Genomic DNA, 118,006 nt, shown 5'->3' with positions numbered 1-118,006 from the left:
TCGGTGCGGGGGGAGGTCGCGGTCGGTGCGGGGTGAGAGCGCGGTCGGTGCGGGGGGAGGTCGCGGTCGGTGCGGGGTGAGATCGCGGTCGGTGCGGGGTGAGATCGCGGTCGGTGCGGGGGGAGGTCGCGGTCGGTGCGGGGTGAGATCGCGGTCGGTGCGGGGTGAGATCGCGGTCGGTGCGGGGGGAGGTCGCGGTCGGTGCGGGGTGAGAGCGCGGTCGGTGCGGGGGGAGGTCGCGGTCGGTGCGGGGTGAGAGCACGGTCGGTGCGGGGGGAGGTCGCGGTCGGTGCGGGGGGAGGTCGCGGTCGGTGCGGGGTGAGAGCGCGGTCGGTGCGGGGGGAGGTCGCGGTCGGTGCGGGGTGAGAGCACGGTCGGTGCGGGGTGAGAGCACGGTCGGTGTGGGGTGAGAGCGCGGTCACGCAGCTCCCTCGTCCTCCCGCAGATCTGTCACCTCAGAATGAGCGGACGATACTTTTGGGGGCGTGGCTGCAAAGCCCTCTGTGTAATGCGCGCTCTGTGATTGGCCGGCTACTGCCAGTGAGCGGGAGCGCGCGGCGCGGTCTCTGTCAGTCCCAGCAGGCTGTGCGCGTCCCCGCTCCGTGACAGACATGGCGGCGGATCCGAGCCTGGAGTGGGTCAGCTCGCTGCCCTGGGCGTGGGGCTACGGCATCTCCGCGGGCGGCAGAGTCTTCTTCATCAAGTAACCGGGGCCCCGGGGGGGAGGAGGCGGCGGCCGAGGCCCGGGCGGCGCTCACTCATGTGTCTGCTCTCCCCACAGTGAGGAAGCCCAGAGCACGACCTGGCTGCACCCGGTGACCGGGGAGACCGTGCTGACCGGACACCGGAAGAGCCCCGGTGAGTGCGAGCGGCGGACGGGAGCTGGGCGCGCTCCCCCCTGTATACCGCTGAGTGTGCCCCCCTGTATACCGCTGTGTGTGCCCCCCTGTATACCGCTGTGTGTGCCCCCCTGTATACCGCTGTGTGTGCCCCCCTGTATACCGCTGTGTGTGCCCCCCTGTATACCGCTGTGTGTGCCCCCCTGTATACCGCTGTGTGTGCCCCCCTGTATACCGCTGTGTGTGCCCCCCTGTATACCGCTGTGTGTGCCCCCCTGTATACCGCTGTGTGTGCCCCCCTGTATACCGCTGTGTGTGCCCCCCTGTATACCGCTGTGTGTGCCCCCCTGTATACCGCTGTGTGTGCCCCCCTGTATACCGCTGTGTGTGCCCCCCTGTATACCGCTGTGTGTGCCCCCCTGTATACCGCTGTGTGTGCCCCCCTGTATACCGCTGTGTGTGCCCCCCCTGTATACCGCTGTGTGTGCCCCCCCTGTATACCGCTGTGTGTGCCCCCCCTGTATACCGCTGTGTGTGCCCCCCCTGTATACCGCGGCGTGTGCGCCCCCCCTGTATACCGCGGCGTGTGCGCCCCCCCTGTATACCGCGGCGTGTGCGCCCCCCCTGTATACCGCGGCGTGTGCCCCCCCCCTGTATACCGCGGCGTGTGCCCCCCCCTGTATACCGCGGCGTGTGCCCCCCCCCTGTATACCGCGGCGTGTGCCCCCCCCTGTATACCGCGGCGTGTGCCCCCCCCTGTATACCGCGGCGTGTGCCCACCCCCCTGTATACCGCGGCGTGTGCCCACCCCCCCCCCCCCCGTGTACGGCTGTGCGCTCCCACGTGTACGGCTGAGCGCTCCCCCCCCCCCAGTCTATGTATGTGTGCCCCCCGATATATACTGCGCTGTGTATATATTTTCCCTCTATACAGTGTATATATTTGTGCTCCCTCTGTATACTGCCGTGTCCTCCCCCACCCCCGTATACAGCCACATTTATTTTGTTGGGATTTTCTGTGACACAAAGTAACAAGTATTTGTGACAAGTAGAGGAAATGGTAAGGGGTGTACTAATTATTCTACAAATATAAATCTGATGATTGTGCATTAGTATTCAGCCCCCCTGTAGTCTGATGCCCCTAAATAACATCCTGAGTGACCGATCGCCCCCAGAAGTCACATCATTAGTACACTGCGTCCCCCCGGTGTGATTTCTCCTCAGTATAAGGACAGCTGTTCTGTGAAGGCCTCAGAGGTTTGTGTGAGAACATTAGAGCTCAACCAGCATCATGGAAACCAAGGAGCCCACCAGACAAGTCAGGGATAAAGTGGTGGAGAAGAGGAAAGCAGGGTTAGGTTATAGGAAATAGCCCAAGCTCTGAACATCTCATGGAGCATCAAACCATCATCAAAACATGGAGGGAGCATGGCCCAACGGCAAACCTCCCAAGACATGGCCGTCCACCTAACCTGACCTCCCAAGCAAGGAGAGCACTAAGGAGAGAAGCCGCCGAGAGGCCCATGGTCACTGGAGGAGCTGCGGAGATCCACAGCTCAGGGGGAATCTGTCCACAGGACAACTAGTAGTCGTGTGCTCCACTAATATGGCCTTTATGGAAGAGGGGCAAATAGAAAGGCATTGTGGAAGCCATAGGAAGTCCCATGTAGGGGACACAGCGAGTGTGTGGAGGGAGGGGCTCTGCCCAGATGAGACCAAACATTGTGGGCTAAATGCTAAAGACGTGAGACCGGGGGGGGGGCAGGTTCACCTTCCAGCAGGACAACGACCCTCAACATCCTGCCAGAGCCACAACGGAGGGTTCAGATCAGAGCACATTCCTGTGTGTGAGGGGTGCAGTCACCGTCCAGACCCAAATCCCAGAGAATCTGTGGCAAGACTGCAGGGAAAGGTGGAGAGACAGACCACAAGAGACTGCAGGGAAAGGTGGAGAGACAGACCCCAAGAGACTACAGAGAAAGGTGGAGAGACAGACCCCAAAAGACTGCAGAGAAAGGTGGAGAGACAGACCCCAAGAGACTGCAGAGAAAGGTGGAGAGACAGACCCCAAAAGACTGCAGAGAAAGGTGGAGAGACAGACCCCAAGAGACTGCAGAGAAAGGTGGAGAGACAGACCCCAAGAGACTGCAGGGAAAGGTGGAGAGACAGACCCCAAGAGACTGCAGGGAAAGGTGGAGAGACAGACCCCAAGAGACTGCAGGGAAAGGTGGAGAGACAGACCCCAAGAGACTGCAGGGAAAGGTGGAGAGACGGACCCCAAGAGACTGCAGGGAAAGGTGGAGAGACGGACCCCAAGAGACTGCAGGGAAAGGTGGAGAGACGGACCCCAAGAGACTGCAGGGAAAGGTGGAGAGACGGACCCCAAGAGACTGCAGGGAAAGGTGGAGAGACGGACCCCAAGAGACTGCAGGGAAAGGTGGAGAGACGGACCCCAAGAGACTGCAGGGAAAGGTGGAGAGACGGACCCCAAGAGACTGCAGGGAAAGGTGGAGAGACGGACCCCAAGAGACTGCAGGGAAAGGTGGAGAGACGGACCCCAAGAGACTGCAGGGAAAGGTGGAGAGACGGACCCCAAGAGACTGCAGGGAAAGGTGGAGAGACGGACCCCAAGAGACTGCAGGGAAAGGTGGAGAGACGGACCCCAAGAGACTGCAGGGAAAGGTGGAGAGACGGACCCCAAGAGACTGCAGGGAAAGGTGGAGAGACGGACCCCAAGAGACTGCAGGGAAAGGTGGAGAGACGGACCCCAAGAGACTGCAGGGAAAGGTGGAGAGACGGACCTCAAACGACTGCCACAGTGACTGCAAAGAATGATGGTCTGCAGGGAAAGGTGGAGAGACGGACCTCAAACGACTGCCACAGTGACTGCAAAGAATGATGGTCCTATAAAGTATTTACTACAGGGGGCAGAAAACTAATGCACCATGTCACTAATGCTCAAGATTTATATTTGTATAATAATTAGTACACCCGTATCATTTCCTTTACTCGTCACAAATAGTTGTAACTTTGTGTCAGTGAAAACCCCAATAAAATTGCATAAAAGTTTGTGGCTGTAACGTGTGAAAATGTGGAAGAATTCATGGGGTATGAAGACTTTTTCAAGACACTATGTAGAGATCTGCCCCCTAAATACAGCTCAGCGCTCCATCCGCCCCGTGTTGGCTTGATTCTTCAATGTGCCCCTACATTAGCTTACTGTGTCTGATGGTGTGTAGAGAAGACACCCATACTGTATGGTGGTGGCACTGTATGGTGGTGAGCTCTGAGGTCTAGTGGTGGCACTGTGTGGTGGTGAGCTCTGAGGTCTAGTGGTGGCACTGTGTGGTGGTGAGCTCTGAGGTCTAGTGGTGGCACTGTGTGGTGGTGAGCTCAGGTCTAGTGGTGGCACTGTGTGGTGGTGAGCTCTGAGGTCTAGTGGTGGCACTGTGTGGTGGTGAGCTCTGAGGTCTAGTGGTGGCACTGTGTGGTGGTGAGCTCTGAGGTCTAGTGGTGGCACTGTGTGGTGGTGAGCTCTGAGGTCTAGTGGTGGCACTGTGTGGTGGTGAGCTCTGAGGTCTAGTGGTGGCACTGTGTGGTGGTGAGCTCTGAGGTCTAGTGGTGGCACTGTGTGGTGGTGAGCTCTGAGGTCTAGTGGTGGCACTGTGTGGTGGTGAGCTCTGAGGTCTAGTGGTGGCACTGTGTGGTGGTGAGCTCTGAGGTCTAGTGGTGGCACTGTGTGGTGGTGAGCTCTGAGGTCTAGTGGTGGCACTGTGGTGGTGAGCTCTGAGGTCTAGTGGTGGCACTGTGTGGTGGTGAGCTCTGAGGTCTAGTGGTGGCACTGTGTGGTGGTGAGCTCTGAGGTCTAGTGGTGGCACTGTGTGGTGGTGAGCTCTGAGGTCTAGTGGTGGCACTGTGTGGTGGTGAGCTCTGAGGTCTAGTGGTGGCACTGTGTGGTGGTGAGCTCTGAGGTCTAGTGGTGGCACTGTGTGGTGGTGAGCTCTGAGGTCTAGTGGTGGCACTGTGTGGTGGTGAGCTCTGAGGTCTAGTGGTGGCACTGTGTGGTGGTGAGCTCTGAGGTCTAGTGGTGGCACTGTGTGGTGGTGAGCTCTGAGGTCTAGTGGTGGCACTGTGGTGGTGAGCTCTGAGGTCTAGTGGTGGCACTGTGTGGTGGTGAGCTCTGAGGTCTAGTGGTGGCACTGTGTGGTGGTGAGCTCTGAGGTCTAGTGGTGGCACTGTGTGGTGGTGAGCTCTGAGGTCTAGTGGTGGCACTGTGTGGTGGTGAGCTCTGAGGTCTAGTGGTGGCACTGTGTGGTGGTGAGCTCTGAGGTCTAGTGGTGGCACTGTGTGGTGGTGAGCTCTGAGGTCTAGTGGTGGCACTGTGTGGTGGTGAGCTCTGAGGTCTAGTGGTGGCACTGTGTGGTGGTGAGCTCTGAGGTCTAGTGGTGGCACTGTGTGGTGGTGAGCTCTGAGGTCTAGTGGTGGCACTGTGTGGTGGTGAGCTCTGAGGTCTAGTGGTGGCACTGTGTGGTGGTGAGCTCTGAGGTCTAGTGGTGGCACTGTGTGGTGGTGAGCTCTGAGGTCTAGTGGTGGCACTGTGTGGTGGTGAGCTCTGAGGTCTAGTGGTGGCACTGTGTGGTGGTGAGTAGAGATGAGCGGCTTTGCCTTTTTTTTAGGGTCGAGTCGGGCTTCATGAAACCTGACTTTCTCAAAAGTCGAGTCGAACGAAATCGGCCAACTATAGGGAAAAGTCGTGAAACACGAAACCCACTGAAAGTCAATGGGGAGAAAAGTCGGCAGTGAGTGGAGGACTGTAAACACACCTGGCATGAATTTTAACCCTAGAGGTGGCGAAATCTCTCTCTTTCTTCTCTCTCTCCCTCTCTCACTCCCACTCCAGCTACGCTCCGCTTCTCTCATTGGCTGAAAAAAGTCACGTGCAAGCATTCGGCGAAACCCGACTTTGACACTTGGGTTGCCGACCACATGGCCAGCTTCACGCTGTTCGGGTTTCGTTTCATGAAACCCGACTTTGGTGAAAGTCGGCGACTTTTGAATCTGACCGACCTGTTTCACTCAACTCTAGTGGTGAGCTCTGAGGTCTAGAGATGGCACTGTATGGTGGTGAGCTCTGAGGTGTAGTGGTGGCACTGTGTGGTGGTGAGCTCTGAGGTCTATTGGTGGCATTGTATGGTGGTGAGCTCTGAGGTCTAGTGGTGGCATTGTATGGTGGTGAGCTCTGAGGTCTAGTGGTGGCATTGTATGGTGGTGAGCTCTGAGGTCTAGTGGTGGCATTGTATGGTGGTGAGCTCTGAGGTCTAGTGGTGGCACTGTGTGGTGGTGAGCTCTGAGGTCTAGTGGTGGCACTGTGTGGTGGTGAGCTCTGAGGTCTAGTGGTGGCACTGTGTGGTGGTGAGCTCTGAGGTCTAGTGGTGGCACTGTATGGTGGTGAGCTCTGAGGTCTAGTGGTGGCACTGTGTGGTGGTGAGCTCTGAGGTCTAGTGGTGGCACTGTATGGTGGTGAGCTCTGAGGTCTAGTGGTGGCACTGTATGGTGGTGAGCTCTGAGGTCTAGTGGTGGCACTGTGTGGTGGTGAGCTCTGAGGTCTAGTGGTGGCATTGTATGGTGGTGAGCTCTGAGGTCTAGTGGTGGCACTGTGTGGTGGTGAGCTCTGAGGTCTAGTGGTGGCATTGTATGGTGGTGAGCTCTGAGGTCTAGTGGTGGCACTGTGTGGTGGTGAGCTCTGAGGTCTAGTGGTGGCATTGTATGGTGGTGAGCTCCGCGCTGCGTGGCGACGGCTCTGTGGAGAGCGGAGCTCCGCGCTGCGTGGCGACGGCTCTGTGGAGAGCGGGGCTCTGTGGAGAGCGGAGCTCCGCTCTGCGTGGCGACGGCTCTGTGGAGAGCGGGGCTCTGTGGAGAGCGGAGCTCCGCGCTGCGTGGCGACGGCTCTGTGGAGAGCGGGGCTCCGCGCTGCGTGGCGACGGCTCTGTGGAGAGCGGAGCTCCGCGCTGCGTGGCGACGGCTCTGTGGAGAGTGGAGCTCCGCGCTGCGTGGCGACGGCTCTGTGGAGAGCGGGGCTCTGTGGAGAGCGGAGCTCCGCGCTGCGTGGCGACGGCTCTGTGGAGAGCGGAGCTCCGCGCTGTGTGGCGACGGCTCTGTGGAGAGCGGGGCTCTGTGGAGAGCGGAGCTCCGCGCTGCGTGGCGACGGCTCTGTGGAGAGCGGAGCTCCGCGCTGCGTGGCGACGGCTCTGTGGAGAGCTACTTTGTGATTGGCTGCTCCAGTTCCTGTGTTACAGGCGGTGATAGGGGAAGTTGCTGGCTGCTGTACACACTGTGCAGCTGGCGGTGATGTACGGCTGCCCTGGTGCCCTTGCCACATGCAGCTCTGTGTAAATATTTACAAGGTGCAGAGCTTTCCTCTCCGCTGCAATGTTCTGCAGCAGACGTACATCTGGCTCTGCTCCAGGTCAGCTCGTGGAGCTAAGAGGTGACGGCCTGGACCTGTGCCCGTCTGTCTGCTGTGGAGTGGGAGCGAGCTGTCTGTGTAGACTGGCACTGTCTGCCAGCAGTGTTGGCCCCCAGTCTGCTCCTCATATCTCTGGATGCTGTTAGTAGGGGGCACAGATGGCGTTCGCCGTCTATAAATAACGTGGAGCTGCCAGTGCAAGCAGCGATCTGTGCTGTACGACTGCCGGGTCCAACTGCCTCACCCTGCCCCCGGACCGTGATACCGAATATGCAGCAGCATAGACCGACTGTACCTATACCCCTCAATCTGCCCCCGGACCGTGATACCGAATATGCAGCAGCATAGACCGACTGTACCTATACCCCTCACCTGCCCCCGGACCGAATATGCAGCAGCATAGACCGACTGTACCTACACCCCTCAATCTGCCCCCGGACCGTGATACCGAATATGCAGCAGCACAGACCGACTACCTATACCCCTCAATCTGCCCCGGACCCTGATACCGAATATGCAGCAGTGTGGACCGACTGTACCTATACCCCTCACCCTGCCCCCGGACCGTGATACCGAATATGCAGCAGCATAGACCGACTGTACCTATACCCCTCAAACTGCCCCCGGACCGCGATACCGAATATGCAGCAGCATAGACCGACTGTACCTATACCCCTCACCCTGCCTTGGACCCTGATACTGAATATGCAGCAGTGTGGACCGACTGTACCTATACCCCTCACCTGCCTCCAGACCGAATATGCAGCAGCATAGACCGACTGTACCTGTACCCCTCACCCTGCCCCGGACCCTGATACCGAATATGCAGCAGTGTGGCCTGACTGTACCTTTACCCCTCACCAGGGCTGTGGAGTCGGAGTTTGAGTCGGTATAAAGTGGACCGACTCAGACTCCCTGAATATATAATAAATTGGGTTTAGTGCAGTTTGTGGGGAATATTTTTTTCAGAAGAATTTGGGAAAGTTATGAAACGTCCTATAAATGTTTGTCCTATTCCTGATCTAAGGTCTAGTCTTTTAGCTGAGATGAATCTGTGCTGAAGTTAATATTCATAAGTACTGAAGCTCCTCCTCTACAGATGAGTAGAAAACACAGGGAAGGAATGCCTACATTCATCTCAGAACTTCTGGAGTGAACAGGAAAGCAGGATTAAGGTAAGTACTTCAAGCAGATCTAAACTTTGCATAAATCAATAGTCCAGTATTTGTTGTCTCTGTATGCTTGATGTTTTAGTTTGTTTTTCTTCTTAGCTCCTGTTTGGATAAATTAGCTGCTCTGATGACTTATATACACTATACATAGAGTATAAGGGGAAAATTTGTTTTCTAACATCTCAAAATCAGAAATACAGGATCGATGAGGGCATATATATTTGAGTGTTCTGGAATAGGATTCAGCACAAACATGCTCCCTCCTCTCCTCTCTATAGACTGTGAAGAAATATGATGTGAAGCATTTAGTGAGCTGCACCCTGAGACAAGCCTGACATTGAAAGTTCAGAGTAAAGCGAACAACACGTTTTAAAAACTTTATACTTATTGTCTGTCCTATTGCTTTATGCAAAGACTGTTTTATTTCTATCCTAAACTATACAGTGCATGATTCCCTATTCTTGCAAGAATTTCAATATACCTTATTTTTTTTTACATGACAAAAGTATTTTGAGAGCGAATTTACATAATTACTAAATGTCTAAGAAGCATCTTATGATGTCAGCTGTATTTGAGCATTTCACAGTGACTCAAGATAAAAAACATTTTGTCAGTGTATAAGTGACCCAGATGAAAACAAATGCTGTGATGCCAAAATCAGTGCATACTCAGGCAGTGATAAAAGTGCTCCTTCAAGAGCTTCTAAAAAGACATTTACAGCACTGCCACCCAGAAGTTTACATATCTGTGATTGAAAAAGATCACAGCAGCACCAAGAAACCAGAGCCCAGCACTTCCCGCCAGGCAAAGGAGGAGGAAAGAGCGTCTCAGACATCAGTGACAAGATATTTTGTAAGTGACAAAGTTACTGTAACAATGACAGCAGAGGTGTTTAAAAGACAGCTCATCGAGCTTGTTGTGAAGGACGGTGTACCATTATCATTATTTGCACGACCAGCTTTTCCAGCTCTTAATGGAAAAATGGCTGCAAACTTGGTGTTTCTCTGGAAAGAGAAAGTATTAGAAAATTAGTGATAGAAGAAGATATTAAGACTCAAGAGACGCTTTGTCTTACAATGGACGCCTGCACACGTCACAGAGGGAACTATTTTGCTATCAACGTTCGATATGTTTGTGACAACAAAAAAATTGTTACCAAGACGCTGGCAGTAAAAGATACTAAAGCTCATCACAGCAGCCAGTTTCTCCAGGCCTTAGTGGAAAAAGTTCTGCAAGATTATGGAGTCACAAAAGAGAACAGGTTCTTGCTATTGTAACTGATAATGCTTCAGACATAAGTGCAATTACACTGAGTGAGAATAATGAAGGTGAACAGCAGCTAGAAGAACGTTTCACATTCAGTATGCTGGAGATGGAAGGCCACAGTCCTGTTCCCATAACGGAGGAACAGACAGATATTACAACAGAAGAACAGCAACATCATACTGTAGAAATAGATGATCTTGTTGAAGCTGCTTCACACCACTTTCCTATTCATCACATGCGCTGTGTTGTGCACACGCTGCAGCTGGCTATAAGAGACAGTCTGCAAGAGGGACATGCTGGAACTCTGATTAGCAAAGTGAGGAGGAGATTGGCTATTGCTGCTAGAACCGTTAAAATTGATTCCATCTGGAAGAGACATGCTGGAAAAGGAGCAATTGTGGATCAAGCCACTCAGTCGGGCAGCACCTATTTAATGATTGAGCGACTGCTTGAGCTGAAACTCTTCCTTGTAGATATGGCCAACCCTCAGGTAACAATACATGAAGGTCAATGGACACAGGTGGCTGAATTGAAGGAATTGCTTCATCACCCATTTACAGCGACTAGAAAGTTACAAGCTGAGGATTTAACTCCTGGCATTTTTATAAAGGAGTGGAAGAACTTGCTATTTTCCCTGTTCCAAAGAGGAGGTTTAATCGCAGATGGCATTGCTGCTTCAATGAGACGGAAGAGACACTGCTATTAGAAAATACAATTCTTCTGGCAGCTGTTTATGTGGACCCGAGTCATCGTATACTGCTGGATGATCAACAGCTTACTAAAGGAAAAGAAGCTCTGACTGAGGTAGCAGTTGGGATGAGTGGCCTACAGGAGGACTGCCAGGCGCAAGAGGACTCTGGTCCTGACAGTGCTACTGCTGCCATATCTTCAGCCTCATCAGATGAGGAATTTGATTCCGACAAGTATTTGGACGACATGGAGCCGGCAAAGCGTTGCCGCAAGGAAAAAGATTCCACTCCCATAGAAAACAGATTGACCAGATTTCAGCAACATTTTTCTCTTGCTCTCAAAGACATAGAAGAGATCAATTGTTCATCAATACTGACTGCACGAGGCAATTCCTTCCCACCCTGACATTGTTAGAGATGTCGCCATGTGGTCACTGCTTTACCACCAGCACAAGTTACTGTAGAGAGGTTGTTCTCTGGCCTTAGAATAATGAGGTCAGATGTGAGGTCACCTATGAAGGAGGATCTGATGGAGGCGATACTATTTCTCAGAACACGTTCATACACTGCACACGTTACTCAGTACGGTTTTGGTGAAAACTGTTTTTTCCCCACTTAGTGCAGAGTGTGTAATAAATTGTAAATATGCAAAAGGTTTTTTATTCTACAGTTGTAGTCCAATAAATATATTGTATGTTCTATCTAAATGGCTTGGTTATTGTATCATAATAATGATTGAAAGCCTGATGTTATCGGTTTACTACAGGAAATGTATCACTTAAACATGAGCCATGTATGAGGGAGTCGGCGTGGAGTCGGAGTGGTGGGAATTGAGGCGTTCAGAGCTGGAGGTTTGACTTCCCGACTCCACAGCCCAGCCCCGGATACAGAATATATAGTATTGTGGACGGACTGTACCTGTACCCCTCACCTACCCCAGACATGGATATCGAATATACAGCATACAGCATTGTGGACGGACTGTACCTATACCCCTCACTTACCCCAGACATGGATAACGAATATACAGCATTGTGGACGGACTGTACCTATACCCCTCACTTACCCCAGACATGGATAACGAATATACAGCATTGTGGATGGACTGTACCTATACCCCTCACCTACCCCAGACATGGATAACGAATATACAGCATTGTGGACGGACTGTACCTATACCCCTCACTTACCCCAGACATGGATAACGAATATACAGCATTGTGGATGGACTGTACCTATACCCCTCACTTACCCCAGACATGGATAACGAATATAGAGCATTGTGGACGGACTGTACCTATACCCCTCACCTACCCCAGACATGGATAACGAATATACAGCATTGTGAATGGACTGTACCTATACCCCTCACCTACCCCAGACATAGATAACGAATATACAGCATTGTGGACGGACTGTACCTATACCCCTCACCTACCCCAGACATGGATAACGAATATACAGCATTGTGGATGGACTGTACCTATACCCCTCACCTACCCCAGACATAGATAACGAATATACAGCATTGTGGATGGACTGTACCTATACCCCTCACCTACCCCAGACATGGATATCGAATATAGAGCATTGTGGACGGACTGTACCTATACCCCTCACTTACCCCAGACATGGATAACGAATATACAGCATTGTGGATGGACTGTACCTATACCCCTCACCTACCCCAGACATGGATAACGAATATACAGCATTGTGGACGGACTGTACCTATACCCCTCACTTACCCCAGACATGGATATCGAATATACAGCATTGTGGACGGACTGTACCTATACCCCTCACCTACCCCAGACATGGATATCGAATATACAGCATACAGCATTGTGGACGGACTGTACCTATACCCCTCACCTACCCCAGACATGGATAACGAATATACAGCATTGTGAATGGACTGTACCTATACCCCTCACCTACCCCAGACATGGATAACGAATATACAGCATTGTGGACGGACTGTACCTATACCCCTCACCTACCCCAGACATGGATAACGAATATACAGCATTGTGGATGGACTGTACCTATACCCCTCACCTACCCCAGACATGGATAACGAATATACAGCATTGTGGATGGACTGTACCTATACCCCTCACCTACCCCAGACATGGATAACGAATATACAGCATTGTGGACGGACTGTACCTATACCCCTCACTTACCCCAGACATGGATAACGAATATAGAGCATTGTGGACGGACTGTACCTATACCCCTCACCTACCCCAGACATGGATAACGAATATACAGCATTGTGAATGGACTGTACCTATACCCCTCACCTACCCCAGACATAGATAACGAATATACAGCATTGTGGACGGACTGTACCTATACCCCTCACCTACCCCAGACATGGATAACGAATATAGAGCATTGTGGACGGACTGTACCTATACCCCTCACCTACCCCAGACATGGATAACGAATATACAGCATTGTGAATGGACTGTACCTATACCCCTCACCTACCCCAGACATAGATAACGAATATACAGCATTGTGGACGGACTGTACCTATACCCCTCACCTACCCCAGACATGGATAACGAATATACAGCATTGTGGATGGAATGTACCTATACCCCTCACCTACCCCAGACATGGATAACGAATATACAGCATTGTGGATGGACTGTACCTATACCCCTCACCTACCCCAGACATGGATAACGAATATACAGCATTGTGGATGGACTGTACCTATACCCCTCACCTACCCCAGACATGGATAACGAATATACAGCATTGTGGATGGACTGTACCTATACCCCTCACCTACCCCAGACATAGATAACGAATATACAGCATTGTGGACGGACTGTACCTATACCCCTCACCTACCCCAGACATAGATAACGAATATAGAGCATTGTGGACGGACTGTACCTATACCCCTCACCTACCCCAGACATGGATAACGAATATACAGCATTGTGGACGGACTGTACCTATACCCCTCCCCTACCCCAGACATGGATAACGAATATACAGCATTGTGGACGGACTGTACCTGTACCCCTACCCCAGACATGGATAACGAATATACAGCATTGTGGACGGACTGTACCTGTACCCCTACCCCAGACATGGATAACGAATATACAGCATTGTGGACGGACTGTACCTATACCCCTCACCTACCCCAGACATAGATAACGAATATACAGCATTGTGGACGGACTGTACCTATACCCCTCCCCTACCCTAGACATGGATACAGAATATACAGCATTGTGGACGGACTGTACCTATACCCCTCACCTACCCCAGACATGGATAACGAATATACAGCATTGTGGACGGACTGTACCTATACCCCTCCCCTACCCTAGACATGGATACAGAATATACAGCATTGTGGACGGACTGTACCTGTACCCCTCACCTACCCCAGACATGGATAACGAATATACAGCATTGTGGACGGACTGTACCTATACCCCTCCCCTACCCCAGACATGGATAACTAATATACAGCATTGTGGACGGACTGTACCTATACCCCTCACCTACCGGTTATCTACAGCATTATAGAGTGCTTAGAGTCATTGTCTTGTTGGAAGGTGAACCTTCGGCCAAGTCTGAGGTCCAGAGCACTCTGGAAGATGTTTTCATCCAGGATATCTCTGTACTTTGCCGCATTCATGTTTCCTTCAATGGCCACCAGTCGTCCTGTCCCTGCAGCTGGAAAACACCCCCATAGCATGATGCTGCCTCCACCATGTTTCACTGTTGGGATTGTATTGGGCAGGTGATGAGCAGTGCCTGGTTTTCTCCACACATACCGCTTAGAATTATCACCAAAAAGTTCTATCTTCGTCTCATCAGACCAGAGAATCTTATTTCTCATAGTCTGGGAGTCCTTCATGTGGCTTTTAGCAAACTCTGTGCTGGCTTTCATATGTCTGGCACTGAGGAGAGGCTTCCGTCGGGCCACTCTGCCATAAAGGCCCGACTGGTGGAGGGCTGTAGTGATAGTTGACTTTGTGGAACTTTCTCCCATCTCCCTACTGCATCTGTGGAGCTCGGCCACAGTGATCTTGGGGTTCTTCTTTACCTCTTTCACCAAGGCTCTTCTCCCACGATTGCTCAGTTTGGCTGGACAGCCAGGTCTATGAAGACTTCTGGTGGTCCCAAACTTCTTCCATTTAAGGATTATGGAGGCCACTGTGCTCTTAGGAGCCTTGAGTGCTGTAGAAATTCTTCTGTAACCTTGGCCAGATCTGTGCCTTGCCACAATTCTGTCTCTGAGCTCCTTGGCCAGTTCCTTTGGCCTCATGATTCTCATTTGGTCTGACATGCACTGTGAGCTGTGAGGTCTTATATAGACAGGTGTGCGCCTTTACACATCAGGTCCTATCAGTGTAATTGCACACAGCTGGCCTCCAATGAAGGAGTAGAACCATCTCAAGGAGGATCACAAGGAAATGGACAGCATGTGACTTACATATGAGTGTCTGAGCAAAGGGTCTGAAGACTTATAACCATGGGATATTTCAGGTTTTCTGTTTTTAATTTTCAGAAATTTTTTTTTTTTTTTTTTTCAGTCAAGATGTGGTTCAGAGTGTACATTAATGAGAATTTTTTTTTTGAATTTACCAAATGGCTCCAAGTTTTGAAACAGTGAAAAATTTAAAGGCATCTGAATACGTTCCGTACCCACTGTATACCTCCCACCTGCCCTGGACCCTGATACTGAATATGCGGCAGTGTGGACCGACTACCCCTCGCCGTCCCTGATACCAAATATACAGCATTGTCGACTGATTACCTATGTCTCACCTGTCCCGGACCCTGATATCAAATAGATAGCGTTGTGGACCGACTGTACCTATGCTCCCCACCTGCCCCGGACCCCGATAGAGTATACAGTTTTGTGAACTGACACCTTTTCTACTTCCAGATTTGCCCACTGGCTGGGAAGAGGCGTACACGTTTGAAGGTGCCCGATACTACATCAAGTAAGTTCTTTTTATCGTTTCCACAGTCTTGGGGCCACTGTGGCCCCCATTGTAGTGCCTGCATCCCTTCTGGGTACAGCATGTATCTCCCTTCTGTAAACGCCTCTATTTCGTGTCCTGGACACTTTACGGTTTTGCAGAGCCACTGATTGGTCGGGAAGCAGAGGCAATTGTGCCCATTGGCTCCGCAGAGTAATGGCCCAATGACCCCATCAGTCCCTTTTTTTTTTTTTTCTTTCATGTCCTGGTCCTGCTGCAATCTGTATGCTGTACGGGGAAGAGGGGGGGCGCATTACTGGGCAAGAGAAGGGTGGTGTGTGCTGTACTGGGCAAAAAAGGGTGGGGGGCATTGTACCGGGTCTGCGGCCCGCGCACGAGCTCCTCCCCTGTCTGCGGCCCGCGCACGAGCTCCTCCCCTGTCTGCGGCCCGCGCACGAGCTCCTCCCCTGTCTGCGGCCCGCGCACGAGCTCCTCCCCTGTCTGCGGCCCGCGCACGAGCTCCTCCCCTGTCTGCGGCCCGCGCACGAGCTCCTCCCCTGTCTGCGGCCCGCGCACGAGCTCCTCCCCTGTCTGCGGCCCGCGCACGAGCTCCTCCCCTGTCTGCGGCCCGCGCACGAGCTCCTCCCCTGTCTGCGGCCCGCGCACGAGCTCCTCCCCTGTCTGCGGCCCGCGCACGAGCTCCTCCCCTGTCTGCGGCCCGCGCACGAGCTCCTCCCCTGTCTGCGGCCCGCGCACGAGCTCCTCCCCTGTCTGCGGCCCGCGCACGAGCTCCTCCCCTGTCTGCGGCCCGCGCACGAGCTCCTCCCCTGTCTGCGGCCCGCGCACGAGCTCCTCCCCTGTCTGCGGCCCGCGCACGAGCTCCTCCCCTGTCTGCGGCCCGCGCACGAGCTCCTCCCCTGTCTGCGGCCCGCGCACGAGCTCCTCCCCTGTCTGCGGCCCGCGCACGAGCTCCTCCCCTGTCTGCGGCCCGCGCACGAGCTCCTCCCCTGTCTGCGGCCCGCGCACGAGCTCCTCCCCTGTCTGCGGCCCGCGCACGAGCTCCTCCCCTGTCTGCGGCCCGCGCACGAGCTCCTCCCCTGTCTGCGGCCCGCGCACGAGCTCCTCCCCTGTCTGCGGCCCGCGCACGAGCTCCTCCCCTGTCTGCGGCCCGCGCACGAGCTCCTCCCCTGTCTGCGGCCCGCGCACGAGCTCCTCCCCTGTCTGCGGCCCGCGCACGAGCTCCTCCCCTGTCTGCGGCCCGCGCACGAGCTCCTCCCCTGTCTGCGGCCCGCGCACGAGCTCCTCCCCTGTCTGCGGCCCGCGCACGAGCTCCTCCCCTGTCTGCGGCCCGCGCACGAGCTCCTCCCCTGTCTGCGGCCCGCGCACGAGCTCCTCCCCTGTCTGCGGCCCGCGCACGAGCTCCTCCCCTGTCTGCGGCCCGCGCACGAGCTCCTCCCCTGTCTGCGGCCCGCGCACGAGCTCCTCCCCTGTCTGCGGCCCGCGCACGAGCTCCTCCCCTGTCTGCGGCCCGCGCACGAGCTCCTCCCCTGTCTGCGGCCCGCGCACGAGCTCCTCCCCTGTCTGCGGCCCGCGCACGAGCTCCTCCCCTGTCTGCGGCCCGCGCACGAGCTCCTCCCCTGTCTGCGGCCCGCGCACGAGCTCCTCCCCTGTCTGCGGCCCGCGCACGAGCTCCTCCCCTGTCTGCGGCCCGCGCACGAGCTCCTCCCCTGTCTGCGGCCCGCGCACGAGCTCCTCCCCTGTCTGCGGCCCGCGCACGAGCTCCTCCCCTGTCTGCGGCCCGCGCACGAGCTCCTCCCCTGTCTGCGGCCCGCGCACGAGCTCCTCCCCTGTCTGCGGCCCGCGCACGAGCTCCTCCCCTGTCTGCGGCCCGCGCACGAGCTCCTCCCCTGTCTGCGGCCCGCGCACGAGCTCCTCCCCTGTCTGCGGCCCGCGCACTGGATTTCTCAGGGCTGGTGGGGGCTGCCATTTATTCTTCTCATGTACAAATACTTTATTTTACACCTTCTTAGACTTCTATACTAATCCTTAATCCAGCATCTGCCTTCATGTGTGCATTGGTGGTTGGCATATGGAGTCGGGTAATCATAGGATGGTAGAGTTGGAAGGGACCTCCTGGGCCATCTGGTCCAACCCCTGCTCAAAGCAGGATTCACTAACTCATCCCAGACAGATATCTGTCCAGCCTCTGTGTGAAGACTTCCATTGAAGGGGAACTCACCACCTCTCATGGCCGCCTGTTCCACTCATTGATCACCCTCACTGTCGGCCTTCTAATATCTAATCTGTGTCTCCTCCCATTCAGTTTCATCCCATTGCTTCTAGTCTTTCCTTGTGCAAATGAGAATAAAGTTGATCCTTCTACAATGTGACAGCCCTTGAGATATTTGTAGACAGTTATTAAGTCTCCTCTCAGTCTTCTCTTCTGCAGCTAAACATTCCCAAATCCTGCAACCTTTCCTCATAAGACGGGGTTTGCAGACCGGTCACCATTCTGGTCGCTCTTTTCTGAACTTGCTCCAGTTTGTTGATGTCTTTTTTAAAATGTGGTGCCCAAAACTGGACACAATATTCCAGATGAGGTCTGACCAAAGAGGAGTAGAGGGAAATAATGACTTCACGTGATCTAGACTGTATGCTTCTCAACGGGGAAGGGGCGGTGCTGTACAATGAGGCGGGGCTCCCTATACGGGGAAGGGTATCGCTGTGCAGTGCGCACCTCTATTGTGTCCTAGCACTCGCCAGCGGTCATTGGGGCTTCACAAGAAGCGTCTTTCTGGCTGCTGTGAGCGCTGTCTGCTCTGCACTTGTCGTTCTGTGCCGATTCTTAATGGTTCTATAGAACGTCCTCATGATGTCGTGTCTTGTAGTGAGGCGGCCGCCTCCTCTCCAGTTTCGTGTCCTATCATGGGGGGCTGCTTCCTCTCCGATGTCGCGTCCTGTGGGAGGGGGACACATCCTCTGGTGTCACTTCCTCTCCGGTGTCGTGTCCTAGCATGGCGGTTCTCTCCGGTGTCTCATGCTGTGGGAGGGGGCTGCCTCCTTTCCAATGTCACATCCAATAATCATGGGGGGCTGCCTCCTCTCCAGTTTCGTGTCCTATCATGGGGGGCTGCCTCCTCTCCGGTTTCGTGTCCTGTGGGAGGGGGCTGCCTCCTCTCCAGTTTCGTGTCCTATCATGGGGGGCTGCCTCCTCTCCAGTTTCGTGTCCTGTGGGAGGGGGCTGCCTCCTCTCCGGTTTCGTGTCCTGTGGGAGGGGGCTGCCTCCTTTCCAATGTCGCATCCAATAATCATGGGGGGCTGCCTCTCCTCTTCCATAGCCCCCGCTGTCTGCTTATGGACTAAGGTGTTGCAGTGATGAGGGTCACGGTACCAGTTTCTCCTGTTGTTCCGGTTTTCAGACACCTGGTCCCGCTGTTGTCTGTGATCTCCTGGAGAAAGGACGACGTGAGTCATGGAGGCTTCGGCTCAAATCTGTGTTGAGTAATCTCGTCAGGTTCCTGCATGTCAGAGAGGGGTGAGGATAGAGGCAGCCAGAAGTCTTCTCCGGGCAGATCCCTGTACCCCGAGTCCATGGTTATAACTCGGCTACTCCTGTCGTCCTGCTCTGCGAGGCCTGTCCCTCCCTCCTCCACCCTCTTCCTGTGGTCCTGCTCCGTGGGGACCACCACATCTGCATACTGTTGATATCACCCAAGAGCCCATCAGTGCTGGGCGCCGTGTCTTCCCTCTCAGGTGGTGGGGGAAGGGCGCCGTGTCTTCCCTCTCGGGGGGTGGGGGAAGGGGCGCCGGGTCTTCCCTCTCGGGGGGTGGGGGAAGGGGCGCCGCGTCTTCCCTCTCGGGGGGTGGGGGAAGGGGCGCCGCGTCTTCCCTCTCGGGGGGTGGGGGAAGGGGCGCCGCGTCTTCCCTCTCGGGGGGTGGGGGAAGGGGCGCCGCGTCTTCCCTCTCGGGGGGTGAGGGAAGGGGCGCCGCGTCTTCCCTCTCGGGGGGTGGGGGAAGGGGCGCCGCGTCTTCCCTCTCGGGGGGGTGGGGGAAGGGGCGCCGCGTCTTCCCTCTCGGGGGGGTGGGGGAAGGGGCGCCGCGTCTTCCCTCTCGGGGGGGTGGGGGAAGGGGCGCCGCGTCTTCCCTCTCGGGGGGGTGGGGGAAGGGGCGCCGCGTCTTCCCTCTCGGGGGGGGTGGGGGAAGGGGCGCCGCGTCTTCCCTCTCGGGGGGGGTGGGGGAAGGGGCGCCGCGTCTTCCCTCTCGGGGGGGTGGGGGAAGGGGCGCCGCGTCTTCCCTCTCGGGGGGGATGGGTGAAGGGGCGCCGCGTCTTCCCTCTCGGGGGGGGATGGGTGAAGGGGCGCCGCGTCTTCCCTCTCGGGGGGGGTGGGGGTAGGGGCGCCGCGTCTTCCCTCTCGGGGGGGTGGGGGAAGGGGCGCCGCGTCTTCCCTCTCGGGGGGGTGGGGGTAGGGGCGCCGCGTCTTCCCTCTCGGGGGGGGTGGGGGAAGGGGCGCCGCGTCTTCCCTCTCGGGGGGGGATGGGTGAAGGGGCGCCGCGTCTTCCCTCTCGGGGGGGGTGGGGGTAGGGGCGCCGCGTCTTCCCTCTCGGGGGGGTGGGGGAAGGGGCGCCGCGTCTTCCCTCTCGGGGGGGTGGGGGTAGGGGCGCCGCGTCTTCCCTCTCGGGGGGGTGGGGGAAGGGGCGCCGCGTCTTCCCTCTCGGGGGGGGGGGGGGAAGGGGCGCCGCGTCTTCCCTCTCGGGGGGGTGGGGGTAGGGGCGCCGCGTCTTCCCTCTCGGGGGGGTGGGGGAAGGGGCGCCGCGTCTTCCCTCTCGGGGGGGGGGGGGGGGAAGGGGGGAAGGGGCGCCGCGTCTTCCCTCTCGGGGGGTGGGGGAAGGGGCGCCGTGTCTTACCTCTCGGGGGGGGGTAGGGGCGCCGCGTCTTCCCTCTCGGGGGGGTGGGGGAAGGGGCGCCGCGTCTTCCCTCTCGGGGGGGTGGGGGAAGGGGCGCCGCGTCTTCCCTCTTGGGGGTGGGGGGGTGGGGGAAGGGGCGCCGCGTCTTCCCTCTCGGGGTGGGGGTGGGGGAAGGGGCGCCGCGTCTTTCCTCTCGGGGGGTGGGGGAAGGGGCGCCGCGTCTTTCCTCTCGGGGGGTGGGGGAAGGGGCGCCGCGTCTTTCCTCTCGGGGGGTGGGGGAAGGGGCGCCGTGCTTCCTTCGATGTTGCCGCATATGACGCATACGCCTATCGTCACGTGCGCACTAAACAATCTGACTTCTTGTAAGACGCTTGCGCGTTGACCGCCTGCGATTGATTGCTCTAATTACGTTTTGAGGCGGATTCCGAGCGGAGCTTAGGCTGTAGAGACACGTAGTGGTCTATTCATGGAGACTTGGGAGGCGCCTGCGCCGTGGCTTACCTGCACTTGGTGCTGGTCACCGGAGCTATTTTTTGGGCAATCATTAAGACCTGCTTACATAGGACTGCTGAGGCTCAGGAGCTGTGTTTCTGTGCGGGTCACTCCTGAATTTTGACTCTTCCATCCTTTCTTGATGTTGACATCTGGCTGCTCGGAGTCTCCTATTAATGAGTGGACATTGGTTGTGGATCTCTTCGGCACTCCATTGCTCGGACGCTTTGTGAGTGTCTTGGCTCTCAGTAACGCGGATGTGTGGTGATCCCGGGGTCTGCCCTCTGTGTGTTTGGATGTCAGTGGATATACAGTTAGAGGATCCCGTGTCAGTATTGCGGGATGGTGCCGGCCTGTACACGTGGAGCCTACATACAGCTGACCTCTTGCAGGCTCCGCCATCCCTCGGGACGCACCGTCTTCCAGAAGTATCTCACGATCCCTGCTCTGACGCTCCAGGAAATGATTCCTTGGGGGCGGAGACTTGAGGGGCGAGACATTGGGTCATGGCCTGCTAACCAGTTCACCCTCCGCCGCGTCTCATCACGCGCATGGTTTTTTGTAGTACCTTTGACCTCTTGTTCCGGCTGTGTCTCTCCAGTCTGTGGCTGCGGAAAGTGTAGAGCAGATAAAGCCGATATGACGGCTGTGATCACAGAGATCTCCAGTGTCTGGGAACCGTGTCCTCCCTGCTGTCACCATGGTGATTAATGACCACAGGGGTAGTTTCGTGGCCCCCAACGTCCCTTACTGGGACCACTGTGTATACATGTCGCAAATCGTACCTGTGGGTGTCCACATCCATCACTAATCAGGTGTCATTATTTACAGGGAGCTCCCCCTAGTGGTGGCTGCAGACAGGATTTTATCATGTATCTCTGTATACAGGGAGCTCCCCCTAGTGGTGGCTGCAGACAGGATTTTATCATGTATCTCTGTATACAGGGAGCTCCCCCTAGTGGTGGCTGCAGACAGGATTTTATCATGTATCTCTGTATACAGGGAGCTCCCCCTAGTGGTGGCTGCAGACAGGATTTTATCATGTATCTCTGTATACAGGGAGCTCCCCCTAGTGGTGGCTGCAGACAGGATCTTATGTATCACTGTATACAGGGAGCTCCCCCTAGTGGTGGCTGCAGACAGGATCTTATCATGTATCTCTGTATACAGGGAGCTCCCCCTAGTGGTGGCTGCAGACAGGATCTTATGTATCACTGTATACAGGGAACTCCCCCTAGTGGTGGCTGCAGACAGGATCTAATCATGTATCACTGTATACAGGGAACTCCCTCTAGTGGTGGCTGCAGACAGGATCTTATCATGTATCACTGTATACAGGGAACTCCCCCTACTGGTGGCTGCAGACAGGATCTTATCATGTTTCACTGTATACAGGGAACTCCCCCTAGTGATGGCTGCAGACAGGATCTTATAATGTATCTCTGTATACAGGGAGTTCCCCCTAGTGGTGACTACAGACAGGATCTTATCACGTATCTCTGTATACAGGGAGCTCCCCCTAGTGGTGGCTGCAGACAGGATCTCATGTATCAGTATACAGGGAGCTCCCCCTAGTGGAGGCTGCAGACAGGATCTTATCATGTATCAGTATACAGGGAGCTCCCCCTAGTGGAGGCTGCAGACAGGATCTTATCATGTATCAGTATACAGGGAGCTCCCCCTAGTGGAGGCTGCAGACAGGATCTTATCATGTATCAGTATACAGGGAGCTCCCCCTAGTGGAGGCTGCAGACAGGATCTTATCATGTATCAGTATACAGGGAGCTCCCCCTAGTGGAGGCTGCAGACAGGATCTTATCATGTATCAGTATACAGGGAGCTCCCCCTAGTGGAGGCTGCAGACAGGATCTTATCATGTATCAGTATACAGGGAGCTCCCCCTAGTGGAGGCTGCAGACAGGATCTTATCATGTATCTCTGTATATTGTTCTGATTGATGTACGGCAGTCTATTGTGTTGAATTGGTGCAGGATAAGTGTTTGCGGTACTTTGAGTGCTGGGGTCTCTGCACCTCTGGGGGGCTTCGTCCTTTGCCTGGTGCTGAGGTGTGAAGGTCACTGCAGGTGTTGGTCGCGGCTGTGCATTGATTTGCTAATTCCTGCCTGAGTTTTGTGTAATCAGGCTGGTTAGTGGTCGTCGGCCGCGGCGCTTTCATGGTATTAGTGTTTGAGCTCTGTAATAAGATGTACAATGCATTCAGACTATTAATGTGCCTCAGCTCGGGGAGGACGGTGAAGGACAGCGGCTCCTCTCCTATAGCCTCCCCCAGAGCGGGCGCTCAGCTATATGAAGTCATAGTCATCGCCTGCAGGCTCGGCTCACCGGACCTTTCTTCCACAATCCACTGTGTCCCCGCTCCCTTGTGGGTGTGCAGTCTGTAGCCTCTTTCCTTAGTCCCCTACCGCCCCGCTCCCTGGTGGGTGTGTAGTCTGTGGCCTCTTTCCTTAGTCCCCTGCCGCCCCGCTCCCTGGTGGGTGTGCAGTCTGTAGCCTCTTTCCTTAGTCCCCTGCCGCCCCGCTCCCTGGTTGGTGTGCAGTCTGTAGCCTCTTTCCTTAGTCCCCTGCCGCCCCGCTCCCTTGTGGGTGTGCAGTCTGTGGCCTCTTTCCTTAGTCCCCTGCCGCCCCGCTCCCTGGTGGGTGTGCAGTCTGTGGCCTCTTTCCTTAGTCCCCTGCCGCCCCGCTCCCTGGTGGGTGTGCAGTCTGTAGCCTCTTTCCTTAGTCCCCTGCCGCCCCGCTCCCTGGTTGGTGTGCAGTCTGTAGCCTCTTTCCTTAGTCCCCTGCCGCCCCGCTCCCTGGTTGGTGTGCAGTCTGTAGCCTCTTTCCTTAGTCCCCTGCCGCCCCGCTCCCTTGTGGGTGTGTAGTCTGTGGCCTCTTTCCTTAGTCCCCTGCCGCCCCGCTCCCTGGTGGGTGTGCAGTCTGTAGCCTCTTTCCTTAGTCCCCTGCCGCCCCGCTCCCTTGTGGGTGTGTAGTCAGTGGCCCCTCTTTCCTTAGTCCCCTGCCGCCCCGCTCCCTGGTGGGTGTGCAGTCTGTAGCCTCTTTCCTTAGTCCCCTGCCGCCCCGCTCCCTGGTTGGTGTGCAGTCTGTAGCCTCTTTCCTTAGTCCCCTGCCGCCCCGCTCCCTTGTGGGTGTGTAGTCTGTGGCCCCTCTTTCCTTAGTCCCCTGCCGCCCCGCTCCCTGGTGGGTGTGCAGTCTGTAGCCTCTTTCCTTAGTCCCCTGCCGCCCCGCTCCCTGGTTGGTGTGCAGTCTGTAGCCTCTTTCCTTAGTCCCCTGCCGCCCCGCTCCCTTGTGGGTGTGTAGTCTGTGGCCCCTCTTTCCTTAGTCCCCTGCCGCCCCGCTCCCTGGTGGGTGTGCAGTCTGTAGCCTCTTTCCTTAGTCCCCTGCCGCCCCGCTCCCTGGTGGGTGTGCAGTCTGTAGCCTCTTTCCTTAGTCCCCTGCCGCCCCGCTCCCTGGTTGGTGTGCAGTCTGTAGCCTCTTTCCTTAGTCCCCTGCCGCCCCGCTCCCTGGTTGGTGTGCAGTCTGTAGCCTCTTTCCTTAGTCCCCTGCCGCCCCGCTCCCTGGTGGGTGTGCAGTCTGTAGCCTCTTTCCTTAGTCCCCTGCCGCCCCGCTCCCTGGTTGGTGTGCAGTCTGTAGCCTCTTTCCTTAGTCCCCTGCCGCCCCGCTCCCTTGTGGGTGTGTAGTCTGTGGCCCCTCTTTCCTTAGTCCCCTGCCGCCCCGCTCCCTGGTGGGTGTGCAGTCTGTAGCCTCTTTCCTTAGTCCCCTGCCGCCCCGCTCCCTGGTGGGTGTGCAGTCTGTAGCCTCTTTCCTTAGTCCCCTGCCGCCCCGCTCCCTTGTGGGTGTGTAGTCAGTGGCCCCTCTTTCCTTAGTCCCCTGCCGCCCCGCTCCCTGGTGGGTGTGCAGTCTGTAGCCTCTTTCCTTAGTCCCCTGCCGCCCCGCTCCCTGGTTGGTGTGCAGTCTGTAGCCTCTTTCCTTAGTCCCCTGCCGCCCCGCTCCCTTGTGGGTGTGTAGTCTGTGGCCTCTTTCCTTAGTCCCCTGCCGCCCCGCTCCCTGGTGGGTGTGCAGTCTGTGGCCTCTTTCCTTGGTCCCCTGCCGCCCCGCTCCCTGGTGGGTGTGCAGTCTGTGGCCTCTTTCCTTGGTCCCCTGCCTCCCCGCTCCCTGGTGGGTGTGTAGTCTGTGTCCCCTCTTTTCTTAGTCCCCTGCCGCCCCGCTCCCTGGTGGGTGTGCAGTCTGTGGCCTCTTTCCTTGGTCCCCTGCCGCCCCGCTCCCTGGTGGGTGTGTAGTCTGTGGCCCCTCTTTTCTTAGTCCCCTGCCGCCCCGCTCCCTGGTGGGTGTGCAGTCTGTGGCCTCTTTCCTTAGTCCCCTGCCGCCCCGCTCCCTGGTGGGTGTGCAGTCTATGGCCTCTTTCCTTAGTCCCCTGCCACCTCGCTCCCTGGTGGGTGTGCAGTCTGTGGCCTCTTTCCTTAGTCCCCTGCCGCCCCGCTCCCTGGTGGGTGTGCAGTCTGTGGCCTCTTTCCTTAGTCCCCTGCCGCCCCGCTCCCTGGTGGGTGTGCAGTCTGTGGCCTCTTTCCTTAGTCCCCTGCCACCCCGCTCCCTGGTGGGTGTGTAGTCAGTGGCCCCTCTTTCCTTAGTCTCCTGCCGCCCCGCTCCCTGGTGGGTGTGCAGTCTGTGGCCTCTTTCCTTAGTCTCCTGCCGCCCCGCTCCCTGGTGGGTGTGCAGTCTGTGGCCTCTTTCCTTAGTCCCCTGCCGCCCCGCTCCCTGGTGGGTGTGCAGTCTGTGGCCTCTTTCCTTAGTCCCCTGCCACCCCGCTCCCTGGTGGGTGTGTAGTCAGTGGCCCCTCTTTCCTTAGTCTCCTGCCGCCCCGCTCCCTGGTGGGTGTGTAGTCTGTGGCCTCTTTCCTTCGTCTCCTGCCGCCCCGCTCCCTGGTGGGTGTGTAGTCTGTGGCCCCTCTTTCCTTAGTCCCCTGCCTCCCCGCTCCCTGGTGGGTGTGTAGTCTGTGGCCTCTTTCCTTAGTCCCCTGCCGCCCCGCTCCCTGGTGGGTGTGTAGTCTGTGGCCCCTCTTTTCTTAGTCCCCTGCCGCCCCGATCCCTGGTGGGTGTGTAGTCTGTGGCCTCTTTCCTTAGTCTCCTGCCGCCCCGCTCCCTGGTGGGTGTGCAGTCTGTGGCCTCTTTCCTTAGTCCCCTGCCGCCCCGCTCCCTGGTGGGTGTGTAGTCTGTGGCCCCTCTTTCCTTAGTCTCCTGCCGCCCCGCTCCCTTGTGGGTCAGTAGTTAGCTGTTCTTCTCTGTCAGATACTGATGATAGAGGTGAAGGGCTGTCACCAGATACTGATGTTGGAGGTGAAGGGTGGTCACCAGATACTGATGATGGAGGTGATGAGCGGTCACCAGATACTGATGATGGTGGTGACGGGCGGTCACCAGATACTGATGATGGAGGTGACGGGCGATCACCAGATACTGATGATGGAGGTGACGGGCGGTCACCAGATACTGATGATGGAGGTGACGGGCGGTCACCAGATACTGATGATCGAAGGGCCGGGCGGTCATCAGATACTGATGTTGGAGGTGAAGGGCGGTCAACAGATACTGATGATGGTGGTGACGGGCGGTCACCAGATACTGATGATGGAGGTGACGGGCGGTCACCAGATACTGATGATCGAAGGGCCGGGCGGTCATCAGATACTGATGTTGGAGGTGAAGGGCGGTCAACAGATACTGATGATGGAGGTGAAGGGCGGGCACCAGATACTGATGATGGAGGTGAAGGGCGGGCACCAGATACTGATGATGGAGGTGAAGGGCGGTCACCAGATACTGATGATGGAGGTGAAGGGCGGTCACCAGATACTGATGATGGAGGTGAAGGGCGATCACCAGATACTGATGATGGAGGTGAAGGGCGGTCACCAGATACTGATGATGGAGGTGAAGGGCGGTCACCAGATACTGATGATGGAGGTGAAGGGCGGTCACCAGATACTGATGATGGAGGTGAAGGGCGGTCACGAGATACTGATGATGGAGGTGAAGGGCGGTCACGAGATACTGATGATGGAGGTGAAGGGCGGTCACGAGATACTGATGATGGAGGTGAAGGGCGGTCACGAGATACTGATGATGGAGGTGAAGGGCGGTCACGAGATACTGATGATGGAGGTGAAGGGCGGTCACGAGATACTGATGATGGAGGTGAAGGGCGGTCACCAGATACTGATGATGGAGGTGAAGGGCGGTCACCAGATACTGATGATGGAGGTGAAGGGCGGTCACCAGATACTGATGATGGAGGTGAAGGGCGGTCACCAGATACTGATGATGGAGGTGAAGGGCGGTCACCAGATACTGATGATGGAGGTGAAGGGCGGTCACCAGATACTGATGATGGAGGTGAAGGGCGGTCACCAGATACTGATGATGGAGGTGAAGGGCGGTCACCAGATACTGATGATGGAGGTGAAGGGCGGTCACCAGATACTGATGATGGAGGTGAAGGGCGGTCACCAGATACTGATGATGGAGGTGAAGGGCGGTCACCAGATACTGATGATGGAGGTGAAGGGCGGTCACCAGATACTGATGATGGAGGTGAAGGGCGGTCACCAGATACTGATGATGGAGGTGAAGGGCGGTCACCAGATACTGATGATGGAGGTGAAGGGCGGTCACCAGATACTGATGATGGAGGTGAAGGGCGGTCACCAGATACTGATGATGGAGGTGAAGGGCGGTCACCAGATACTGATGATGGAGGTGAAGGGCGGTCACCAGATACTGATGATGGAGGTGAAGGGCGGTCACCAGATACTGATGATGGAGGTGAAGGGCGGTCACCAGATACTGATGATGGAGGTGAAGGGCGGTCACCAGATACTGATGATGGAGGTGAAGGGCGGTCACCAGATACTGGTGAAGGGCGGTCACCAGATACTGGTGAAGGGCGGTCACCAGATACTGGTGAAGGGCGGTCACCAGATACTGACGCGATTTCTATTGTTCCTTCACGATCTCTTACAGTATGTCTTTGGATCGGCTGCTCTTTCTTGTCGGTCACTCGCGGCTTCTCGCCTGCCGATGACTGTTCCATGTATCTGATAAGATCACGTGATTGGAGCGAGTGTCTCCTGTCCTCCAGTCAACTCACAGGATCTACATATTTCATATTTCACTGGTCTTGGCGCCATCTACAGGAAGCTGATGCGTTTTACAGCAGCTGAGGACTCTGCTAATTCATGTTATGCCAATGCTGAACCTGTCTTTGCAACTACAAATCCCAGCATGTTGTGAAGTCTGACTTGGTGTAGGAAAGATGTATATCTTTGTACCATGTTAGCCAGTAGATAGAAGAATATTCAGAATTGAGAGTCCTCAGTGGTTGATAACTTTTAATGGCGAACTGAAAAGAAGGTGACACATTGCAGCTTTCCAGACTCCTCAGGTCTCTTCATCAGGCACAGACTAATACAACATCTGAAAATCACAGATTATACACAACACAGCACAGAAATAACACAATAGATGAGACAAGTGACGTGAAGCAGAATTATCATTGTGGGAGAGGGATAAACATAAATATTGGGGCAGTCTATAGAGAAGGAGTGTGAAAGTTTTATTGTCCTGTGATGGGGGTCTGGTTCTGTTGTGTGATGACCCCAGATGGTCTGAGGAGCAAATTCCTTAATTGATGTAGAAAGACATAAATCCATGCGACACGTTCATTCCTGCACTGAGTGTGTCACAGGTTGTCATCAGTTTGTACTCCCAGACCCTCCTGTCTCTCTGAGACTTGGTTACCTTTCAGTACAAGTAATCTCATGTCCATGGTGCTGTGATCAGGGATACAAAAATGTTTGGCCACAGGTAGATCCGTTCTTTTTTCTCTTATTGTGTGACGATGAGCATTCATCCTTGTTCTAAGCTTTTGCCCGGTCTCCCCCACATACAGACCCCCAGTTGGACATTTAGTACAAATAATTAAGTACACCCCATTAGATGTGATGCAGCTGAGAGTGCCTGGGATCTTGTAGTCCTGATGTGAGTTGGGATCTTTATCTTGTCCGTGGTCATTATAAATGGAGAGGTGTAACATTTTTTCTGGTTGCAGGGAAAGGTTCCTGCAGCTGTTGGAGAGGACAGGGAGCTTCTGACAATGATGCTTCTTAGATTCGGGGGCTGCCAAAAGCACCGCAGTGGGGGGTCTGGAAAGATGGATTGTAATCGGGCATCTTTTTGTAGTAAAGGTTGTAATTTCCGTGCAGCTCCCCTTAGCACCTCCAGGTTTGGGTTGTAGGTGACCACTAGAGGCTCCCGGTTATTCTCTTCTTTAGCTTTGTAATGTAGCAGGGGATTCCTTGACGTTCTGGTGACTCTTGTAATTTGGATTTCAATTGTTCTGAGAACAAGGATGAATTCTCATCGCCACACAATAAGACAAAAAAAATGGATCTACCTGTAGGCAAAACATTTTTGAATGCCTGATCACAGCACCATGGACATGAGATTACTGGTATTAAAATATAACTTCAAGTCTCAGAGAGACAGAAGAGTCTAGGAGTATAAACTTACTACCTGTGACACACTCAGTGCAGGAATGAATGTGTCTCATGGATTTATGTCTTTTTACATCAATTAAGGAATTTGCTCCTAAGACCCTGTGGGGGCATCACAGCACTGAACCAGACCCCAATCAGGGGACAATAAAACCTTCACACTCCTAATCTATGAACTGTTCCAATATTTGTTTCTCCCTCTCCCACAATGACAATTCCGCTTCACGTCACTTGTCTTATCTATTGTGTTATTTCTGTGCTGTGTTGTGTATAAATATGTGATTCTTCAGATGTTGTATTAGTCTTTGCCTGATGAAGAGACCGGAGGAGTCTGGAAAGCTGCAATGTGTTACCATCTTTTCAGTTCGCCACTAAAAGGCATCAACCACCGAGGACTCTCAATTCTAAATGTTTGACTGGGTGTATGAAGTCTTATTGTTACTAAATAAGGAACTAGATGCTGAACCCTGGCAGCAAAACGCTCAATTATCAGCATATCAGTATGTAAAAGAAAGCCAAAGAATTGTTAGCTCTTGTATTATACTCCAGAGCTGCACTCACTGTTCTGCTGGTGCAGTCACAGTGTACATACATTACATTACTGATCCTGAGTTACCTCCTCTATTATACCCCAGAGCTGCACTCACTATTCTGCTGGTGCAGTCACTGTGTACATACATTACATTACTGATCCTGAGTTACATCCTGCATTATACCCCAGAGCTGCACTCAGTATTCTGCTGTTGGAGTCACTGTGTACATACATTACATTACTGATCCTGAGTTACATCCTGTATTATACTCCAGAGCTGCATTCACTATTCTGCTGGTGCCGTCACTGTGTACATACATTACATTACTGATCCTGAGTTACATCCTGTATTATACCCCAGAGCTGCACTCACTATTCTGCTGGTGCAGTCACTGTGTACATACATTACATTACTGATCATGAGTTACATCCTGTATTATACCCCAGAGCTGCACTCACTATTCTGCTGGTGCAGTCACTGTGTACATACATTACATTACTGATCCTGAGTTACATCCTGTATTATACCCCAGAGCTGCACTCACTATTCTGCTGGTGCAGTCACTGTGTACATACATTACTGATCCTGAGTTACATCCTGTATTATACTCCAGAGCTGCACTCACTATTCTGCTGGTGCAGTCACTGTGTACATACATTACATTACTGATCCTGAGTTACATCCTGTATTATACCCCAGAGCTGCACTCACTATTCTGCTGGTGCAGTCACTGTGTACATAAATTACATTACTGATCCTGAGTTACCTCCTGTATTATACCCCAGAGCTGCACTCACTATTCTGCTGGTGCAGTCACTATGTACATACATTACATTACTGATCCTGAGTTACATCCTGTATTATACCCCAGAGCTGCACTCACTATTCTGCTGGTGCAGTCACCGTGTACATACATTATATTACTGATCCTGAGTTACATCCTGTATTATACTCCAGAGCTGCACTCACTTTTCTGCTGGAGCAGTCACTGTGTACATACATTACATTACTGATCCTGAGTTACATCCTGTATTATACTCCAGAGCTGCACTCACTATTCTGCTGGTGCAGTCACTGTGTACATACATTACATTACTGATCCTGAGTTACATCCTGTATTATACTCCAGAGCTGCACTCCCTTTTCTGCTGGAGCAGTCACTGTGTACATACATTACATTACTGATCCTGAGTTACATCCTGTATTATACTCCAGAGCTGCACTCACTATTCTGCTGGTGCAGTCACTGTGTACATACATTACTGATCCTGGGTTACATCCTGTGTTATACCCCAGAGCTGCACTCACTATTCTGCTGGTGCAGTCACTATGTACATACATTACATTACTGATCCTGAGTTACATCCTGTATTATACCCCAGACATGCACTCACTATTCTGCTGGTGCAGTCACTGTGTACATACATTACATTACTGATCCTGAGTTACATCCTGTATTATACTCCAGAGCTGCACTCACTATTCTGCTGGTGCAGTCACTGTGTACATACATTACTGATCCTGGGTTACATCCTGTGTTATACCCCAGAGCTGCACTCGCTATTCTGCTGGTGCAGTCACTGTGTACATACATTACTGATCCTGAGTTACATCCTGTATTATACCCCAGAGCTGCACTCACTATTCTGCTGGTGCAGTCACTGTGTACATACATTACATTACTGATCCTGAGTTACATCCTGTATTATACTCCAGAGCTGCACTCACTATTCTGCTGGTGTAGTCACTGTGTACATACATTATATTACTGATCCTGAGTTACATCCTGTAATATACCCCAGAGCTGCACTCACTATTCTGCTGTTGGAGTCACTGTGTACATACATTATATTACTGATCCTGAGTTACATCCTGTATTATACTCCAGAGCTGCATTCACTATTCTGCTGATGCAGTCACTGTGTACATACAATACATTACTGATCCTGAGTTACCTCCTGTATTATTCCCCAGAGCTGCACTCACTATTCTGCTGGTACAGTCACTATGTACATACATTACTGATCCTGAGTTACATCCTGTATTATACTCCAGAGCTGCACTCACTATTCTGCTGGTGCAGTCACTGTGTACATACATTACATTACTGATCCTGAGTTACATCCTGTATTATACCCCAGAGCTGCACTCACTATTCTGCTGGTACAGTCACTATGTACATACATTACATTACTGATCCTGAGTTACATCCTGTATTATACTCCAGAGCTGCACTCACTATTCTGCTGGTGCAGTCACTGTGTACATACATTACATTATTGATCCTGATTTACCTCCAGTATTATACCCCAGAGCTGCACTCACTATTCTGCTGGAGCAGTCACTGTGTACATACATTACATTACTGATCCTGAGTTACATCCTGTATTCTACTCCAGAGCTGCACTCAATATTCTGCTGGTGTAGTCACTGTGTACATACATTACATTACTGATCCTGAGTTACCTCCTGTATTATACCCCAGAGCTGCACTCACTATTCTGCTGTTGGAGTCACTGTGTACATACATTACATTACTGATCCTGAGTTACATCCTGTATTATACTGCAGAGCTGCATTCACTATTCTGCTGGTGCCGTCACTGTGTACATACATTACATTACTGATCCTGAGTTACCTCCTGTATTATACTCCAGAGCTGCACTCACTATTCTGCTGGTGCAGTCACAGTGTACATACATTACATTACTGATCCTGAGTTACATCCTGTATTATACTCCAGAGCTGCACTCACTATTCTGCTGGTGCAGTCACCGTGTACATACATTACATTACTGATCCTGAGTTACATCCTGTATTATACCCCAGAGCTGCACTCACTATTCTGCTGGTGCAGTCACCGTGTACATACATTACATTACTGATCCTGAGTTACATCCTGTATTATACTCCAGAGCTGCACTCACTATTCTGCTGGTGCAGTCACTGTGTACATACATTACATTACTGATCCTGAGTTACATCCTGTATTATACTCCAGAGCTGCACTCACTATTCTGCTGGGGCAGTCACTGTGTACATACATTACATTACTGATCCTGAGTTACATCCTGTATTATACTCCAGAGCTGCACTCACTATTCTGCTGGAGCAGTCACTGTGTACATACATTACATTACTGATCCTGAGTTACATCCTGTATTATACCCCAGAGCTGCATTCACTATTCTGCTGGTGCAGTCACTGTGTACATACATTACATTACTGATCCTGAGTTACGTCCTGTATTATACTCCAGAGCTGCACTCACTATTCTGCTGGTGCAGTCACTGTGTACATACATTACTGATCCTGAGTTACATCCTGTATTATACTCCAGAGCTGCACTCACTATTCTGCTGGTGCAGTCACTGTGTACATACATTACATTACTGATCCTGAGTTACATCCTGTATTATACCCCAGAGCTGCACTCACTATTCTGCTGGTGCAGTCACCGTGTACATACATTACATTACTGATCCTGAGTTACATCCTGTATTATACTCCAGAGCTGCACTCACTATTCTGCTGGTGTAGTCACTGTGTACATACATTACTGATCCTGAGTTACCTCCTGTATTATACCCCAGAGCTGCACTCACTATTCTGCTGGTGCAGTCACTGTGTACATACATTACATTACTGATCCTGAGTTACATCCTGTATTATACTCCAGAGCTGCACTCACTATTCTGCTGGTGCAGTCACTGTGTACATACATTACATTACTGATCCTGAGTTACACCCTGTATTATACCCCAGAGCTGCACTCACTATTCTGCTGGTGCAGTCACTGTGTACATACATTACTGATCCTGAGTTACCTCCTGTATTATACCCCGGAGCTGCACTCACTATTCTGCTGGTGCAGTCACTGTGTCTATACATTACATTACTGATCCTGAGTTACATCCTGTATTATACCCCAGAGCTGCACTCACTATTCTGCTGGTGCAGTCACTGTGTACATACATTACTGATCCTGAGTTACATCCTGTATTATACTCCAGAGCTGCACTCACTATTCTGCTGGTGTAGTCACTGTGTACATACATTATATTACTGATCCTGAGTTACATCCTTTATTATACCCCATAGCTGCACTCAATATTCTGCTGGTGCAGTCACTGTGTACATACAATACATTACTGATCCTGAGTTACATCCTGTATTATACTGCAGAGCTGCACTCACTATTCTGCTGGTGCAGTCACTGTGTACATACAATACATTACTGATCCTGAGTTACATCCTGTATTATACTCCAGAGCTGCACTCACTATTCTGCTGGTGTAGTCACTGTGTACATACATTATATTACTGATCCTGAGTTACATCCTGTATTATACCCCAGAGCTGCACTCACTATTCTGCTGGTGCAGTCACTGTGTACATACAATACATTACTGATCCTGAGTTACATCCTGTATTATACTGCAGAGCTGCACTCACTATTCTGCTGGTGCAGTCACTGTGTACATACAATACATTACTGATCCTGAGTTACATCCTGTATTATACTCCAGAGCTGCACTCACTATTCTGCTGGTGTAGTCACTGTGTACATACATTATATTACTGATCCTGAGTTACATCCTGTATTATACCCCAGAGCTGCACTCACTATTCTGCTGGTGCAGTCACTGTGTACATACATTACATTACTGATCCTGAGTTACATCCTGTATTATACCCCAGAGCTGCACTCACTATTCTGCTGGTGCAGTCACTGTGTACATACAATACATTACTGATCCTGAGTTACATCCTGTATTATACTCCAGAGCTGCACTCACTATTCTGCTGGTGCAGTCACTGTGTACATACATTACTGATCCTGGGTTACATCCTGTGTTATACTCCAGAGCTGCACTCACTATTCTGCTGGTGCAGTCACTGTGTACATACATTACATTACTGATCCTGAGTTACATCCTGTATTATACCCCAGAGCTGCACTCACTATTCTGCTGGTGCAGTCACTGTGTACATACAATACATTACTGATCCTGAGTTACATCCTGTATTATACTGCAGAGCTGCACTCACTATTCTGCTGGTGCAGTCACTGTGTACATACATTACTGATCCTGGGTTACATCCTGTGTTATACTCCAGAGCTGCACTCACTATTCTGCTGGTGCAGTCACTATGTACATACATTACTGATCCTGAGTTAAATCCTGTATTATACCCCAGAGCTGCACTCACTATTCTGCTGGTGCAGTCACCGTGTACATACATTACATTACTGATCCTGAGTTACATCCTGTATTATACTGCAGAGCTGCACTCACTATTCTGCTGGTGCAGTCACTGTGTACATACATTACATTACTGATCCTGAGTTACATCCTGTATTATACTCCAGAGCTGCACTCACTATTCTGCTGGTGTAGTCACTGTGTACATACATTATATTACTGATCCTGAGTTACACCCTGTATTATACTCCAGAGCTGCACTCACTATTCTGCTGGTGCAGTCACTGTGTACATACATTACATTACTGATCCTGAGTTACATCCTGTATTATACCCCAGAGCTGCACTCACTATTCTGCTGGTGCAGTCACTGTGTACATACAATACATTACTGATCCTGAGTTACATCCTGTATTATACTGCAGAGCTGCACTCACTATTCTGCTGGTGCAGTCACTGTGTACATACATTACTGATCCTGGGTTACATCCTGTGTTATACTCCAGAGCTGCACTCACTATTCTGCTGGTGCAGTCACTATGTACATACATTACTGATCCTGAGTTAAATCCTGTATTATACCCCAGAGCTGCACTCACTATTCTGCTGGTGCAGTCACCGTGTACATACATTACATTACTGATCCTGAGTTACATCCTGTATTATACTCCAGAGCTGCACTCACTATTCTGCTGGGGCAGTCACTGTGTACATACATTACATTACTGATCCTGAGTTACATCCTGTATTATACTGCAGAGCTGCACTCACTATTCTGCTGGTGCAGTCACTGTGTACATACATTACATTACTGATCCTGAGTTACATCCTGTATTATACTCCAGAGCTGCACTCACTATTCTGCTGGTGCAGTCACTGTGTACATACAATACATTACTGATCCTGAGTTACATCCTGTATTATACTCCAGAGCTGCACTCACTATTCTGCTGGTGCAGTCACTGTGTACATACATTACATTACTGATCCTGAGTTACATCCTGTATTATACTGCAGAGCTGCACTCACTATTCTGCTGGTGCAGTCACTGTGTACATACATTACATTACTGATCCTGAGTTACATCCTGTATTATACTCCAGAGCTGCACTCACTATTCTGCTGGTGCAGTCACTGTGTACATACAATACATTACTGATCCTGAGTTACATCCTGTATTATACTGCAGAGCTGCACTCACTATTCTGCTGGTGCAGTCACTGTGTACATACATTACATTACTGATCCTGAGTTACATCCTGTATTATACTCCAGAGCTGCACTCACTATTCTGCTGGTGCAGTCACTGTGTACATACATTACATTACTGATCCTGAGTTACATCCTGTATTATACCCCAGAGCTGCACTCACTATTCTGCTGGTGCAGTCACTGTGTACATACAATACATTACTGATCCTGAGTTACATCCTGTATTATACTCCAGAGCTGCACTCACTATTCTGCTGGTGCAGTCACTGTGTACATACATTACATTACTGATCCTGAGTTACATCCTGTATTATACCCCAGAGCTGCACTCACTATTCTGCTGGTGCAGTCACTGTGTACATACATTACATTACTGATCCTGAGTTACCTCCTGTATTATACTCCAGAGCTGCACTCACTATTCTGCTGGTGCAGTCACTGTGTACATACATTACATTACTGATCCTGAGTTACCTCCTGTATTATACTCCAGAGCTGCACTCACTATTCTGCTGGTGCAGTCACTGTGTACATACATTACATTACTGATCCTGAGTTACATCCTGTATTATACTCCAGAGCTGCACTCACTATTCTGCTGGTGCAGTCACTGTGTACATACATTACATTACTGATCCTGAGTTACATCCTGTATTATACCCCAGAGCTGCACTCACTATTCTGCTGGTGCAGTCACTGTGTACATACATTACATTACTGATCCTGAGTTACCTCCTGTATTATACTCCAGAGCTGCACTCACTATTCTGCTGGTGCAGTCACTGTGTACATACATTACATTACTGATCCTGAGTTACATCCTGTATTATACTCCAGAGCTGCACTCACTATTCTGCTGGTGCAGTCACTGTGTACATACATTACATTACTGATCCTGAGTTACATCCTGTATTATACTCCAGAGCTGCACTCACTACTCTGCTGGTGCAGTCACTGTGTACAACATGGGCTTCTGGTGCTTGCCCTCGAGTCCCCCCCCTCCTCCTGCCTGTTATAAGCAGGCGCTTGCCCCGTGGATGAGCCCTTCCCCTCCTCTGGCCTGGTGTAAGCGGACGCTCGCCCAGTGGATGAGCCCTTCCCCTCCTCTGGCCTGGTGTAAGCGGGAGCTCGCCCCGTGGATGAGCCCTTCCCCTCCTCTGGCCTGTTGTAAGCGGACGCTCGCCCCGCGGATGAGCCCTTCCCCTCCTCTGGCCTGGTGTAAGCGGACGCTTGCCCCGTGGATGAGCCCTTCCCCTCTTCTGGCCTGGTGTAAGCGGGCGCTCTCCCCGTGGATGAGCCCTTCCCCTCCTCTGGCCTGGTGTAAGCGGGCGCTCGCCCCGTGGATGAGCCCTTCCCCTCCTCTGGCCTGGTGTAAGCGGGCGCTCGCCCCGTGGATGAGCCCTTCCCCTCCTCTGGCCTGGTGTAAGCGGGCGCTCGCCCTGTGGATGAGCCCTTCCCCTCCTCTGGCCTGGTGTAAGCGGACGCTCGCCCCGTGGATGAGCCCTTCCCCTCCTCTGGCCTGGTGGAAGCGGGCGCTCGCCCCGTGGATGAGCCCTTCCCCTCCTCTGGCCTGGTGGAAGCGGGCGCTTGCCCCGTGGATGAGCCCCTCCCCTCCTCTGGCCTGGTGGAAGCGGGCGCTTGCCCCGTGGATGAGCCCTTCCCCTCCTCTGGCCTGGTGTAAGCGGGCGCTCGCCCCGTGGATGAGCCCTTCCCCTCCTCTGGCCTGGTGTAAGCGGACGCTCGCCCCGTGGATGAGCCCTTCCCCTCCTCTGGCCTGGTGTAAGCGGACGCTCGCCCCGTGGATGAGCCCTTCCCCTCCTCTGGCCTGGTGTAAGCGGGCGCTCGCCCCGTGGATGAGCCCTTCCCCTCTTCTGGCCTGGTGTAAGCTGGCGCTCTCCCCGTGGATGAGCCCTTCCCCTCCTCTGGCCTGGTGGAAGCGGGCGCTCGCCCCGTGGATGAGCCCTTCCCCTCCTCTGGCCTGGTGTAAGCGGGCGCTCGCCCCGTGGATGAGCCCTTCCCCTCCTCTGGCCTGGTGGAAGCGGACGCTCGTCCCGTGGATGAGCCCTTCCCCTCCTCTGGCCTGGTGTAAGCGGGCGCTTGCCCCGTGGATGAGCCCTTCCCCTCCTCTGGCCTGGTGGAAGCGGACGCTCGCCCCGTGGATGAGCCCTTCCCCTCCTCTGGCCTGGTGTAAGCGGGCGCTCTCCCCGTGGATGAGCCCTTCCCCTCCTCTGGCCTGGTGGAAGCGGGCGCTCGCCCCGTGGATGAGCCCTTCCCCTCCTCTGGCCTGGTGTAAGCGGGCGCTCGCCCCGTGGATGAGCCCTTCCCCTCCTCTGGCCTGGTGGAAGCGGGCGCTCGCCCCGTGGATGAGCCCTTCCCCTCCTCTGGCCTGGTGGAAGCGGGCGCTCGCCCCGTGGATGAGCCCTTCCCCTCCTCTGGCCTGGTGGAAGCGGGCGCTCGCCCCGTGGATGAGCCCTTCCCCTCCTCTGGCCTGGTGTAAGCGGGCGCTCGCCCCGTGGATGAGCCCTTCCCCTCCTCTGGCCTGGTGTAAGCTGGCGCTCTCCCCGTGGATGAGCCCTTCCCCTCCTCTGGCCTGGTGGAAGCGGGCGCTCGCCCCGTGGATGAGCCCTTCCCCTCCTCTGGCCTGGTGTAAGCGGGCGCTCGCCCCGTGGATGAGCCCTTCCCCTCCTCTGGCCTGGTGGAAGCGGACGCTCGTCCCGTGGATGAGCCCTTCCCCCTCCTCTGGCCTGGTGGAAGCGGACGCTCGCCCCGTGGATGAGCCCTTCCCCTCCTCTGGCCTGGTGTAAGCGGGCGCTCTCCCCGTGGATGAGCCCTTCCCCTCCTCTGGCCTGGTGGAAGCGGGCGCTCGCCCCGTGGATGAGCCCTTCCCCTCCTCTGGCCTGGTGTAAGCGGGCGCTCGCCCCGTGGATGAGCCCTTCCCCTCCTCTGGCCTGGTGGAAGCGGGCGCTCGCCCCGTGGATGAGCCCTTCCCCTCCTCTGGCCTGGTGGAAGCGGGCGCTCGCCCCGTGGATGAGCCCTTCCCCTCCTCTGGCCTGGTGTAAGCGGACGCTCGCCCCGTGGATGAGCCCTTCCCCTCCTCTGGCCTGGTGTAAGCGGACGCTCGCCCCGTGGATGAGCCCTTCCCCTCCTCTGGCCTGGTGTAAGCGGACGCTCGCCCCGTGGATGAGCCCTTCCCCTCCTCTGGCCTGGTGTAAGCGGGCGCTTGCCCCGTGGATGAGCCCTTCCCCTCCTCTGGCCTGGTGTAAGCGGACGCTCGCCCCGTGGATGAGCCCTTCCCCTCCTCTGGCCTGGTGTAAGCGGGCGCTTGCCCCGTGGATGAGCCCTTCCCCTCCTCTGGCCTGGTGTAAGCGGGCGCTTGCCCCGTGGATGAGCCCTTCCCCTCCTCTGGCCTGGTGTAAGCGGGCGCTTGCCCCGTGGATGAGCCCTTCCCCTCCGCTTCTCCTGAGCTCCTGTCTCTTTAAATCTCCCCCACATTTGATTGTTACATTCTTTCCCACGATGGCGCCATGGTAACCAGTGACACGCCCCCGTGCAGCGGCTCTGCCGCGTCCTCCGGTGCGCGTCGTTATTTTTAGTCCGGTCACATGACTCCTTTCTGGCCGTTTTTAGTCTTCCGTCTCCGCGGCCAATGAGTGCGATAAATCGTCCTGCGCCGGTAACGAGACCCCCGGAGGATTAACCCTTCACTACCCATGTACAGGGGCCGAGTGCAGGTGTCGCTCACCCCGGTCTGTAGCTTCCCACTGTCCTCCGCTCTGGTGTAAGGGAGTGATCCTGAGCCGCCCAGAGGGGCCGCGCCTCCGCCGTCCAGAGGGTCCGCGCCGCATCCGCCGCCGTCCAGAGGTCGCCTGATGGCACAGTGAGCGGACCCAGCTCTGGGGGTGTGCAGTGCTCTGCAGCTCTGGGGGTGTGTGGAGCTTGTTGAGGTGGCACAGTGAGCGGAGCAGCAGGCAGCTCTGGGGGTGTGTGGAGCTGTGTGCAGCTCTAGGAGTGTGTGGAGCTGGATGATGCTGCACAGTGAGTGGAGCAGCATGCAGCTCTGGGGGTGTATGGAGCTGGATGATGCTGCACAGTGAGTGGAGCAGCATGCAGCTCTGGGGGTGTGTGGAGCTGGATGATGCTGCACAGTGAGTGGAGCAGCATGCAGCTCTGGGGGTGTATGGAGCTGGATGATGCTGCACAGTGAGTGGAGCAGCATGCAGCTCTGGGGGTGTGTGGAGCTGGATGATGCTGCACAGTGAGTGGAGCAGCATGCAGCTCTGGGGGTGTATGGAGCTGGATGATGCTGCACAGTGAGCGGAGCAGCGTGCAGCTCTGGGGGTGTGTGGAGCTGGATGATGCTGCACAGTGAGCGGAGCAGCGTGCAGCTCTGGGGGTGTACGGAGCTGGATGAGGTGGCACAGTGAGCGGAGCAGCAGGCAGCTCTGGGGGTGTGTGGAGCTGTGTGCAGCTCTAGGAGTGTGTGGAGCTGGATGATGCTGCACAGTGAGTGGAGCAGCATGCAGCTCTGGGGGTGTATGGAGCTGGATGATGCTGCACAGTGAGTGGAGCAGCGGGCAGCTCTGGGGGTGTGTGGAGCTGGATGATGCTGCACAGTGAGTGGAGCAGCATGCAGCTCTGGGGGTGTATGGAGCTGGATGATGCTGCACAGTGAGCGGAGCAGCGGGCAGCTCTGGGGGTGTATGGAGCTGGATGATGCTGCACAGTGAGTGGAGCAGCATGCAGCTCTGGGGGTGTATGGAGCTGGATGATGCTGCACAGTGAGTGGAGCAGCGGGCAGCTCTGGGGGTGTGTGGAGCTGGATGATGCTGCACAGTGAGTGGAGCAGCATGCAGCTCTGGGGGTGTATGGAGCTGGATGATGCTGCACAGTGAGCGGAGCAGCGTGCAGCTCTGGGGGTGTACGGAGCTGGATGAGGTGGCACAGTGAGCGGAGCAGCAGGCAGCTCTGGGGGTGTGTGGAGCTGTGTGCAGCTCTAGGAGTGTGTGGAGCTGGATGATGCTGCACAGTGAGTGGAGCAGCATGCAGCTCTGGGGGTGTATGGAGCTGGATGATGCTGCACAGTGAGTGGAGCAGCGGGCAGCTCTGGGGGTGTGTGGAGCTGGATGATGCTGCACAGTGAGTGGAGCAGCATGCAGCTCTGGGGGTGTATGGAGCTGGATGATGCTGCACAGTGAGCGGAGCAGCGGGCAGCTCTGGGGGTGTATGGAGCTGGATGATGCTGCACAGTGAGTGGAGCAGCATGCAGCTCTGGGGGTGTATGGAGCTGGATGATGCTGCACAGTGAGTGGAGCAGCGGGCAGCTCTGGGGGTGTGTGGAGCTGGATGATGCTGCACAGTGAGTGGAGCAGCATGCAGCTCTGGGGGTGTATGGAGCTGGATGATGCTGCACAGTGAGTGGAGCAGCGGGCAGCTCTGGGGGTGTGTGGAGCTGGATGATGCTGCACAGTGAGCGGAGCAGCGTGCAGCTCTGGGGGTGTACGGAGCTGGATGAGGTGGCACAGTGAGCGGAGCAGCAGGCAGCTCTGGGGGTGTATGGAGCTGGATGATGCTGCACAGTGAGCGGAGCAGCGTGCAGCTCTGGGGGTGTACGGAGCTGGATGAGGTGGCACAGTGAGCGGAGCAGCAGGCAGCTCTGGGGGTGTGTGGAGCTGTGTGCAGCTCTAGGAGTGTGTGGAGCTGGATGATGCTGCACAGTGAGTGGAGCAGCATGCAGCTCTGGGGGTGTATGGAGCTGGATGATGCTGCACAGTGAGTGGAGCAGCGGGCAGCTCTGGGGGTGTGTGGAGCTGGATGATGCTGCACAGTGAGTGGAGCAGCATGCAGCTCTGGGGGTGTATGGAGCTGGATGATGCTGCACAGTGAGCGGAGCAGCGTGCAGCTCTGGGGGTGTACGGAGCTGGATGAGGTGGCACAGTGAGCGGAGCAGCAGGCAGCTCTGGGGGTGTGTGGAGCTGTGTGCAGCTCTAGGAGTGTGTGGAGCTGGATGATGCTGCACAGTGAGTGGAGCAGCATGCAGCTCTGGGGGTGTATGGAGCTGGATGATGCTGCACAGTGAGTGGAGCAGCGGGCAGCTCTGGGGGTGTGTGGAGCTGGATGATGCTGCACAGTGAGTGGAGCAGCATGCAGCTCTGGGGGTGTATGGAGCTGGATGATGCTGCACAGTGAGCGGAGCAGCGGGCACCTCTGGGGGTGTATGGAGCTGGATGATGCTGCACAGTGAGCGGAGCAGCGTGCAGCTCTGGGGGTGTATGGAGCTGGATGATGCTGCACAGTGAGTGGAGCAGCATGCAGCTCTGGGGGTGTATGGAGCTGGATGATGCTGCACAGTGAGTGGAGCAGCGGGCAGCTCTGGGGGTGTGTGGAGCTGGATGATGCTGCACAGTGAGTGGAGCAGCATGCAGCTCTGGGGGTGTATGGAGCTGGATGATGCTGCACAGTGAGTGGAGCAGCGGGCAGCTCTGGGGGTGTGTGGAGCTGGATGATGCTGCACAGTGAGTGGAGCAGCATGCACCTCTGGGGGTGTGTGGAGCTGGATGATGCTGCACAGTGAGTGGAGCAGCATGCACCTCTGGGGGTGTATGGAGCTGGATGATGCTGCACAGTGAGCGGAGCAGCGTGCAGCTCTGGGGGTGTACGGAGCTGGATGAGGTGGCACAGTGAGCGGAGCAGCAGGCAGCTCTGGGGGTGTGTGGAGCTGTGTGCAGCTCTAGGAGTGTGTGGAGCTGGATGATGCTGCACAGTGAGTGGAGCAGCATGCAGCTCTGGGGGTGTATGGAGCTGGATGATGCTGCACAGTGAGTGGAGCAGCGGGCAGCTCTGGGGGTGTGTGGAGCTGGATGATGCTGCACAGTGAGTGGAGCAGCATGCAGCTCTGGGGGTGTATGGAGCTGGATGATGCTGCACAGTGAGCGGAGCAGCGGGCACCTCTGGGGGTGTATGGAGCTGGATGATGCTGCACAGTGAGCGGAGCAGCGTGCAGCTCTGGGGGTGTATGGAGCTGGATGAGGTGGCACAGTGAGCGGAGCAGCAGGCAGCTCTGGGGGTGTGTGGAGCTGTGTGCAGCTCTAGGAGTGTGTGGAGCTGGATGATGCTGCACAGTGAGTGGAGCAGCATGCAGCTCTGGGGGTGTATGGAGCTGGATGATGCTGCACAGTGAGCGGAGCATCAGGCAGCTCTGGGGGTGTGTGGAGCTGGATGATGCTGCACAGTGAGTGGAGCAGCATGCAGCTCTGTGGGTGTATGGAGCTGGATGATGCTGCACAGTGAGCGGAGCAGCGGGCAGCTCTGGGGGTGTATGGAGCTGGATGAGGTGGCACAGTGAGCGGAGCAGCGTGCAGCTCTGGGGGTGTATGGAGCTGGATGATGCTGCACAGTGAGTGGAGCAACAGGCAGCTCTGGGGGTGTATGGAGCTGGATGAGGTGGCACAATGAGCGGAGCAGCGTGCAGCTCTGGGGGTGTGTGGAGCTTGTTGAGGTGGCACAGTGAGCGGAGCAGCAGGCAGCTCTGGGGGTGTATGGAGCTGGATGAGGTGGCACAGTGAGCGGAGCAGCGTGCAGCTCTGTGGGTGTGTGGAGCTGGATGAGGTGGCACAGTGAGCGGAGCAGCGTGCAGCTCTGGGGGTGTGTGGAGCTTGTTGAGGTGGCACAGTGAGCGGAGCAGCGTGCAGCTCTGGGGGTGTGTGGAGCTGGATGAGGTGGCACAGTGAGTGGAGCAGCAGGCAGCTCTGGGGGTGTGTGGAGCTGGATGAGGTGGCACAGTGAGCGGAGCAGCGTGCAGCTCTGGGGGGGTGTGGAGCTGTGTGCAGCTCTAGGAGTGTGTGGAGCTGGATGATGCTGCACAGTGAGTGGAGCAGCAGGCAGCTCAGGGGGTGAGTGGAGCTGTGTGCAGCTCTGGGGGTGTGTGGAGCTGGATGAGGTGGCACAGTGAGCGGAGCAGCAGGCAGCTCTGGGGGTGTATGGAGCTGGATGAGGTGGCACAGTGAGCGGAGCAGCGTGCAGCTCTGGGGGGGTGTGGAGCTGTGTGCAGCTCTAGGAGTGTGTGGAGCTGGATGATGCTGCACAGTGAGTGGAGCAGCATGCAGCTCTGGGGGTATATGGAGCTGGATGAGGTGGCACAGTGAGCGGAGCAGCGTGCAGCTCTGGGGGTGTGTGGAGCAGCATGCAGCTCTGGGGGTGTATGGAGCTGGATGATGCTGCACAGTGAGCGGAGCAGCGGGCAGCTCTGGGGGTGTGTGGAGCTGGATGATGCTGCACAGTGAGTGGAGCAGCATGCAGCTCTGGGGGTGTATGGAGCTGGATGATGCTGCACAGTGAGCGGAGCAGCGGGCAGCTCTGGGGGTGTATGGAGCTGGATGATGCTGCACAGTGAGTGGAGCAACAGGCAGCTCTGGGGGTGTATGGACCTGGATGAGGTGGCACAATGAGCGGAGCAGCGTGCAGCTCTGGGGGTGTGTGGAGCTTGTTGAGGTGGCACAGTGAGCGGAGCAGCAGGCAGCTCTTGGGGGTGTATGGAGCTGGATGAGGTGGCACAGTGAGCGGAGCAGCGTGCAGCTCTGGGGGTGTGTGGAGCTGGATGAGGTGGCACAGTGAGCGGAGCAGCGTGCAGCTCTGGGGGTGTGTGGAGCTTGTTGAGGTGGCACAGTGAGCGGAGCAGCGTGCAGCTCTGGGGGTGTGGAGCTGGATGAGGTGGCACAGTGAGTGGAGCAGCAGGCAGCTCTGGGGGTGTGTGGAGCTGGATGAGGTGGCACAGTGAGCGGAGCAGCGTGCAGCTCTGGGGGGGTGTGGAGCTGTGTGCAGCTCTAGGAGTGTGTGGAGCTGGATGATGCTGCACAGTGAGTGGAGCAGCAGGCAGCTCAGGGGGTGAGTGGAGCTGTGTGCAGCTCTGGGGGTGTGTGGAGCTGGATGAGGTGGCACAGTGAGCGGAGCAGCAGGCAGCTCTGGGGGTGTATGGAGCTGGATGAGGTGGCACAGTGAGCGGAGCAGCGTGCAGCTCTGGGGGGGTGTGGAGCTGTGTGCAGCTCTAGGAGTGTGTGGAGCTGGATGATGCTGCACAGTGAGTGGAGCAGCATGCAGCTCTGGGGGTGTATGGAGCTGGATGATGCTGCACAGTGAGTGGAGCAGCATGCAGCTCTGGGGGTGTATGGAGCTGGATGATGCTGCACAGTGAGTGGAGCAGCGGGCAGCTCTGGGGGTGTGTGGAGCTGGATGATGCTGCACAGTGAGTGGAGCAGCATGCAGCTCTGGGGGTGTATGGAGCTGGATGATGCTGCACAGTGAGCGGAGCAGCGGGCACCTCTGGGGGTGTATGGAGCTGGATGATGCTGCACAGTGAGCGGAGCAGCGTGCAGCTCTGGGGGTGTACGGAGCTGGATGAGGTGGCACAGTGAGCGGAGCAGCAGGCAGCTCTGGGGGTGTGTGGAGCTGTGTGCAGCTCTAGGAGTGTGTGGAGCTGGATGATGCTGCACAGTGAGTGGAGCAGCATGCAGCTCTGGGGGTGTATGGAGCTGGATGATGCTGCACAGTGAGTGGAGCAGCGGGCAGCTCTGGGGGTGTGTGGAGCTGGATGATGCTGCACAGTGAGTGGAGCAGCATGCAGCTCTGGGGGTGTATGGAGCTGGATGATGCTGCACAGTGAGCGGAGCAGCGGGCACCTCTGGGGGTGTATGGAGCTGGATGATGCTGCACAGTGAGCGGAGCAGCGTGCAGCTCTGGGGGTGTATGGAGCTGGATGAGGTGGCACAGTGAGCGGAGCAGCAGGCAGCTCTGGGGGTGTGTGGAGCTGTGTGCAGCTCTAGGAGTGTGTGGAGCTGGATGATGCTGCACAGTGAGTGGAGCAGCATGCAGCTCTGGGGGTGTATGGAGCTGGATGATGCTGCACAGTGAGCGGAGCAGCAGGCAGCTCTGGGGGTGTGGGGAGCTGGATGATGCTGCACAGTGAGTGGAGCAGCATGCAGCTCTGGGGGTGTATGGAGCTGGATGATGCTGCACAGTGAGCGGAGCAGCGGGCAGCTCTGGGGGTGTATGGAGCTGGATGAGGTGGCACAGTGAGCGGAGCAGCGTGCAGCTCTGGGGGTGTATGGAGCTGGATGATGCTGCACAGTGAGTGGAGCAACAGGCAGCTCTGGGGGTGTATGGAGCTGGATGAGGTGGCACAATGAGCGGAGCAGCGTGCAGCTCTGGGGGTGTGTGGAGCTTGTTGAGGTGGCACAGTGAGCGGAGCAGCAGGCAGCTCTGGGGGTGTATGGAGCTGGATGAGGTGGCACAGTGAGCGGAGCAGCGTGCAGCTCTGTGGGTGTGTGGAGCTGGATGAGGTGGCACAGTGAGCGGAGCAGCGTGCAGCTCTGGGGGTGTGTGGAGCTTGTTGAGGTGGCACAGTGAGCGGAGCAGCGTGCAGCTCTGGGGGTGTGTGGAGCTGGATGAGGTGGCACAGTGAGTGGAGCAGCAGGCAGCTCTGGGGGTGTGTGGAGCTGGATGAGGTGGCACAGTGAGCGGAGCAGCGTGCAGCTCTGGGGGGGTGTGGAGCTGTGTGCAGCTCTAGGAGTGTGTGGAGCTGGATGATGCTGCACAGTGAGTGGAGCAGCAGGCAGCTCAGGGGGTGAGTGGAGCTGTGTGCAGCTCTGGGGGTGTGTGGAGCTGGATGAGGTGGCACAGTGAGCGGAGCAGCAGGCAGCTCTGGGGGTGTATGGAGCTGGATGAGGTGGCACAGTGAGCGGAGCAGCGTGCAGCTCTGGGGGGGTGTGGAGCTGTGTGCAGCTCTAGGAGTGTGTGGAGCTGGATGATGCTGCACAGTGAGTGGAGCAGCATGCAGCTCTGGGGGTATATGGAGCTGGATGAGGTGGCACAGTGAGCGGAGCAGCGTGCAGCTCTGGGGGTGTGTGGAGCAGCATGCAGCTCTGGGGGTGTATGGAGCTGGATGATGCTGCACAGTGAGCGGAGCAGCGGGCAGCTCTGGGGGTGTGTGGAGCTGGATGATGCTGCACAGTGAGTGGAGCAGCATGCAGCTCTGGGGGTGTATGGAGCTGGATGATGCTGCACAGTGAGCGGAGCAGCGGGCAGCTCTGGGGGTGTATGGAGCTGGATGAGGTGGCACAGTGAGCGGAGCAGCGTGCAGCTCTGGGGGTGTATGGAGCTGGATGATGCTGCACAGTGAGTGGAGCAACAGGCAGCTCTGGGGGTGTATGGACCTGGATGAGGTGGCACAATGAGCGGAGCAGCGTGCAGCTCTGGGGGTGTGTGGAGCTTGTTGAGGTGGCACAGTGAGCGGAGCAGCAGGCAGCTCTTGGGAGTGTATGGAGCTGGATGAGGTGGCACAGTGAGCGGAGCAGCGTGCAGCTCTGGGGGTGTGTGGAGCTGTATGAGGTGGCACAGTGAGCGGAGCAGCGTGCAGCTCTGGGGGTGTGTGGAGCTTGTTGAGGTGGCACAGTGAGCGGAGCAGCGTGCAGCTCTGGGGGTGTGTGGAGCTGGATGAGGTGGCACAGTGAGCGGAGCAGCAGGCAGCTCTGGGGGGGTGTGGAGCTGTGTGCAGCTCTAGGAGTGTGTGGAGCTGGATGATGCTGCACAGTGAGTGGAGCAGCATGCAGCTCTGGGGGTGTATGGAGCTGGATGAGGTGGCACAGTGAGCGGAGCAGCGTGCAGCTCTGGGGGTGTGTGGAGCTTGTTGAGGTGGCACAGTGAGCGGAGCAGCGTGCAGCTCTGGGGGTGTATGGAGCTGGATGAGGTGGCACAGTGAGCGGAGCAGCGTGCAGCTCTGGGGGGGTGTGGAGCTGTGTGCAGCTCTAGGAGTGTGTGGAGCTGGATGATGCTGCACAGTGAGTGGAGCAGCATGCAGCTCTGGGGGTATATGGAGCTGGATGAGGTGGCACAGTGAGCGGAGCAGCGTGCAGCTCTGGGGGTGTGTGGAGCTGGATGATGCTGCACAGTGAGTGGAGCAGCATGCAGCTCTGGGGGTGTATGGAGCTGGATGATGCTGCACAGTGAGTGGAGCAGCAGGCAGCTCTGGGGGTGTATGGAGCTGGATGATGCTGCACAGTGAGTGGAGCAGCAGGCAGCTCTGGGGGTGTATGGAGCTGGATGATGCTGCACAGTGAGTGGAGCAGCATGCAGCTCTGGGGGTGTATGGAGCTGGATGATGCTGCACAGTGAGTGGAGCAGCAGGCAGCTCTGGGGGTGTATGGAGCTGGATGATGCTGCACAGTGAGTGGAGCAGCAGGCAGCTCTGGGGGTGTATGGAGCTGGATGATGCTGCACAGTGAGTGGAGCAGCAGGCAGCTCTGGGGGTGTATGGAGCTGGATGAGGTGGCACAGTGAGCGGAGCAGCGTGCAGCTCTGGGTGTGTGTGGAGCTGGATGAGGCGGCACAGTGAGTGGAGCAGCAGGCAGCGCTGGGGGTGAATGGAGCTGTGTGCAGCTCTAGGGGTGTGTGGAGCTGGATGAGGCAGCACAATGAGTGGAGCTGTGTGCAGCTCTGGGGGTGTGCAGTGCTCTGCAGCTCTGGGTGTGTGTGGAGCTGGATGATGCTGCACAGTGAGTGGAGCAGCAGGCAGCTCTGGGGGTGAGTGGAGCTGTGTGCAGCTCTGGGGGGTGTGGAGCTGGATGAGGCGGCACAGTGAGCGGAGCGGTGTGCACTGAGCATGCTCTGCTCTTTCCTCACTGCTCGATCTGTCAGTCAGTGGAGGCAGCTGCCACCGCCGGTCGCCTGGATGTTCTCGTCTCTGGTGAGTGATGGTTTGCGCTGTGCCCCCGTGTGTGGGGCCCCCCGTGTGTGGCTGGTTCCGGGGGCTGCAGGAGACGATGCGGTCCTGAGTCCGGTGCGCTGTGGGTACAGTGGGCACGGCCACTACTGTAAGGGGAGTGACAGCAAAGCCGCCTGCTCTGAGCAGCTGGCATCAGGTCGGGATTACCAAGAATGTTGGACTGAATGGTCGGTGATGGAAGGGTTAACGGATGGCCCCAGGGGACGTTAGGGTCGTCGGCTGTCCTCAGGTGGGGCGGTAGGGTCGTCGGCTGTCCTCAGGTGGGAAGGTAGGGTCGTCGGCTGTCCTCAGGTGGGACGGTAGGGTCGTCGGCTGTCCTCAGGTGGGACGGTAGGGTCGTCGGCTGTCCTCAGGTGGGACGGTAGGGTCGTCGGCTGTCCTCAGGTGGGACGGTAGGGTCGTCGGCTGTCCTCAGGTGGGACGGTAGGGTCGTCGGCTGTCCTCAGGTGGGACGGTAGGGTCGTCGGCTGTCCTCAGGTGGGGCGGTAGGGTCGTCGGCTGTCCTCAGGTGGGGCGGTAGGGTCGTCGGCTGTCCTCAGGTGGGGCGGTAGGGTCGTCGGCTGTCCTCAGGTGGGACGGTAGGGTCGTCGGCTGTCCTCAGGTGGGACGGTAGGGTCGTCGGCTGTCCTCAGGTGGGACGGTAGGGTCGTCGGCTGTCCTCAGGTGGGACGGTAGGGTCGTCGGCTGTCTTCAGGTGGGACGGTAGGGTCGTCGGCTGTCCTCAGGTGGGACGGTATTGTCGTCGGCTGTCCTCAGGTGGGACGGTAGGGTCGTCGGCTGTCCTCAGGTGGGACGGAAGGGTCGTCGGCTGTCCTCAGGTGGGACGGTATTGTCGTCGGCTGTCCTCAGGTGGGACGGTATTGTCGTCGGCTGTCCTTGGAGGTGTGGGGTCGGAAGGGTCGTCGGCTGTCTTCAAGGGGGGTGCGGTAGGGTTGTCGGCTGCCCTCTGGGGGGGGGCAGTAGGGTCGTCTGTCTTCAAGGGGGGACGGTAGGGTCATCGGCTGCCCTCGGTGGGGGACGGACGGTAGGGTCGACGGCTGCCCTCGGGGGCAGAGGGGGACTGGGTCTGTAGGGTCGTCGGTTGTCCTCGGGGAGGGGGGGGGGGCGTTAGGGTCGTCGGCTGTCCTCGGGGAGGGGGGTCGTCGCCGGTCCTTGGTGGGGACGGTAGGGTCATGGGCTGTCTTCAAGGGGGGGCGGTACGGTCGTCTACTGTCCTCGAGGAAGGGGGGTGTCGTTGGCTGGATCCAAGATAACTATAGACTGCCGATTTTGCCTCTGGTGGCCCCAGTGATCATGTGGTGCTGCAGGGAGGTGGTGCATGCCCTGGGGGGGACGTGGCCCCTGTATTGAGCAGACCACTGCTGTGGAGAGGCATTGGGGGGAGGCGGCACCCTTTAGTATGGTGGTGAGCAGGCCGCTGCTGCGGGGAGGCGGTGCGTGCTCTGGGGGGACGTGGTGTGGTGGTGAGCAGGCTGCTGCTTCGGGGAGGCGGTGCGTGCTCTGGGGGGTCGTGGTCCCTGTGGTGTGGTGGTGAGCAGGCCGCTGCTGCGGGGAGGCGGTGCGTGCTCTGGGGGGACGTGGTGTGGTGGTGAGCAGGCTGCTGCTTCGGGGAGGCGGTGCGTGCTCTGGGGGGTCGTGGTCCCTGTGGTGTGGTGGTGAGCAGGCCGCTGCTTCGGGGAGGCAGTGTGTGCTCTGGGGGGACGTGATGTGTTGGTGAGCAGGCCGCTGCTGCGGGGAGGCGGTGCGTGCTCTGGGGGGACGTGGCCCCTGTGGTGTGGTGGTGAGCAGGCCGCTGCTGCGGGGAGGCGTTGCGTGCTCTGGGGGGACGTGGTGTGGTGGTGAGCTGGCCGCTGCTTCGGGGAGGCGGTGCGTGCTCTGGGGGGACGTGGTGTGGTGGTGAGCAGGCTGCTGCTTCGGGGAGGCGGTGCGTGCTCTGGGGGGTCGTGGTCCCTGTGGTGTGGTGGTGAGCAGGCCGCTCCTTCGGGGAGGCAGTGTGTGCTCTGGGGGGACGTGATGTGTTGGTGAGCAGGCCGCTGCTGCGGGGAGGCGGTGCGTGCTCTGGGGGGACGTGGCCCCTGTGGTGTGGTGGTGAGCAGGCCGCTGCTGCGGGGAGGCGGTGCGTGCTCTGGGGGGTCGTGGCCCCTGTGGTGTGGTGGTGAGCAGGCCGCTGCTGCGGGGAGGCGGTGCGTGCTCTGGGGGGACGTGGTGTGGTGGTGAGCTGGCCGCTGCTTCGGGGAGGCGGTGTGTGCTCTGGGGGGACGTGATGTGGTGAGCAGGCCGCTGCTGCGGGGAGGCGGTGCGTGCTCTGGGGGGACGTGGCCCCTGTGGTGTGGTGGTGAACTGGCCGCTGCTGCGGGGAGGCGGTGCATGCTCTGGGGGGGACGTGGCCCCTGTGGTGTGGTGAACTGGCCGCTGCTGCGGGGAGGTGGTGTGTGCTCTGGGGGGACGTGGCCCCTGTGGTGTGGTGGTGAGCAGGCCGCTGCTTCGGGGAGGCGGTGCACTCGGGGGTTATGTAGCCTCTGTGGGGTGGTGCGTGTTCCTGAAATACTAATTGTGCAGCGATGCACAGTAGCGAGGCGCAGATGCCTCTCGTCTCCTCAGGAGGCGCCCACTCATCGCTCCGCAGCAGCTGGTGTTTTTCTTACAAGTGCCGACTACACTCTGCAGCGTTAACTCTCTCCTATCCAGAGCAGGGGCCGCATGTGACCTCGTCCTACGGTCAGCTGCTTGAGGATAGCCATCAGCTGCGCAGAGCCCGACCCCCGCAGTCCAGGGCCCGACCCCCGCAGTCCAGGGCCCGACCCCCGCAGTCCAGGGCCCGACCCCCGCAGTCCAGGGCCCGACCCCCGCAGTCCAGGGCCCGACCCCCGCAGTCCAGGGCCCGACCCCCGCAGTCCAGGGCCCGACCCCCGCAGTCCAGGGCCCGACCCCCGCAGTCCGTTGTGGTCCCTCATCATCATGCTGTAATTGTGTGTCTGGGGCCCCTACATTCAGTGATGTTCTCATTTATTTTAATTTTTTTTTTTTGGTCAAATCTGAAATGGGCCCCAGGAGAGCCCGAGGCCGGTGAGATGCGTGCGAGGCTGCTGATCAGTGAGCGCAGCACTGACCTACATACCGCAGCGTGCTGCACCGTGCAGAACTACCGTGTCATCTGTGCCAGGTGGAGCTGGGGGGCCCCCGATGCTGTGCAGGGTTAATATGGGCCCCCCAATATGGTGCTGGGTGGATCCAGGGGCCCCCGATGCTGTGCGGGGTGAAGCTGGGGGCCCCCCCCGATGCTGTGTGCGGGGTGAAGCTGGGGGCCCCCCCGATGCTGTGTGCGGGGTGAAGCTGGGGGCCCCCCCGATGCTGTGTGCGGGGTGAAGCTGGGGGCCCCCCCGATGCTGTGTGCGGGGTGAAGCTGGGGGCCCCCCCCGATGCTGTGTGCGGGGTGAAGCTGGGGGCCCCCCCGATGCTGTGTGCGGGGTGAAGCTGGGGGCCCCCCCGATGCTGTGTGCGGGGTGAAGCTGGGGGCCCCCCCGATGCTGTGTGCGGGGTGAAGCTGGGGGCCCCCCCGATGCTGTGTGCGGGGTGAAGCTGGGGGCCCCCCCGATGCTGTGTGCGGGGTGAAGCTGGGGGCCCCCCCGATGCTGTGTGCGGGGTGAAGCTGGGGGCCCCCCCCGATGCTGTGCGGCGTGCATCCGGACCTATGACGGTGTGAGGGGTGTATTGGGGTCGGCGGCTCCTCCTGCTGCCGTTTGCTGTGGGCGCTGCTGCCCGCATTATGGTCCTCGGCGCTGTGCGGGGTCTAGAGGGTGTGTGGTGTCCAGCAGGTGATGCAGAGACCCCCGGAGGCCATGTTGGCCTCCCTCTCACTTGGTGGGGGCGGCCTCCATTTCTGTCGGAAGATAATGTAATTATCTCCTTGCACCGAACGCCCCGATGTCTGCTGCAGGGGCCGATCTGATCATCCGGAAACCACGCGGCTGCTGGTCCTGTGCCGCTCGGGTTATAGGATGTGGCCCCATCTGTGGCGGCGGCAGCGGGGTCACAACATGGAGTCTTAATTACTCTGGTTACATTATTTCTATACGTGGCTTGCTTGGCTCCGCCTGTTGACCCCCCTCCTGCCTTGGCTCCACCTGTCGCGCCCCCCTTCCTCCTGCCTTGTGGCCACGTGTCTCGTCCTCCTTCTTCCACATGTCGTGCTCCACCCTTTGCACCCCCCCCCTTCCCCCTGCCTTGGCACCACATGTCGCGCTCCACCCTTTGCACCCCCCCTTCCCCCTGCCTTGTGGCCACATGTCGCGCTCCACCCTTTGCGCGCCCCCTTCCCCCTGCCTTGGCGCCACATGTCGTGCTCCACCTTTTGCGCCCCCCCTCCTCCTCCTGCCTTGGCTCCGTCTGATGCTTCCCCTGCTGACTTGGCTCCTCCCCTTTGACTGTTTTTTGTACTCTCTTGCAGTCACAATGAGCGGAAGGTGACGTGTAAGCACCCGGTGAGCGGGCAGCCCTCCCAGGACAACTGCATCTTTGTGGTGAATGACCAGTGAGTACTGCGGGGGCCACAGACCGGGACGTCATTGTGGGGGTCACTATGGGGCGGGGGCAGAAGTGTTCTGTAAGTGCAGCTGTCCACTGTACGTGAGGCTAGAAGAAGCCATTTCAAGGGTCACGTCCCGTCAGCCATACTGTGGCTATAGCGCCCCCATCATTGGGGGGATGTGATCATCTCATGTGGTGTTTCTACTAGGCCGCCGGCAGCTATGACTTCTCCGGAGACAAAGGACAGAACGGTCAGCGTGACGAGCGACAGCTCCAACACTGTGCCCACTGCCAACCCCACCAGTCCCCCATCCAGGGTAAGTGTTGCCCGGGCAGGTCCCCCGACCAGGCCGTCCCCCCCCCCGGCCAGGCCCCCTCGCCTTCCGGAAAGGCAGTGTCGTCCTACCTGGCCCCCTCGCCCTCCGGCCAGACCGTGTGTCCCCCCCGGCCAGGCCCCCTCGCCTTCCGGGAAGGCCCCGTGTGTCCCCCGGCCAGGCCCCCTCGCCTTCCGGGAAGGCCCCGTGTGTCCCCCGGCCAGGCCCCCTCGCCTTCCGGGAAGGCCCCGTGTGTCCCACGGCCTGGCCCCCTCGCCTTCCGGGAAGGCCCCGTGTGTCCCCCGGCCAGGCCCCCTCGCCTTCCGGGAAGGCCCCGTGTGTCGTCCTGCCTGGCCCTCCGACCAGGCCGAGTGCCGTCCTACCTGGCCCCCTCGCCCTCCGGCCAGACCGTGTCCCCCATGCTGGCCCTCTCGCTCTCTGGCAGGCCGTGTGTCCCCTGGGCAATCCCACCTCTCCCCTCCTACCTGGCCCCCTCGCCCTCCAGCCAGACCGCGAGCCCTCTGGGTGTATTGTATAACATGGGTTATTGCCATTGAGGGTCTCTCTCCTCCGCAGCCCTCCAGATCCTCCGGGAAGGTGCACAACTTTGGGAAGAGATCAAACTCCATAAAGAGGAACCCAAACGCCCCAGTGTCAATGCGCGGCTGGCTGTATAAGAAGGTGCGTCCCCCTGCTGTATGTAGTTAGCGGGTCCCCCTGGGCTCTGGACCCTCACACCACGGTCCTTCACTGATGACTTGCTGCACTCGCGGATTCTAGTGCTGTGATGGCAGTGAGGGGGTTAATTCGGCAGCGTCTGTGCAGTTATGACGTTCCTGTGATGTGTCGGTGACACCTGACGAGGGTGTGACTCTGTGACCCCCTCACTACTGGGCCACAGTACATGTGATTGAGAAGCTGGAACTTGTGGTGTTCTCTGCCAGCGATGGCTTCTCGCCCGCTTCACTCAGCTCCAGGTCATGTTTTTTGCAGGCAAATTCAGGGATGAAGTTATGGAAGAAACGCTGGTTTGTGCTGTGCGACCTGTGTCTCTTCTACTACCGAGGTGAGCTCCTGACCCTCAGGCTCCACCCTGTGCTGACCAGGCACGTGCCGCGCTCACTGGTGGTCTCCTAACTTCAGCGGATTTATGCACTCTGGCCGTCTGACTGAGAAGTCAGCAGATGCTAAAGAGACGAGCCGGGGTGACGGGACATGACGGGTGAGATGAGCCGGGGTGACTGGACACGGCAGGGGTGAGACGAGCCGGGGTGACGGGACACGACGGGTGAGATGAGCCGGGGTGACTGGACACGGCAGGGGTGAGACGAGCTGGGGTGACGGGACACGATAGGGGTGAGACGAGCCGGGGTGACGGGACACGGCAGGGGTGAGACGAGCTGGGGTGACGGGACACGATAGGGGTGAGACGAGCCGGGGTGACGGGACACGATAGGGGTGAGACGAGCCGGGGTGACTAAACACGATAGGGGTGAGACGAGCCGTGATGGCGGAGCTGCCGGTGACGGCCCTGAGGGTCGGCGCCGTCAGTGACTTCTCTCTCTCTGCAGATGACAAGGAGGAGGGCGTCCTGGGCAGCATCTTACTTCCGAGCTTCCAGATATCTTCCGTGACGGCAGACGATCACATTAACCGCGCACACGCCTTCAAGGTGAACGCTCCTCGGCCGCCGGGGCCTCCACTGATAATGGTGGTAGTAGTCCTTGTCTGACGATGTCTCATATTCTGTCTCTTCTCTCCTTGGCCCCGATGTGCCGCAACATCTGAGGAGGAAGATCAACAACTTTATCCTGGTAAGATGGGCCCCTCGGGGGACCCCGCATCCCACCGCAACAGCCGCCCCTCGGGGGGGCCCCGCATCCCACCGCAACAGCCGCCCCTCGGGGGGGCCCCGCATCCCACCGCAACAGCCGCCCCTCGGGGGGCCCCCGCATCCCACCGCAACAGCCGCCCCTCGGGGGGCCCCCGCATCCCACCGCAACAGCCGCCCCTCGGGGGGCCCCGCATCCCACCGCAACAGCCGCCCCTCGGGGGGGCCCCGCATCCCGCCGCAACAGCCGCCCCTCGGGGGGGCCCCCGCATCCCACCGCAACAGCCGCCCCTCGGGGGGCCCCGCATCCCGCCGCAACAGCCGCCCCTCGGGGGGGCCCCGCATCCCGCCGCAACAGCCGCCCCTCGGGGGGGCCCCGCATCCCGCCGCAACAGCCGCCCCTCGGGGGGGCCCCGCATCCCGCCGCAACAGCCACCCCTCGGGGGGCCCCGCATCCCGCCGCAACAGCCGCCCCTCGGGGGGGCCCCGCATCCCGCCGCAACAGCCTCACCGCTGGCTTCCACTGATAACCCCTCTTCTTCCCCACAGATGACTCTTTGTGTCCACCAGGCAGCGCACTCCAACATGCGGACGTATTACTTTTGCTGTGACACCATAAAGGAGATGGAATTATGGATGAGAGCGATGACCGGAGCGTCCCTGGTGCACGCCGAGCCTGTGAGACGGTGCGTGTATGGGGGTGTTCCCGGGGGGCTGTGCTGTGTATGGGGGTGTAGCGGGGGGGGGGGGGGGGCGGCTGTGCTTTGTACACTGGGGGAAGGGGGCTGTGCTCTGTAGCCAGAGGGAGCTGTGCTGTGTAAGGGGGGGGGGCTGTGCTATGTACCCAGGAGGGGCTGTGCTGTGTAGGGGGGGGGGCTGTGCTATGTACCCAGGAGGGGCTGTGCTGTGTACCGGGGGGGGGGGCTGTGCTATGTACCCAAGAGGGGCTGTGCTGTGTAGCCGGTGGGGCTGTGCTGTGTACCCAGGAGGGGCTGTGCTGTGTACCCAGGAGCGGCTGTGCTGTGTAGCCGGGGGGGGGGGGGGGGGGCTGTGCTGTGTAGCTGGTGGGGGGGCTGTGCTGTGTAGCTAGTGGGGGGCTGTGCTGTGTAGCTGGTGGGGGGGCTGTGCTATGTACCCAGGAGGGGCTGTGCTGTGTAGCCGGTGGGGGGGCTGTGCTGTGTCCCCCGGGGGGGGGGGGGGCTGTGCTGTGTCCCCCGGGGGGGGGGGGGCTGTGCTGTGTCCCCCGGGGGGGGGGGGGCTGTGCTGTGTCCCCCGGGGGGGGGGGGGGCTGTGCTGTGTCCCCCGGGGGGGGGGGGGCTGTGCTGTGTCCCCCGGGGGGGGGGGGGGGCTGTGCTGTGTCCCCCGGGGGGGGGGGGGGCTGTGCTGTGTCCCCCGGGGGGGGGGGGGGCTGTGCTGTGTCCCCCGGGGGGGGGGGGGGCTGTGCTGTGTCCCCCGGGGGGGGGGGGGGCTGTGCTGTGTCCCCCGGGGGGGGGGGCTGTGCTGTGTAGCTGGTGGGTGGCCTGTGCTATGTACCCAGGAGGGGCTGTGCTGTGTAGCCGGTGGGGGGGATGTGCTGTGTCCCCTGGGGGGGGGGGCTGTGCTGTGTCCCCCGGGGGGGGGGGCTGTGCTGTGTCCCCCGGGGGGGGGCTGTGCTGTGTCCCCCGGGGGGGGGGCGCTGTGCTGTGCTGTGTCCCCCGGGGGGGGGGCTGTGTAGTGTACCCATGGGGGGAGGGGGGCTGTGTACCGGGAGGGGCTGTGCTGTATGTAGGTGCTGTGTCCCCAGGGGGCTGTGCTGTATGTAGGTGCTGTGTCCCCAGGGGGCTGTGCTGTATGTAGGTGCTGTGTACCCAGCGGCTGTGCTGTATATAGGTGGTGTCCCCAAGGGGGCTGTGCTGTATATAGGTGCTGTGTACCCAGGGGCTGTGCGGTATATAGGTGCTGTGTACCCAGGGGCTGTGCTGTATATAGGTGCCATGACAACACAACATTTTCTTAATCATCCAGATGTCTATTTTCAGTAAGCCAGTAGGAATAGTGTTATCTGTATGTTGACTTTTGAATTTGTTTGTTCTTTTGTTGGCCAAGAAAACAGCGTATTGTTGATATATTCCTGTAATATTGACTTTTAAGTTGACGTAACGTATTGTGCTGTTATCCTGCATGAAAGAGACGCAGGTTAATTGAACAATAGATGCTCATTGTTCAGGCCGGCAAGTTTGGGGACCTGCAAAACCAAAAAGGACGAGCCATGCAAATTGATACTCAAAACAGTGCGAGTTAATCTCATCGTATCTTGTTCTCTGGATTATGGCTTGAGGGACAACAGTTGTGATTATTATAAGTGGGATGTGCGTCTGTAACAGTCCAAGAGATCCAGAGACTCTTCACAAAATCACACACTTCACATGACAGCAGCCAAGACTCCATCACGAGGGACACGGATTTTACCTTCTTCAGGATGCCATCTTAGGGGACCATGGCCCCAGCTGAAAGAATGCAGATCTGCTCCATTAACCATCACTCAACTATGGATATGTTTGGGGTAGTCAGGATTTGGACCCACCGGTCGGTCACCTGGCTTCATGGAGTTGTTCGAAGAACCCAGGTTGCGAGTGTCCAGATACCTGGCCTTATACCACAATGGACTGTCATATCCCTAAGATCATTTGAGCAGGACTGTCAAGCTACCCAGCAGAAACCCCACCAGGACAACGGTTTACAAACGGGGCTAGCGATTTGCCCAACTCAGGCTGCTCTTATTACGTGTGGGCACCTTGTACGCGTGGCCAAAGATTGTCTTCAGGGCCCCATGCCTGGAGCCGGTCCTCATTGCAGAGTTTCCCCCCTCGGGTAGCGTTTGATATTAATTATCCAGATGTCTCATTTTAGTAGGTTGACTCTTGAATTTGTGTTTTTCCTTGAATGGTCGAGAATCACAGACCACTCTTCCGATGACCCTTTAACGTTGGTGTTTGTTGCATCACATTGAGCTGTTATCTTGGATGACAGGGATGCAGGGGAATTGAGCAATAGATGTTTCTTTATATGTTGATTATACATTGTACCAGGAAAGCTAGTTTGTTGACCTGCTTAACAGAGGAGGAAAAACTATGCAAATTGATGAAATGCTCCAATGATGAGAGTTAAAGTCAACCCACCTCCCCCCTGACCTCCTGATGATGATCTGAGCCACAGACAGATAGGAGTATAAAAAGGAATTTTCTATCCCTTTGGAATCAGAGAGAGACTTTACAAAACCACAGCCAGGACAACATGACTCCATCAAGAGGGACACAGATTCATCATTCTACAAGATGCCAGCTTAAGGGACCATGGCCTCGGTTGGAAGAATAGAGCTGCTCCATTAATATTTGGAGAATCCAGGTTGTGACCCTCTGGTCACCTGGCTTTGTTCCCATGGACTGTCCTCTTCTTGCTTGTTATCTGCCTGCGTTACCCCGTCTGAATGGTATTCTGCCTGCGGGCGATCAGTGGGATGATCCCTGGTCCATGCGGTCTCAGGCCAGTGGATGAAAACATCCAGTGACCTCCCAATTCTCCACAGGGTGGTATAGCTGGGGGCTGTGCTCTGTATAGGGGGGTGTACCCGGAGGGCTGTGCAGTGTATAGGGGGGTGTACCCGGAGGGCTGTGCAGTGTATAGGGGGGTGTACCCGGAGGGCTGTGCAGTGTATAGGGGGGTGTACCCGGAGGGCTGTGCAGTGTATAGGGGGGTGTACCCGGAGGGCTGTGCAGTGTATAGGGGGGTGTACCCGGAGGGCTGTGCAGTGTATAGGGGGGTGTACCCGGAGGGCTGTGCAGTGTATAGGGGGGGTGTACCCGGAGGGCTGTGCAGTGTATAGGGGGGTGTACCCGGAGGGCTGTGCAGTGTATAGGGGGGTGTACCGGGGGGGCTGGGCCGTGTATGGGGTGGGGGGTGTACCGGGGGGGGCTGGGCCGTGTATGGGGGTGTGTGTACCGGGGGGCTGGGCCGTGTATGGGGGGGCTGGGCCGTGTATGGGGGGGGGTGTACCGGAGGGCTGTGCCGTGTATGGGGGGGGGTGTACCGGAGGGCTGTGCCGTGTATGGGGGGGGGGGTGTACCGGGGGGCTGTGCCGTGTATAGGGTGGTGTACCTGGGGGACTGTGCCGTGTATAGGGGGAGGATGTAACCGGGGGACTGTGCCGTGTATGGGGGGGTGTACCCGGGGGGCTGTGCCCGGGGGGCTGTGCCCGTGTATAGGGGTGGGGGTGTACCCGGGGGGCTGTGCCCGTGTATAGGGGTGGGGGTGTACCCGGGGGGCTGTGCCCGTGTATAGGGGTGGGGGTGTACCCGGGGGGCTGTGCCCGTGTATAGGGGTGGGGGTGTACCCGGGGGGCTGTGCCCGTGTATAGGGGTGGGGGTGTACCCGGAGGGCTGTGCCCGTGTATAGGGGCGGGGGTGTACCCGGAGGGCTGTGCCCGTGTATAGGGGCGGGGGTGTACCCGGAGGGCTGTGCCGTGTATGGGGGGGGGGGTGTACCGGGGGGGCAGGGCCGTGTATGGGGGGGGGGGGTGTACCGGAGGGCTGGGCCGTGTATGGGGGGGGGGGGGGTGTACCGGAGGGCTGGGCCGTGTATGGGGGGGGGGGGTGTACCGGAGGGCTGGGCCGTGTATGGGGGGGGGGGGGGTGTACCGGAGGGCTGGGCCGTGTATGGGGGGGGGGGGGTGTACCGGAGGGCTGGGCCGTGTATGGGGGGGGGGGGGTGTACCGGGGGGCTGTGCCCGTGTATAGGGGTGGGGGTGTACCCGGGGGGCTGTGCCCGTGTATAGGGGTGGGGGTGTACCCGGGGGGCTGTGCCCGTGTATAGGGGTGGGGGTGTACCCGGGGGGCTGTGCCCGTGTATAGGGGTGGGGGTGTACCCGGGGGGCTGTGCCCGTGTATAGGGGGGTGTACCCGGAGGGCTGTGCCGTGTATGGGGGGGGGTGTACCGGGGGGGCTGTGCCGTGTATGGGGGGGGGGGTGTACCGGGGGGGCTGTGCCGTGTATGGGGGGGGTGTGTGTACCGGGGGGGGCTGGGCCGTGTATGGGGGGGGGGTGTACCGGGGGGGGCTGGGCCGTGTATGGGGGGGGGGGTGTACCGGGGGGCTGTGCCGTGTATGGGGGGGGGGGGTGTACCGGGGGGCTGTGCCGTGTATAGGGTGGTGTACCTGGGGGACTGTGCCGTGTATACGGGGAGGATGTAACCGGGGGACTGTGCCGTGTATAGGGGTGGGGGTGTACCCGGGGGGCTGTGCCCGTGTATAGGGGTGGGGGTGTACCCGGGGGGCTGTGCCCGTGTATAGGGGTGGGGGTGTACCCGGGGGGCTTTGCCCGTGTATAGGGGCGGGGGTGTACCCGGAGGGCTGTGCCCGTGTATAGGGGCGGGGGTGTACCCGGGGGGCTGTCGTATATAGCGGGGTGTACCCGGGGGGTCTGGTTGGCGGCTCGCAGTCTCTGGTGCTGAGGCAGCAGCTGGGTCGGGGGCTTCCTGTGATTTCAGCTCTTTTCATTATCCTTTTTCTCGTTTCTCTCCAGACTGGATCATCCTCCCCCACAAGAAATAAACCATGTGGCGAACCACCGACTGCTGATCCGACCGGAGGCCAACAACAACCAAAAGAATCGGGAGCTGACCCTCACCCGGGGGGAGAAGGTGACGAGAGAGGCCGAGATGTACGGTTTCCCGAAGGGCGGCCAGGAGCGTCCGCTGACCAAAATAAGCAGCGCCAAGCATCAGTCCTGCATATCCAACTACGACATCCTGGCGGTCAGCACCACGCAGTACCGGGCCGCCCACCTCAATGGCCCTGAGAGCAGAGACGGGCAGGGCCAAGTGTCAGAGACCGACTCCAGGGGGGTCCAGCAGGTCTCTGTCACAGTGCAGGGGGAGGCCAGCAGGGTCATCCAGAGAACCAACTCCATGCTGCAGCTGGAGCAGTGGATCCGGAGCCAGCGAGAGAAGAGCCCGGAGGAGGACGCCCCCGGCGGGTGAGAGTCAGTGTCACCCCGGAGTTGGTGTGGCCCTCCCCCCCCCCCCCCCCCCCCCCCTTCCCCATGGAGTTGATGTTGGCCTTTTTCTCTGGGGAGTTGGTGTGCCCCCCCCCTTTCCCCCGGGGAGTTGGTGTGGGCCCCCCCCCCCCTTCCCCCGGGGAGTTGGTGTGGCCCCCCCCCCCCTTCCCCCGGGGAGTTGGTGTGGCCCCCCCTTCCCCCGAGGAGTTGGTGTGGCCCCCCCTTCCCCCGAGGAGTTGGTGTGGCCCCCCCCTTCCCCCGAGGAGTTGGTGTGGCCCCCCCCCTTCCCCCGAGGAGTTGGTGTGGCCCCCCCCCCTTCCCCCGAGGAGTTGGTGTGGACCCCCACCCCTTCCCCCGAGGAGTTGGTGTGGACCCCCACCCCTTCCCCCGGGGAGTTGGTGTGGACCCCCACCCCTTCCCCCGGGGAGTTGGTGTGGACCCCCACCCCTTCCCCCGGGGAGTTGGTGTGGCCCCCCACCCCTTCCCCCGGGGAGTTGGTGTGGCCCCCCACCCCTTCCCCCGGGGAGTTGGTGTGGCCCCCCACCCCTTCCCCCGGGGAGTTGGTGTGGACCCCCACCCCTTCCCCCGGGGAGTTGGTGTGGACCCCCACCCCTTCCCCCGGGGAGTTGGTGTGGACCCCCACCCCTTCCCCCGGGGAGTTGGTGTGGACCCCCCCCCTTCCCCCGGGGAGTTGGTGTGGACCCCCCCCCCCCCTTCCCCCGGGGAGTTGGTGTGGACCCCCCCCCCCCCTTCCCCCGGGGAGTTGGTGTGGACCCCCCCCCCTTCCCCCGGGGAGTTGGTGTGGACCCCCTTCCCCCGGGGAGTTGGTGTGGACCCCCCCTTCCCCCGGGGACTTGGTGTGGACCCCTTCCCCCGGGGACTTGGTGTGGCCCCCCCCTTCCCCCGAGGAGTCGGTGTTGCTGCCTTCACCATGGCTTTCTCTCTCCAGAGTCATGTCCTATCAGACGTTACCCCGGAATATGCCCAGCTACCGGGCTCCAGTGGTGCCACGTTACCCCGAGGGATACAAGACGCTGCCACGGAACCTGAAGCCGCGACCGGACAGTGTGTGCAGCACCACAGGCATGGTGTATGAGCGGACGTTGGTACCAGTGACCGTCCTGGCTGAGGAGAAGCGGAGGTCCGTGCGGGACGACACCATGTGGCAGCTGTATGAATGGCAGCAGAGACAGTTCTACAATAAACAGTGCACGCTGCGGCGGCACTCGTCTCTCACCAGCCCCAGGACCATGGTGCAACTCTCCGAGCAGACCGTGCACTCCATCCCCATGTCACCATCCCATGGCTCCATCTCTGGGTACCACACGTACTCCCCCCACCGGACCTACCGCTCTGAAGTGTCCTCCCCGGTGCAGAGGGGCGACCTGACCCTAGACAGGAGGCCGAAGCCTCAGGCCAGTAAGGTGAGAACGACTCCGGTGTATGGCGACCTATGGCCGGGGGGGGGGGGTGTACGGCGATCTATGGCCGGGGGGAGGGGCGTACGGCGACCTATGGCTGGGGGGAGGGGCGTACGGCGACCTGTGGCCGGGGGAGGGGCGTACGGCGACCTGTGGCCGGGGGAGGGGCGTACGGCGACCTGTGGCCGGGGGAGGGGCGTACGGCGACCTGTGGCCGGGGGAGGGGCGTACGGCGACCTGTGGCCGGGGGAGGGGCGTACGGCGACCTGTGGCCGGGGGAGGGGCGTACGGCGACCTGTGGCCGGGGGAGGGGCGTACGGCGACCTGTGGCCGGGGGAGGGGCGTACGGCGACCTGTGGCCGGGGGAGGGGCGTACGGCGACCTGTGGCCGGGGGAGGGGCGAACGGCGACCTGTGGCCGGGGGAGGGGCGAACGGCGACCTGTGGCCGGGGGGCGTACGGCGACCTGTGGCCGGGGGGGTGTACGGCGACCTACATGTAACAGATACCAGCTGTGAACTGCTCTCTGGGGAGCGGTGATGTCACACCTGTAGAATATTAGTTGGGGTATACGGTATATATACTGCATTGGATTGGGGCCCACGCTCTCTATAATGTTTGGTGCTGCCGTCCCCTGCCCCGCTCTTCTTTTCCTCCTGTCATGGCTTCCCCTCTGTTTCGGCAGCTCGGCTTTGCTCCGGAGAGACGGTCGGTGGGATTGTCTGTGTCGCCCATTGCACCGCAGGGTCTTCAAGGCAAAACAGTGAGTGTTGCGTTTCTCTGTAATCCCCGCGATCCCCCAGGTTCAGTACCGCGCAGCCCTGATTGATTGCGGTGGTGCAGTGATCGGCACAGGTCCGTTGTGGCTGCCCACTTGTGCTGATTGCAGAATGGTCGGCATTGGCTCCTCACCCCCAGGTGAAGGCACCGGCGGTGTAGGGGGATTACTCCTGTTCCTCTGTACCCTATCGGGAACTTGTTGGGGGCTGCCCGTTGGTCCGTGTGGGTCTGTGGGTTTCTCATCCTCTGGTAATGAGCATGTTACGGGGTCGTGTGGTCCCGCCAGACGTTTTTCTCCCGAGCTGTGCGGCAGCTTCCTGATACTAAGCTTTTCTTCTCTTCTCTCCGCCGCTCTCCAGCCTGAGGAGCTGACACTCTTATTAATCAAACTGCGGCGACAGCAAGCGGAGCTGAGCAGCATCCGGGAGCACACTCTGTCCCAGCTCCTGCACTTACAGCAGTCCTGCAGCCCCAAGGTCAGCACCGATCGCTGTCAGTAATGGCGCCCTCACCCTTCATTTATCCCACTCCATGTGTGACGTTTCCCTCCGTCTCCCTGGGATGTGTGCCGGCACGTCACACCTTCACCACATGTTTCTGGGCCTACCATGTGAGGTTCAGGTCTGTGCAGAGGGCACTCCAGCCTTATCCAGGGGTTTTCTGGAGACCTCACAACAGAGCTCATGGAGGTGCTGTCATGGACACGTCTTGTACTTTTCGCCAAGAGCTCTTATATTACAAAGGGGGTGACTAAATGGGGTCAGATGAGGACAAACCGGCTATTCATAGATGGTCAAAGGAGACCACTCCCATGTGTCATGACTTCATCCTTTTGAGAAGACAGCGCCATATTCCTTTTGATAACGTTGAATTGTTCATGTTTTACTTCTCGGAAGGTATGCTGTAGAAACTGGATTCCTGATCTATGCAGATGTAGGGGAGTGAGGAGGCCAGAGGTGACCGCAGGCCAGACGTCCTTCCCACACGCTGGTCACACCGGGTCTGCAGTTATCAGTCCAGCCTGCTGTAGGAATAGATGTAGGATGGAAAGAGCATGTAGAAGCGAACACAGGTCGGGTGTCCACCACCTTAGCCATAGAAGAGCACATGCCAGGTCTAAAAGTATCTGTCAGGCCTGCTGGAGAAGCAGAGCTGGGAAAGGAAGAGCATGTTGAGGAAACAGGAGACTGGACGTCCACCACCTGAGCCATAGAAGAGCTCACGCCTGGTCTACAAGTATCTGTCCAGCCTGCTGAAGGAGCAGAGCTGGGAAGGGAAATGCATGTAGAGGAAGCTGGAGGCTGGACGTCCACCACCTGAGCCATAGAAGAGCTCACGCCTAGTCTTCAAGTATCTGTCCAGCTTGCTGAAGGAGCAGAGCTGGGAAGGGAAGAGCATGTAGAGGAAGCTGGAGGCCTGACGTCCACCACCTGAGCCATAGAAGAGCTCACGCCTGGTCTTCAAGTATCTGTCAGGCCTGCTGGAGAAGCAGAGCTGGGAAAGGAAGAGCATGTAGAGGAAACTGAAGACTGGACGTCCACCACCTGAGCCATAGAAGAGCTCACGCCTGGTCTACAAGTATCTGTCCAGCTTGCTGGAGAAGCAGAGCTGGGAAAGGAAGAGCATGTAGAGGAAACTGGAGGCCGGACGTCCACCACCTGAGCCATAGAAGAGCTCACGCCTGGTCTACAAGTATCTGTCAGGCCTGCTGGAGAAGCAGAGCTGGGAAGGGAAGAGCATGTAGAGGAAACTGAAGACTGGACGTCCACCACCTGAGCCATAGAAGAGCTCACGCCTGGTCTTCAAGTATCTGTCCAGCCTTCTGAAGGAGCAGAGCTGGGAAGGGAAGAGCATGTAGAGGAAGCTGAAGGCTGGACGTCCACTGCCTCAGCTGGTCTAGTAGTGGAGGGGAAATGAGTTGTACATATAGTATCTCACAAAAGTGAGTACACCCCTCACATTTTTGTAAATATTTAATTCTACTCATGGGACCGCACTGAAGATCTGACCCTGTGACAGTAGTCAATGTAAGGCTTGTGTGACGGTGTAGATGTGGTGTTCCCCGTAAATAGCTCAACACAGCCATTAAAGTCTAAACTGCTGGCAACAAAAGTGAGTACACCTCTAAGTGAAAATTAACCCTTTTCCCTCCCCTGTGTCAGGTGTGAATGGGGTGCAGGGGTTTGGTGTTTTCGTTGTCAGTCTCGTACCAGTCACTGGAGTCGTCATGGCGGCTCATGACAAAGAACTCTGAGGATCTGAGCAAAAAACTTATTACTCTACATGAAGATGGCCGAGGGTATAGGAAGATCGCCGACACCCTGACACTGAGCTGCAGCACGTGGGCCGTGACCATACAGCGGTGTAACAAGACCGAGTCTGCTCAGGACCGGCCTCCCCATGGATGACCACACAAGGTGAGTGTACACACTTAGCATCGTAAACGGAGGTCGTCTGGTCAGAACAGACGTATAAGTGCTGCCAGCATTGCTGCAGAGGATTTCAGGGGTGGGGGGTCTGCCTGTCAGTTATCAGACCATACACAGGGGTGAGGGGAGGTCCGCCTGTCAGTGCTCAGACCATACACAGGGGTGAGGGGTCCGCCTGTCAGTGCTCAGACCATACACAGGGGTGAGGGGTCCGCCTGTCAGCGCTCAGACCAGACACAGGGGTGAGGGGAGGTCCGCCTGTCAGTGCTCAGACCATACACAGGGGTGAGGGGTCCGCCTGTCAGTGCTCAGACCATACACAGGGGTGAGGGGTCCGCCTGTCAGTGCTCAGACCATACACAGGGGTGAGGGGTCCGCCTGTCAGTGCTCAGACCATACACAGGGGTGAGGGGTCCGCCTGTCAGCGCTCAGACCATACACAGGGGTGGGGGGTCCGCCTGTCAGCGCTCAGACCATACACAGGGGTGGGGGGGTCCGCCTGTCAGTGCTCAGACCATACACAGGGGTGAGGGGTCCGCCTGTCAGTGCTCAGACCATACACAGGGGTGAGGGGTCCGCCTGTCAGCGCTCAGACCATACACAGGGGTGGGGGGTCCGCCTGTCAGCGCTCAGACCATACACAGGGGTGAGGGGGTCCACCTGTCAGCGCTCAGACCATACACAGGGGTGGGGGGTCCGCCTGTCAGCGCTCAGACCATACACAGGGGTGGGGGGGTCCACCTGTCAGTGCTCAGTCCATACACAGGGGTGAGGGGTCCACCTGTCAGTGCTCAGACCATACACAGGGGTGAGGGGTCCACCTGTCAGTGCTCAGACCATACACAGGGGTGGGGGGGTCCACCTGTCAGTGCTCAGACCATACACAGGGGTGAGGGGTCCGCCTGTCAGCGCTCAGACCATACACAGGGGTGGGGGGTCCGCCTGTCAGTGCTCTGACCATACACGGGTGAGGGGTCCGCCTTTCAGTGCTCAGACCATACACGGGTGGGGGGTCCGCCTGTCAGCGCTCAGACCATACACAGGGGTGGGGGGTCCGCCTGTCAGCGCTCAGACCATACACAGGGGTGGGGGGTCCGCCTGTCAGCGCTCAGACCATACACAGGGGTGGGGGGTCCGCCTGTCAGCGCTCAGACCATACACAGGGGTGGGGGGTCCGCCTGTCAGCGCTCAGACCATACACAGGGGTGGGGGGTCTGCCTGTCAGCGATCAGACCATACACGGGTAGGGGGTCTGCCTGTCAGCGCTCAGACCATACACAGGGGTAGGTGGTCTGCCTGTCAGCGCTCAGACCATACACAGGGGTGGGGTCTGCCTTTCAGTGCTCAGACCATACACAGGGGTAGGGGGTCCGCCTGTCAGCGGTCAGACCATACACACGGGTTGGGGGTCCGCCTGTATCACATTGTCTGGCGGTGGTCCCAGAAGGAAGCCTTTAACAGAAGGTGGCGGTGCCCAATGCCTCCATCATCCACTGGCTCCGTGATGTCATGGAGGAAGGAGGAGGATTCCAGGGGCCACCTGTGACACTCTAGTGACCTCCATGCCCAAGAGAGCGAAGGCAGAAAATAATGGCGGCCTTGCCAAATAGTGACACTTTTGGAACAGTTTGGACATTTTCACTTAGGGGTGTACTCACTTTTGTTTCCAGCTGTTCAGACATTAATGGCTGTGTTATTTAGAGGGCATTTTCAATTGTTATACAAGCCGTACACTAACTACTATACATTGTGTCAGATCTTCAATTTGGTTTCATGCAAAGATACAAAATATTTCCTAAAATGTGAGGGGTGTACTCACTTGTGGAGTAATACTGTATGTCTGTATAATGCTGGAGGGTAAATATTCCTCTGAGGTCTCCGGCTTCTGCACAGTCCTCTACATCTGTAGCGCCTGGAGTAATGGGCATTGTGCACCCTTACATCACCCCAGCACTACTGATGGTGGGTGTGGAGTTGTGTGTGATAGTGTGCGCCCTTACATCACATCAGCACTACTAATGGTGGGCGTGGAGTCGTGTGTGATTGCAGTGTGCGCCCTTACATCACATCAGCACTACTGACGGTGGGTGTGGAGTCGTGTGTGATAGCAGTGTGCACCCTTACATCACACCAGCACTACTGATGGTGGGCGTGCAGTCGTGTGTGATAGCAGTGTGCGCCCTTACATCACACCAGCACTACTGACGGTGGGTGTGGAGTCGTGTGTGATAGCAGTGTGCACCCTTACATCACACCAGCACTACTGATGGTGGGCGTGGAGTTGTGTGTGATAGTGTGCGCCCTTACATCACATCAGCACTACTAATGGTGGGCGTGGAGTCGTGTGTGATAGCAGTGTGCCGCCCTTACGTCACACCAGCATCCTCACTACTGACGGTTGTCGTGGAGTCGTGTGTGATAGCAGTGTGTGCCCTGACATCACACCAGCATCCTCACTACTGACAGTGGGTGTGGAGTCGTATGTGATAGCAGTGTGCGCCCTGACATCACACCAGCATCCTCACTACTGACAGTGGACGTGGAGTCGTGTGTGATAGCAGTGTTAACCCGTACATCACACCAGCACTACTGACGGTGGGCGTGGAGTTGTGTGTGATAGCAGTGTGCGCCCTTACACCACACCAGCACTACTGACGATGGCCGTGGAGTCGTGTGTAATAGCAGTGTGCGCACTGACATCACACCAGCATCCTCACTACTGACAGTGGGCGTGGAGTCATGTGTGATAGCAGTGTGCACACTGACATCACACCAGCATCCTCACTACTGACAGTGGGTGTGGAGTCGTATGTGATAGCAGTGTGCGCCCTGACATCACACCAGCACTACTGACGGTGGGCGTGGAGTTGTGTGTGATAGTGTGCGCCGTTACATCACACCAGCACTACTGACGGTGGGCGTGGAGTTGTGTGTGATAGTGTGCGCCGTTACATCACACCAGCACTACTGACGGTGGGCGTGGAGTCGTGTGTGATAGCAGTATGTGCCCTTACATCACACCAGCATCCTCACTGCTGACTGGGTGTGGAGTCGTATGTGATAGCAGTGTGCGCCCTGACATCACACCAGCACCACTGACGGTGGGGGTGGAGTCGTGTGTGATAGCAGTGTGCGCCCTGACATCACACCAGCACTACTGACAGTGGGCGTGGAGTTGTGTGTGATAGCAGTGTGCGCCCTTACACCACACCAGCACTACTGACGGTGGGCGTGGAGTCGTGTGTGATAGCAGTGTGCACCCTTACATCACACCAGCATCCTCACTACTAACGGTGGGTGTGGAGTCGTGTGTGATAGCAGTGTGCGCCCTGACATCACACCATCACTACTGACGGTAGGCGTGCAGTCGTGTGTGATAGCAGTGTGCGCCCTGACATCACACCAGCACTACTGACAGTGGGCGTGGAGTTGTGTGTGATAGCAGTGTGCGCCCTTACACCACACCAGCACTACTGACGGTGGTCGTGGAGTCGTGTGTGATAGCAGTGTGCGCCCTTACATCACACCAGCATCCTCACTACTGACGGTGGGCGTGGAGTCGTGTGTGATAGCAGTGTGCACCCTTACATCACACCAGCATCCTCACTACTAACGGTGGGTGTGGAGTCGTGTGTGATAGCAGTGTGCGCCCTCACATCACACCAGCATCCTCACTACTGACAGTGGGCGTGGAGTCGTGTGTGATAGCAGTGTGCGCCCTTACATCACACCAGCACTACTGACGGTGGGTGTGGAGTCGTGTGTGATAGCAGTGTGCGCCGTTACATCACACCAGCACTACTGATGGTGGGCGTGCAGTCGTGTGTGATAGCAGTGTGCGCCCTGACATCACACCAGCACTACTGACGGTGGGTGTGGAGTCGTGTGTGATAGCAGTGTGCGCCGTTACATCACACCAGCACTACTGACAGTGGGTGTGGAGTCGTGTGTGATAGCAGTGTGCACCCGTACATCACACCAGCACTACTGATGGTGGGCATGGAGTTGTGTGTGATAGTGTGCGCCCGTACATCACACCAGCACTACTGACGGTGGGTGTGGAGTCGTGTGTGATAGCAGTGTGCACCCTTACATCACACCAGCACTACTGATGGTGGGCGTGGAGTTGTGTGTGATAGTGTGCGCCCTTACATCACATCAGCACTACTAATGGTGGGCGTGGAGTCGTGTGTGATAGCAGTGTGCCGCCCTTACGTCACACCAGCATCCTCACTACTGACGGTGGTCGTGGAGTCGTGTGTGATAGCAGTGTGTGCCCTGACATCACACCAGCATCCTCACTACTGACAGTGGGTGTGGAGTCGTATGTGATAGCAGTGTGCGCCCTGACATCACACCAGCATCCTCACTACTGACAGTGGACGTGGAGTCGTATGTGATAGCAGTGTGCGCCCTTGCATCACACCAGCATCCTCACTACTGACGATGGGTGTGGAGTCGTGTGTGATAGCAGTGTGCACCCTTACATCACACCAGCATCCTCACTACTGACGGTGGGTGTGGAGTCGTGTGTGACAGCAGTGCGCCGTTACATCACACCATCACTACTGACGGTGGGCGTGCAGTCGTGTATGACAGCAGTGCGCCGTTACATCACACCATCACTACTGACGGTGGGCGTGCAGTCGTGTGTGATAGCAGTGTGTTCCCTGACATCACACCAGCACTACTGACAGTGGGCGTGGAGTTGTGTGTGATAGCAGTGTGCGCCCTTACACCACACCAGCACTACTGACGGTGGTCGTGGAGTCGTGTGTGATAGCAGTGTGCGCCCTTACATCACACCAGCATCCTCACTACTGACGGTGGGCGTGGAGTCGTGTGTGATAGCAGTGTGCACCCTTACATCACACCAGCATCCTCACTACTAACGGTGGGTGTGGAGTCGTGTGTGATAGCAGTGTGCGCCCTGACATCACACCAGCACTACTGATGGTGGGTGTGGAATCGTATGTGATAGCAGTGTGCACCCTGACATCACACCAGCACTACTGACGGTGGTCGTGGAGTCGTGTGTGATAGCAGTGTGTGCCCTGACATCACACCAGCATCCTCACTACTGACAGTGGGCGTGGAGTCGTGTGTGATAGCAGTGTGTGCCCTGACATCACACCAGCATCCTCACTACTGATGTTGGGTGTGGAGTCGTGTGTGATAGCAGTGTTAACCCGTACATCACACCAGCACTACTGACGGTGGGCGTGGAGTTGTGTGTGATAGCAGTGTGCGCCCTTACACCACACCAGCACTACTGACGATGGCCGTGGAGTCGTGTGTAATAGCAGTGTGCGCCCTTACATCACACAAGCATCCTCACTACTGACAGTGGACGTGGAGTCGTGTGTGATAGCAGTGTAAACCCGTACATCACACCAGCATCATCACTACTGACGGTGGGCGTGGAGTTGTGTGTGATAGCAGTGTGCGCCCTTACACCACACCAGCACTACTGACGATGGCCGTGGAGTCGTGTGTAATAGCAGTGTGCGCACTGACATCACACCAGCATCCTCACTACTGACAGTGGGCGTGGAGTCATGTGTGATAGCAGTGTGCACACTGACATCACACCAGCATCCTCACTACTGACAGTGGGTGTGGAGTCGTATGTGATAGCAGTGTGCGCCCTGACATCACACCAGCACTACTGACGGTGGGCGTGGAGTTGTGTGTGATAGTGTGCGCCGTTACATCACACCAGCACTACTGACGGTGGGCGTGGAGTCGTGTGTGATAGCAGTATGTGCCCTTACATCACACCAGCATCCTCACTGCTGACTGGGTGTGGAGTCGTATGTGATAGCAGTGTGCGCCCTGACATCACACCAGCACTACTGACGGTGGTCGTGGAGTCGTGTGTGATAGCAGTGTGTGCCCTGACATCACACCAGCATCCTCACTACTGACAGTGGGTGTGGAGTCGTATGTGATAGCATTGTGCGCCCTGACATCACACCAGCACCACTGACGGTGGGGGTGGAGTCGTGTATGACAGCAGTGCGCCCTGACATCACACCAGCACTACTGACGGTGGGCGTGCAGTCGTGTGTGATAGCAGTGTGCGCCCTGACATCACACCAGCACTACTGACAGTGGGCGTGGAGATGTGTGTGATAGCAGTGTGCGCCCTTACACCACACCAGCACTACTGACAGTGGGCGTGGAGTTGTGTGTGATAGCAGTGTGCGCCCTGACATCACACCAGCACTACTGATGGTGGGTGTGGAATCGTATGTGATAGCAGTGTGCACCCTGACATCACACCAGCACTACTGACGGTGGTCGTGGAGTCGTGTGTGATAGCAGTGTGTGCCCTGACATCACACCAGCATCCTCACTACTGACAGTGGGCGTGGAGTCGTGTGTGATAGCAGTGTGCACACTGACATCACACCAGCATCCTCACTACTGATGTTGGGCGTGGAGTCGTATGTGATAGCAGTGTGCGCCCTGACATCACACCAGCACTACTGACGGTGGTCGTGGAGTCGTGTGTGATAGCAGTGTGTGCCCTGACATCACACCAGCATCCTCACTACTGACAGTGGGTGTGGAGTCGTATGTGATAGCAGTGTGTGCCCTGACATCACACCAGCATCCTCACTACTGACAGTGGGTGTGGAGTCGTATGTGATAGCAGTGTGCGCCCTGACATCACACCAGCACAACTGATGGTGGGGGTGGAGTCGTGTATGACAGCAGTGCGCCCTTACATCACACCATCACTACTGACGGTGGGCGTGCAGTCGTGTGTGATAGCAGTGTGCGCCCTGACATCACACCAGCACTACTGACAGTGGGCGTGGAGTTGTGTGTGATAGCAGTGTGTGCCCTTTCATCACACCAGCACTACTGACGGTGGGTGTGGAGTCGTGTGTGATAGCAGTGTGCGCCCTTACACCACACCAGCACTACTGACGGTGGTCGTGGAGTCGTGTGTGATAGCAGTGTGTGCCCTGACATCTCACCAGCATCCCCACTACTGATGATGGGCGTGGAGTCGTGTGTGATAGCAGTGTGCACCCTTACATCACACCAGCATCCCCACTACTGATGATGGGCGTGGAGTCGTGTGTGATAGCAGTGTGCACCCTTACATCACACCAGCATCCTCACTACTGACGGTGGGTGTGGAGTCGTGTGTGATAGCAGTGTGCGCCGTTACATCACACCAGCACTACTGACGGTGGGTGTGGAGTCGTGTGTGATAGCAGTGTGCGCCCTGACATCACACCAGCACTACTGACGGTGGGCGTGGAGTCGTGTGTGATAAGTGTGTGCCCTGACATCACACCAGCATCCTCACTACTGACTGGGTGTGGAGTCGTATGTGATAGCAGTGTGCACCCTTACATCACACCAGCATCCTCACTACTGACGATGGGTGTGGAGTCGTGTGTGATAGCAGTGTGCACCCTTACATCACACCAGCATCCTCACTACTGACGATGGGTGTGGAGTCGTGTGTGATAGCAGTGTGCACCCTTACATCACACCAGCATCCTCACTACTGACGATGGGTGTGGAGTCGTGTGTGATAGCAGTGTGCACCCTTACATCACACCAGCATCCTCACTACTGACGATGGGTGTGGAGTCGTGTGTGATAGCAGTGTGCACCCTTACATCACACCAGCATCCTCACTACTGACGGTGGGTGTGGAGTCGTGTGTGATAGCAGTGTGCACCCTTACATCACACCAGCATCCTCACTACTGACGGTGGGTGTGGAGTCGTGTGTGATAGCAGTGTGCACCCTTACATCACACCAGCATCCTCACTACTGACGATGGGTGTGGAGTCGTGTGTGATAGCAGTGTGCACCCTTACATCACACCAGCATCCTCACTACTGACGATGGGTGTGGAGTCGTGTGTGATAGCAGTGTGCACCCTTACATCACACCAGCATCCTCACTACTGACGGTGGGTGTGGAGTCGTGTGTGATAGCAGTGTGCACCCTTACATCACACCAGCATCCTCACTACTGACGGTGGTCGTGGAGTCGTGTGTGATAGCAGTGTGTGCCCTGACATCACACCAGCATCCTCACTACTGACGGTGGTCGTGGAGTCGTGTGTGATAGCAGTGTGTGCCCTGACATCACACCAGCATCCTCACTACTGACAGTGGGTGTGGAGTCGTATGTGATAGCAGTGTGCGCCCTGACATCACACCAGCATCCTCACTACTGACGGTGGTCGTGGAGTCGTGTATGATAGCAGTGTGTGCCCTGACATCACACCAGCATCCTCACTACTGACAGTGGGTGTGGAGTCGTATGTGATAGCAGTGTGCGCCCTGACATCACACCAGCACTACTGATGGTGGGGGTGGAGTCGTGTATGACAGCAGTGCGCCGTTACATCACACCATCACTACTGACGGTGGGCGTGCAGTCGTGTGTGATAGCAGTGTGCGCCCTGACATCAGACCAGCACTACTGACAGTGGGCGTGGAGTTGTGTGTGATAGCAGTGTGCGCCCTTACACCACACCAGCACTACTGACGGTGGTCGTGGAGTCGTGTGTGATAGCAGTGTGCGCCCTTACATCACACCAGCATCCTCACTACTGACGATGGGTGTGGAGTCGTGTGTGATAGCAGTGTGCACCCTTACATCACACCAGCATCCTCACTACTGACGGTGGGTGTGGAGTCGTGTGTGATAGCAGTGTGCGCCCTGACATCACACCAGCGCTACTGATGGTGGGTGTGGAGTCGTGTGTGATAGCAGTGTGTGCCCTGACATCACACCAGCACTACTGACGGTGGGCGTGGAGTCGTGTGTGATAGCAGTGTGCGCCCTGACATCACACCAGCGCTACTGATGGTGGGTGTGGAGTCGTGTGTGATAGCAGTGTGCGCCCTGACATCACACCAGCACTACTGACGGTGGGCGTGGAGTCGTGTGTGATAGCAGTGTGTTCCCTGACATCACACCAGCATCCTCACTACTGACTGGGTGTGGAGTCGTATGTGATAGCAGTGTGCACCCTTACATCACACCAGCATCCTCACTACTGACGATGGGTGTGGAGTCGTGTGTGATAGCAGTGTGCACCCTTACATCACACCAGCATCCTCACTACTGACGGTGGGTGTGGAGTCGTGTGTGATAGCAGTGTGCGCCCTGACATCACACCAGCGCTACTGATGGTGGGTGTGGAGTCGTGTGTGATAGCAGTGTGTGCCCTGACATCACACCAGCACTACTGACGGTGGGCGTGGAGTCGTGTGTGATAGCAGTGTGCGCCCTGACATCACACCAGCGCTACTGATGGTGGGTGTGGAGTCGTGTGTGATAGCAGTGTGCGCCCTGACATCACACCAGCACTACTGACGGTGGGCGTGGAGTCGTGTGTGATAGCAGTGTGTTCCCTGACATCACACCAGCATCCTCACTACTGACTGGGTGTGGAGTCGTATGTGATAGCAGTGTGCACCCTTACATCACACCAGCATCCTCACTACTGACGATGGGTGTGGAGTCGTGTGTGATAGCAGTGTGCACCCTTACATCACACCAGCATCCTCACTACTGACGATGGGTGTGGAGTCGTGTGTGATAGCAGTGTTCACCCTTACATCACACCAGCATCCTCACTACTGACGATGGGTGTGGAGTCGTGTGTGATAGCAGTGTGCACCCTTACATCACACCAGCATCCTCACTACTGACGGTGGGTGTGGAGTCGTGTGTGATAGCAGTGTGCGCCCTGACATCACACCAGCACTACTGATGGTGGGGGTGGAGTCATGTGTGACAGCAGTGCGCCGTTACATCACACCAGCACTACTGACGGTGGGCGTGCAGTCGTGTGTGATAGCATTGTGCGCCCTGACATCACACCAGCACTATTGACAGTGGGCGTGCAGTTGTGTGTGATAGCAGTGTGCGCCCTTACACCACACCAGCACTACTGACAGTGGGCGTGCAGTCGTGTGTGATAGCTGTGTGCGCCGTTACATCACACCAGTACTACTGACGGTGGGCGTGCAGTCGTGTGTGATAGCAGTGTGCGCCCTGACATCACACCAGCACTACTGATGGTGGGGGTGGAGTCATGTGTGACAGCAGTGCGCCGTTACATCACACCAGCACTACTGACGGTGGGCGTGCAGTCGTGTGTGATAGCAGTGTGCGCCCTGACATCACACCAACACTACTGACAGTGGGCGTGCAGTTGTGTGTGATAGTAGTGTGCGCCCTTACACCACACCAGCACTACTGATGGTGGGCGTGAAGTCGTGTGTGATAGCAGTGTGCGCCCTTACATCACACCAGCACTACTGACGGTGGGCTTGGAGTTGTGTGTGATAGCAGTGGGCTGTTACATCACACCAGCACTACTGACGGTGGGCGTGCAGTCGTGTGTGATAGCAGTGTGCGCCCTGACATCACACCAACACTACTGACAGTGGGCGTGCAGTTGTGTGTGATAGTAGTGTGCGCCCTTACACCACACCAGCACTACTGATGGTGGGCGTGAAGTCGTGTGTGATAGCAGTGTGCGCCCTGACATCACACCAGCACTACTGACGGTGGGCGTGGAGTTGTGTGTGATAGCAGTGTGCGCTCTTACACCACACCAGCACTACTGATGGTGGGCGTGGAGTCGTGTGTGATAGCAGTGAGCGCCCTTACATCACACCAGCATCCTCACTGACGGTGGGTGTGGAGTCGTGTGTGATAGCAGTGGGCCGTTACATCACACCAGCACTACTGAAGGTGGGCGTTCAGTCGTGTGTGATATCAGTGTGCGCCCTGACATCACACCAGCACTACTGACGGTGGGCGTGGAGTTGTGTGTGATAGCAGTGTGCGCCCTTACACAACACCAGCACTACTGATGGTGGTCGTGGAGTTGTGTGATAGCAGTGTGAACCCTTACATCACACCAGCACTACGGACGGTGGGCGTGGAGTCGTGTGTGATAGCAGTGTGCACCCTTACATCACACCAGCATCCTCACTACAGACGGTGGGCGTGGAGTCGTGTGTGATAGCAGTGTGCGCCCTTACACCACACCAGCACTACTGACGGTGGGCGTGGAGTTGTGTGATAGCAGTGTGAACCCTTACATCACACCAGCACTACGGACGGTGGGCGTGGAGTCGTGTGTTGATAGCAGTGTGCGCCCTTACATCACATCAGCATCCTCACTACTGACGGTGGGCGTGGAGTTGTGTGTGATGGCAGTGTGCGCCCTTACATCACACCAGCACTACTGACGGTGGGCGTGGAGTTGTGTGTCATAGCAGTGTGACTGTTTCTGATCTCTGACCGCTCTCTCGTTCGCTCTATCCTTTCTGTTTTTTCTCTCCTGCTGCCGGTAGAATGAGATCCTCTCCCATCATCTGCAGAGGACCCTCGTCTGTGTGGATCGCCAGGTGGGATTTGGATGTTTTCCTTTGTATTTGCAGGATGTTAGTCGTTGAGTCCTGGAGCTGAACCGCGGCTTAGCATAGTTATCACCTCGCTCGTCTGGTCCGGTAGCCTTGGCCTGGCTACATTCAGAATATACGTTGTTTTCTTTAGCTTCTATCCACCTTTTTCCATTGTAACACCTGCCGCAGCCGAGTCCAGTTATCAGAGGGGCGAGAAGCCGTAGCGGGACTCGATCAGCTGCACTTTCTACTAATCCTACCGACTGTTGTCTGTGCCTTCCTCTTCTCCCTATCCCCCCACTCTTCTCTTTCCGACCTCCCGGTTGTCACCCCCCTCTTCCGATCTCTCGATTATCACCTTTTCTCTTCTGTCAGGGATTTATTTGTCTAACCCACTTCTGACACCAATATGTCAGGAATCCTGGATGAAGTTTTGCCCCCCAGTTGTCAGCAATCTATATATTATATACATGGTTGTATGATATATAAATCCCAACAACTTTTGTTTCTACTTTGTTTTGGTTCGGAACTCGCAGCTCTCTGGCGCTCCCCTTATCCTCAGGGCAGTCAGGGAACTGCACCTAGGACAAGTAGTCGCGGGAAAGGCTGCCTGGTCGCGTACTGGCTATCGGGCACTGTGCAGTGAGGGCGGTGTCATCAGTCCCAGGCCGGGACTACACACCCAAACCTCTGGTCCATCACTGCCAGGGTTCTACAATACCACCTCTGCTGCCACCAGTTCCTTGTTTCATACCAGAGGCGATATCGGGTCAGGAATCGACCCACTAGGTAGCGTAATTTAGTGCGGAGGACGTGTCGGTTCGATCATAGAGCCAAAAGAACGAACTAGTAAATTTAAATGTTTGCTCCAGAAAAGGATAGGCAGTGTATACAGAAAAATACAAAAGATATTACAAAAGGAGACACAATACAGTATGTACAGACAGTTACAAATAAAAGGGATTAAGATAAGAAACTTACTACATCTCAGTCACAGGTATGATGTGTCGATGAGGGGGGCAGAACCTTTCCAAGGGAAATGGTCCTTCAGCACAGCTTCCCAGGTGGCATCTGACGCCATCTCAGTGAGCGTCAGAGATTTATGCTTTTCTCTTGCAGACCTCACTTGGGGGCTGTGTTACAGGATGTACGCTCCTTCTGGAAAGTTATTAAAACTTTCTAGGTGCTTTAACTCTTTTTAGGGGGCTCATAGAGTAATGGCAGGGGGATTATGTTTTCTCATACGACATTATCTTTAATTTAAGACCAAACAGGACGTCTGTGTGATGCGGGAGGGCAGAAACCCTTTCCTCGGTTTCTGGTGACCCTTGAAGTCGCAAAATGCTGCTGTGAATAGCTTTAATTATGCTGATTCGGAAAAAATGTGTTTCCTGTCTCGGAGTATCGTGTTTTGTTAAATTCGAGTTTGAACAGAAAGGGACTTCTAAATCTTTGGTGGGAAGAACTGGATTTAGCTAGTCTAGTCATGAGTATTGGCCAGCTGCTGTGAGGAAGGGAGGGGAAGCGTGGCTAGAATTACACAGTGTAGGGAAGAGAGGGGGCTCAGCTACTGCCTGCACATGGGGCTTCGCGTTTACATTTCCAGCATGAGCACTGGAAGTGTACATAGGATTTTAGGGATTACTCATATTTTCCTGACATCTTCTTCCGATCTCAAGGCGCTCACCCCCCCCCCCCTTCTCCCTCCGATATCTTGACCATTACCCCCTCTTCCTTTGATCTCCCAGCCATCAACCTTCCTCTGATCTTCAAGCAATGACTGTCTCCCAGTGGTCCCTCCCTCCCTGTCGACCTCCTGGTGGTCACTCCATCCCTATTGATCTCCCAGTGGGGACCTCCCTCTCGATCTTCCAGCCGTCACGCACTCGCTCCCTCTCGATCTTCCGGCCGTCACGCACTCCCTCCCTCTCGATCTTCCGGCCGTCACGCACTCCCTCCCTCTCGATCTTCCGGCCGTCACGCACTCCCTCCCTCTCGATCTTACGGCCGTCACGCAATCCAATCCTCTCGATCGTCACGCACATTCTCCCTCTCCAATCTTCCCGCCGTCACGCACTCCCTACATCCCTCTGATCTTCCTGCCGTCGCACTCCCTACATCCCTCTGATCTTCCCGCCGTCACGCACTGCCTACATCCCTCTGATCTTCCTGCCGTCACGCACTCCCTACATCCCTCCGATCTTCCCGCCGTCACGCACTCCCTACATCCCTCCGATCTTCCCGCCGTCACGCACTCCCTACATCCCTCCGATCTTCCCGCCGTCACGCACTCCCTACATCCCTCCGATCTTCCTGCCGTCGCACTCCCTACATCCCTCTGATCTTCCCGCCGTCACGCACTCCCTACATCCCTCCGATCTTCTCGCCGTCACGCACTCCCTACATCCCTCCGATCTTCTCGCCGTCACGCACTCCCTACATCCCTCCGATCTTCTCGCCGTCACGCACTCCCTACATCCCTCCGATCTTCCTGCCGTCACGCACTCCCTACATCCCTCCGATTTTCCTGCCGTCACTACCACTCATGTTCTTTCCAGTCCTCTGGTGTTGGTTGCTGTCGCTGATCGGCTATGATCCCTGATTTCCGTTCTGACCTGTCAGTTCAGTAAGCTCTGCGTTGTCAGACTCTGCCCTCTTACTTGCTATCTGTGCCCTTGTTCCCAGTACCTGCCCAAACCATAGTTACTTTTGACTATGGTCTTTGCCCAGGGTCGTTAAGTGTCTCCTGGGGCAGTTGTGGCTTGTTGGATGATGTAGCTGTGAGATTTTTGCAGCCGTCTACTAAACCTTGTGCTCCTCCGTGTTTGACATAGATGAAAGACAATGAGCCACTAATCAGCATGGTTCACACCATGATTGAGAACTCCGCGCTCAGACCGCAGCTGTATCAGCAAGTAAGCTCAGTCATCATCTGCAACCTCACCTGGCCACTTCATAGCAAGTGCTCCTCCTACAGTGACATCATGTGCTAAGTGCTTCTCCCATAGTGACGTCATGTGCAATGTGTCCCTGCTATATCATATGTAGAGGCTGTTCCCCCACTATATCATGTCGTGTACATCTTCCACCATATCACATGCAGTGGCTTCTCCCTTCGCTATATCATATGTCACGTGCTCCTCCTCACCTGCGATATAATATGTATCTTCATCACATGAAGAGGCTCCTCCCCTGCTTATATTTACATTTATAAGCTCCTCCCTCAACTATATCATATGTAGGGGCTCCTCCACCCGCTATATGGCATGTCGAGGTTCCTCCCTCCACTATATCATATGTAGAGGCTCCTCCACCCGCGATATGGCATGTAGAGGCTCCTCCCTCCACTATATCATATGTAGAGGCTCCTCCTTCCTCTATATCATATGTAGTAAAGGCTCCTACACTGGCTATATGGCATGTCGAGGTTCCTCCCTCCACTATATCATATGTAGAGGCTCCTCCACCCGCGATATGGCATGTAGAGGCTCCTCCCTCCACTATATCATATGTGGAGGCTCCTCCTTCCTCTATATCATATGTAGTAAAGGCTCCTACACTGGCTATATGGCATGTCGAGGTTCTTCCCTCCACTATATCATACATAGAGGCTCCTCCCTCCACTATATCATACGTAGAGGCTCCTCCCTCCTCTATATCATATGTAGAGGCTCCTCCCTCTAGATCATATGTAGAGGCTCCTCCCTCTAGATCACATGTAGAGGCTCCTCCCTCCTCTAGATCACATGTAGAGGCTCCTCCCTCCTCTAGATCACATGTAGAGGCTCCTCCCTCCTCTAGATCACATGTAGAGGCTCCTCCCTCCTCTAGATCACATGTAGAGGCTCCTCCCTCCTCTAGATCACATGTAGAGGCTCCTCCCTCCTCTAGATCACAGGTAGAGGCTCCTCCCTCCTCTAGATCACAGGTAGAGGCTCCTCCCTCCTCTAGATCACAGGTAGAGGCTCCTCCCTCTAGATCACAGGTAGAGGCTCCTCCCTCCTCTAGATCACAGGTAGAGGCTCCTCCCTCTATCACATGTAGAGGCTCCTCCCTAGATCACATGTAGAGGCTCCTCCCTCCTCTAGATCACATGTAGAGGCTCCTCCCTCCTCTAGATCACATGTAGAGGCTCCTCCCTCCTCTAGATCACATGTAGAGGCTCCTCCCTCCTCTAGATCACATGTAGAGGCTCCTCCCTCCTCTAGATCACATGTAGAGGCTCTATATTACAGGTAGAGGCTCCTCCCTCCTCTATATTACAGGTAGAGGCTCCTCCCTCTAGATCAGAGGCTCCTCCCTCCTCTAGATCAGAGGCTCCTCCCTCCTCTAGATCACAGGTAGAGGCTCCCCCCTCTAGATCACAGGTAGAGGCTCCTCCCTCTATTACATGTAGAGGTTCCTCCCTCTATCACATGTAGAGGCTCCTACCTCTATCACATGTAGAGGCTCCTCCCTCTATCACATGTAGAGGCTCCTCCCTCCTCTAGATCACATGTAGAGGCTCCTCCCTCCTCTAGATCACATGTAGAGGCTCCTCCCTCCTCTAGATCACAGGTAGAGGCTCCGCCCTCCTCTAGATTACAGGTAGAGGCTCCGCCCTCTATATTACAGGTAGAGGCTCCTCCCTCCTCTAGATTACAGGTAGAGGCTCCTCCCTCTATATTACATGTAGAGGCTCCTCCCTCTATCACATGTAGAGGCTCCTCCCTCCTCTAGATCACATGTAGAGGCTCCTCCCTCCTCTAGATCACAGGTAGAGGCTCCTCCCTCCTCTAGATCACAGGTAGAGGCTCCTCCCTCCTCTAGATTACAGGTAGAGGCTCCGCCCTTCTCTAGATTACAGGTAGAGGCTCCTCCCTCCTCTAGATTACAGGTAGAGGCTCCTCCCTCTATATTACATGTAGAGGTTCCTCCCTCTATCACATGTAGAGGCTCCTCCCTCCTCTATATTACATGTAGAGGATCCTCCCTCCTCTATCTCACATGTAGAGGCTCCTCCCTCTTTATTACATGTAGAGGCTAACCCTGGGAGCTTGCTGTCCATACACACCGGGGACATCGTCCTTAGGACTTTATGGTCCGTACACAATGGGGTGCCCTGAACCTAGGAGCTTACAGTCCTTACACCCCTGTGGGCCCTCACCCTAGGACTTTGCAGCCTGTACCTATCGGGGGGGGGGGGGGGGTCCTGACCCTAGGACTTTACGTGCACATTGGGGTGCCCTGACCCTAGGACTTTGTGGTCCGTACATATCGAGGGGCCCTGACCCTAGGACTTTACGGTTCTTGTGTATCGGGGGGCCCTGACTCTAGGACTTTACGGTTCTTGTGTATCGGGGGGCCCTGACCCTAGGACTTTATGGTCCTTGCGTATCGGAGGGGGCCCTGACCCTGGGACTTTACGGTCCTTGCATATCGGGGGGGCCCTGACCTGACTTTACGGTCCATACACTTCGGGTGGCAATGAACCTAGACGCTTACTGTCCTTACACACCGATGAGCCCTTAACACGATAGGCCCTTAAGCTCCTGTGGTGGACGATGAGGGTCTTCCTCCCCTTCAGTGTGTGTGTGTGTCCTGATGCTGCCGGCCTCCATTATCGCCCCTCGGTCCCGGACGTGCCTGTGGGTCGTGTAATTGTGTTGTTTCCTTCGCAGATGACTCAGGACGACTGCAGGACGGCGACGTATAAGCATCGGCCTCAGGAGCTGGACGTCGATGTGAGTATCCAGTCCCCCAGCCGCTGGGTGTAGTGGTGCCACGTACGATGAGAGAGACCTCCGCAGCCACCACTACCCTCATCATTACTGGTTCGCACTGCCGTTCACTGCCCCGTCATGGTCAGGCCTCCTGCTCAGTTGCAGCATTCTGTGGTTAATGAAGCTCCAACCCCAGTGAGAACCTCGCCCAGGATGGAGCGGCTGAAGGCAGTCTGTCAGCAGGTTGGGGCTGCCCCATGTGAGGTGAGCAGCCTGATGTCAGGGCAGAGACCCTGATCCCATGGATGTGTTGCTGAAGATCTAGCAGTGCTCTGAATGCCGATTTGGTTATAACTCTGCCCCCATTACTGACTGGCAGTTCTGTGTACACTGTGCATAGGCAGAAAATATTGTTTGGTTCACCCTGCTGTACACCGTTTTAGCAGTTGGCGTGGTCGTTAAGTTACCGCTCACATGCACTTTGCACACAAGCCGACGAGCTGATCTTCTTCCTAATTCTCACAATGACAGGAAGGAAAAACTACAACCGCTGCTTCATTGAGAGGAGCAGGAAGAGAAGCTCATCCGCACATGACCCTGAGGATGACGATTACATGGGAGTGGTGACACCATCACCACGGAGCTGAATCCTGATACTGAGTCTATTACTCCTTTAGGATCTGGCATGATCTAGTGTTGAATATTAAGGCTGCTCACATTAACTTGTGAGACGCAATACTTTTAGTTATGGATCAAAGTTTCTGACAAGTTCTATACTTCATGTGTACAGGAAGCATATGAATACACCACCAGAACCATCATTAGTACATAATACAGCACCGGAGCCACCATCAGTACATGAATACGTCACTAGAACTATCATATGTACATGAAGACATCCCCATCACCAGTTCATGTACACATCACGAAAATCACCTTTTATACATTAATACTCGAAAGCACCGTCAGTACAGCAATACATCATCTGAATAGTTCACCGGATCCACCATTAGTACAGGAATACAGTATCGGAAACACCATTAGTACCGAGATTTGTCATCGCAAAAACCATCCGTACAGGGACACGTCACCGGAACCACCATCACTCCAGGGATACAGCATCCGAGCAGCCGTTGGTACAGGAATACGTCACCAGAACTTCAATCAGTAACGGACTCTTTCATCAAAACTACAATCGGTACATAAATACATCTCCAGAACCACCATCAGTACATGAGTACAAGAATGAAGCTTAGTACAGCGCTCAGTTCTCAGGTCAGCACTATATACATTTGTGTTGCATGAAACTACAACTCCCAGTATGTCATTAACCATGGTAAGAAGATACTGGGAGTTGTTGCCAGTCATCATCAGGCTGCAGACGTTACAGGAACCACAAAACTGATGAGACACAGGCAGGAACACAAATGTTTACATCCAGGTACATTTACAGTCAGTGCCCCCTTCTGTGCAGTCTCTATTCTGCCCATCACTTACTCCCCCACATTATAGCGCTAAGAGTCCATTGTGGCTTTCCCCTCATCACAGCCATCCTCTGTGGCACAGGAGTGGTCAGCAGTGTGATCAGGTGACCTCATTGCCGTCATCCTCTGTGGCACAGGAATGGTCAGAGGTGTGATCAGGTGACTGCATCACCGCCATCCTCTGTGGCACAGGAGTGGTCAGCGGTGACATCAGGTAACCTCATCGCCGCCATTCTCAGCGGCACAGGAATGGTCAGCAGTGTGATCAGGTGACCTCATTGCCGCCATCCTCTGCGGCACAGGAATGGTCAGAGGTGTGATCAGGTGACTGCATCACCACCATCCTCTGTGGCACAGGAGTGGTCAGCGGTGTGATCAGGTGACTGCATCACCACCATCCTCTGCGGCACAGGAGTGGTCAGCGGTGTGATCAGGTGACCTCATCGCTGCCATACTCTGCGGCACAGGAATGGTCAGAGGTGTGATCAGGTGACTGCATCACCGCCATCCTCTGCGGCACAGGAGTGGTCAGAGGTGTGATCAGGTGACTGCATCACCGCCCTCTGTGGCACAGGAGTGGTCAGCGGTGTGATCAGGTGACCTCATCGCCGCCATCCTCTGTGGCACAGGAGTGGTCAGCGGTGTGATCAGGTGACTGCATCACCGCCCTCCTCTGTGGCACAGGAGTGGTCAGCGGTGTGATCAAGTGACCTCATTGCCGCCATCCTCTGCGGCACAGGAATGGTCAGAGGTGTGATCAGGTGATTGCATCACCGCCATCCTCTGCAGCACAGGAATGGTCAGAGGTGTGATCAGGTGACCTCATCGCTGCCATCCTCTGCGGCACAGGAGTGGTCAGCGGTGTGATCAGGTGACCTCATCGCCGCCATCCTCTGTGGCACAGGAGTGGTCAGCCGTGTGATCAGGTGACCTCGTTGCCGCCATGCTCTGTGGCACAGGAGTGGTCAACGGTGTGATCAGGTAACCTCATTGCCGCCATGCTCTGCGGCACAGGTGTGGTCAGCCGTGTGATCAGGTGACCTCATTGCCACCATGCTCTGCGGCACAGGTGTGGTCAGCGGTGTGATCAGGTGACCTCATCGCCGCCATCCTCTGCGGCACAGGAGTGGTCAGCCGTGTGATCAGGTTCCCTCATTGCCGCCATGTTCTGTGGCACAGGTGTGGTCAGCCGTGTGATCAGGTGACCTCATTGCCGCCATGCTCTGCGGCACAGGTGTGGTCAGCGGTGTGATCAGGTGACCTCATCGCCGCCATCCTCTGTGGCACAGGTGTGGTCAGCCGTGTGATCTGGTGACCTCATTGCCGCCATCCTCTGCGGCACAGGAGTGGTCAGCGGTGTGATCAGGTGATCTCATTGACGCCATGCTCTGCGGCACAGGAGTGGTCAGCGGTGTGATCAGGTGATCTCATTGACGCCATCCTCTGTAGGAAACAGGAGTGGTCTGCGGTGTGATGAGGTGACCTCATCACGCTGCAGTACATCGCCTTTGCCCCGTAGCGCTGACGGTCAAAGCTTCTGGAAAACAGTGGGAGCAGGCGCTATAAACATTCTCCCAGTGGCCAACAGTTTTATGGCCGGACAGGGGGGCAGCACCTCAGACAGCTGCATGAGAAAGTGGTGGTCCCAGGGGAAATGCCCCACCAGTCCCTAGCTGCACCCCTGTGATTATCTGCAGCCCAGTAAGTTACATGGCTGCCGCTGAGGTCTCTGCCCCACGTGGCGCTGCCGCTGAGGTCTCTGCCCCACGTGGCGCTGCCGCTGAGGTCTCTGCCCCACGTGGCGCTGCCGCTGAGCTCTCTGTCCCACGTGGCGCTGCCGCTGAGGTCTCTGCCCCACGTGGCGCTGCCGCTGAGGTCTCTGCCCCATGTGGCGCTGCCGCTGAGGTCTCTGCCCCACTACATTGTGACAAACTCTCAGATGGGCGAGGAAGCGGGGGCGTTTATCAGCGAACGCTGCAGGATTACTGTATATAATTTCTGTATTGGATACCGCCTATCTAACCTCTCTACTTGCTGACTGCTTCCCTATCTGCTGACTGCAGCTTTTCCATGCTGAATGCCTCCCCTCTGTTTCCTCACATATGGCCTCTCCCTCCTTTCTGACTGCCTCTGTCCATCTCTCTTCTTGCTGTCGGCCTCCCTTTCTCTCTTTGCTGACAGCCTCCCTCTTTTTACTGACTGTCTCCCTCTCCTTCCTTGCTGGCGGCCTCCCTCTTTCACTCCTTGTTGGTTGACTCCCTCTCTTTCCCTTCTTGTTGACAGCCTCCCTCTTTCCCTTCTTGTTGACGGCCTCCCTTTCTCCCTCCTTGCTGGCGGACTCCCTCTCTTTCCCTTCTTGTTGACTGCCTCCCTCTCTCCCTCCTTGCGGACGGCTTCCCGCTTTCCCTCACTGACAACCTCCCTCTTTCCTTCCTTGTTGACGGCCTCCCTCTCTTTCCCTCCTTGCTGACGGCTTCCCTCTCTCCCCGCTGACTGCATTTCTATCCTCTAGGCCACACTCAGCAGACTGTGTGAGCAGGACAAGGCGGTGCAGGCCCTGGAGCAGAAGCTGCAGCAACTGCACAAGGAGAAGGTGAGAGCGCCCCCGGTGGTGGTGGTCCTTTGCCCTCCCGAGTCACTGACTTGCTGTGTTCCTGCAGTACACGCTGGAGCAAGCGCTGCTCTCCGCCAGTCAAGAGATTGAGATGAACACCGAGACCCTGACCGCTGTGCAGAGTGTGGTACTGCAGCGCGACGATCTGCAGAGCGGGCTGCTGAGTACCTGCCGCGAGGTGTCCCGGGCCACGGCGGTGAGTGCTGCACACAGGCCTGTCTGCACTGCCAGCGGCTGCCACTAGGGGGTCTATACGGTGCGGTGTCGCCCCCTGGTGGTGGCTGCAGGGTCTCACTGACCATACCCCAATCACTGCTGTCACTAGGGGGTCTGTACGGTGCTGTCGCCCCCTAGTGGTGGCTGCAGCCGGTCACTGCTCATACCCCAATCACTGCTGTCACTAGGGGGGTCTGTACGGTGCTGTGTCGCCCCCCTGGTGGTGGCTGCAGCCGGTCACTGCTCATACCCCAATCACTGCTGTCACTAGGGGGTCTGTACGGTGCTGTGTCGCCCCCTGGTGGTGGCTGCAGCCGGTCACTGCTCATACCCCAATCACTGCTGTCACTAGGGGGTCTGTACGGTGCTGTGTCGCCCCCTGGTGGTGGCTGCAGCCGGTCACTGACCATACCCAATCACTGCTGTCACTAGGGGGTCTGTACGGTGGTGTCGCCCCCTGGTGGTGGCTGCAGCCGGTCACTGACCATACCAAATCACTGCTGTCACTAGGGGGTCTGTATGGTGCTGTGTCGCCCCCTGGTGGTGGCTGCAGCCGGTCACTGACCATACCCCAATCACTGCTGTCACTAGGGGGTCTGTACGGTGCTGTCGCCCCCTAGTGGTGGCTGCAGCCGGTCACTGCTCATACCCCAATCACTGCTGTCACTAGGGGGTCTGTACGGTGCTGTGTCGCCCCCCTGGTGGTGGCTGCAGCCGGTCACTGCTCATACCCCAATCACTGCTGTCACTAGGGGGTCTGTACGGTGCTGTGTCGCCCCCTGGTGGTGGCTGCAGCCGGTCACTGCTCATACCCCAATCACTGCTGTCACTAGGGGGTCTGTACGGTGCTGTGTCGCCCCCTGGTGGTGGCTGCAGCCGGTCACTGACCATACCCAATCACTGCTGTCACTAGGGGGTCTGTACGGTGGTGTCGCCCCCTGGTGGTGGCTGCAGCCGGTCACTGACCATACCAAATCACTGCTGTCACTAGGGGGTCTGTATGGTGCTGTGTCGCCCCCTGGTGGTGGCTGCAGCCGGTCACTGACCATACCCCAATCACTGCTGTCACTAGGGGGTCTGTACGGCGCTGTGTCGCCCCCTGGTGGTGGCTGCAGCCGGTCACTGACCATACCCCAATCACTGCTGTCACTAGGGGGTCTGTATGGTGCTGTGTCGCCCCCTGGTGGTGGCTGCAGCCGGTCACTGACCATACCCCAATCACTGCTGTCACTAGGGGGTCTGTACGGCGCTGTGTCGCCCCCTGGTGGTGGCTGCAGCCGGTCACTGACCATACCCAATCACTGCTGTCACTAGGGGGTTCTGTACGGTGCTGTGTCGCCCCCTGGTGGTGGCTGCAGCCGGTCACTGCTCATACCTCAATCACTGCTGTCACTAGGGGGTCTGTACGGTGCTGTGTCGCCCCCTGGTGGTGGCTGCAGCCGGTCACTGCTCATACCTCAATCACTGCTGTCACTAGGGGGTCTGTACGGTGCTGTGTCGCCCCCTGGTGGTGGCTGCAGCCGGTCACTGCTCATACCCCAATCACTGCTGTCACTAGGGGGTCTGTACGGTGCTGTGTCGCCCCCTGGTGGTGGCTGCAGCCGTTCACTGCTCATACCCCAATCACTGCTGTCACTAGGGGGTCTGTACGGTGCTGTCACCCCCTGGTGGTGGCTGCAGCCGTTCACTGCTCATACCCTAATCACTGCTGTCACTAGGGGGTCTGTACGGTGCTGTGTCGCCCCCTGGTGGTGGCTGCAGCCGGTCACTGACCATTTCCCACTTCCTGCCAGTGCAGGATTTCTGTCTCCGCCTGGCGATGCAGCAGAGCCGCTGCTGTAACGCTCCGCTTTTTTGCCGTTAATGCAGGAGTTGGAGCAATCCTGGAGGGAATATGACACGTTAGAGCGAGAGGTCACGACCGCAAGAAACAGGATGCGGGATCAATTAGAGCGCCTGGGGGAGGTCCAGGTAAGAGCCTCCGCCACCTCTGCGGGGTGGTCAGACGTGGGCACTGCTGGCTGCTTCCAGAGAGCAGCAGCGCAGTGGTGTATCGGGCTGTGCTCATCTCGTGCTCTCTGTAGACGGAGGCTGCTGGCATCCAGCGAGCGCAGATGCAGAAGGAGATCTGGAGGATCCAGGACGTGATGGAGGGTCTCAGTAAGCACAAGCAAAGGAGGCTGGAGACAGGTGAGTGCTGGAACCGAGCTGAAGTGTAAAACATGGAGGAGGCCGGCCACAGTCTGATTAACTTACTGACTCGTGTCTTATAGGAGATCCCAAGCTGCCGTCATCAGGGCTGACTTCTGGGGAGGTGAGTGCTGCGCCTTCAGTGGGCCGGGCCCACAAGATGCATGTGTCCGCGAGTGCTTCGGTGTTGGGGGGGGGGGGATGTGCAGCCCTGACCGTGGGTCCTCGTGCTCCAGCCGGAGACGTGTCCTGTCTGCTGCATGCTTGGTGTGTATTATGGGCTGTGACCATGATGGTGACGGGCTGTGACCATGATGGTAGCGGGCTGTGCTGATAGTGGTGGGATATGGTGGTGGCCTGTGATCATGATGGTAGCGGGCTGTGCTGATAGTGGTGGGATGTGATGGTGGCGGGCTGTGATGGTGGTGGCCTGTGATCATGATTGTGGCGGGCTGTGCTGGTGGTGGCGGGCTGTGCTGGTGGTGGGCTGTGATCATGATGGTGGCGGGCTGTGCCGGTGGTGGCGGGCTGTGCTGATGGTTGACTGTGATGGTGGCGGGCTGTGATCATGTTGGTGGCGGGCTGTGATGGTGGGCTGTGATCATGATGGTGGCGGGCTGTGCTGATGGTTGGCTGTGCTGGTGGTGGGCTGTGATCATGTTGGTGGCGGGCTGTGATCATGGTGGCTGGCTGTGCTGGTGGCTGGTTGTCATGGTGGCAGGCTGTGATAGTGGTGGCCTTTGATCATGATTGTGGCTGGCTGTGCTGGTGGCGGGCTGTGATGGTGGTGGCCGGTGGCTGGCTGTGCTGATGGTTGGCTGTGATGGTGGTGGGCTGTGATCATAATGGTGGCAGGCTGTGCTGATGGTTGGCTGTGATGGTGGTGGGCTGTGATCATGATGGTGGCTGGCTGTGCTGGTGGTGGGATTTGATCATGATGGTGGTGGGCTTTGATCATGATGGTGGTGGGCTGTGATCGTGGTTGGCTGTGATCATGATGGTGGGATGTGATGATAGTTGGCTGCTCCAGGCCCTGGTACTGATGAGGGTGGACTCCTCTATCACACGACTCTGTGTGTGGTGAGTGCCTTCTGGTGGCGGAGGCTGAGTGCGGGTTTGGCAGGTGGCTGAAGGCAGGTGTGCAGGGTCAGGCAGTGTGGTCTCCTTTTGGCCCATGTTGCTTTCCGGTGAGATGACGATGCGCCGCACTCCCTGCGTCTCTGTAACGACCTGTTCTGCAATCTGCAGGAAGAGGAGCGCGTTCCTCCGCGTCCTCCGCTCCCGCGCTCCTATGACTTTGCTGATGCAGCTCCCTCTCTTCCCCATGTACCAAGTGATAGCAGCTCGTCCTTGCTGTGTTACAGCAGGGGCCCCGTCCACCTCCCCGACGACAAGACCGCCCATCACGTGCAGACCTATCAGAGAAACGGATCCCACTGTGTAAGAGCCGTGCCCTCCGCCCGCGCCTGTCGCTCCACCCCATCTCTTCACCCACAGTGCCCTCTACCTGGGCCTGTCACTCAACCTCATCTAATTGACCGCAGTGCCCTCCCCCCGGGCCTGTCGCTCCACCCCATCTCATCGCCTGAAGTGCCCTCCCCCCGGGCCTGTCGCTCCACACCATCTCATCGCCTGAAGTGCCCTACGCCCGCGCCTGTCGCTCCACCCCATCTCTTCACCCACTGCGCCCTCCCCCCGGGCCTGTCGCTCCACCCCATCTCATCGCCTGAAGTGCCCTCCCCCCGGGCCTGTCGCTCCACCCCATCTCATCGCCTGAAGTGACCTCCCCCCGGGCCTGTCGCTCCACACCATCTCATCGCCTGAAGTGCCCTCCCCCGCGCCTGTCGCTCCACCCCATCTCTTCACCCACAGTGCCCTCTACCTGGGCCTGTCACTCAACCTCATCTAATTGACCGCAGTGCCCTCCCCCCGGGCCTGTCGCTCCAACCCATCTCATCGCCTGAAGTGCCCTCCCCCCGGGCCTGTCGTTCCACCCTATCTCATTGCCTGAAGTGCCCTCCCCGGTCCTGTCGCTCCACCCCATCTCATTGACCGCAGTGCCCTCCCCCCGGGCCTGTCGCTCCAACCCATCTCATCGCCTGAAGTGCCCTCCCCCCGGGCCTGTCGCTCCACCCCATCTCATTGCCTGAAGAGCCCTCCCGCGGTCCTGTCGCTCCACCCCATCTCATTGCCTGAAGTGCCCTCCCCCGGTCCTGTCGCTCCACCCCATCTCATTGCCTGAAGTGCCCTCCCCCGGGCCTGTCGCTCTATGCCATCTCATTGCCTGAAGTGCCCTCCCCCGGGCCTGTCGCTCCAAGCCATCTCATTGCCTGAAGTGCCCTCCCCCCGGGCCTGTCGCTCCACCCCATCTCATTGCCTGAAGTGCCCTCCCCCCGGGCCTGTCGCTCCACCCAATCTCATCGCCTGAAGTGCCCTCCCCCCGGGCCTGTCGCTCCACCCCATCTCATCGCCTGAAGTGCCTTCCCCCGGGCCTGTCGCTCCACCCCATCTCATTGCCTGAAGTGCCCTCCCCCCGGGCCTGTCGCTCCACCCCATCTCATCGCCTCAAGTGCCCTCCCCCGGGCCTGTCGCTCCACCGCATCTCATTGCCTGAAGTGCCCTCCCCCCGGGCCTGTCGCTCCACCCCATCTCATCGCCTCAAGTGCCCTCCCCCCGGGCCTGTCGCTCCACCCCATCTCATTGCCTGAAGTGCCCTCCCCCCGGGCCTGTCGCTCCACCCCATCTCATCGCCTCAAGTGCCCTCCCCCCGGGCCTGTCGCTCCACCCCATCTCATCGCCTCAAGTGCCCTCCCCCCGGGCCTGTCGCTCCACCCCATCTCATCGCCTCAAGTGCCCTCCCCCCGGGCCTGTCGCTCCACCCCATCTCATTGCCTGAAGTGCCCTCCCCCCGGGCCTGTCGCTCCACCCCATCTCATCGCCTCAAGTGCCCTCCCCCCGGGCCTGTCGCTCCACCCCATCTCATCGCCTCAAGTGCCCTCCCCCCGGGCCTGTCGCTCCACCCCATCTCATCGCCTCAAGTGCCCTCCCCCCGGGCCTGTCGCTCCAACCCATCTCATTGCCTGAAGTGCCCTCCCCCTGGGCCTGTCGCTCTATGCCATCTCATTGCCTGAAGTGCCCTCCCCCCGGGCCTGTCGCTCTATGCCATCTCATCGCCTGAAGTGCCCTCCCCCTGGGCCTGTCGCTCCACGCCATCTCATTGCCTGAAGTGCCCTCCCCCCGGGCCTGTCACTCTATGCCATCTCATTGCCTGAAGTGCCCTCCCCCCGGGCCTGTCGCTCCACCCCATCTCATCGCCTGAAGTGCCCTCCCCCGGGCCTGTCACTCTATGCCATCTCATTGCCTGAACTGCCCTCCCCCCGGACCTGTCGCTCCACCCCATCTCATCGCCTGAAGTGCCCTCCCCCCGGGCCTGTCGCTCCACGCCATCTCATTGCCTGAAGTGCCCACCCCCCGGACCTGTCGCTCCACCCCATCTCATTGCCTGAAGTGCCCTCCCCCTGGGCCTGTCACTCTATGCCATCTCATTGCCTGAAGTGCCCTCCCCCCGGGCCTGTCACTCTATGCCATCTCATTGCCTGAAGTGCCCTCCCCCGGGCCTGTTGCTCCACCCCATCTCATCGCCTGAAGTGCCCTCCCCCCGGGCCTGTCGCTCCACCCCATCTCATCGCCTGAAGTGCCCTCCCCCCCGGGCCTGTCGCTCCACCCCATCTCATCGCCTCAAGTGCCCTCCCCCCGGGCCTGTCGCTCCACCGCATCTCATCGCCTGAAGTGCCCTCCCCTGGGCCTGTCACTCTATGCCATCTCATTGCCTGAAGTGCCCTCCCCTGGGCCTGTCACTCTATGCCATCTCATTGCCTGAAGTGCCCTCCCCCTGGGCCTGTCACTCTATGCCATCTCATTGCCTGAAGTGCCCTCCCCCCGGGCCTGTCGCTCCACCCCATCTCATCGCCTGAAGTGCCCTCCCCCCGGGCCTGTCACTCTATGCCATCTCATTACCTGAAGTGCCCTCCCCCGGGCCTGTCGCTCCACCGCATCTCATCGCCTGAAGTGCCCTCCCCTGGGCCTGTCACTCTATGCCATCTCATTGCCTGAAGTGCCCTCCCCTGGGCCTGTCACTCTATGCCATCTCATTGCCTGAAGTGCCCTCCCCCCGGGCCTGTCACTCTATGCCATCTCATTGCCTGAAGTGCCCTCCCCCCGGGCCTGTCGCTCCACCCCATCTCATCGCCTGAAGTGCCCTCCCCCCGGGCCTGTCGCTCCACCCCATCTCATTGCCTGAAGTGCCCTCCCCCGGGCCTGTCGCTCCACCCCATCTCATTGCCTGAAGTGCCCTCCCCCCGGGCCTGTCGCTCCACCCCATCTCATTGCCTGAAGTGCCCTCCCCCCGGGCCTGTCACTCTATGCCATCTCATTGCCTCAAGTGCCCTCCCCCCGGGCCTGTCGCTCCACCCCATCTCATTGCCTGAAGTGCCCTCCCCTGGGCCTGTCACTCTATGCCATCTCATTGCCTGAAGTGCCCTCCCCCCCGGGCCTGTCACTCTATGCCATCTCATTGCCTGAAGTGCCCTCCCCCCGGGCCTGTCACTCTATGCCATCTCATTACCTGAAGTGCCCTCCCCCGGGCCTGTCGCTCCACCCCATCTCATTGCCTGAAGTGCCCTCCCCCCGGGCCTGTCGCTCCACCCCATCTCATTGCCTGAAGTGCCCTCCCCCTGGGCCTGTCGCTCCACCCCATCTCATCGCCTGAAGTGCCCTCCCCCCGGGCCTGTCGCTCCACCCCATCTCATTGCCTGAAGTGCCCTCCCCCCGGGCCTGTCGCTCCACCCCATCTCATTGCCTGAAGTGCCCTCCCCCTGGGCCTGTCGCTCCACCCCATCTCATCGCCTGAAGTGCCCTCCCCCCGGGCCTGTCGCTCCACCCCATCTCATTGCCTGAAGTGCCCTCCCCCCGGGCCTGTCACTCTATGCCATCTCATTGCCTGAAGTGCCCTCCCCCCGGGCCTGTCACTCTGTGCCATCTCATTGCCTGAAGTGCCCTCCCCCCGGGCCTGTCACTCTATGCCATCTCATTGCCTGAAGTGCCCTCCCCCTGGGCCTGTCAATCTATGCCATCTCATTACCTGAAGTGCCCTCCCCCGGGCCTGTCACTCCACCCCATCTCATCGCCTGAAGTGCCCTCCCCCCGGGCCTGTCGCTCCACCCCATCTCATTGCCTGAAGTGCCCTCCCCCCGGGCCTGTCGCTCCACCCCATCTCATTGCCTGAAGTGCCCTCCCCCTGGGCCTGTCGCTCCACCCCATCTCATCGCCTGAAGTGCCCTCCCCCCGGGCCTGTCGCTCCACCCCATCTCATTGCCTGAAGTGCCCTCCCCCCGGGCCTGTCACTCTATGCCATCTCATTGCCTGAAGTGCCCTCCCCCCGGGCCTGTCACTCTATGCCATCTCATTGCCTGAAGTGCCCTCCCCCCGGGCCTGTCACTCTATGCCATCTCATTGCCTGAAGTGCCCTCCCCCCGGGCCTGTCAATCTATGCCATCTCATTACCTGAAGTGCCCTCCCCCGGGCCTGTCGCTCCACCCCATCTCATCGCCTGAAGTGCCCTCCCCCTGGGCCTGTCGCTCCACCCCATCTCATCGCCTGAAGTGCCCTCCCCCCCGGGCCTGTCGCTCCACCCCATCTCATCGCCTGAAGTGCCCTCCCCTGGGCCTGTCGCTCCATGCCATCTCATTGCCTGAAGTGCCCTCCCCCGGGCCTGTCGCTCCTCCCCCCCGGGCCTGTCGCTCCACCCCATCTCATCGCCTGAAGTGCCCTCCCCTGGGCCTGTCGCTCCACGCCATCTCATTGCCTGAAGTGCCCTCCCCCCGGGCCTGTCAATCTATGCCATCTCATTGCCTGAAGTGCCCTCCCCCTGGGCCTGTCACTCTATGCCATCTCATTGCCTGAAGTGCCCTCCCCCTGGGCCTGTCGCTCTATGCCATCTCATCGCCTGAAGTGCCCTCCCCCTGGGCCTGTCGCTCTATGCCATCTCATCGCCTGAAGTGCCCTCCGCCTGGGCCTGTCACTCTATGCCATCTCATCGCCTGAAGTGCCCTCCCCCTGGGCCTGTCACTCCACCCCATCTCATCGCCTGAAGTGCCCTCCCCCCGGGCCTGTCGCTCCACCCCATCTCATCGCCTGAAGTGCCCTCCCCCTGGGCCTGTCACTCTATGCCATCTCATTGCCTGAAGTGCCCTCCGCCGGGCCTGTCACTCTATGCCATCTCATTGCCTGAAGTGCCCTCCCCCCGGGCCTGTCACTCTATGCCATCTCATTGCCTGAAGTGCCCTCCCCCGGGCCTGTCACTCTATGCCATCTCATTGCCTGAAGTGCCCTCCCCTGGGCCTGTCACTCTATGCCATCTCATTGCCTGAAGTGCCCTCCCCCGGGCCTGTCACTCTATGCCATCTCAATGCCTGAAGTGCCCTCCCCCCGGGCCTGTCGCTCCACCCCATCTCATTGCCTGAAGTGCCCTCCCCCTGGGCCTGTCACTCTATGCCATCTCATTGCCTGAAGTGCCCTCCCCCTGGGCCTGTCACTCTATGCCATCTCATTGCCTGAAGTGCCCTCCCCCTGGGCCTGTCGCTCCACCCCATCTCATCGCCTGAAGTGCCCTCCCCCTGGACCTGTCGCTCTATGCCATCTCATCGCCTGAAGTGCCCTCCCCCTGGGCCTGTCACTCTATGCCATCTCATTGCCTGAAGTGCCCTCCCCCGGGCCTGTCACTCTATGCCATCTCATCGCCTGAAGTGCCCTCCCCCGGGCCTGTCAATCTATGCCATCTCAATGCCTGAAATGCCCTCCCCCTGGGCCTGTCGCTCTATGCCATCTCAATGCCTGAAATGCCCTCCCCCCGGGCCTGTCACTCTATGCCATCTCATTGCCTGAAGTGCCCTCCCCCTGGGCCTGTCACTCTGTCATCTCATTGCCTGAAGTGCCCTCCCCCTGGGCCTGTCGCTCTATGCCATCTCATCGCCTGAAGTGCCCTTCCCCGGGCATGTCGCTCTATGCCATCTCAATGCCTGAAATGCCCTCCCCCTGGGCCTGTCACTCTATGCCATCTCAATGCCTGAAGTGCCCTCCCCCGGGCCTGTCACTCTATGCCATCTCAATGCCTGAAGTGCCCTCCCCCGGGCCTGTTGCTCTATGCCATCTCATCGCCTGAAGTGCCCTCCCCTGGGCCTGTTGCTCTATGCCATCTCATCGCCTGAAGTGCCCTTCCCCGGGCCTGTTGCTCTATGCCATCTCATCGCCTAAAGTGCCCTCCCCCTGGGCCTGTCGCTCCACGCCATCTCAATGCCTGAAGTGCCCTCCCCCTGGGCCTTTCACTCTATGCCATCTCATTGCCTGAAGTGCCCTCCCCCCGGGCCTGTCGCTCTATGCCATCTCAATGCCTGAAGTGCCCTCCCCCTGGGCCTGTCGCTCCACCCCATCTCATTGCCTGAAGTGCCCTCCCCCGGGCCTGTCGCTCCACCCCATCTCATCGCCTGAAGTGCCCTCCCCCCGGGCCTGTCGCTCTATGCCATCTCATCGCCTGAAGTGCCCTCCCCCTGGGCCTGTCGCTCTATGCCATCTCATCGCCTGAAGTGCCCTCCCCCGGGCCTGTCACTCTATGCCATCTCATTGCCTGAAGTGCCCTCCCCCTGGGCCTGTCGCTCCACCCCATCTCATCGCCTGAAGTGCCCTCCCCCGGGCCTGTCACTCTATGCCATCTCATTGCCTGAAGTGCCCTCCCCCCGGGCCTGTCGCTCCACGCCATCTCATCGCCTGAAGTGCCCTCCCCCTGGGCCTGTTGCTCTATGCCATCTCATCGCCTGAAGTGCCCTCCCCCGGGCCTGTTGCTCTATGCCATCTCATCGCCTGAAGTGCCCTCCCCCGGGCCTGTTGCTCTATGCCATCTCATCGCCTGAAGTGCCCTCCCCCGGGCCTGTTGCTCTATGCCATCTCATCGCCTGAAGTGCCCTCCCCCGGGCCTGTTGCTCTATGCCATCTCATCTCCTGAAGTGCCCTCCCCCGGGCCTGTTGCTCTATGCCATCTCATCGCCTGAAGTGCCCTCCCCCGGGCCTGTCGCTCTATGCCATCTCATCGCCTGAAGTGCCCTCCCCCGGGCCTGTTGCTCTATGCCATCTCAATGCCTGAAGTGCCCTCCCCCTGGGCCTGTCGCTCCACGCCATCTCATTGCCTGAAGTGCCCTCCCCCCGGGCCTGTCGCTCTATGCCATCTCAATGCCTGAAGTGCCCTCCCCCTGGGCCTGTCGCTCCACCCCATCTCATTGCCTGAAGTGCCCTCCCCCGGGCCTGTTGCTCTATGCCATCTCAATGCCTGAAGTGCCCTCCCCCTGGGCCTGTCGCTCCACGCCATCTCATTGCCTGAAGTGCCCTCCCCCCGGGCCTGTTGCTCTATGCCATCTCATTGCCTGAAGTGCCCTCCCCCCGGGCCTGTCGCTCTATGCCATCTCAATGCCTGAAGTGCCCTCCCCCTGGGCCTGTCGCTCCACCCCATCTCATTGCCTGAAGTGCCCTCCCCCTGGGCCTGTCGCTCCACGCCATCTCATTGCCTGAAGTGCCCTCCCCCCGGGCCTGTCGCTCTATGCCATCTCAATGCCTGAAGTGCCCTCCCCCTGGGCCTGTCGCTCCACCCCATCTCATTGCCTGAAGTGCCCTCCCCCTGGGCCTGTCGCTCCACGCCATCTCATTGCCTGAAGTGCCCTCCCCCCGGGCCTGTCGCTCTATGCCATCTCAATGCCTGAAGTGCCCTCCCCCTGGGCCTGTCGCTCCACCCCATCTCATTGCCTGAAGTGCCCTCCCCCTGGGCCTGTCGCTCCACGCCATCTCATTGCCTGAAGTGCCCTCCCCCTGGGCCTGTCACTCTATGCCATCTCAATGCCTGAAGTGCCCTCCCCCTTGGCCTGTCACTCTATGCCATCTCATTGCCTGAAGTGCCCTCCCCCTGGGCCTGTCGCTCCACGCCATCTCATTGCCTGAAGTGCCCTCCCCCCGGGCCTGTCACTCTATGCCATCTCAATGCCTGAAGTGCCCTCCCCCTGGGCCTGTCGCTCCACCCCATCTCAATGCCTGAAGTGCCCTCCCCCTGGGCCTGTCGCTCCACGCCATCTCATCGCCTGAAGTGCCCTCCCCCCGGGCCTGTTGCTCTATGCCATCTCAATGCCTGAAGTGCCCTCCCCCGGGCCTGTCGCTCCACCCCATCTCATCGCCTGAAGTGCCCTCCCCCTGGGCCTGTCGCTCCACGCCATCTCATCGCCTGAAGTGCCCTCCCCCCGGGCCTGTTGCTCTATGCCATCTCAATGCCTGAAGTGCCCTCCCCCTGGGCCTGTCGCTCTATGCCATCTCATCGCCTGAAGTGCCCTCCCCCTGGGCCTGTCGCTCCACGCCATCTCATTGCCTGAAGTGCCCTCCCCCCGGGCCTGTCGCTCTATGCCATCTCAATGCCTGAAGTGCCCTCCCCCTGGGCCTGTCGCTCCACCCCATCTCATTGCCTGAAGTGCCCTCCCCCGGGCCTGTCGCTCCACCCCATCTCATCGCCTGAAGTGCCCTCCCCCGGGCCTGTCGCTCCACCCCATCTCATTGCCTGAAGTGCCCTCCCCCGGGCCTGTCGCTCCACCCCATCTCATCGCCTGAAGTGCCCTCCCCCTGGGCCTGTCGCTCTATGCCATCTCATTGCCTGAAGTGCCCTCCCCCCGGGCCTGTCACTCTATGCCATCTCATTGCCTGAAGTGCCCTCCCCCTGGGCCTGTCGCTCTATGCCATCTCATCGCCTGAAGTGCCCTCCCCCGGGCCTGTCGCTCCACCCCATCTCATCGCCTGAAGTGCCCTCCCCCGGGCCTGTCGCTCTATGCCATCTCATTGCCTGAAGTGCCCTCCCCCTGGGCCTGTCTCTCTATGCCATCTCATTGCCTGAAGTGCCCTCCCCCTGGGCCTGTCGCTCCACGCCATCTCATTGCCTGAAGTGCCCTCCCCCCGGGCCTGTCACTCTATGCCATCTCAATGCCTGAAGTGCCCTCCCCCGGGCCTGTCGCTCTATGCCATCTCAATGCCTGAAGTGCCCTCCCCCTGGGCCTGTCACTCTATGCCATCTCATTGCCTGAAGTGCCCTCCCCCTGGGCCTGTCGCTCCACGCCATCTCATTGCCTGAAGTGCCCTCCCCCCGGGCCTGTCACTCTATGCCATCTCAATGCCTGAAGTGCCCTCCCCCGGGCCTGTCGCTCCACCCCATCTCATTGCCTGAAGTGCCCTCCCCCTGGGCCTGTCGCTCCACGCCATCTCATCGCCTGAAGTGCCCTCCCCCGGGCCTGTCGCTCTATGCCATCTCATCGCCTGAAGTGCCCTCCCCCCGGGCCTGTCGCTCTATGCCATCTCATTGCCTGAAGTGCCCTCCCCCTGGGCCTGTCACTCTATGCCATCTCAATGCCTGAAGTGCCCTCCCCCTGGGCCTGTCGCTCCACCCCATCTCATCGCCTGAAGTGCCCTCCCCCGGGCCTGTCGCTCTATGCCATCTCATCGCCTGAAGTGCCCTCCCCCCGGGCCTGTCGCTCTATGCCATCTCATTGCCTGAAGTGCCCTCCCCCCGGGCCTGTCACTCTATGCCATCTCAATGCCTGAAGTGCCCTCCCCCTGGGCCTGTCGCTCCACCCCATCTCAATGCCTGAAGTGCCCTCCCCCGGGCCTGTCGCTCCACCCCATCTCATCGCCTGAAGTGCCCTCCCCCTGGGCCTGTCGCTCCACGCCATCTCATCGCCTGAAGTGCCCTCCCCCCGGGCCTGTTGCTCTATGCCATCTCAATGCCTGAAGTGCCCTCCCCCTGGGCCTGTCGCTCTATGCCATCTCATCGCCTGAAGTGCCCTCCCCCTGGGCCTGTCGCTCTATGCCATCTCAATGCCTGAAGTGCCCTCCCCCTGGGCCTGTCGCTCCACCCCATCTCATCGCCTGAAGTGCCCTCCCCCGGGCCTGTCGCTCCACCCCATCTCATCGCCTGAAGTGCCCTCCCCCGGGCCTGTCGCTCCACCCCATCTCATTGCCTGAAGTGCCCTCCCCCGGGCCTGTCGCTCCACCCCATCTCATTGCCTGAAGTGCCCTCCTCCGGGCCTGTCGCTCCACCCCATCTCATCGCCTGAAGTGCCCTCCCCCCGGGCCTGTCTCTCTATGCCATCTCATCGCCTGAAGTGCCCTCCCCCCGGGCCTGTCGCTCTATGCCATCTCATCGCCTAAAGTGCCCTCCCCCGGGCCTGTCGCTCCACCCCATCTCATCGCCTGAAGTGCCCTCCCCCGGGCCTGTCGCTCTATGCCATCTCATTGCCTGAAGTGCCCTCCCCCTGGGCCTGTCGCTCTATGCCATCTCATCGCCTGAAGTGTCCTCCCCCTGGGCCTGTCGCTCCACGCCATCTCATCGCCTGAAGTGCCCTCCCCCTGGGCCTGTCGCTGCATGCCATCTCATTGCCCGCAGTTCCCTCCCCCCCGGGCTTATAGCTCCACCTCATGTAATGCCTGCAGTTCCCTCTGCCCAGGCCTGTTGCTCCACCCCATTTTATTACCCGCAATGCCCTCCTCCCAGGCCTGTCTCAGCGCCAGCAGTTTCCTCAGCCGGCCTATTGCTCCATCCCATATAATGCCCGCAGTACCCTCTGCCCAGGCCTGTCGCTGAACCCCATCTCAGTGCCTGCAGTGCCCGCAGTCGGGCCTATCTCTCCACCCCATATAACGCCTGCAGTGCCCTCAGCCCAAGCCTGTTGCTCCACTTCATCTTATTATTTCTATAGCACCATTGATTCCATGGTGCTGTACATGAGAAGGGGTTACATACAAATACTTATTACCGCTGTGCCTTCCAACCTGGCCTGTCGCTTCATCCCATCTCATCGTCCGCAGTGCCCTCCGCCTGGGCCTGTCGCTCTACCCCATCTCATCATCCGCAATTCTCTCCGCCCGGGCCTGTTGCTCCACCCCATCTCATTGTTCGCAGTGCCCTCCGCCCGGGCCTGTCGCTCTACCCCATCTCATCATCCGCAGTTCCTTCTGCTCGGGCCTGTCGCCCTACCCCATCTCATCATCCACAATTACCTCCGCCCGGGCCTGTCCACCCTATCCCACCACTTTGCAGTGCCCTGGGCCTGTTGCTCCACACCATCTCATCACCTGGCAGGCACCTCCTGGCTGTGGTTCTTGTACCTCCATGGATGATGACATCTGGCGGTGGTTGTGAGGAGCGCACGGGGCAAGAGAGGGGCAGACTCCACAATCTATGATGAGATGGACAATGTTTGGTGTTTTCCCTGCAGATGACTTCATAATGGTCATTCACTGCGTCCATCCTCATCCTCGCCAGTCTATCATTGCTCCCATCCTCGCCCGTCTATCACTGTCGCCCATCCTTGCCCGCCTGTCACTGCGTCCATCCTCATCCTCGCCCGTCTATCACTGCGCTCAACCTCCCCCATCTATTATCACTGTCGCCCATCCTCTTCCTCTCCTGCCTATCAATGCGTCCATCCTCACCCGTCTATCACCCTCATCCATCCTCACCCGTCTATCACTCTCATCCATCCTCGCCCGTCTGTCACTGCGTCCATCCTCATCCTTGCCCGTCTATCACTGTCGCCCATCCTTGCCCGCCTATCACTGCACCCATCCTCCTCCTCCCTCATCACTGCGTCCATCCTCGCCCGCCTATCCCTGCGCCCATCCTCATCCTTGCCCGCCTATCACTGCGTCCATCCTCACCCGTCTATCACCGTCTCCTGTCCTTGCCCGCCTATCACTGCGTTCATTCTTATCCTCACCAGTCTGTCACTGTCTCCCATCCTCATCATTGCCCGGCTATCACTGCGTTCATCCTCACCTATATATCACTATCGCCCGTCCTTGCCCACCTATCACTGCGTCCATCCTCGTCCTCACCCGCCTATCACTGTCTCCCATCCTCATCCTCGCCCGTCTATCACTGCGCCCATCCTCATCCTCGCCCGCCTATCACTGCGCCCATCCTCATCCTCGCCCGCCTATCACTGCGTCCATCCTCATCCTCGCCCACCTATCACTGCGCTCATCCTCGCCCGTCTATCACTGCACCCATCCTCATCCTCGCCCATCTATCACTGCACCCATCCTCATCCTCGCCCGTCTATCACTGCGTCCATCCTCATCCTCGCCAGTCTATCACTGCGCCCATCCTCGCCAGTCTATCACTGCGCACATCCTCGCCCGTCTATCACTGTCGCCCATCCTTGCCCGCCTGTCACTGTCGCTCATCCTCGCCCGTCTATCACTGCGTCCATCCTCATCCTCGCCCGCCTATCACTGCGTCCATCCTCGCCCGTCTATCACCCTCATCCATCCTCATCCTCGCCCGCCTATCACTGCGTCCATCCTCATCCTCGCCCCCCCTATCACTGCGTCCATCCTCATCCTCGCCCGCCTATCACTGCGTCCATCCTCATCCTCGCCCGCCTATCACTGCGTCCATCCTCATCCTCGCCCGCCTATCACTGCGCCCATCCTCGCCCGTCTATAACTGTTGCCCATCCTTGCCCGCCTGTCACTGCGTCCATCCTCATCCTCACCCGTCTATCACTCTTATCCATCCTCGCCCGCCTTTCCCTGCGCCCATCCTCATCCTCCCCATCACTGCGTCCATACTCATCCTCACCCGTCTATCACTCTCATCCATCCTCGCCCGCCTATCACTGCGTCCATCCTCATCCTCGCCCGCCTGTCACTGCCTCCATCCTCATCCTTGCCCGTCTATCACTGTCGCCCATCCTTGCCCGCCTATCACTGCACCCATCCTCACCCATCTATCACTCTCATCCATCCTCGCCCGCCTATCCCTGCGCCCATCCTCATCCTCACCCGCCTATCACTGCGTCCATCCTCATCCTCACCCGTCTATCACTCTCATCCATCCTCGCCCGCCTTTCCCTGCGCCCATCCTCATCCTCCCCATCACTGCGTCCATACTCATCCTCACCCGTCTATCACTCTCATCCATCCTCGCCCGCCTATCACTGCGTCCTTCCTCATCCTCGCCCGCCTGTCACTGCCTCCATCCTCATCCTTGCCCGTCTATCACTGTCGCCCATCCTTGCCCGCCTATCACTGCGCCCATCCTCATCCTCCCCCATCACTGCGTCCATCCTCACCCATCTATCACTCTCATCCATCCTCGCCCGCCTATCCCTGCGCCCATCCTCCTCCTCACCCGCCTATCACTGCGTCCATCCTCACCCGTCTATCACCGGCTCCTGTCCTTGCCCGCCTATCACTGCGTCCATTTTTATCCTCACCAGTCTGTCACTGTCTCCCATCCTCATCCTTGCCCGGCTATGACTGCGTCCATCCTCATCCTCACCAGTCTCACTCGCCCGTCCTTACTCACCTATCACTGCGCCCATCATCCTCCTTGCCCGCCTATCACTGCGTCCATTCCCATCCTCACCCGTCTATCACTGTCGCTCGTCTTTGCCTGCCTATCACTGCCCCCATCCTCATCCTTGCCCGGCTATCACTGCGTCCATCCTCATCCTCACCAGTCTCACTCGCCCGTCCTTACCCACCTATCACTGCGCCCATCATCCTCCTTGCCCGCCTATCACTGCGTCCATTCCCATCCTCACCCGTCTATCACTGTCGCTCGTCTTTGCCTGCCTATCACTGCCCCCATCCTCATCCTTGCCCGCCTATCTCTGCGTCCATCCTCATCCTCGCCCGCCTATCACTGCGCTCATCCTCATCCTTGCCCGCCTATCACTGCGTCCATCCTCATCCTCCCCCATCGCTGCGTCCATCCTCATCCTCACCCGTCTATCACTCTCATCCATCCTCTCCCCCATCGCTGCGTCCATCCTCATCCTCACCCGTCTATCACTCTCATCCATCCTCTCCCCCATCGCTGCGTCCATCCTCATCCTCACCCGTCTATCACTCTCATCCATCCTCGCCCGCCTATCACTGCGTCCATCCTCATCCTCGCCCGCTTATCGCTGCGCTCATCCTCGCCCACCTATCGCTGCGCCCATCCTCGCCCGCCTATCGCTGCGCCCATCCTCGCCCGCCTATCGCTGCGCCCATCCTCGCCCGCCTATCGCTGCGCCCATCCTCGCCCGCCTATCGCTGCGCCCATCCTCGCCCGCCTATCGCTGCGCCCATCCTCGCCCGCCTATCGCTGCGCCCATCCTCGCCCGCCTATCGCTGCGCCCATCCTCGCCCGCCTATCGCTGCGCCCATCCTCGCCCGCCTATCGCTGCGCCCATCCTCGCCCGCCTATCGCTGCGCCCATCCTCATCCTTACCCACCTATCACTGCGCCCATCCTCACCCGTCTATCACTGTCTCCTGTCCTCGCCCGCCTACCACTGCGCCCATCCTCATCCTCGCCCGTCTACCACTATGCCTATTCTCATCCTCGCCCGCCTATCACTGCGTCCATCCTCATCCTTGCCCACCTATCACTGCGTCCATATCCTCATCCTTGCCCGCCTATCGCTGTCTCCCATCCTCGCCCGCCTATCGCTGTCTCCCATCCTCGCCCGCCTATCACTGTCTCCCATCCTCGCCCGCCTATCGCTGTCTCCCATCCTCGCCCGCCTATCGCTGTCTCCCATCCTCGCCCGCCTATCGCTGTCTCCCATCCTCGCCCGCCTATCGCTGTCTCCCATCCTCGCCCGCCTATCGCTGTCTCCCATCCTCGCCCGCCTATCGCTGTCTCCCATCCTCGCCCGCCTATCGCTGTCTCCCATCCTCGCCCGCCTATCGCTGTCTCCCATCCTCGCCCGCCTATCGCTGTCTCCCATCCTCGCCCGCCTATCGCTGTCTCCCATCCTCGCCCTCCTATCGCTGTCTCCCATCCTCGCCCGCCTATCGCTGTCTCCCATCCTCGCCCGCCTATCGCTGTCTCCCATCCTCGCCCGCCTATCGCTGTCTCCCATCCTCGCCCGCCTATCGCTGTCTCCCATCCTCGCCCGCCTATCGCTGTCTCCCATCCTCGCCCGCCTATCGCTGTCTCCCATCCTCGCCCGCCTATCGCTGTCTCCCATCCTCGCCCGCCTATCGCTGTCTCCCATCCTCGCCCGCCTATCGCTGTCTCCCATCCTCGCCCGCCTATCGCTGTCTCCCATCCTCGCCCGCCTATCGCTGTCTCCCATCCTCGCCCGCCTATCGCTGTCTCCCATCCTCGCCCGCCTATCGCTGTCTCCCATCCTCGCCCGCCTATCGCTGTCTCCCATTCTCGCCCGCCTATCGCTGTCTCCCATCCTCATCCTTGCCCGCCTATCACTGCGCTCATTCTCATCCTTGCCCGTCCCTTGTTGCTTCGCCCCGTCTTTATTCTCGCCGTGTCACCCACCTTCTCTGTGTCCCAGGGACCCGACTACAGGTTGTACAAGAGCGAGCCCGAGCTGACCACGGTGGCCGAGGTGGATGAGTCCAATGGTGACGAGAAGGCGGAGGTGTTGCGGGACATGGAGGCTGCGGCGAATAAAGGTTTCCGCCTGTCCTGTGATTGTGCAGTGTCTGGTGCAGCCACTGTGGGGCGCTACTAACCTCCTGTTCTACAGGTTCACACTTTCCGGTGGGAGTTGTTCCCCCAAGGACAAGATCTCCCCCTCTGGAGTCCAGCACCATCGCCTCCTACGTCACATTGCGCAAGAGCAAGAAGCCGGACAGCAAATCGGTCAGTATGTCAGCAGGGGCCCAGTGTAAGCCAAGGGCCCCATGTAAGCCAGGAGCCACCAAGAGCAAGGGCCCAGTGTAAGCCAGGAGCCACCAAGAACAAGGGCCCAGTGTAAGCCAGGAGCCACCAAGAGCAGGGGCCCAGTGTAAGCCAGGAGCCACCAAGAGCAAGGGCCCAGTGTAAGCCAAGAGCCACCAAGAGCAGGGGCCCAGTGTAAGCCAGGAGCCACCAAGAGCAGGGGCCCAGTGTAAGCCAGGAGCCACCAAGAGCAGGGGCCCAGTGTAAGCCAGGAGCCACCAAGAGCAGGGGCCCAGTGTAAGCCAGGAGCCACCAAGAGCAGGGGCCCAGTGTAAGCCAGGAGCCACCAAGAGCAGGGGCCCAGTGTATGCCAGGAGCCACCAAAAGCAGGGGCCCAGTGTATGCCAGGAGCCACCAAAAGCAGGGGCCCAGTGTAAGCCAGGAGCCACCAAGAGCAGGGACCCAGTGTAAGCCAGGGGCCCTGTGTAAACCAGGAGCCACCAAAAGCAGGGGCCCAGTGTAAGCCAGGGGCCACCAAAAGCAGGGAGCACAGTATGAGTCAGAAGCCACCAAGAGCAGGGAGCCCAGTGTTAGCCAGGAGCCACCAAGAGCAGGGAGCACAGTATGAGTCAGAAGCCACCAAGAGCAGGGAGCCCAGTGTAAGCCAGGGGCCACCAAGAGCAGGGAGCCCAGTGTTAGCCAGGAGCCACCAAGAGCAGGGAGCCCAGTGTTAGCCAGGGGCCACCAAGAGCAGGGAGCACAGTATGAGTCAGAAGCCACCAAGAGCAGGGAGCCCAGTGTAAGCCAGGGGCCACCAAGAGCAGGGAGCCCAGGGTTAGCCAGGAGCCACCAAGAGCAGGGAGCCCAGTGTAAGCCAGGGCCCACCAAGAGCAGGGAGCCCAGTGTTAGCCAGGAGCCACCAAGAGCAGGGACCCAGTGTAAGCCAGGGGCCCTGTGTAAACCAGGAGCCACCAAGAGCAGGGGCCCTGTGTAAACCAGGAGCCACCAAGAGCAGGGGCCCAGTGTAAGCCAAGGGGCCCTGTGTAAACCAGGAGCCACCAAGAGCAGGGGCCCAGTGTAAGCCAGGGGCCACCAAGAGCAGGGAGCACAGTATGAGTCAGAAGCCACCAAGAGCAGGGAGCCCAGTGTTAACCAGGGGTGACCAAGAGCAGAGGGCCTGGGATGAGCCAGGGGCCACCAAGAGCAGAGGGCTCAATGCGAGTCAGGGGCCACCAAGAGCATGGGGCGGGCTTGGTGTGAGCCAGGAGCTACCAAGAGCAGGGAGCCCAGGGTGAGCCAGGGGCCACCAAGACCAGGGGCCGGTGTAAGTCAGGAGCCACCAAGAGCAGGGGGCCCGGTGTGAGCCCAAGAGCAGGGGGCCAGGGGCCATCAATAGCAGGGGGCCCGGTGTAAGCCAAGGGCCACCAAGAGTAGGGAAACTGGTGTGAGTCCGGAGCAACCAAAGCAGGGAGCCCGGTGTGAGTCGGGCCAAGTACAAGGTAAAGAACAGGGGGGCCCAAATATGAGCCAAGTGCCAAGTTTGGGGTCAAGAGCAGGGGTTCCCAGTGTGAGCCAGGTCAAGAGTAAAAAGCAGGGTTAGGGTCCATGAGCCGCGAGCCGGGGATCTGGTCTGAGTTTTGGCTGGAACTGCGCCTCCTCCAGATAGGGTTGTATATTTTTTAGTTCCTGGATCTATGTCAGTCCCATTAACCCCTTGACTTCCTCTTTCTGGGAGTCAGGAGCGGCCACGCAGTGCGGTGGAACATCTCTGCATCATGGAGAGCCCACGACCACGGATGACTGTGGAGGAGCAGCTGGAGAGGATGCGCAGACATCAGGCAGCTTGTCTGAAGGAGAAGAAGCGTGGGTTCAGTTTCCTGGGGTCCACTGAACAATCCCCCTCACGAAGTCCATCCTTCTCCAGAGAAAACTCCATAAAACTGATGCAGGTAATGGGGGGGTAAATCATCATCCAGTACCCGCACACTGCTGCCTGCAGCCGCCAGATAAAACAGCTCTGCTATTCCTGCTCCAGAAGAAGGAGGAAAAACCCTCTAGTGATAACAGAGATGCCGAAAACATACACGAACAGGGTACTGACCCACCAGCCCCAGACATCACTAAACTCAGGGGGTCCACCTGCCTGCCGGGGTCTCCAGCAACCAGTGATAAAGAGGTAAGCACAAACTGGAGGGGTAAGGGGCGAGCAGTCAGTGGAAGGGGCGAGCAGTGAGTTATAGGAGGGGCAAGGGGCGAGCAGTGAGTTATAGAAGGGGCGAGCAGTCAGTGGAAGGGGCGAGCAGTCAGTGGAAGGGGCGAGCAGTGAGTTATAGGAGGGGCGAGCAGTCAGTGGAAGGGTGAGCAGTGAGTTATAGGAGGGGCAAGGGGCGAGCAGTGAGTTACAGGAGGGGCGAGCAGTCAGTGGAAGGGGCGAGCAGTGAGTTATAGGAGGGGCAAGGGGCGAGCAGTGAGTTACAGGAGGGGCGAGCAGTCAGTGGAAGGGGCGAGCAGTGAGTTATAGGAGGGGCGAGCAGTGAGTTATAGGAGGGGCGAGCAGTGAGTAATAGGAGGGACGAGCAGTGAGTAATAGGAGGGACGAGCAGTGAGTAATAGGAGGGACGAGCAGTGAGTTATAGGAGGGATGAGCAGTGAGTTATAGGAGGGACGAGCAGTGAGTTATAGGAGGGACGAGCAGTGAGTTATAGGAGGGGCGAGCAGTGAGTTGTAGGGGGGCGAGCAGTGAGTTATAGGAGGGGCGAGCAGTGAGTTATAGGAGGGGCGAGCAGTGAGTTATAGGAGGGGCGAGCAGTGAGTTATAGGAGGGGCGAGCAGTGAGTTATAGGAGGGGCGAGCAGTGAGTTGTAGGAGGGGCGAGCAGTGAGTTGTAGGAGGGGCGAGCAGTGAGTTGTGGGAGGGGCGAGCAGTGAGTTGTGGGAGGGACGAGCAGTGAGTTGTGGGAGGGACGAGCAGTGAGTTGTGGGAGGGGCGAGCAGTGAGTTGTAGGAGGGGCGAGCAGTGAGTTGTAGGAGGGGCGAGCAGTGAGTTGTAGGAGGGGCGAGCAGTGAGTTGTAGGAGGGGCGAGCATTGAGTTGTAGGAGGGGCGAGCAGTGAGTTGTAGGAGGGGCGAGCAGTGAGTTGTAGGAGGGGCGAGCAGTGAGTTGTAGGAGGGGCGAGCAGTGAGTTGTAGGAGGGGCGAGCAGTGAGTTACGGGAGGGACGAGCAGTGAGTTACGGGAGGGGCGAGCAGTGAGTTACGGGAGGGGCGAGCAGTGAGTTACGGGAGGGGCGAGCAGTGAGTTACGGGAGGGGCGAGCAGTGAGTTACGGGAGGGGCGAGCAGTGAGTTACGGGAGGGGCGAGCAGTGAGTTACGGGAGGGGCGAGCAGTGAGTTACGGGAGGGGCGAGCAGTGAGTTACGGGAGGGGCGAGCAGTGAGTTACGGGAGGGGCGAGCAGTGAGTTACGGGAGGGACGAGCAGTGAGTTACGGGAGGGACGAGCAGTGAGTTACGGGAGGGACGAGCAGTGAGTTACGGGAGGGACGAGCAGTGAGTTACGGGAGGGACGAGCAGTGAGTTACGGGAGGGACGAGCAGTGAGTTACGGGAGGGGCGAGCAGTGAGTTACGGGAGGGGCGAGCAGTGAGTTACGGGAGGGGCGAGCAGTGAGTTACGGGAGGGGCGAGCAGTGAGTTACGGGAGGGGCGAGCAGTCGGTGGGAGGGGCGAGTAGTGAGTTACAGGAGGGACGAGCAGTCGGTGGGAGGGGCGAGCAGTGAGTTGTAGGAGTGGCAAGCAGTGAGTTATAGGAGGGGCGAGCAGTCGGTGGTGGGAGGGGCTAGCAGTGAGTTATAGGAGGGGCGAGCAGTCGGTGGTGGGAGGGGCGAGCAGTGAGTTATAGGAGGGGCGAGCAGTCGGTGGTGGGAGGGGCGAGCAGTGAGTTATAGGAGGGGCGAGCAGTCGGTGGTGGGAGGGGCGAGCAGTGAGTTATAGGAGGGGCGAGGAGTCGGTGGTGGGAGGGGCGAGCAGTCGGTGGTGGGAGGGGCGAGCAGTCGGTGGTGGGAGGGGCGAGCAGTCGGTGGTGGGAGGGGCGAGCAGTGGGTGGTGGGAGGGGCAAGCAGTGAGTTATAGGAGGGGCGAGCAGTGGGTGGTGGGAGGGGAGAGCAGTGAGTTACAGGAGGGGCGAGCAGTCGGTGGTGGGAGGGGCGAGCAGTGAGTTACAGGAGGGGCGAGCAGTCGGTGGTGGGAGGGGTGAGCAGTCGGTGGTGGGAGGGGTGAGCAGTGAGTTATAGGAGGGGCGAGCAGTCGGTGGTGGGAGGGGCGAGCAGTGAGTTATAGGAGGGGCGAGCAGTCGGTGGTGGGAGGGGCGAGCAGTAAGTTATAGGAGGGGCGAGCAGTGAGTTATAGGAGGGGCGAGCAGTCGGTGGTGGGAGGGGCGAGCAGTAAGTTATAGGAGGGGCGAGCAGTCGGTGGTGGGAGGGGTGAGCAGTCGGTGGTGGGAGGGGTGAGCAGTCGGTGGTGGGAGGGGCAGCGTATTCAATATTAATACAATATTTGTAATTAATGGCAGCTCAGCAGGGTGCAGTTAGGAAAAGAGGGTGACTAGTGGCCGCCATGCTCTACACTTCTTGTCCTTTTTGTGCAGGTAGGACATTCCATCCCTACCGAGAGGTCACCTGCACATGAAGCCAAAGATGACAGAGCGGAAGACCCAGCGCCAGAGACGCGCACAAACTGGTGAGTACTGAGCTGAACGCGACTCCACAATATGGCATCACATGGGTGGAGCAGAGAGCAGAGCCCCGCTCACAGACTCCGGACCCCTGAGTAATGGGGGCTCTTGTTCTCAGTTTACAGGTTCTGTCCTCAGTCCCAAAACTGAAGGCTGAGAGCGGAGAAAGTGCGGTCCGGGAGGCGGAGCGCAGCGGCATCCTCTTCTCCTACGACTTCTCTGCGGATACTCTGAGGAGACAGACGACGTTGGATGGTAGGAGGACATGTGACAGTCCGGCTCCGGCAGCTGGATCACTATTTAGCGGATCTCTCGTCTTTCAGGTGGAAACATTCCTTCCCTCTCTGAAGCCCAGGTGATGCCGGCAGCCCCAGCGCAGCTGACAGAAGGCTCGCACTTCATGTGTGTGTAGCTGGCACCGAGGCTTCTCTGGTAAGTGTCCCGATTCCTCAGCTCCACCCATCCGATGACAGCACAGCTGTGCAGGGGTGGAGTCTATTGTGGTTCCCCAGATTCATAAGCTCCACCCTTGTGATGACATCACAGCTGTGCAGGGGCGGAGTATTCTGTCGTTCCCCAGATTCATCAGCTCCACCCATCCGATGACATCACAGCTGTTCGGGGCGGAGTATTCTGTGGTTCCCCAGATTCATAAGCTCCACCCATCCGATGACATCACAGCTGGGCGGAGTCTTCTGTGATTCTGCTGCTGCCCTCTGTCCTCTGCTGCAGCCCTCGGTTTTCTGTCCTCTGCTGCAGCCCTCTGTCCTCCTCAGTTCTCTGCTGCAGCCCTCTGTCCTCAGTTCTCTGCTGCAGCTCTCTGTCCTCGGACCTCTGCTGCAGCTCTCTGTCCTCGGACCTCTGCTGCAGGCCTCGGTCCTCTGCTGCAGCACTCTGTCCTCGGTCCTCTGCTGCAGGCCTCGGTTCTGAGTCCTCTGCTGCAGCCCTCTGTCCTCAGTGTTACGAGCTCATTTTCTCCTTCACCTTTGATGTCCGATGAACTCCCTCTGCTGGTGAAAGGAGGTAGTGAAATTGATTTGGATGGGAAAAACCTGTCATCTGAACAGGTGGAGTGTGATTGGACATCCGGAGTCTCTGAGTGGATATAAGGCCGCCGACGCCCTGCTGGGTTGCTGGTGATCCTCTCTGCTCTGAGCTCTGGCCTCCAGTTTAGTCCTGTCTACTAAAGCTAAGTTTTTGCTCTGCTATTGTTCCATGAGATTTTGTCTGGTTTACTTAGTGTTTGTGTTCAGCCAGCTCTGGTTGGGACTGGCTGAACTCCATTTTTGTCTCTGATCAGTTGATCTCTTTGCTCTGTTTTCAGAATATACCTGAGTGCTGATATAGTGATTTTGAAGTCTAGTGACTTCAGGGCCTTGTCTATCAGACGTGTTGGACATTATTTTTTGGCAGGGTTTTTGCGTGATTGCAGACAGTTGCTTTTCTTTCCTGTCCTATCTAGTTAGTGAGGGCCCCATCGTTTGCTCAGCCTGTCTTTCTGTCTGTGTTTTCATCTGTTTTCACCGTCAATACATGTTGGGGGCTGTCTATTGCTTTGGGGCAGTTTAGATTTCCCCTTTCTTTCTTTAGGCTATTTAGTTCTCCAGCTGTGAACGAGGTGTCTAGGACCACCGTAGGAACCCCCCACGGCTACTGCTAGTTGTTGTGAATAGGTTCAGGGGTGTGCAATCCGCTAGCTACCAACCTCTCCGGTTTTCTGGACTTAGCTTGTATTTTTGTTTTTTCCTCCTCCAGTGACTCATTCATAACACCTCAGTAAATTGCTGCAGCCTTCTATCCTCAGACCTTGCTGCAGCCCCCGGTTCTCGGTCCGCTGCTGCAGCCTTCTGTCCTCTGCTGCAGCCCTCTGTCCTTGGTCCGCTGCTGCAGCCCTCTGTCCTCTACTGCAGCCCTCTTCTCTGTCCTTATTCCTCTGCTGCAGCCCTCGGTTCTCAGTCCTCTGCTGCAGCCCTCTGTCCTCAGTCCACTGCTGCAGCCCTCGGTTCTTGGTCCTCTGCTGCAGCCCTCTGTCCTCTGCTGCAGCCCTCGGTTCTCAGTCCTCTGCTGCAGCCCTCTGTCCTCAGTCCACTGCTGCAGCCCTCTGTCCTCTGGTGCAGCCCTCTGTCCTCTGGTGCAGCCCTCTGTCCTCTGGTGCAGCCCTCTGTCCTCTGGTGCAGCCCTCTGTCCTCAGTCCACTGCTGCAGCCCTGGGTCCACTGCTGCGGCCCTCTGTCCTCATTCCTCTGCTGCAGCCCTCTGTCCTCTGCTTGCTGTCAGTGTATAACGCTGCTCTGTGCACAGCTGAGGGTTTGCTGCCATTGTTAGGTGTGGGGTTGGAAGTTTCTGTGTGCACGGATACACAGTAACAAGCCCTTGGCTGACAGTGGTGCAGCCTCGCAGCGTGCTTTCCGGTGGTGCTCTCGTTTCTGACCTGTTTTCTCTCTCGCAGGTCGGAGGACGATCGTTACTGTACAGTTTATAACCAAATCTGGATCGGCGCCCCCGTGTGACTCCCGCTTGCTGCTACATTCTTCTTGCACATGAAGAGGCAGAGTGGAGGAGGTCCGCACACCCTCGCTCCTCTCCTCTACGCTCGCCCTCACCGCCGCCATGTCTGCTGCCATTCTTCCAGGGGCGTCCAGCAATAACGAGCTGTAAAAATGTAATTATGTTCATTGTACATGAGACGCCCGGACCCCCGCCTTTTATAGCAAATAAACGTCAGCGTTGTTTTCCCCGACTGCCTGGTCTGTGAGGGGGCAGGAAGGTGGTGGGGCCGCCTCCCAAGGTGCGGGGGGACGAGGCGGAGGGGGCCGCCTCACAAGAAGAGAATATTGGTAAGCGCTGCCCTGAAGCCACACAGATGACTCAATGTGGCTGATGTGACATCCTGCCTTGATGCGTTCCCTCAGCAGCAGTGGAGCACACAGCCGAGCAGTCACCTGTCATTCAGGAGATGCCGCTACCCCCCTTCCCGCAGGAGGCAAGGGAGCACTAAGGACGGGAGAACCCTCTTCTGATTGGTGGTACTCCCTCCCTCCATTACTCGCCTGTTTATAGTCCCACCTGTCTCCTCCGGCCGGCCACGTAAGGGACAGTCAGTGTGCGCTGGTGATGTCTAGTCCAACACGGACTTGGAGAGTGGCGAAGTTCTCCAATGCAGAGCAAAGACCCCCAATGTGGCTCTGGTTCCCCCGGCTCACGGCTCTGGCCCATGGCTCGGTTCCCCTCCGGCACACGGCTCTGGTCCCCCCGGCTCAGGTCCCTCCAGCTCCTCCTCTAGCACACGGCTCTGGTTCTGCCTCAGGCTCCTCTAGCACACGGCTCTGATGCCCCCCACCCCGGCTCCTCTGGCACGCGGCTCTGGTCCCCCCGGCTCCTCTGGCACACGGCTCTGGCCCCTCCTCCGGCTCCGGTCCCTCCTCTGGCACGCGGCTCTGGTCCCCCCTGCTCCTCCTCTGGCACGCGGCTCTGGTCCCCCCCGGCTCCTCTGGCACGCGGCTCTGGTCCCCCCCGGCTCCTCTGGCACGCGGCTCTGGTCCCCCCGGCCCCTCCTCTGGCACGCGGCTCTTTTCCCCCAGCTCATGGCTCTGGTCCCCCCCCCGACTGCTGGCACGCGGCTCTGGTCCCCCCCGGCTCCTCTGGCACGCGGCTCTGGTCCCCCGGCTCCTCTGGTCCCCCCCGGCTCCTCCTCTGGCACGCGGCTCTGGTCCCCCCCGGCTCCTCCTCTGGCACGCGGCTCTGGTCCCCCCCGGCTCCTCCTCTGGCACGCGGCTCTGGTCCCCCCCCCGGCTCCTCCTCTGGCACGCGGCTCTGGTCCCCCCCCCCCGGCTCCTCCTCTGGCACGCGGCTCTGGTCCCTCCCCCCGGCTCCTCCTCTGGCACGCGGCTCTGGTCCCCCCCGGCTCCTCCTCTGGCACGCGGCTCTGGTCCCTCCCGGCTCCTCCGGCACGCGGCTCTGGTCCACAGCTCTGGTCCCCCGGCTCCTCCTCTGGCACGCGGCTCTGGTCCCTCCCGGCTCCTCTGGCACGCGGCTCTGGTCCCTCCCGGCTCCTCTGGCACGCGGCTCTGGTCTCCCCCTGGCTCCTCCACTGGCACACAGTTCTGGTCCCTCCCAGCTCCTCCTCTGGCACACAGCTCTGGTCTCCTCTGGCACACAGCTCTGGTCCCTCCCGGCTCCTCCGGCACGCGGCTCTGGTCCACAGCTCTGGTCCCTCCCGGCACGCGGCTCTGGTCCACAGCTCTGGTCCCCCGGCTCCTCCTCTGGCACGCAGCTCTGGACCCTCCCGGCTCCTCCGGCACGCGGCTCTAGTCTCCCCCTGGCTCCTCCTCTGGTACGCGGCTCTGGTCCCTCCCGGCTCCTCCTCTGGCACGCGGCTCTGGTCCCCTCGGCTCCTCCTCGGGCACGCGGCTCTGGTCCCTCCGGCTCCTCCACTGGCACGCGGCTCTGGTCCCTCCTCCGGCACCCTGCTGATACCCCCGGATCCCCCTCTGGCACGCGGCTCTGGTCCCCCCGGCTCCCCCTCTGGCACGCGGCTCTGATACCCCCCCCCCCCGACTCCCCCTCTGGCACGCGGCTCTGATACTCCCCCGACTCCCCCTCTGGCACGCGGCTCTGATACCCCCCCCGGCTCCCCCTCTGGCACGCGGCTCTGATACCCCCCCCGGCTCCCCCTCTGGCACGCGGCTCTGATACCCCCCCCGGCTCCCCCTCCGGCACGCGGCTCTGATACCCACCCCGGCTCGCGGCTCTGATACCCCCCTCCGGCTCCCCCTCTGGCACGCGGCTCTGATACCCCCCCCCCGGCTCCCCCTCTGGCACGCGGCTCTGATACCCCCCCCCGGCTCCCCCTCTGGCACGCGGCTCTGATACCCCCCCCGGCTCCCCCTCTGGCACGCGGCTCTGATACCCCCCCCGACTCCCCCTCTGGCACGCGGCTCTGATACCCCCCCCCCCGGCTCCCCCTCTGGCACGCGGCTCTGATACCCCCCCGGCTCCCCCTCTGGCACGCGGCTCTGATACCCCCCCCGGCTCCCCCTCTGGCACGCGGCTCTGATACCCCCCCCGGCTCCCCCTCTGGCACGCGGCTCTGATACCCCCTCCGGCTCCCCCTCTGGCACGCGGCTCTGATACCCCCTCCGGCTCCCCCTCTGGCACGCGGCTCTGATACCCCCTCCGGCTCCCCCTCTGGCACGCGGCTCTGATACCCCCTCCGGCTCCCCCTCTGGCACGCGGCTCTGATACCCCCTCCGGCTCCCCCTCTGGCACGCGGCTCTAGTCTCCCCCTGGCTCCTCCTCTGGCACGCGGCTCTAGTCTCCCCCTGGCTCCTCCTCTGGCACGCGGCTCTAGTCTCCCCCTGGCTCCTCTGGCACACAGCTCTGGTCTCCTCCTCTGGTACGCGGCTCTAGTCTCCCCCTGGCTCCTCTGGCACACAGCTCTGGTCTCCTCTTCTGGCACGCGGCTCTGGTCCCTCCCGGCTCCTCCTCTGGCACGCAGCTCTGGTCTCCTCCTCTGGCACACAGCTCTGGTCTCCTCTGACACGCGGCTCTGGTCCCTCCCGGCTCCTCTGGCACACGGCTCTGGTCTCCTCTTCTGACACGCGGCTCTGGTCTCCTCCCGGCTCCTCTGGCACACGGCTCTGGTCTCCTCCTCTGGCACACGGCTCTGGTCTCCTCCTCTGGCACACGGCTCTGGTCTCCTCCTCTGGCACACGGCTCTGGTCTCCTCCTCTGGCACACGGCTCTGGTCTCCTCCTCTGGCACACGGCTCTGGTCTCCTCCTCTGGCACACGGCTCTGGTCTCCACCTCTGGCACACGGCTCTGGTCTCCTCCTCTGGCACACGGCTCTGGTCTCCTCCTCTGGCACACGGCTCTGGTCTCCTCCTCTGGCACACGGCTCTGGTCCCTCCCGGCTCCTCCTCTGGCACACGGCTCTGGTCTCCTCTGGCACACGGCTCTGGTCTCCTCCTCTGGCACACGGCTCTGGTCTCCTCCTCTGGCACACGGCTCTGGTCTCCTCCTCTGGCACACGGCTCTGGCACGCGGCTCTGGTCTCCCCCTGGCTCCTCCTCCTGGCACGCGGCTCTAGTCTCCCCCTGGCTCCTCTGGCACACGGCTCTGGTCTCCTCTGGCACACGGCTCTGGTCTCCTCTGGCACACGGCTCTGGTCTCCCCCTGGCTCCTCTGGCACACAGCTCTGGTCTCCTCTGGCACGCGGCTCTAGTCTCCCCCTGGCTCCTCCTCTGGCACGCGGCTCTAGTCTCCCCCTGGCTCCTCCTCTGGCACGCGGCTCTAGTCTCCCCCTGGCTCCTCCTCTGACACGCGGCTCTGGTCCTCCTGGCTCCTCCTCTGGCACGTGGCTCTGGTCTCCTCTGGCACGCGGCTCTGGTCCCCCTGGCTCCTCTGGCACACAGCTCTGGTCTCCTCTGACACGCGGCTCTGGTCCCTCCCGGCTCCTCTGGCACACGGCTCTGGTCTCCTCCTCTGACACGCGGC

At 58.3% G+C, this 118,006-nt stretch overlaps 2 protein-coding genes across 15 annotated transcripts; both read left to right on the top strand.

The window, feature by feature from the left end:
• Window positions 1-521: 521 nt before the first annotated feature.
• PLEKHA5 (pleckstrin homology domain containing A5) lies at window positions 522-114,245 on the top strand. 14 transcript variants are annotated; one of them, XM_073562355.1, is made up of 30 exons: window positions 525-703; window positions 782-858; window positions 15,365-15,422; window positions 53,535-53,618; window positions 53,823-53,931; window positions 54,505-54,609; window positions 54,922-54,994; window positions 55,500-55,600; window positions 56,330-56,445; window positions 61,315-61,767; window positions 62,738-63,212; window positions 63,894-63,971; window positions 64,348-64,464; window positions 77,778-77,831; window positions 80,663-80,743; window positions 83,489-83,551; window positions 87,527-87,607; window positions 87,675-87,824; window positions 89,714-89,815; window positions 89,929-90,034; window positions 90,118-90,158; window positions 91,283-91,474; window positions 106,458-106,578; window positions 106,653-106,768; window positions 108,526-108,735; window positions 108,825-108,962; window positions 111,425-111,516; window positions 111,630-111,766; window positions 111,835-111,943; window positions 113,960-114,245. In XM_073562355.1, exons 1-29 carry the CDS (start codon window positions 612-614, stop codon window positions 111,921-111,923), a joined length of 3,711 nt encoding a protein of 1,236 aa, XP_073418456.1. In that variant the 5' UTR covers window positions 525-611; the 3' UTR covers window positions 111,924-111,943; window positions 113,960-114,245. The 14 variants fall into 14 exon arrangements, 13 of the variants coding, with proteins under 13 accessions (XP_073418464.1, XP_073418465.1, XP_073418466.1 ...); XM_073562354.1 differs by having other exon boundaries at window positions 526-703; window positions 108,822-108,962; XM_073562356.1 differs by lacking the exon at window positions 80,663-80,743 and having other exon boundaries at window positions 527-703; window positions 108,822-108,962.
• Window positions 101,082-104,544, top strand: LOC141075031 (uncharacterized). The gene is made up of 2 exons (XM_073562367.1): window positions 101,082-103,069; window positions 103,102-104,544. Exons 1-2 carry the CDS (start codon window positions 102,345-102,347, stop codon window positions 104,426-104,428), a joined length of 2,052 nt encoding a protein of 683 aa, XP_073418468.1. The 5' UTR covers window positions 101,082-102,344; the 3' UTR covers window positions 104,429-104,544.
• Window positions 114,246-118,006: the final 3,761 nt, after the last annotated feature.

The sequence above is a fragment of the Dendrobates tinctorius genome, unplaced genomic scaffold (genome assembly GCF_039654945.1).
Source record: "Dendrobates tinctorius isolate UK_male_01 unplaced genomic scaffold, ASM3965494v1 ptg000348l, whole genome shotgun sequence".
Lineage (NCBI taxonomy): Eukaryota > Metazoa > Chordata > Amphibia > Anura > Dendrobatidae > Dendrobates > Dendrobates tinctorius.
The sequence above is the reverse complement of the archived record's forward strand: the minus strand, read 5'-3'. Positions and strand labels throughout refer to the sequence as shown.

Excerpts from the sequence above, each read along its gene's own strand:
- PLEKHA5 (XM_073562354.1), top strand. The coding sequence starts at position 612 with ATGGCGGCGGATCCGAGCCTGGAGTGGGTCAGCTCGCTGCCCTGGGCG. Across the intron at positions 54,610-54,921 it reads GCGGCTGGCTGTATAAGAAG|GCAAATTCAGGGATGAAGTT; the intron begins GTGCGTCCCCCT and ends TGTTTTTTGCAG. Across the intron at positions 87,608-87,674 it reads AGCAACTGCACAAGGAGAAG|TACACGCTGGAGCAAGCGCT; the intron begins GTGAGAGCGCCC and ends GTGTTCCTGCAG.
- LOC141075031 (XM_073562367.1), top strand. The coding sequence starts at position 102,345 with ATGATGAGATGGACAATGTTTGGTGTTTTCCCTGCAGATGACTTCATA. Across the intron at positions 103,070-103,101 it reads CCATCCTCATCCTCGCCCGC|CTATCACTGCGTCCATCCTC; the intron begins CTATCACTGCGC and ends ATCCTCGCCCGC.